General features: G+C 45.8%; 2 protein-coding genes and 1 pseudogene across 7 annotated transcripts; 1 reads left to right on the forward strand and 2 right to left on the reverse strand.

Moving 5' to 3' along the window:
- The first annotated feature begins 23,269 nt into the window (after nt 1-23,269).
- On the forward strand, nt 23,270-60,461 carry IFNGR2 (interferon gamma receptor 2). Its single transcript, XM_030806000.1, has 7 exons — nt 23,270-24,041; nt 35,831-35,963; nt 42,772-42,977; nt 49,499-49,647; nt 55,095-55,254; nt 55,631-55,788; nt 59,761-60,461. The coding sequence occupies exons 1-7, from the start codon at nt 23,948-23,950 to the stop codon at nt 59,893-59,895; spliced, it is 1,035 nt and encodes a 344-aa protein (XP_030661860.1). The 5' UTR covers nt 23,270-23,947; the 3' UTR covers nt 59,896-60,461.
- On the reverse strand, nt 55,406-117,936 carry TMEM50B (transmembrane protein 50B). 6 transcript variants are annotated; one of them, XR_004028566.1, is made up of 11 exons: nt 117,763-117,936; nt 92,801-92,940; nt 91,016-91,128; nt 89,083-89,150; nt 84,176-84,268; nt 79,895-79,952; nt 73,397-75,013; nt 72,937-73,034; nt 62,775-62,858; nt 59,816-59,925; nt 55,406-55,719 (listed from the first exon to the last, which is right to left on the reverse strand). XR_004028566.1 is itself a non-coding variant. In XM_030806001.1 (7 exons), the coding sequence occupies exons 2-7, from the start codon at nt 92,897-92,899 to the stop codon at nt 74,968-74,970; spliced, it is 477 nt and encodes a 158-aa protein (XP_030661861.1). In that variant the 5' UTR covers nt 92,900-92,940; nt 117,763-117,936; the 3' UTR covers nt 73,071-74,967. The 6 variants fall into 6 exon arrangements, 1 of the variants encoding a protein (XP_030661861.1); XR_004028565.1 differs by having other exon boundaries at nt 55,416-55,719; nt 59,816-60,020; XR_004028567.1 differs by having other exon boundaries at nt 55,416-55,719; nt 59,816-60,020; nt 117,698-117,897.
- Nucleotides 117,937-119,510: 1,574 nt separating this feature from the next.
- Nucleotides 119,511-120,126, reverse strand: LOC100584482 (annotated as a pseudogene).
- Between the last annotated feature and the right edge of the window lie 1,770 nt (nt 120,127-121,896).

A 121,896-nucleotide genomic window follows, 5' to 3' on the forward strand; every position in this document is an offset into this window, starting at 1 on the left:
GAAAGTTAGTATTACAGACAAAATCCTGAGTAGACACAAGAAAATAATCTTTTAAAAATAATCTTCGGCCGACTGCGGTGGCTCACTCCTGTAATCTCAACTCTTTGGGAGGCCGAGGCGGGTGGATCACCTGAGGTCAGGAATTCAAGACCAGCCTGTCCAACATGGTGAAATACCAGCTCTCCTAAAATTACAAAAATTATCCAGGCATGGTGACGGGCGCCTGTAATCCCAGCTACTTGGGAGGCTGAGGCAGGAGAATGGCTTGAACCTAGAAGGCAGAGGATGCAGTGAACCGAGATTGCGCCACTGCACTCCAGCCTGGGTGACAGAGCGAGACCCTGTCTCTAATAATAATAATTAATAATGATCTTTTTAAAATGTAATAAGTTTTTTTCTTATAAATTTGAATGACACTGAAAATATCAACTGCTTTTGGAAGGAAAGGGCTAAAATGCACCCTTTGGATTTAGCCACAAAGAAGCCACTGGTGCTGTGACAGTGACACTCTCCATGTTCAGCGGCATCAGCACTGGGCTTCTGGAGGCACCTGGAGGAGGGAGCTTCCTTCCCACCTTGTCTTGCTTCAGCGCCACTCATCCCGTGTAGGGGACAAACAAAACCTTCCAGAGGTGGGCACCGCTCACCTCTCCGTCCCTCATTTTCTCCCAGCAATCACACTGTGCCCAACCTGCCCTTTTCCTTATTTCCTCTCCTTCTTTCTGTCTAGCACAGCCGCCTTCTCTACTTTCTCCAATTTGCCAGTTTTTCTGGGATTTTTTTCCCATGCTCTTAAAAATTTCCCATCCTCATGGCAGTGACCACAGTCACCACAGCATTTTGACAGGTATGAAATGAGACTCATAGTTAGCCACTGTGTGCTCACCTGCTCTGAATGTGGTGCCCTGAATGTCCCTGGACTGTGCGAGTTCACAGACACAGATGACCAGTCACCTCCTGACTCACATGAGGTCCAGAAACTCGTCTGTACAGCTCCTTTCTTGCAAGGGAGCTTAACTGGAGGAAGAGAAAACTCAGCCCCTTTTGGTAAATGTCTCATGAATGCAGAGGCTGGCTGGCAATAGAAAGGGTGGCAGAATTTGGAGACTGTAAGAACATACCCCACCTAATTACCCCTTGGCCCAACCTCTGTCATTCACTTGCTTCTCCAGTGCCCAGGAGCGATGGGACTATCCAGGCAGAGCTGAAAGAACTGTGGGGACTCTGTCTGAAAGACCTGGCAAAAGAGCCGGAGCAGTCAGCAGCAGTGTCAACAGCACAGAGAAGGCATAGCCAACAGCAACATAGCAGAGAAGGCATGGCACAGCCAACAGTAGGGCTGCTTGCAGCAGGTGCATCTCTGAGGATATGTGTGAGCCCTCTTTCTCTGCCTAGGCTTCCCGTCTGCTCTTCTCTCCCCACCCAGGAGCCCTTTGAAGAAATGGCTGAAGAGAAGGGGCCCTTCAAAAGCCTGGACTCCCAGCAACATAGCTAAGGATCTGGATTGTTGAGATTTGAGATTCTCTATAAAGGCGATACAGTATACACACACACTGAGTGGAGTCTGGGACATTCCAGAGATGTTGGTATATGGTAAAGCAATTCATTTGCATACATTTGACATGTATCCAGTCACTTTCCCAAGCTCACAGATACTGGCAAAGCTCTCTTGTTTATTTGTTTGTTTTGGGACAAAGTCTTGCTCTGTTGCCCAGGCTGGAGTGCAGTGGCACCATCCTGGCTCACTGCAACCTGTGCCTCCCAGATTCATGCGATTTAGAGCCTCAGCCTCCTGAGTAGCTGTAATTACAGGTGCGCCACCACACCCGGCTAGTTTTTGTACTTTTAGTAAAGATGGGGTTCCGCCATGTTGGCCAGGCTGGTCTTGAACTCCTGGCCTCAGGTGACCCTCCCACCTCGGCCTCCCAAAGTGCTGCGATTACAGACGTGAGCCACCATGCCCTGCCATGGCAAAGCTTTTAATTGCATCTAAGTGTTTCAGAACAGTAGTTCTCAAAGTATCCAGAACTCCTTTCGGGGGTATGCAAGGTCAAAACTGTTTTCATCACCAACCAAGAGATGAATTGTCTTTTTCACTCTCATTCTTTCAGTGGGATATGCGATGGGATTTTCTAGCGGCTGCATATGTGATATTGCACCCGTGCAGAGCAGAGCAGATGTAAGAACCCAGCTTCCTTCTACTCGGACAGAAACTAAAGAGATTTTTAAAAATCTCTTTTTAAAGAATAGCAATTTTGGCCAGGCGCGGTTGCTCACGCCTGTATTCCCAGCACTTTGAGAGGCCGAGGCAGGCAGATCACTTAAAGTCAGGACTTTGTGACCAGCCTGGCCGACATGGCGAAACCTCCTCTCTACTAAAAATACAAAAAGTTAGCCGGGCATGGTGGCATATGCTTATAATCCCAGCTACTTGGGAGGCTGAGGCAGAATCGCTTGAACCCAGGAGGCAGAGGCTGTACTGAGCCAAGATCGCGTCACTGCACTCCGGCCTGGGCGACAAGAACGAAACTCTGTCTCAAAATAAATAAATCAAAATTGAATGGCAAGACTCCGGAGGATGCTGGAGGAATGTGTGACCTCAAAATTAAGCAGAGCATCTGTGAGCTGGATGTCCCATACCCGTTAGCCGTCACTCCCCGTCTCCCCTCCTGCCAGCCCCTGGCATCCATTAATGTACTTTCTGTCTCTATGAATGCGCCCATTTTGGAAATTTTACATAAAGAGGATCATACAATACATGACCTTTGTGACTGCCTTCTTTCACTCAGCATCACATTTTTGAGGTTGGTCCGTGTCGAAGCATGTATCAGTGCTTCTTTTCTTTATTGCCAAATAATTTCCACCATTTGGATACGTCGCATGCTTTGTATCTAGTTATAAGTTGATGGACATTTGGCTTGTTGCCACTTTTGGGGGCGATTATGAGCAGTGTTTCAGGGGCCCACTTTCTTTTTCTTTCTTTTTTTTGAGCAATTTTATCAAAGAATACTTTTTTGTTTTGGAAAATATATTTTTCATGAAAAATATGTGGTTTGTGTTAACATGTAATTAGTATGCTACTTTTTTTTTTTCTTGAGATGGAGTCTCACTCTGTCGCCCAGGCTAGAGTGCAAATGGCGCGATCTTGGCTCACTGCAACCTCCGCCTCCTGGGTTCAAGCAATTCTCCTGCCTCCCGGGTTCAAGTGATTCTCCTGCCTCAGCCTCCCGAGTAGGTGGGATTACAGGCAGGCACCACCACACCCAACTAGTTGTTTGTATTTTTAGTAGAAATGGGGTTTCACCATGTTGGCCAGGCTGGTGTCAAACTCCTGACCTCAGGTGATCCACCTGCCTTGGCTCAGGACAAACCACCCAAAATATGGCTGTAGGAGATCAGAACATGCCAAAATATACTTCCTTGGCATCCTTTGAGCTGGTTATTTTGAGAAACTGCAGGCGCAGGAGCAGCTGAAAAGCTGTCCTTTTGTAAAGAAAATTTACATCTACAAAGGAAATCCACATCAGTAAATTGTATCAGGCAGAAGGCCTGGGATATCTCTATTTTTTTTAATACCTCTATTAGCTCAGAGACTATTTCTCTGCATAGCAGGACAGGGTTTGCTCACCAAGCACTTACTCCCCTTTCCCTGCCATGACTTGCTGTTGCTTAATCCCCAGAAGCCTCAAGCCTCTACTCCTTTCTGTAGAGCAGAATGCCGTATAAGGCCCGACATGGTGGCTCACACCTGTAATCCCAGGACTTTGTGGGGCAGAGGCGGCTGGATCACTTGAGGTCAGGAGTTTGAGACCAGCCTGGCAAATGTGGTGAAACCCTGTCTCTACTAAAAATACAAAAAAAAAAGTTAGCCAGGTGTAGTGGCATGTGCCTGTAACCCCAGCTACTCCGGAGGCTGAGACAGGAGAATCACTTGAACCTGGGAGGCACGAGTTGCAGTGAGGAGCCGAGATCACAACACCGCACTCCACCCTGGGTGCAGAGCAAGATTCTGAAACAAAACAAAACAAAGCAAAAAACTCAAACAGAATACTGTATAAATCTCAATCATCTGGCCTTTTTGAGGCTCAGATTTGGTGGGACTTCCATGTGTATGCACATAATTAAAATGGTTTTAGTGGACAGACTGTCATCTGTCCACTGTCAGTTTACTTCATAGACTCAATTATCAAACCTTCAGAGAGTAGAAAGTTTTACTCTCCACCACACTAGTCTTTAAACATGCCCAGTGTCTCTAACATGCAGCCGAGCTGAGAACACTGGCTGGGCTATCTTCAGGCCTCCCACGCCCTCCGCTGTGACTCGCTCTGACTCACAAAACAGGATGGCAGAGGCTTGGCAAGACAGGAAGCCAAAGCCCGGGGCAGCAGCCAGGTCTGTGCTCCCGGAAATTCACATTTGGTCAAAGGGGACACTTTGGGGTTGGTCCTCCCTCTGGCTGGGTTGGCCCGGTTTCTTCCCGCCTCGCCCCCATGCTTCAGAGACTCCTCCACACAGAGCTGGTCTTAAAGCACAAACAAAACCCATGGATGATGGGGCCACAGAGATTAAATGGCAAGACCCCGGAGGATGCTGGAGGAATGTGTGACCTCAAAATTAAGCAGAGCATCTGTGAGCTGGATGTCCCATACCCGTTAGCTGTCACTCCCCGTCTCCCCTCCTGCCAGCCCCTGGCATCTATTAATGTACTTTCTGTCTCTATGAATGTGCCCATTTTGGAAATTTTACATAAAGAGGATCATACAATACATGACCTTTGTGACTGCCTTCTTTCACTCAGCATCACATTTTTGAGGTTGGTCCGTGTCAAAGCGTGTAGCAGTGCTTCTTTATTGCCAAATAATTTCCACCATTTGGATACGTCGCATGCTTTGTATCTAGTTATAAGTTGATGGACATTTGGCTTGTTGCCACTTTTGGGGGCGATTATGAGCAGTGTTTTAGGGGCCCACTTTCTTTTTCTTTTTTCTCTCTTTTTTTTTAACATGGTCTCACTCTGTCGCCCAGGCTGGAGTGCAGTGGCACAATCACAGCTCACTGCAGCCTCACCCTCCTGGGCTCAAGCAATCCTCCCATTTTAGCCTCGTGAGTAGCTGGGACTACAGGCATGAGCCACCACATCCAGCTAATTTTTTTTTCTTTTTTTTTTTTCTGTAAAGACAGGGTTTCGCCACATTGCCCAGGCTGGTCTCAAACTCCTGGGCTCAAGTGATCCACTGGCCTCGACCTCCCAAACTGCTGGGTGCTGGGATTACAGGCGTGAGCCACCACTCCCGGTCTAGGGGCCCACTTTGGAATCACAAGCAGCCACTTTCTGGAAGGCACCTCGTCATGCATTGGCAGGGCTATGTCCCTCACAGGTTGGCCCAGACGATGCTCTTCCCAAGTGACTTCTGCTCCAGGTCCACTGTTCAGGCTCCCCTTGCTCCTAACCCCTCCAGACATCCAGCCTTGGGGGGATCCTGGGCCCTTACTGTTCTTTCCTGTATCAGCCTCAGCCAAGCTCTCCCCACCCTTCAATCCATCAGACATCCTCCAGTGACACTGAACTTCAAATAAAGAGCAGAGGCCGGGTATGGTGGCTCATGTCTGTAATCCCAGCGCTTTGGGAGGCTGAGGCGAGTGGATCACCTGAGGTCAGGAGTTCGAGACCAGCCTGCCCAACATGGTGAAACCCCGTTTCTACTAAAAATACAAAAAAAATTAGCCGAGCATGGTGGCAGGCACCTGTAATCCCAGCTACTCGGGAGGCTGAGGCAAGAGAATTGCTTGAACCTGGGAGGTGGAGGTTGCAGTGAGCCGAGATTGTGCTACTACACTCCTGCCTGGGCAGCAGAGAGAGACCCTGTCTCAAAAACAAAAGAAAGAAAGAAAAGAAGAAAGGGAGGGAGGGAGGGAGGGAGGTAGGGAGGAAGGAAGGAAGGAAGGAAGGAAGGAAGGAAGGAAGGAAGGAAGGAAGGAAAGAAAAAGAAAAGTAAAGAAAAGAAGGGAAGAAAGAAAGAGCAGAGAGGCCCAGTCGCTCTTCTCAGAGTCTCCGTGGCATCTCGGTAGCTTTGCTGATCCCTTTACATAACCCAAGTTGAGGCATCTCCTAATGTCACCCACAGATGCTACTAAGCCCAGGCCCTTGTCCAGCCAAAACCATCCTGCCAAGCTCCCACCACCATCAGCATCATTTTCAGGTTGTTGGTCATCACTGGTTGTTGGTCATCTATGTCACCTAAGAGGCCACTCATGACATTAGCCCTTGACTTCAAAAAGGACCTCAAAGAAAATTCCAGTTTTCACTCCAAAAGGAGAAATCAGGCTGAGCTGTGATGGCTCATGCCTGTATTCCCAGCACTATGGGAGGCTGAGGTAGGTGGATCGCTTGAGCCCAGGAGTTTGAGACCACCCTGAGCAACCCTGTCTTTCCAAAAAAAATACAAAAAATTAGCTGGGCATGGTGGTGAGTGCCTGTGGTCTCAGCTAGTCAGGAGGCTGAGGTGGGAGGATCACTTAAGCCTGGGAGGTTGAGGCTGCAGTGAGCGGAGATGGTGCCACTGCACTCCAGCCTGGATGACAGAGCAAGACGCTGTCTCAAAAGCTAGCAAACTAAACAAAAGGAGAAACTGCTGGCAGCCCCTAATCTAGTACTGTCCCAGCTCCACCCACCTTCAGATCCAGCCTCCTCCCCTGGCACACAGGAGCCCCCTTCTCTGACTGTGCTGAAAGTGAGGGAAGATCCCCTCTGGGGAGAGAGCTGTAGCCTTGACCTCTGCACACCTTACTTATCCAGAGCACAAGGCAGGGCTGCTGACTCATCCTGGTTTACCCCGGGCTTTCCCAGTTTCAGCACTGAAAGTCCCGCATCTGGAAAAGCCCCTGAGTCGCTGACAAACCAGTCAGGACCATGCAAAGCACAGCGCGTGGTGCTTTAGCCAGAGTTGATTGAAGAGTCAGAGGCAGTGAGCCACAGGAAGTGCCACGTGACCCAGACTGTGAGAAGGACACAGGAAACCAACCCTCACTGTGTCCTGCCAGGGGGTTAACCCGTCTACAGGCATCAGGGTTGCCATTCCAGAGATCAGCAAACTAAGCAGCAGTCGTGACTTGTCCTCGCCTGCAAGACAAGTGAGTAACAAATCCATGAAGGGAAGGACGCGGAATTGAGCAAGGGGGCGGGGCCTGATGTCATTTTGGCATTTTTTTTTCTTTTAATGATTGAAGTAAATTTCACATAACAGAAATTAACCATTTTAACGTGTACAATTCAGAGGCATTTGGTACATTCACACTGTTGTGCAAGCACCACCTGTGTCTAGTTCCAAAATATTTTCACTTCCCCAAAAGGAAACTCTGTCCCCATCAAGCAGCCACACCCTACTCCCTCACCCCCGCCCCCAGCCTCTGACAGCCACCGATGTACCTTTTGTCTCTGTGGATTTGCCTTTACTGAACAATTCATATTAATGGAACCATACAGTATGTAGTCCTTTGCGACTGGCTTTTCTTACTCAGCATCAATTTTTTTTTTCTTTTTCTTCGAGACAGAGTCTTGCTCTGTCACCCAGGCTGGAGTGCAGTGGCATGATCTCGGCTCACTGCAACCTCCGCCTCCTGGGCTCAAGCGATTCACATGCCTCAGCCTCCTGAGTAGCTGGGACTGCAAGTGTGCATCACCATGCGTGGCTAAATTTTTTTTTTTTTTTTTTTTTTTTAAGAGAGGGAGGTCTTACTACATTGCCCAGACTGGTCTCAAACTCCTGGCCTCAAGCGATCCTCCTTCCTCGGCTTCTTAAAGTGCTGGGATTACAGGCGTGAGCCACTGCACCCAGCCTATCATCCTAGTTTTGTTTTTGGGTTTTTTGTTGTTTGTTTTTGAGACCGAGTTTCACTCTTGTCACCCAGGCTGGAGTGCAATGGTGCAATCTTGGCTCACTGCAACCTCCGCCTCCTGGGTTCAAGTGATTCTCCTGACTCAGCCTCTCAAGTAGTTGTGACTATAGCCGTGCACCACCACACCTGGCTAGTTTTTGTATTTTTAGTAGAGACAGGGTTTCACCATATTGGCCAGCCTGATCTCAAACCCCTGATCTCAAGTGATCCTCCCACTTTGGCCTCTCGAAGTGCTGGGATTTCAAGTGTGAGCCATCATGCTCAGCTGCCTCATCAATTCTCTATAAACATTTATTAATGAGAAGTCAATTGAGCTGTTTCTATGTATTTGTTTCCAGAAAGAAACAGGGTGCACCTAGGCCACCCTAGATCTCAGTAAAAGGCTCTCTTCCCTTTAAATAACTGATCGAGAACTTCTAATTATTCTTCTATGAACCTTAGAAGGTACCAAGAAAATCCATTCCTCAGAGTCTTACTTCTGGGCATCCTGTGCGTATGAGCTGAGAGGAGTCTGATTTTTACGCAGCGCTGAATGTCATCAAAAGGCTTCGAGGAAGAGTTTCCTGAGTTTCCTTGATGTTCGCCGCACTTACTGTTACTTTCACACTTAGCTAAGTAACCTTTGATACTGTGTGGTTATAACATAATAACCACAGGTCCTTTGTCTTCTCTGTCAAAAGTGAAGAATTCGAAGGACTTTAACCACTGGTAAAAGTGTCTTCTCACATAAACCGCATAGCAGCAAGCATTACATGAACCAGCTGGTTATTCTCACTAAATGGGTTAGATACAAGTTACAAGCCGATCGCGAAGCTGCCTAGACTGGATTGAGTGTAGGTCAGCCAAACAGCATGACTGAGAAGATAAATCTCATCTGTCCACCCTTTTCCCATTAGTTCCAAGCCAGCCTCGTGGCTGAGCCCAGCTTCCCAAGCCTCTCTGAAGATAGCGTCAGGCAGTCCAATCCAGGTTTAGCTAAGAGTGCTTCTGGCCATCCCAGGCTGCAATCACGCCTTCCTTTGCCATCTGGGCTTTCCCCAGGTTCGTGGAACTGCTTCCAGGAAGGTGAGTCCTGCCCTGTGGAGTGCCTGGAGCAGGGACTGGTCACCAGCATTAAGTGCCCAGGGAGGGAGCACGTATACATGAATCAATTTTTAGAAGAGACAATAACCCACTCAAAAAAGGGCAACAGCCAGACTGGTAGCTCATGCCTGTAATTCCAGCATTTGGGAGGCTGAAACAGGAGGATGGCTTGAGCCCAGGAGTTTAAGACCAGCCAGGGTAACTTAGTGAGACCCTCGTCTCTCTCTCTCTCTCTCTCTCTCTCTCTCTCTCTCTCTATATATATATATATATATATATTTTTTTTTTTTTTTTTTTTTTTTTTTAATTAGCTGGGCATGGTGACCCCTACGTGTGTAGTCTCAGCTACTTGGGAGGCTGAGGTGGGAGGATGGCTTGACTCTAGGAAGTTGAGGCTGCAGCGAGCTATGATCATGCCACTGCACCCCAAACTGGGCAACAGAGCAAGACAAAAAAAAAAAGGGGGTGGGGGACAAAAGATGTGATAACAGAAAAAGAGATTCAAGTGTTGTTAAACAATGGATGGCCAGCCGGGCGCAGCAGCTCACGCCTGATTGTTTTGTTTTTTTTTGTTTTGTTTTGTTTTGCTTTGTTTTTGAGATGGAGTCTCACTCTGCTATCCAGGCTGGAGTGCAGTGGTGTGATCTCGGCTCACTGCAACCTGAGCCTCCTGGGTTCAAGCGATTTTAGAGCCTCAGCCTCCCGAGTAGCTGGGATTACAGATGCCCACCACCATGGCTGGCTACTTTTTGTATTTTTAGTAGAGACGGGGTTTCACCATGTTGGCCAGGCTGGTTTCAAACTCCTGACCTCAAGTGATCCTCCCACCTTGGCCTCCCAAAATGCTGGGATTACAGGTGTGAGTCACTGTGCCCAGCCTGATACTTGGTTTTTAAAAATCATTCAACACAGGACTGGAGTATGACATCTGCAGCTCTCGTGGGAAGAGCTCTGGCCCCTTGGCTTATTCTTGCTTCTTAGCAGTCCCAGTGACCTTCCGCCTGAGGCAGGTGAGCCCCAGGTAGTTTATGACATCCCTGGGTTGTTGGCCTCTCCAGGCCCAAAGTGACACTAGCATTTCTCTAGGCCTTGAACTACCTGGGGAGTCAGAGCCACCAGCATTGAATGGGCATCAGTTTGTTTTTGTTTTTGTTTTTGTTTTGAGACGGAGTCTCGCTCTGTCGCCCAGGCTGGAGTGCAGTGGCGTGATCTGGGCTCACTGCAAGCTCCACCTACTGGGTTCACGCCATTCTCCTGCCTCAGCCTCCCGAGTAGCTGGGACTACAGGCACCCGCCACCATGCCCAGCTAATTTTTTGTATTTTTAGTAGAGACGGGGTTTCACCGTGTTAGCCAGGCTGGTCTCCATCTCCTGACCTCGTGATCCGCCCGCCTCGGCCTCCGAAAGTGCTGGGATTACAGGCGTGAGCCACCGTGCCTGGCCGAATGGGCATCAGTTTTACATATGGGTCCTGAACTGATTTCCATGGGAGGAAATCCCAGAATTCCCAAATCAGATTAAGGGTGGGACATCCCTAGGTTAAAATTCTCTTAGTAAGGTTCTCTAAGAAGTCACGTTTGAGCACACAGATGGACTACTACCACAGCAACCACTGACTGAGCATTTTGCAACCCTATTTTTAAGGTGTCTATGTAGTTTTTTCCCTTTGGTCACAGATTAATTGAGGTATAACTGGTATCTATTATGTTGTGCATGTTTTAAGTATACATTTTGAAAAGTTTTTAACATACGTGAGATCATCCCCACAATAAAATAATAAATATCCATTACCCCCAAAATGTCCTTGTTGTACACAGCTTTGAAATAAATGTTGTTGGGATTATAAGAGAAAGTAGGCTGGGCACAGTGGCTCATGCCTGTAATCTCAGCACTTTGGGAGGCTGAAGCCAGCAGATCACTGCACTGCTGCACTGCTGGCTTGAAGATGGAAGCGGGGAGCATGAGTTAAGGAATGTGGCCAGGTGTGGTGGCTAATGCCTGTAATCCCAGCACTTTGGGGGCCAAAGCAGGCAGATCACCTGAGGTCAGGAGTTCGAAACCAGCCTGACCAACATGGTGAAACCCCACTTCTACTAAAAATACAAAATTAGCCCGGTGTGGTGGCACATGCTTGTAATCCCAGCTACTTCGGAGGCTGAGGCAAGAGAATCGCTTGAACCTGGGAGGCAGAGGTTGCAGTGAGCCGAGATCATGCCACTGCACTCCAGCCTGGGCAACAAGAGTGAAACTCTGTCTCAAAAAATAAAATAAAAATCAGCCGGGTGCAGTGGCTCACGCCTGTAATCCCAGCACTTTGGGAGGCCGAGGGGGGTGGATCACGAGGTCAGGAGATCGAGACCATCCTGGCTAACACAGTGAAACCCCATCTCTATTAAAAATACAAAAAATTAGCCGGGCGAGGTGGTGGGTGCCTGTAGTCCCAGCTACTCTGGAGGCTGAGGCAGGATAACGGCGTGAACCCCGGGGGGCGGAGCCTGCAGTGAGCCGAGATCGTGCCACTGCACTCCAGCCTAAGCCACAGCGAGACTCCGTCTCAAAAATAAAATAAAATAAAATAAAAAAAAAAAAAAAAAAATAAAATAAAATAAGAGAAAGTAAAATCTTTCTCTCTTACCAAGCTCTTGCTTTTAAGGGACAAATCCAGTTGCTTGACTTTTTGATTTTTTATTTTTTAAAGAGCAAACTAAAGTCAAAAGAGAGTCTAGATTCAATAGCACCAACAGGGTTACACAAAATTAATACTACCCTATTTGTAAGTTTCTATCTGCCACTTCAAAAAGAAGCCAAGGTGACATAACGTGGTTGTAGGCTAAAGCAACTCCATTCTGGATGCTGATCTGCCGTGTGGGCTGCTGAGTAACCCAGTTTCAGAAATGCCTCTAAAGAGTTCTACTCTACGGTTCCCTTGCATAAGACCGTGTACTTACTAAAAATCCTGCCCTTAGGTCAAAACAATCTTGATGTTATCATGCACATTATGACACACATAGATAGATAGCATTCTGGTCTTTTACTGGAAGGTCACCTGCCTGCGAAGCACATAGCCCCTTTCCCTATGGCTTACAAGTCCTGGGTCTGGGGGTAACAGTGGGAGATGTACCCGTCTTGTGCTGCCCAAGACCAGGCTTCTGTCTACAAGTTCCCCAGTAGACTACCCTTTTCTGACAAACTGGATTTGTCTGCCACGTTCTTTGGTTTCTCAGCTCCTTTTGCACTTGGGGGTGACTTTGCATATAGAGCCCCGGATTGTTTCCTGGAATGGAAAAAGGAAATTAATGTGAAAACTGGTGAGATCCAAATAAAACCTGAAGTTTAGTTAATATTAAGATGCCAGTGCTGTTTTCTGGGTTTTGACAAATGTCTTAGAAATGTAAGATGTTGGCCGGGTGTGGTGGCTTGCACCTGTAATCCCAGCACTTTGGGAGGCCAAGGTGGGTGGATCACTTGAGGTCAGGAGTTTGAGACCAGCCTGTCTCTACTAAAAATATAAAAGTAGCTGGGCATGGTGGCAGGTGCCTGTACTCCCAGCTACTCAGGAACCCTGGAAAGTTGGGCATGGAGCCTTGAGTAGCTGCAGGTGAAGGGGACCCAGATGCCTGGGACCTCAAAAGTTTCCAGGAGTTGGGGGCCTCAAACAGCAGCTCCACCCACTTTGAATAAACTGCTGAGTTGTGCTCATAGCAGATGTCACGCCCATCTGTGTACAGAGACCACTAAACAGGCTTCATGTGAGCAACAAGGTTGTTTATTTCCCCTGGGTGCAGGCGGACTGAGTCCGAAAAAGGAGTCAGTGAAGGGAGATAGGAGTGGGGCCGTTTTATAGGATTTGGGTAGGTAGTGGAAAATTACAGTCAAAGGGGGTTGTTCTCTGGTGGGCAGGGGAGGGGGTCACAAGGTGCTCAGTGGGGGAGCTTCTGAGCCAGGAGAAGGAATCTCACAAGGTAATGTCATCAGTTAAGGCAGGAACCAGCCATTTTCACTTACTTTGTGATTCTTCAGTTACTTCAGGCCATCTGGATGTGTATGTGCAGGCTTGGGCTCAGAGGCCTGACAGCAGATTCAAGGCCAGCCTAGCCATCCCTCCACACCTTTCCTGGGCTTTGTCCAGCCCTAGAATCCTGGAAAGTTGGGCATGGAGGCTGATTTAATTTGACTTAGACAGCAAAAGTGATATGATCGTTCTTGTTTCTGAGTGTTGTGAAGAAACGCACAGCAGTTCCCAGCTACTTGGTGAAAGACCCACCCTTTAGGCTGATGAAAAAACTTATCTAGGTCAGGAAGTGCATCCTGTTTTCAGTAATCAGATCTGCCCAGTGATCCATCTAGCTTTCTATTTATGCAACACATCTTACTTGTAGATAATTACCAAATTCTTGAAAGCCAGGCTGGGCGACTCACATCTGTAGTTCTAGCTACCCGGCAGGGTAAGGTGGGAGGATTGCTTGAGCTCAGGAGTTCGAGGCCGCTTGGGCAACAAAGCAAGACCCCTGTGTTAATTTTTTAAAAGAAAGAAAGAATGGAAGGAAGGAAAAAAAGTCCTACAGTAGGTTGAAGTTGAAGTTTAGCGACAACGCTTTGGTCACCGATGTATCTCAAGTGTCTAGAACAATGCCTGGCACCTAAGGAGTGCTTAATAAATATTTGTTGAGGAATAGAAAAGTAAATGAGTTTGTCTCTCTCTCTTTTTTCTGGCGGAGGAGTGGGCAGGGTCTCACTCTATCACCCAGGCTGGAATGTAGTGATGCAATCATGGCTCATTGCAGCCTCGAACTCCTGGGCTTGGGCGATTCTCCTGCCTTAGCCTCCCAAGTAGCTGGGACTACAGGTGCACACCACCAAGCCCGGTTAATTTTTTTTTTTTTTTTTTTGAGATGGAGTTTCACTCTTGTTGCCCAGGCTGGGGTACAATGGAGCGATCTCAGCTCACAGCAACCTCTGCCCCCTGGGTTCAAGCAATTGTCCTGCCTCAGCCTCCTGAGTAGCTTGGATTGCGGGCATGCACCACCATGCCTGGCTAATTTTGTATTTTTAGTAGAGACGGAGTTTCTTCATGTTGGTCAGGCTGGTCTCGAACTCCTGACCTCAGGTGATCCGCTCGCCTTGGCCTCCCAAAGTGCTTGGATTACAGTTGTGAGCCACCGCACCTGGCTGAATCTCTTTTTGATACTTGGATAAGTGAAAGCTTCAGCATTGGAATATCATATCTGGTAGTGTTGCCTTTATTTAAGCCAATGTTCTTTGAGGTGAGGCTGTTTCCTAGGCAATGTGAGTGATATTCATTTGGAAAACAGGAATGTCCTTGGGTCTTGAGTAAAGTGGGTTCTGGAGCTTCCTTTGCCTAGATGCCCCTACGCTACCTGGGGGAATGAGTTAGGAGGCATGTGTGGATGTGCCCAGGTCCCTGGGTGTTGGACTGGACTGTGCTGGGAGGAATGGTGCCCTACCCGCTGCGTGAACTGGGAGGCCCAGGCAGGGTGGAGGCTCCCCCAAGCCAGGGCAGGTCATGGGACTGTGAGTTGGGGGTGCAGCCCATTGACAGATGAGAAGAAACTGCCACTCAGTGGACACCCCCCAAGTGCCTTGGGGATGTTGAAAAGCTCTGTGGATTGGTGCTTGCCTAGCACAGCCAGAGGGGCCACCCCAGTTCCTGCCAGGGGCTCACCACCTCCCACACAGAGAGTCCAGCCACCTGGGAATCTACCACTAATGCCGGAACAGAGGACAAGGAGGGGCTTTGACAGAATCTCCTACTGCAGACACCAAGAGAATCGCCTGGGACTGGATGTAATCCGACTTGCAATCCACTCATGGTCCTCTCGATTGCACGATCACCGTCGTTCCAGACACTAGATGCTGTGTTCAGTGATAGACTGGGCATTCTCTGTCGCTGCCACTAAAACATAAGCTCCGCAAGCTCAGAGTTTTTATCTGTTGTGCTCAGAACAGGGCCTAGCATAGAGTAGATGCTCAGTAAGTAAATATGTGCTAAATACATGAAAGAAGCGAGGGAGGGAGGGAGGAAGGAAGGGAGAGAAGGCACCATATTCCAGACCACCGCGTCCTTTCTGAACGTGCTCCACCGCCCCTAGGCTCTCTGTGTTCTTGCCCTCATCCACAAAGTACCCACGTGAATTTGTATTTGCTTTGCTTGGATCTGTTTTGTATGGATACACCAGAAGTCACACACTATGATGTTTGAGGTTTCCAAGATAAAAAGAAAGTTCACAGTGACAGTAGTTTAAGATTCTGCAAAAGAAAAGACATTACATTAACAATGTATTTAACGCTCACAAAATGTAGCATAATCTCTACATAATGGCTTACGCCCAGTGCCATGGCTGTACCGGGAAGTCACTATACCCGGGAGCTGGCCAAGGAAGGCTGAAGCTTGAGGGCTGCTGACAGTGAATGTGAGGCATTCGTCATCTCCTCTTATCACTGGTCAAGGCGTGTTCGCGGCTTTGCAAAGTCAAGACTATACCTGCAGAGAATGTCCTGAAACTACAGGCAACCTGATTTTCATACAATCCTGAAACACAGGAGAAGCAAAAGTTTCCTTCCTCTCCTGTCCTGTGTGTGGTTTCTACACACTTCTCAGAAAGGGTGAAATAATGCTGCCTTCTGGCCGTTTTGCTGGTGCTTAAAAATTGAGGAGTTTCAGGATATGAATTTTAGCCATTTCTGTATTGTAAGATTATGGGGGAACTGTTTTTTTCTTTATGCTCTTCTGTATTTTCTAGTTCCTTGACAATGAACAAGTACTACTTTTTTTTTTTTTTTTTTTTTCCTGAGACGGAGTCTGGCTCTGTCACCCAGGCTGGAGTGCAGTGGCACAATCTTGGCTCACTGCAACCTCCGCCCCAGGTTCAAGTGATTCTCCTATCTCAGCCTCCTGAGTAGCTGGGATTACAGGTGTGTGCCACCATGCCCAGCTAATTTTTGTATTTTTAGTAGAGATGGGGTTTCATCATGTTGACCAGGCTGGTCTCGAGCTCCTGACCTCAAGTGATCCGCCCACCTCAGCCTCCCAAAGTGCTGGGATTACAGGCGTGAGCCACCATGCCTGGCCCAAGTACTACTATTATAAAAACAAAACAAAACAAAACAAAAAGTTAGAAAAATTTATGGGCTGGGTGTGGTGGCTCACGCCTGTAATCCCAGCACTTTGGGAGGCTGAAGTGGGAGGATCACCTGAAGCCAGGAGTTCGAGACCAGCCTGGGCGAAATACTACGACTCCATCTTTAAAAGAATTTTTTTTTTAAATTAGCTCATGTGGCGGCACGTATTGGTAGCCCCAGCTACTCAGGAGACTGAGACAGGAGGATGGCTTGACCCCAGGAGTTCCAGGCTGCGGTGAAATACGATTGTGCCACTGCACTCTGGCCTGGGCAACAGAGATCCTGTCTTTAAAAGCAAAAACAAACAAACAAACGAAAAACTTGTGTATTTAAGTTTACAAGTTCCAAATCAATTAAAATTTCATTTTAAGTTAGCCCATATACTAAGGGCCCCCACAGAGGTACAAATCCTAACAAAAGCAAAAATAGCCATTGTCCATAGCAGAAGTCAGACTGAGAGCAAAACGTGTGTGCCTGTAAACTGCCCTTCTCTTTTTTTTCTTTTTTTTTTTGAGATGGAGTGTCACTCTGTTGCCCAAGCTGGTGTGCAGTGGCATGATCTCAGCTCGCTGCAACCTCCGCCTCCTGGATTCAATCGATTCTCCTGCCCCAGCCTACCAAGTAGCTGGGATTACAGGTGCCCACCACCATGCCTGGCTAATTTTTGTATTTTTAGTGGAGACGGGGTTTCACCATGTTGGCCAGGCTGGTCTCGAACTCCTGACCTCAAGTGAGCCACCCATCTTGGCCTCCCAAAGTGCTGGGATTACAGGCGTGAGCCACCACGCCCGGCCTCCAGGAGACTTGGATCCTTACACCACACACCAGCTTGCCCTGGAAGCCTTAGTCCTGGCAAGAGCCTCTGCAAGGGGAATGTGTTCCCAGAAAGAACTGCTTGTGGAGAGGAAGGAGTTAAGTAAAGAACGCAGCTGTCCCAGTAACCTCTCCCTCCCTCCTGTAGAATTAACAACTGGCCACACTGCCCAGGCCAGGTCCCCACTGTTACCTTTTCACAACCAGAAAATTGTAGTCTTGTCCATAAATGGATTTGGATAGATTATTCAAGAATCGCAGCAACTCCCTTTCACCCTCACTTGCCCTGAATCCCCAGCCCCAGAAAGCAATTTTAATCTCTCTACCTCCCCCTTAGTTGAAGGCAGGCTTTGACTAAGCTAATTTAACAATACACTGAATTTAACAAGAAAAGGACAAGAACCAGCCCCAGGAAATGTAGCCCTATAAGGGCCCCAGGCCTGCAGATTTTGAGAGGAGGGGAATGCTGGCATGGTGGCAGCCTAGGGCTGCCAGGCTCTGGGTGTGTGTTGGGAGGGGGGGTTGGGGTGTGTGTGTGTGTGTGTGTGTGTGTGTGTGCACGCACGCACGCTGGGCAGGGGTGAAGGGGACAGGCCAAAATGGAAGTGGGGCAAAGAGTCCAAGGTCCAGACGCTGAGAGCTGCCACCTATCTGTCCAGTGTCATTCTGCATAGCCCCTATGGTGGGCTGAATAATGACCCCCAGAGATGTCCACAACCTAACCCCCAACATTTGCGAATATGTTACCTTCCATGATAAACGGGAGTTGGCAGATGTGACTAGGCTAAGGGTCTCGAGAGGGAAAGATGATCCTAGATTATTGGGTGGGCCCAATGTCATCACAAGGGTCCTCGCATGGGGAAGAGGCAGGCAGGAGGGTCCGAGGAGGAGGGGTGGGGATGGAAGCAGAGGTTAGGGTGGTTTGAAGATGGCTTGAAGATGGAAGCAGGGAGCATGAGTTAAGGAATGCGGCCGGGCGCAGTGGCTCATGCCTGTAATCCCAGCACTTTGGGGGGCCAAGGCAGGCGGATCACCTGAGGTCAGGAGTTCAAGACCAGCCTGGCCAAAATGGCAAAACCCCATCTCTACTAAAAATACAAAAAAAAAAAAATAGCTGGGCCTGGTGGCATGTGCCTCTAATCCCAGCTACTCGGGGGCTGAGGCACAAGAATCGCTTGAACCCAGGAGGCAGAGGTTGCAGTGACCCCAGATCACACCATTGCACTGCAGCCTGGAGAACAGAGTGAGACTCCGTCCCCAAAAAAGAAAAAAGGAATGTGGCAGCCTTTCTAGAAGCTGCAAAGGGCAAGGAACTGATTCTCCCCAGAGCCTCTGGAAGGACCACAGCCTTGCCAATCCATTTTGGGTTTCTCTCTTTCTTTCTTCCTTCTTTTTTTTTTTCTTTTTCTTTTTTTTTTTTTGAAACAAAGTCTCACTCTGTTGCCCGGGCTGCAGTACAGTGGCACCATCTCGGCTTGCTGCAATCTCTGCCTCCTGCATTCAAGAGATCCTCCTATCTCAGGCTCCCTGGTAGCTGGGACCACAGGCATGCACCACCACCCTCCCTTTCTTTTCCTATTCTTTTTTATAGATAGGGTCTCATTCTGTTACCCAGGCTTTGGGTTATATGGAACTGATGTCGCTTTCTTTTTTATAGACAGGGTCTCACTCTGTCACCTAGGCTGGAATGCAGTGGTGCAATCATAGCTCACTGCAGCCTCAAACTCTTGGGCTCAAGTGATCCTCCCAACTCAGCCTCTTGAGTAGTCCTCTACAGGTGCCCACCACCACGCCTGGCTAATGTTTTATTTTTTGTAGAGACAGAGTCTTGCTGTGTTGCCCAGGCTGTTCTCAACTCCTAGACTCAAGTGATCCTCGCATCGCAGCCTCCCCAAGTGCTGGGATTACAGGCATGAGCACCCAGCCCCATTTGGGATTTCTGACCTTTAAAACTATAAGAGAATGAATTTTTGTTTTAAGCCACTACGTTTGTGGGGATGCATTACAGCAGCCATAGGAAGCTAATCCAGCTTCCAGGAACTGGGGGCCCGGCCAGACCTCCACGGGGTGCACTGGCAGAAGAGACTGGCTCACCCATCTCTGAGCTGGGCATCCTCAGCCTGGTTCCCTGAATCTTGAGAGTCCTACATGGAAGGGTGAAGTCCCTTAGTGTGGCCCCAGCATTTCAAAACTCCTTGGAAGTCACCCATGTGCTCCCAGGCAGGCTTCCTAAAAAAATGAAAATATCGAGTTTCTTGATTTGTGGTTAGTATTGCACCCCGTCAGTGTGGCAATGCGGTTCTGTCACCAGAAACGCTGACTGGCAACTTCTGTGTGGTTGTAAAACAGGGACTGGATTCACTGAGACTGATTCCTACGGTGTGGTTATGGTGTGGCAAGGCAAGCACAGGTGTTTTTGAGATCGTGACTGTTGCTATTTCCTTAACAATCTACATAAAATGAGCACCCATCAGGCAGAAGCCGGTGACATCTTCACTTCTGTTTCTCACATCTGTTTTATGGGCTCTTTTTTAAAAAAAAATTATTTATTTATTTATTTATTTATGTATTTTGAGAGAGCTGCAAATATGGATGCCTTGTGCCCTGCCCCAGCCTCCCAAGGCTAAAGGAATATGGCTGCACCTTTCCTTCCATCTTCCAAGTCTTGCACATTGCTAGGGTTTGAATGTGTCCCCAAATTTCCCCTCCTGATCCCCCCTCACTCTCTTCTCATGGATGGGTGGATTCATTCATGGACTAATGGGTTCATGGACCAATGGATTATCATGGGAGTGGGGCTGGTGGCTTTATAAAAGAGGGGATGGGTGTGGTGGCTCACTCCTGTAATCCCAACACTTTGGGAGGCCGAGGCAGGTGGATCACTTGAGGTCAGCAGTTCAAGACAAGGGCAACAGGTGAAACACCATCTCTACTAAAAATACAAAAATTAGCCGGGTGTGGTGGCAGGTGCCTGTAATCCCAGCTACCCAGGAGGCTGAGGCAGGAGAATTGCTTGAATCCAGGAGGCAGAGGTTGCAGTGAGCCAAGATCGCACCACTGCCCTCCAGCCTGGGCAACAGAGTGATACTCCATCTCAAAAGAAAAAAAAAAAAAGAGGAAAATAAATCTGAGCACCTTAGCACCCTCAGCCCCCCCTTGCCATGTGATGCCCTGACCACCTCGTGACTCTGCAGAGAATCTCCACCAGCAAGAAGGCCCTCACCAGATTTAGTCCCTAGACCTTGGACTTCTCAGCCTCCCAAACTGTAAGAAATAAATGCCTTTTCTTTATCAATTACCCAGCTTCAGATATTCTGTTATAAGCAACAGAAAATGGACTAAGACACACACAAACATCTGTCCCTGCTCATGTTACCTCAGAACTTTTCAGGGAGGGGAATTCTAGGAAATGCAGTTACAGTTTAGCAGAACTACCGCAGTGCAAACCCACCACAGGCCAAGTCACTGAACTCTGCTGGTGTCCCCATGGGACAGCCATCGCCTGCCTAACTGGGAGGTCTGAGTGTTATAATACCTAGAGAAGCACCACTGGCCAGCAAAAAATGTTGGCTTCTTTCTGCCATCCCCCACCCACTCTCCCGAGGGAGGTGAGAAGAGTCCCTCTAGGCTATTAGAAATGCTCCAGAAAGATCAACTGATTAGAAGGTAAGGAACTAATGGAAAGGGATGGTGCAGATTCAGGGTTTGTAGGGCTGAAGTGTATATAATATATGGAGCCCCCTTTATAAACAAATACACAACTCACTATAAAATTAGGCACAAAAGTATTTCTTTTTTTTTTTTTTTTTTGAGTTGGAGCCTTACTCTGCACTCAGGCTGGAGTGCAGTAGTGCTGTCTCAGCTCACTGCAACCTCCATCTCCCAGGTTCAAGCAATTCTCCTGCCTCAGCCTCCCAAGTAGCTGGGATTACAGGCACCTGCCACTATGGCTGGCTAATTTTCGTATTTTCAGTAGAGATGGGGTTTCACCATGTTGGCCAGGCTGGTCTTGAACTCCTGACCTCAGGTGATCCACCCACCTCGGCCTCCGAAAGTGCTGGAATTACAGGTGTGAGCCACCACATCTGGCCAAAAGTATTTCTTTAGAATGATAAACAGGTTACAATTTTTTTTTTTTTTTTTTTGAGACAGAATCTTGCTCTGTGGCTCAGGCTAGAGTGTAGTGGCATGATCTCAGTTCACTGCAACCTTCACCTCCTGGGTTCATGTGATTCTCCTGTCTCAGCCTCCCGAGTAGCTGGGATTACAGGTACAGGCCACCACACCTGGCTAATTTTTGTACTTTTAGTAGAGACGAGTTTCACCATGTTGGCCAGGCTGGTCTTGAACTCCTGACCTCAGGTGATCCACCTGGCTCAGTCTCCCAAAGTGCTGGGATTAGAGGCGTGAGCCACCGCGCCCAGCCATCAAAGATGTAACCTTGAAGCAAACTGCAGAAGCCTTTTCCCTTAGCCTTAAAATGGACTCCACGTCCATCCCTTCTTCACAGTATAAACTCCCTTCACATTTACCTAACTGTATGCTCGTGTCTAGTTATGTGCCTTCTTAGAGGTTCCAGACGCTAATCTTGAGACGGACAGACCAAGCCTGGAGATCCTGCTGCAAAATTCCAGACATGACCTCAAGGCGTCTAATTAAGAATCCAGCCATTGTTGAGATGATGCCAGCCCACGCTTCCAGTGGACTAGGACCCAAGACAGCCACCGGAACAAGACAAACAGACATTGTACTTAGCATGATCCTTGCCTGACTTCCACATCGTTTTCCCGTTTTAAACCCTTGCCTTGGCCGGGCGCGGTGGCTCACGCCTGTAATCCCAGCACTTTGGGAGGCCGAGGCGGGCAGATCACGAGGTCAGGAGATAGAAACCATCCTGGCTAACACGGTGAAACCCCGTTTCTACAAAAAACACAAAAAATTAGCTGGGCGTGGTGGTGTGCGCCTGTAGTCCCAGCTATTCGGGAGGCTGAGGCAGGAGAATGGCGTGAACCCGGAAGGCGGAGCTTGCAGTGAGCCGAGATCGCACCACTGCACTCCAGCCTAGGTGACGGAGACTCCGTCTCAAAAATAAGTAAATAAATAAATAACCCTTGCCTTTCCCACTCCCCATACCCCACAATTCAAAGTGATTGCTTTGGGGATAGGAATCCAACCATTTCCTCTTGCTAGCTTTGGAAATAAAGTCACTTTCTTTCCACCACATCTTGCTCTTGTTAGACTCTGCAAGCAGCCAGCGACTGAACCAGCATTCGGTTACATCCCCTGAGGCAGATGACACTTGCATGATCCCATAACCGATTTCTTGTCAGAATGTTGGCATCTTTCACCCAGTCGTTTTTTTGTAATTTTATCTATTTGTTTGAAAAAGGAATCCTTCTTGCAATCCTGTCATTTTCAGTGCCTTTTTATTTTTTTTTATTTTTGAGACGGAGTCTCGGTCTGTCACCCAGGCTGGGGTGCAGTGGCGCAATCTCCGCTCACTGCAACCTCCGCCTCCCGGGTTCAAGTGATTCTCCTGCCTCAGCCCTCCAAGTAGCTGGGATTACAGGCGCCTGCCACCACGCCTGGCTAATTTTTGTATTTTTAGTAGAGACGGGTTTCAGCCATATTGGCCAGGCTGGTCTCCAACTCCTGGCCTCATGTGATCCGCCCGCCTGGGCCTCCTAAAGTGCTGGGATTACAGGCGTGAGCCACCGCGCCTGGCATCAGTGCATCCTTTTTGAAGTGATTCCAAGTTGTCGCCCGCTTTTTTCATGTAACATATAAATACATCTCTATATCTGGAAATATCCAATGCATAATTCAATTGTCTGCTAGGTATTTCATCACATATATTCACGAGCGTGGCCAATTTCAAAAGAGTTCTACAAAGAGGAAATGCAAGAATGTGAGAAGAGCAAAAGAAAAGCTCTATGTTGCAAAACCCATTTTTGCTAATGTGTCTAGTGGGCTCCCTGGACGACCTGTTTTTAAATTCTTGGTCTCCCTGCACCGCGTCCCTCCTTTGCTGCGCTAGCTTTATGAAGCATCTTGGAAGAACACGGCAGATTTAAAACCCTCTCCCAACAGACGTCAAACTGGACATGGTGCAGGCTTGGGCTGGGGAGCGGGCCTGCGGCTGCCCAGCTGCTAAAGGACTTTCTCCTCGTGCACCGCGGCCAGCTCCAGGGCAAACCCCACGCCATTTAGAAATGCTGGAAGTTTCTGTCTCTCCCTCCCCCTGCTCGGAGCCCATTCCCCCCACCCCCAGAGCCCCACCTCTTCCTTCACTGGGCCCTTTCTAACTCCTTCCCCTTAAAACCCTTTTCAAAAGAGGGTTGACGGGAGGCGGAGGTTGCAGTGAGCCGAGATCGCGCCACTGCACTCCAGCCTGGTGACTCCGTCTCAAAAAAAGGGGGGAGGGGGGGCGGGGGGGAGTTGAAAGCTTAATATGTACTTTGGGGGCTATTAAAGCAAACATTTCGACTAAAGGGGCGAATCCTCGAATTGTGCGATCAAGCACCCGAGAGGAGAGTGAGGGGGGATCACGAGGGGTGGGGGCTCCAGGGAACGCCCGGCGGCCTGGGCCTGGGTCTCGCGGGGCCCTTCCGGAAGGATCGCGGCCCCCGAAGGTGGACGTCCCGCGGGGCTCCAGTCTCCAGGACGTTCTGGGAGGCTCCGAGCTCTGGGAGGCCGGCTGCGTGGGGTCCCCCCGCTGCTGCCGCCGCAGAGGCCCCCCGGGCCGCGGTTCCCGGAGCGGGAAAGTCCCTCGCGGGGGCGGGGGCCTCGGGGGCGGGGCGGGGGCGGGGGCGGGGGCGCGGGCGGGGCGGGGCGGGTTGGGCTCTGGCGGCCGAGCCGGGTCTCCTCTGCCAGGACGCCCCGCCGCCGCTCGGGAAGAGGCGGGCCCTGCGCGCCCTGCGCTCGCCATGGCGCTCCCGGCGGCGACGTGAGCGGCTCCGCGGACCCCGAGCGGGGCCCCGGCCGCGACCTGAGTTGCCGCCGAGCGCCCGGGGCCATGCGACCGACGCGGCTGTGGTCGCTGCTGCTGCTGCTCGGAGTCTTCGCCGCCGCCGCCGCTGCCGCCGCCGCAGCTGCCGCGGCCCCGCCAGGTGAGCCGGGCCTGGGCCTCCGCAGCGGGACGCGGGCGCAGTTGCAGCGTGTGGGGGTTGGGGGACTCCCGGATCGTGGGATGGGGGGAATCTGCCGGGTGCTCAGATTGGGTGGGAATCTGTGGGGTGCTCCTGGTGGGTGGGATATGCGGAGTGCTCAGATCGGGTGGGAACCTGCGGGTGCCCCGGGTGAGGGTCTGCGGGGTGCTCAGGGCTAGAGGGGCCCGCGGGGAGCCCGCAGCGAGGCTGGGGTGGGCGGCCAGGAGTTCCAGACAGGAGCTGGGCAGGGGCAGGAAGACGGGGGGCACCCCTCCTGGCGTCCTGGCCGCCGGGACACCCCTCTCCGGGAGAGGACACTCGGTGCCCCTCCGTGAAGCCGGTAACCTCGGCTGCGCCACCTCCCCTACCCGCTCGCCCGCGCCGGGAAAGCCAGCGTGGCCCCAGTCTCCGAATTTCTCGGAATGAACAACAGCAAATTGAATCCAGGGCTCGGGCAGAGGCCGCTTCTGCTGGCCACGGGTTCTGCAGCCTGGCGAGACCGCGCTTAGTCCCCGCCTAGAGTGCCTCCCGAAGGCCTGGCTGGAAGCTAGACTCAGTCCCTTTGTAGACAAGCAGCGGTGGAGCAGGGCCCAGCGTCTTGGACGGGTGACCCAGACTCAATTCCGACTTTGGCCCAGGGCATGTTTGATACTGGGTGTGAAATCCAGACAGTTCCCGCAGTCATACAGATGGGGCAGCAGCATTCAGGCAGGGCTCAGAACTGTCCGGGTCGCTTCAGTGTTGGGGCGGAAGAGGAAGAGTGTCAACTGAGCCAGGCATTTATTTATTTATTTATTTTATTGTTGTTTGAGACAGGGTGTCGCTCTGTCGCCCAGGCTGGAGTGCAGTGGGCAGCATCTCAGCTACTACAGCCTCCGCCTCCCGTGCTCAAGCGATCCTCCCACCTCAGCCTCCCAAGAAGGTGGGATTATTGGCCACACCTGGCCAATTTTTGTATTTTTTTGTAGAGAGGAGGAGGTCTCGCTATGTTGCCCAGGCTGTTCTTGTACTCCTGGGCTCCAGCAATCCACCCGCCTCGGCCTCCGAAAGCGCTGGGATTACAGGCTTGAGGCACCGTGCCCAGCTGAACCAGGCTTTTAAAACCGGTTCTGTCCCTACCCAGGGAGCTTCTTACCTGGCGGCCTCCTTAACCTCTGACACCAACTGACCACGCTTATGAGCCAAACATAAAAACCAAAAGAAGGCCAGGCTTGGTGGCTCACGCCTGTAATCCCAGCACTTTGGGAGGCTGAGGCAGGATCATGAGGTCAGGAGTTCGAGACCAGCTTGACCAACATGGTGAAACCCCCGTCTCTGCTAAAAATACATAGCTGGGCGTGGTGGCGCCCGCCTGTAATCCCAGCTACTCAGGAGGCCAAGGCAGGAGAATCACTTGAACCCGAGAGGCGGAGGTTGCAGTGGGCTGAGATCTCACCACTGCACTCCCGCCTGGGCGACAGAGCGAGACTCTGTCTCAGAAAAAAAAAAAAAAAAAAGAAAGAAAAAGGGGAAAAGACCTTAATGACAAATGTGTGGCTGGAACATTCTTGTGTATGTATCTGCGTTTGTTTTGCTGGGTTCTTTCCCCTGGGGAGAGTGATATCGTAGGTTGGACAGCCCTTAGACAGTCTCGAGAACTTAGAAGATTCTTCCCATTCGAAGCTATAACCTTGTGTTGTGAGTTTGTTTTTTCTACCGGCATTCCTTGCAAAGGCCCATAAGTTCCGTATCTCCTTGTTCTGGGGTGCCTTGCACTTGAGGAAATTATTATCTGCTTTTCCATGGGAGTCAGACAGATGGGTTCAAATCCTGACTCTACTTCCACTCGGCTTCAAGTCTTGAGCAATCTGTGTATGCCTCCTCCCTAGGCCTCCTCCTAATGAGAGCTGGTGATTGTCCTAGTGTGGGATGAGCAGGCGAGTGACTTCATGCCAGAGAGGAGAGACTAGTGGTGATCTGTGGACTGTTTGTGACTTACCTGTGATGAGTCCAGAGGTTGAAAGATATATTTAGAAACTTTATAGTCTGACGTTGCCACGACATCCAGGTGCCTGTCCATCTTGCTAACGATTAACTTTTATCGTATTCTACAAAAGTTTTGGTCTGTGTGATACGTTGCAAAATAAAAAAATTTTTAAAAGTGAGGCCGGGCATGGTGGCTCACGCCTGTAATCCCAGCACTTTGGGAGGCTGAGGCGGGTGGATCACCTGAGGTCAGGAGTTCAAGACCAGGATGGTCAACATGATGAAATCCTGTCTCTACCAAAAATACAAAAATTAGCGGGGCGTGGTGGTACACACCTGTGTCCCAGCTACTCAGGAGGGTGAGGCAGGAGAATCACTTAAACTCGGGAGGCAGAGGTGCAGTAAGCTGAGATCACGCCACTGCACTCCAGCTTGGGCGACAAGAGCAAGACTCTATCTCAAAAAACAAACAAAAACAAACAAAAAAACTGGCTCCATCGATCCTTTGAAAAGTAGTAGCAGCTGGGCACAGTGGCTCATGCCTGTAATCCCATCACTTTGGGAGGCAGAGGTGGGCGGATCATCTGAGGTCAGAAGTTCCAGAGACCAGCCTGGCCAACATGGTGAAAACCTCGTCTTTACTAAAACTACAAAAATTACCCGGGCGTGGTGGTCGGCACCTGTAATCCCAGCTACTCGGGAGGCTGAGGCAGGAGAATCGCTTGAACCTGGGAGGCGGAGGTTGCAGCGAGCCGAGATCAGGCAACTGCACTCCAGCCTGGGCGACAGAGCGAGACTCTTGTCTCAAAAAAAAAAAAAAAAAAAAAAGAAAAGTAGTAGTGCTTTAAACTAATCTGTTTTGCAACTATTTGAACATTTTCATATTAAACAGCTTAAAAACAAACCTAATGGATATCTTCAAGAGAAACACCCTTTTAGTCAAAACACAGTGAAAGTATTCACAATGATTATATGGCAAATGGGTGGTAGATAGGTTTTCACACTTTCCCATAACTTACCAGTGTAATTTTGAAATTGCTTTTATGGTCAAAGAAAAAAAAAAGTGTTGGAAACTTTTTTTTTTTTTTTTTGAGATAGTATCTCTCTCCATCGCCCAGGCTGCAGTGCAGTGGCATGATCACAGCTCACTGCAGCCTCAACCTCTCGGGCTCAAGCCATCCTCCCACCTCAGCCTTCTGAGTAGCTGGGACTACAGGTGCACACCATCATACCTGGCTAATTTTTGTATTTTTTTGTAGAGATGGGGTTTCACCGTGTTTCCCAGGCTGGTTTTGAACTCCTGGGGTCAAGAGACCCACCCACCTCAGCCTCCCAAAGTGCTAGGATTATAGATGTGAACCACCCAGCCTGGCTCCGGAAACAGATTTTTTAAAGGGAGACATAGTATCTATCCCTTAGAGTTGTATAAGGGTAGAATATATAAAATACGGGACCTGTGGCAATTTGTAACAATGCCCTGTTAAGTAGTGGTGGTTTGCTCTAGGTAGAAAAAGGTAACCAACAGCACAAGTGCAGTAAATCAACTGACTGTTCAGTTAGTTACCTGAGTGTTAAGGAATTAAGGCTTCTATTTGTAATGGTAGCAGCTGCTGCTGACTTTTTCAGGGGATTGGGTATGTACTGTGCCACAGAATTTTTTATCATTATTTGCTGACTTGAACAGCCAAAGCTTTTCATATGCTTAGAGACCACCGAGAAAGACAGTAAGTCCCCAGCAACTTAAAAACCATTGCATATGAATGTCCACTGGGTAGGCTCCTAAGTGTTCATAATCTCAGCAAGTGAAAATATCACGTAGCTGGAATGCTTTTGCCACCTTTATAAATGATCATGATAGTAACATTTATTGGTCAGACGAGATTCCAAGTGCTTTATATACATTACCTCTCTTAATTTTCTCAGCCATTCCTTCGAACTAGGTTATATCTCTATTTCACTCCCTGGAAAGTCAAACCTTTTTTTTTTTTTTGAGACGGAGTTTTGCTCTTGTTGCCCAGGCTGGAGTGCACTGGCGCGATCTCAGCTCACCACAACCTCCACCAAGGTTCAAACAATTCTCCCGCCTCAGCCTCCCGAGTAGCTGGGATTACAGGCATGTGCCATCATGCCTGGCTAATTTTTTTTGTATTTTTAGTAGAGATGGGGTTTCTCCATGTTGGTCAGGCTGGTCTCGAACTCCTGACCTCAGGTAATCCGCCCACCTCAGCCTCCCAAAGCACTGGGATTACAGGCATGAGCCACCACGCCCGGCCAACCTTTCTTGATAGGAAGAGCCCAATAACCTAGGTCAATAACTTGATGTCCAGTTGTTGTTGTTGTTTTTGAGACAGAGTCTTGCTCTGTCACCCAGGCTGGAATGCAGTGGCGCCATCTCAGCTCACTGCAACCTCTGCCTCCCAGGTTCAAGCGATTCTCCTGCCTCAGCCTCCCAAGTAGCTGGGACTGTAGGCACCTGCCACCATGCCTTGCTAATTTTTATATTTTTAGTAGGGATGGGGTTTCACCATGTTGGCTAGGCTGGTCTCAAACTCTTGACCTCAAGTGATCCCCCCTGGCCTCGGCCTCCCAAAGTGTTGGGATTACAGGCATAAGCTACCATGCCTGGCCTAGTATTTCTTGAAGAGAACAATTTCCTGGTTATGGCTGAGGAATCAGAAAATGCTTTTTTACTTCTCATCTGCAAGGTGATGGAGGTGGGATCAATGATGTTCACCTGATTGATTTTCATCATAATGTCCCCTACCCCCCCCACCACAGAAAGATCCTAAAGGGTCAGTCCTTAATTGTCAAGATTAAATGATTAATGTTAATTATATTTTATTATCTGTGTGTGATATGTGTTAATCAAACTATGCTGTTAAGACCCAGGATATCCTCCTATTCTTTTCGTTTGTTTGTTTGTTTGATATGGAGTTTTGCTCTTGTTGCCCAGGCTGGAGTGCAATGGCACGGTCTCGACTCACTGCAACCTCCACCTCCCAGGTTCAAGTGATTCTCCTGCCTCAACCTCCCAAGTAACTGTGATTACAGTTGTGCACCACCACACCCGGCTAATTTTTGTATTTTTAATAGAGACGGGGTTTCACCATGTGCAGGCTGGTCTTGCACTCCTGACCTCAAGTGATCTGCCTGTCTCAACCTCCCAAAGTGCTGGGATTACAGGCATGAGCCACCACACCCAGCCCCTCCTATTCCTAAATATGCATAAAGTCTGAAATGCCTGGATCTGGGATAGATAGATCAAAGGTGGTGGGATGGGTCAGGAAGGCAGAGTTTGTTCATTCACCTCTTCACTGGTTGTTAAATGGTCCTAGTGTTTGGCCCTGAGTGTACAAAAATGATTAAGACAATCAATGTAGAGAATAGTTTACTTAGAGACATTGTCAGAATGTCTGTATTACCATATGTACTATAATAGATACACATACACTATATGCCATGATTTTTCAAAAGTACTAGAATAGAAATATTTTTAAATGTTACAGGACACTACTTGCCAGGAAGAGTTGAAGAAAGTCCAATAGAGGAAGAACAAACTGAGCTGGATTTTGAAGCATGGAATTTCAGATTAAAGAAAAGAAGAAAAGGCCAGGTGTGGTGGCTCACACCTGTAATCCCAGCACTTTGGGAGACCAAGGCAGGCAGATCACGAGGTCAGGAGATTGAGATCATCCTGGCTAATATGGTGAAACCTCGTCTCTACTAAAAACACAAAAAATTAGCTGGGCGTGGTGGCAGGTGCCTGTAATCCCAGCTACTCGGGAGGCTGAGGCATGGGAATCGCTTGAACCTGGGAGGTGGAGGTTGCAGTAAGCCGAGATCGTGCCACTGCGACACTGCACTCCAGCCTGGGGGACAGAGTGAGACTCTGTCTCAAAAGAAAAAAAGAAGAAGAAATATGCAAAATTATGTAGGTCCAAAATAAAATAGGATAGAGTTTATGGTATTTTAGGGAGTGGTGGTGATTGGTCTGGGATAAGATCTTGAAGGATTTTCAGCTTACTCAAGTCTGAACTCTACCCTCTATGCCAGGAATTGGCAAGGTTTTTCTGTAAAGAACTAGACAGTATGCACTCAGATGGTTACGGAAGCTTGATTAAATGGCTGATTTCTGAATTAGGTATGGCGTTTGAGACTCTGCCTAGGGAGAGTGCTCAGGTCATGCTTATATGTGAAAATGTGTCATTATTTTTTCCTCTTGCCCTCGCACATGTCCCTTGGTTTCCTTTTTGTGTGTGTGTGTGTTTTTTTTTTTTAGTAGAGACGGGGTTTCACTGTGTTAGCCAGGATGGTCTCGATCTCCTGACCTTGTGATCCGCCCGCCTCGGCCTCCCAAAGTGCTGGGATTACAAGCGTGAGCCACCGCGCCCGGCCCCCTTGGTTTCCTAAGCTGAGGTTTTGAAAATGAAATTTTGACAATTGAGCCAAAATGCCTTCTATAAGCACGTGTATTTCCTTCTTTAAAGAATTCCGTCTCAGGAATAAGAACAATTGTTCTCTAATGTATTGTAAGACTTGGGGTTCGACCATTAACGCCTTAGTCCAGTTCAATAAGCTTCATTTTTTTCGTTGGTAGCAGGGTCCATTTTATGGGAGAACATACCAGTAAGTTCTTTGCCTTCGGGGAAGTTTAAGTTTATTAAAAGCAGTTACAGATATATTATGGATGTATTATACAGGAAGTTTCTCAAGAGGCAAGAAGGTTCAGCAAGTTCATTGTCTTAATTACAATTTTTTTTTTTTTTTTTTTTTGAGACAGAGTCTCTCTCTGTCACCCAAGCTGGAGTGCAGTGGTGCAATCTCGGCTCACTGCAGCCTCCATCTCCCAGGTTCAAGTAAATTCTCTTCCTCAGCCTCCCGAGTAGCTTGGATTACAGGCACCCACCACCATGCCTGGCTAATTTTTGTATTTTTAGTAAAGATGGGGTTTCACCATCTTGGCCAGGCTGGTCTTGAACTCCTGACCTCATGATCCACCCACCTCGGCCTCCCAAAGTGCTGAGATTGCAGGTGTGAGCCACTGTGGCCAGCCTACAACAATTTTTTTTTTTTTTTTTTTTTTGAGACAGAGTCTTGCTCTATCGCCCAAGCTGGAGTGCAGTGGTGTGATCTCAGCTCATTGCAACCTGCACCTGCTGGGTTCAAATGATTCTTGTGCTTCAGCTTCCCAAGTAGCTGGAATTGCAGGTGTGCACCACTATGCCTGGCTAATTGTTGTATTTTTAGTAGAGACGGGGTTTCGCCATGTTGGCCAGGCTGGTCTCAAACTCCCGAACTCAGGTGATCCGCCCACCTCGGCCTCCCAAAGTGCCGGGATTACAGGCGTGAGCCACCGCGCCCATCCTATTAGAATAACTTTTTACATGTTGTATTTTTTTTTTTTTTTGAGACGGAGTCTCGCTCTTTCACCCAGGCTGGAGTGCAGTGGCGCAATCTCGGCTCACTGCAGGCTCCACCCCCCGGGGTTCACGCCATTCTCCTGCCTCAGCCTCCCGCGTAGCTGGGACTACAGGCGCTTGCCACCTCGCCCGGCTAATTTTTTGTATTTTTAGTAGAGACGGGGTTTCACCGTGTTAGCCAGGATGGTCTCGATCTCCTGACCTCGTGATCCGCCCGCCTCGGCCTCCCAAAATGCTGGGATTACAGGCATGAGCCACCGCACCCGGCCTACATGTTGTATTTTTAAAATTCATAACTCATAATCTAAAATTTATGCTTAGCACAGCTAACTTTGGAGACATACCAAGAATGGCGCAATGATTCAGCAGCTATTCATGGTAAGACGAGAGCAGCTAGGTGTAACCTGTATGAAACCTGCATCTCACAACCGCAGCTCCTTCTCCCCAGCCTTCCAGCCCTGGTGTTTCCCATCGGAGGCCATGTGGCCTGGAACACAGAGGCTGGGCTGCCCAAGGACAGGCCCCAGGCCCCCTGACCTGCAAAAAGGACAGTCTTATCACAGATGTGCAATCCTTGGCACTTCCCTGTGGCGTCTGCAGTTCTGAGACTGATTTTCTTCTATAAATGTGAAAAGATAGGGGATGATAGGAAACTCGGATATAAGGCAGAACAATGTTACTTGGGCCATCTCTTACACCTCATTGAAACAGAAATTGAAGGAAGTGGACAGCTGGCATGGGAACCCCGACTTATACAGTGATGCCCTTTTGCTGTTCCACGTGTCGCTTGAGGTGGAGGCCCTTCCTTGTCCCCTCGCCCCCCACCCCGGAGCCCCTTGATGTTTCCTTTCTCAACTGAATGCTTAGATTGGGGAACTGGAGGTGCCTGGAGAGGGAGGTCGGGAAGAAGAGACTATTCCTGTTGGTTCCTTCCCAGAGATGGGAGATGGTGAACAGGCATGTGGAGGGCGGAATAATGGTCCCCAAAGATGTCCACGTCCTCATCCTCAGAGTCTGTGAACCTGAGAATGTGCTGCCTGACATACAAAAGGGACTTTGCAGATGTGAGTAAGTTAAGAGCCCTGATGTGGGGAGATTGTCTTGCATTGTTGGGCCAGGTGGCCTTATACCGTCACAGGGTCCTCAAAAGATGGAGCAGAGGCAGAAGGTTCAGTACCAGAGAGACAAGAAGGATGCAGCCAACCTTGCTGGAGGACGGTGCCCCGAGCCAAAGAATGGGAGTGGCCTCTAGAAGCTGGGAAAGGCAAGGAAATGGATTCTGCCCTGGAGCCTCGAGAAGGACCCCAGCGCTGCTGATAACTTGACTTTAGTCAGTGAGACTGACTTTCAACTTCTGACCAGCAGAACTATAAGAAAATAAATTTAGATGTGATTTTTTTAAATTTATTTATTTTTAGAGATGGGGGGGTCTCGCTGTGTTGGCCAGGCTAGAGTGCAGTGATTATTCACAGGCATGATCATGGCGCATGCACTGCAGCCTCGAACTCCTGGGCTCCAGTGATCCTCCCGCCTCAGCCCCTTGAGCAGCTGGGACTACAGGTGCGCACCACCACGCACAGCTAAATCTGGGTTGTGTGGAGTCACTAGGTTAGTGATAATGTGTTACAGTGGTAAGAACAACCTAACACAGGAGATAAAAGGAGTTGTCAGATTCTTTGAATGCCCAACTGTAAGCAGGCACTTACTCTGTTCCCAGAAAGAGCCGGGTCCAGCTGCGTTTTCTCTTGGCCCAATAACGAGAAGCAGACAAACGAGGAAAAAAGAGAATTTATTGCTGTAACGGGAAGGTCAGAGATAATCCCACCAGACCAACTCCAAGTGTTTGATTTTCTTAGTGCTTACACAGGTTTGGGTTGTGTGCCTATGTGCGGTATTGCACTGTCTAAGTCTATGAGTAACTAATCTTGTTTCAACTAGAAAGTCAGAGACCAAAAAAGTGCTTTCTAAGTCTAATCAAGCTGGGAGGTCCCCAGTACCTTCAAGGCCTGTCTCCTAAATTCTATTTAATGAGGACTGTGGTACCAGAGTGTTTATTTATTTATTTATTTGTGAGACGGAGTGCCGCTCTGTTGCCCAGGCTGGAGTGCAGTGGCGCAATCTTGGCTTGCTGCAACCTCCGCCTCCCGGATTCAAGCGATTCTCCTGCATCAGCCTCCCAAGTCGCTGGGACTACAGGTGTGTGCCACCATGCCTGGCTGATTTTTCTATTTTTAGTAGAGACAGGGTTTCACCATGTTGGCCAGGCTGGCCTCGAACTCCTGACCTCAGGTGATCTGCCACCTCAGCGTCCCAAAGTGCTGGGATTTCAGGCATGAGCCACTGTGCCCGGCCAGGAGTGTTTATTTCTATCTTATCTTATTTACGATTTGGTCTGGAGAGCTGCCTTAGACTCTCTAATACATCTTTTCAAACAGCTGCCTCTGTTATCTTGACTTGCTCCAGGTTTGGAAGAAGCCTGTGTAGGATCTGTGTTTCATTTCTGGCTTTGATGTCTGGGTGTCAGTTTCCCTGGGGTTAATTATTAGCTTAATGTGAAGGCAGCATTGTGGAAATTTCTCTGCATAGTTCGGGTGCTATTCAGATCTGTCTGTGTGACTGTCATGCAGGCCTGTCTGTGTGACTGTGAGGGAGCGTTGACCTGCCACCACCCCCCTCTGGAAGCATTGAGTCCCCAGCTGTCTTTGGGCATTGCTAGGTCATAGCAGCCACAGCACACCTGGTGGGCCTGCCTCTTACCATGCAGCTTTACCTATCTGCCTTCGGCCCAGGATGTCATGAGGCCTGCTGTGTGTCAGGAGAAGTGTTGTTAGCTGGTTGGATGAAGGTCACCCAGAGCTTATAGGTGTGGAGGGGAGGGACATCCTATAACTAAACAAATGGCTACAGACTTGGCAATTCATCTTTCAGAAGAAGAGCCAGTGGTCAGGCTGTCAGCTGATCTCTTTGAGGTTGGGCGCATTTGCCGAAAATGTGTGGCTTGAATTTCCTGCTTTGAATTTTGGAACAGCATGTTTTTCAAACCTTTCTTCCACCTTCTGGGCATTTCTTATTAATCTTTTTGGTCAAAAGCCTTATCTTGATTATGTTTTCTTTCTAAGACAAAAGGCTCCCTGTGAAGTATCTGCTTGGGGAAGGGAGGAGTTGTGGCTGTTTCTTCCAGGTCTCCAAAGGCTCCCTGTGAAGTACCTGCTTGGGGAAGGCAGAGGTTGTGGTTGTTTCTTCCAGGTCACCCCAAAGAGAGGGATTCTGATATTGGTGGTGTTTCCGGGGGAGTATATTCTTTCTCTGTTTATTGCCCCCTAACCTTTTTTTTTTTTTTTGAGACAGAGTCTCTCTCTGTCGCCCATGCTGGAGTGCAATGGCGCAATCTCAGCTCCCTGCAACCTCTGCCTCCTGGGTTCTCCTGCCTCAACGTCCTGAGTAGCTGGGATTACAGGCACTCACCACCGCACCTGGCTAACTTTTATATTTTTAGTAGAGACAAGAGTTTCACCATGTTGGCCACACTGGTCTCGAACTCCTGACCTCAAGTGATCTGCCTTCCTTGGCCTCCCACAGTGCTGGGATTATAAGTGTGAGCCACCGAGCTCGGGCCATATTGTCCTCTAACTTTAATGTGTGTGAGAAGCAGTTGGAAAGCTTGTTTAAAATGCAGATTTCCTGGGGGCCTCAGGACCTGCATTTTAACCAGCACCCAGTGATTGTGATGCTGGGGGTCCTTGAGAGACACAACTCTGATGGTGCCCAGAAGTCGGCGCTCCTTGCCCTCCCCTGCAGCTTGGGCTTTGCATACCTGATTTAGGGTGTTTGTGTGTTTGTGCGTGTGTAGTGTGTGCATGTGTGCACCTATTTGCAGACATTTACCAGACACTCCCTTGGTACTAAATCTGAAGCTAACACGTGTCACATGATCACCACGTTAATCTTCGCCACAGCCCTGTGGGTGTATCATTATTGACCCCTTATGCCTGAAAGAGAAACTCAAGCTCAGACATGTGAAGTGACCTGCCCCGGGCCTAATGCATTTACTAACGGTAGAACTGGGACCCCAGTCCGGCCAGACTCCAGGGCCCAGGACCTATTCATAACAACTGGGACCCGCAGGTGGAAAGGCTGCCCCAGGCGCCTCTTTTCTTTTTGCGCTGCCTGTACCAGTAGGGCCATCTTTGTAGCCAAAAGTCGGGGGTGTGGGGCCATACCCAGGGGGACCTGGTAATGCCATTTCTGCACTTTGACAAAAACTGAGTTGTATGAATGACTTAGGTAATGTGCATTGAAACATTTTTGTAATTATCTCCCTCTCTCCTCCCTTCCCCCCTCTTCTTTTTCTCTGTCCCCCTCAAGACCCTCTTTCCCAGCTGCCCACTCCTCAGCACCCGAAGATTCGCCTGTACAACGCAGAGCAGGTCCTGAGTTGGGAGCCAGTGGCCCTGAGCAATAGCACGAGGCCTGTTGTCTACCGAGTGCAGTTTAAATAGTAAGCCGGTATTTCTGTTGGATCCTTGCTGGGAGCTGTGGGGGCATCGTGCGGAACCCTAGGGCCACATACTAGTTCCTGCCTCTGTGCAGGGTTTGTTATCAAACCCGTGGGAAACACATCGTTCTTGGAGCTTGTAAAATCTCTGAGGACAGAGGTTTCACAGCCTCCCACTCATCTGAAGGCTTAAACTACACTGGCGGTCAGGACTCCACTGTCTAACCACACGGGTTCTTGCTTTGGTGGAAAGTTTATTCTTTTGCTGGTTTCAGGAGAAAGGTTGTAAAAATAGGCTTCTACCATGGAAGAGCCGGAGGCAGCTTTTAGTCTTCATCTTCGGGCTTAAAAATCGGATTGATTTAACCTTATAGACCAAATATGGCCTGATCAGAAATTTGTTTGGTTAATTACAATGAATTCTGAGTTTCTCAACTGGTTTTCCATTTTGCATATTATCCTGGCTCTTTCATCTGTCTCTTGCCTCTTCAAGCTTTTGCAGAATTGGCCATCACTTGATTTGCAATATAAATACGTATAGAAAGAGGGCAAAGTCCACATCCTTTGTTATTTTTTGTTTACGTTGTTAAGTAGGTTAATTGAAGAGTAAGGTGAAGTTATTGGCTAAGTCATTTTGTACTATTCGGTAAACCAAATGTAAAGACATGATGATGTCCAGTGCTTGTGAGATGGGACTGGTTCATACGTGTTCACCTGATGCTGTTTGCAGAATCAATTAGCATAGCCCATTCAAAGAGGAATTCTACCAGACATTTGAAGTCATGGAAATGTCCATAGTAGTTTTCCAGTGTGTGTGTGTGTGTGTGTGTGTGTGTGTGTGTGTGCGCGCGCGCGCACGCGCATGCGTGTGCATGTGTGTCTGTTGTTGTTTTGAAACAGAGTTTCCCTCTGTCGCCTAGGCTGGAGTGCAATGGCATGATCTCAGCTCACTGCAACTTCCACCTCCTGGGTTCAAGTGATTCTCATGCCTCCTGAGTAGCTGGGACTACAGGCATGAGCTACCACGGCTGGCTAATAGGTATATTTTTAGTAGAGATGGGGTTTTGCCACGTTGGCCAGGCTGGTCTCAAATTCCTGGCCTCAAGTGATCTGCCTGCCTGGGCCTCCCAAAGTGCTGGGATTGCAGGCGTGAGCCACTGCGCCCAGCCTTCATAGTAGTTTTATCCTACACAGATAATTCAACCCCCTATCAAAAAAAAGAGAGACAAAAACTATAATCATGAAGAGATACATGGAAGTGTATATTCATATCCATCAGTAGGAAAGTGACAAATTGTAGCCTGCTTACTTACGCTTGAACACTAAACCACAGACAGCCACTAGAAGGGATAATTAGATGTCATCTGGTAGAAATTGCAACTCTGTAAACTTTGGCATGTATTTGTATTTTTTATTATTTTTGTTACTTAAAAAAATTTTTTATTCACTTTCATACTGAAAAGTTGCAAGTGGTGTGTATTTGTTGTCAAGAATAGAAAGGGGCTGATCACGGTGGCTCACACCTGTAAAAGAATAGAAAAGTAGGCCAGACACGGTGCCTCACGCCTATAATCCCAGCACTTTGGGAGGCCGAGACGGGTGGATCACGAGGTGAGGAGATCGAGACCATTCTGGCTAACACGGTGAAACCCCGTCTCTACTAAAAATACAAAAAATTAGCCGGGTGTGGTGGCGGACGCCTGTAGTCCCAGCTACTCGGGAGGCTGAGGCAGGAGAATGGCGTGAACCCGGGAGGCGGAGCTTGCAGTGAACCGAGATCATGCCACTGCACTCCAGGCTGGGCGACAGAGTGAGACTCCATCTCAAAAAAAATAAAATAAAATAAAAAAATAAAAGTAATGTGGAAAAATGACAGGCAATTGATTTTTTAGAGGAGTAGGTTTCCAGGTAACTTTTTTTTTTTTTTTTTTTTTTTTGAGACGGAGTCTCTGTCGCCCAGGCTGGAATGCAGTGGCACGATCTTGGCTCACTGCGACCTCCACCTCCCAGGTTCAAGCAATTCTTATACCTCAGCCTTCTGTGTAGCTGGGATTACAAGTGTGCACCACCCCACCCGGTTCAGATAACTTCTTACTTTTTTTTTTTTTTTTTTTTTCAAGACAAGGTCTCACTCTGTCCCCCAGGCTGGAGTGCAGTGGCATGATCATGGCTCAATGCAGCCTCAACTTCCTGGGCTCAAGAGATCGTCCCACTTCAACCTCCCAAGTAGCTGGGACTATGGGCGCACACCACTGTACCCAGCTAATTTTTAATTTTTTGAAGAGATGGGGTTTTGCCATGTTGCCCAGGCTGGCCTCGAACTCCTGGGCTCAAGTGATCCAACCCATCTCAACCTCCCAAAGTGCTGGGATTACAGGCATGAGCCATCACACTGGCCTTTCTTATTCGTTTTTAAATGTCCGTTGTAACAGTATTGGCTTAACAGAAACAGGTGCTAAACTGAGGTTTGAGAATTATCTCTAAATCACATTGATCTGTTCCTCCAGTAGTTATAAATTACGAACATTAAGTCACCTGTAATTAATGGAGCAATCCACCAGAACAGGCTACACAATTTGCAAGACCCAAAGCAAAATGAAAATGTGAGACCCTTTATTTAAAAAGTAGTAAGCATTTCAAGATGAGGCCGGGCGGGGTGGCTCACGCTTGTAATCCCAGCACTTTGGGAGGCCGAGGCGGGTGGGTCACGAGGTCAGGAGATCGAGACCACGGTGAAACCTCGTCTCTACTAAAAATACAAAAAATTAGCCGGGTGTGGTGGCGGGCGCCTGTAGTCCCAGCTACTCGAAGAGGCTGAGGCAGGAGAATGGCGTGAACCCGGGAGGCGGAGCTTGCAGTGAGCCGAGATCGCGCCGCTGCACTCCAGCCTGGGTGCCTGGGTGACAGGGCGAGACTCTGTCTCAAAAAAAAAAAAAAAAAAAAAAAAGAATTTCAAGATGGCAACCGCAGAGCATCAAATGAAGTGCCTTTCTAAGAACGGGCTTGATGTGAGCGCACAGGTCACATGTCATGAAGTTGGCCCTACCCTCAGCATTCAGCAAACATTATACCCTAGAGCTAAACAAGAAGCTTATTGTGAGAGTCACGGCTGATGTATTCACTTAGCCTTGACAGCTGATTTATGGGCTTAGCATTCCTTGGCCTTGAACAAGGAAGTAGTTTACTGGTTTTCAGAGGAGGTGCTTCTAAAAATAGGATAAAATGTTATTGCATTAAAAAAAAAAAGAAAACCTTTGATAGAGTTTCATATGATAAAATAACCTGTTTCACTTTGTCTTCTTTTCAAAAAGCATTTTGTAGATATTTTCTCAGGGATAAAGGTTGGTTTTATTTTTTTATTTTTATTTATTTATTTATTTTGAGACAGAGTCTTGCTCTGTCATCCAGGCTGGAGTACAGTGGCGTGATCTCAGCTCACTGCAACTTTCGGCTCACTGCAACCTCCAGCTCACTGCAACCTCTACCTCCCGAATTCAAGCGATTCTCCTGCCTCAGACTCCTGAGTAGCTAGGATTACAGGCACCAGCCACTACGCTCGGCTGATTTTTATATTTTTAGTAAAGACAGCTTTTCACCATGTTGGCCAGGCTGGTCTCGAACTCCTGACCTTAGGTGATCCACCCACCTAGCCTCCCAAAGTGCTGGAATTACAGGTATGAGCCACCACGCCCGGCCTAGAGGTTGGTTTTAGTAAAAGAAACGTAGGTTAGGGTACCTGTGAATGTTCCTGTTAGAAAAAGGTGAAATTGAGGATGATTTTCTTTTTCAGTTTGTAGATTTGATAATGGAAGAGAGCCTCTGCATTTGTTTTTAGATACTTTGTTTTAGATACAAACATGTGTTTGGGACTTTTTATTAGTTTTGAGGCTTGTGAGACTTAAATTTCCACCCTGTTTCTCTACAATAAAGCATTGCTATGATTAAAAATGAAGATGCCTTTGTTTTTTGACAGTCAGAGTAGCAAGACCAAAATTACATGAAGCACTTGATGGGAGAATTTCAAGTCTAAATCATGGGTAGCAGACAGTGGCCTGCAGGCTATTTGGCTCCCAGTGTTTAATTTTTTTTCTTCAATTAGTTGCCAACATTAAGAAATCTGGACTTTTCAGTTAGAAAAAAATAATAATAAATAACAGGAAAAAAAAAACCCAATCCTGATTTCAGTTTTCCTTGAAAATGCAGACAGTCGGGCAGCAAGGCCTCTTCCAGATCACGCCTCCTGGTCTACTGCCAGCCCCTCTCTCAGACCTGCCCAGCCCTGTCTTCTCAAACATTTGTTTTTCATTTTCTTCTGATTTTAATAGCAATCCATGTTCTTTATAGACAATATAGAAAAGTAGAAAAAAATAAAATTAAAATAACTTGTTGTTCTACACTCTAAGAATAATCACTATTCTCATTTTATTATTTTATTTTACTTTTTATCTTATTTATTTATTTATTTATTTGAGACAGTCTTACTCTGTTGCCCAGGCTGGACTGCAGTGGCGTGATCTCAGCTCACTGAAACCTTCGCCCCATGGGTTCAAGTGATTCTCCTGCCTCAGCCTTCCAAGTAACTGGGAATACAGGCGCCCGCCACCAGGCCTGGCTAATTTATTTGTATTTTTAGTAGAGATGTGGTTTCACCACGTTACCTAGGCTGGATTAGAACTCCTGACCTGAAGTGATCTGCCTGCCTCAGCCTCCCAAAGTGCTGGGATTACAGGTGTGAGCCACTGCACCCGGCCATTATTCTCATTTTAGACTTTTGTTCTAAATTCATTCCCTTGTTTGAAAATGTGTGTGTGTGTGTGTGTGTGTGTGTGTGTGTGTGTGTGTAAACCAAACCAGACTGGGGTCATACTTCTGGGGTGTATTTCCTTTTTTTATTTTAATTTGACATAGTTAAATGTGAGCATTTTTTCATGTAATTATTTCTGTGTGGACATTGTATGTTTCATTATGTGACATATCACATGTGTTGTATTTAACTTTTCCCCACTCATGGGCGTAGACAGTTGGCAGCTTGTGCCTGTCCTAAGTCATGTCCTCATACATGAATCATATCTGGTTATTTTCTTACACTTCTAGAAGAGAGGTTGCTGGGTCAAAGGGGATGGACTTACTTAATGTTTTTGTGAGTGACCTCACAAAGGCTGGACATAGCTCTTGAGTCCCAGGGACAGGCTGAGCCCCGGCAGTGGCGGGTGTGAGGAAGAGCCGTGCACGCTGCTGTTGGAGGAGGAGGAGCGGGGCGGTTAGACGGTCTTTAGGTATCTGTCTACCTTGAAAAAGAAATCACTCACCTCTCCCAGGGCACGCCCCTCACCCCCGACCTGAGAGGAGAGGCTCGTGGTTTGCGATCCCTCTCCCCATTAGGGTCTGTCACCCTGGGGCTGGGTAGTAGGTATCTATGGCGGGTGTCTTCATGGAAGCCCTGGCCACGCATCTTGAAGTGGCTTTCATCTTGTCCCTTGCAACTTAAACGAAAGATGCATCTTGGAGAGGGTTGGAGGTACAGTTAGAAGCATGTGTGGTACGTGAAAGCCGGTGGCCGCGAGGATACAGAGGGGTCTCCAGTCTCGTCTCCTGTCTCCCATGGCCTTGCTTTCTGGGCCATAGTTGCTGTTGTAGGGGTATACTGTCCACTGCCCCTACTCAGGCTCCCAGCAGCCACCTCCTTGGCCTTTCTGAAGTCTGTCACCCGAGGCAAAGAGGTCAGAGCTGAGGACTAGAGTCCCACGTGGGAGTGTGGCATTGGGACTCTGGGAAAGGCACTGTCATTCACAAGGATGTGTGGCCATGTATTTGGCAAGGTTTTCGTATGGGTGAGACAAATCCTCTTTAAATGGGCAGCTATGGGTGGAAAGAAACTCCGCACCAGCAGGAAGCAGGACTGGAGTTTGTATTAACACAGTTCCATTCCCAAAACATAGGCTACAGAGACTGAGTTTGAAGTATTAAAATTGGTTATGGGATGGAATAGGAGAAAATATTTGCAAATCATATATCTGACAAGGGACTTGTATCCAGAATAGATAACGAACTCTTAAATTCAACAATTAAAAGACAAATAACCCAATTAAAAACCACAGCTGGGCACAGGGGATCACGCCTGTAATCCCAGCACTTTGGGAGGCCAAGGCAGGAGGATTACTTGAGTTTAGGAGTTCAAGACCAGCCTGGGCAACAAGGAGAGACCCCCAGCTCTACAAAGAAATTAAAAATAAAAATAATAGTAGCAGCTGAGCACAGTGGCTCATGCTTGTAATTTCAGCACTTTGGGAGGCCGAGGTGGGCAGATCACATGAGGCCAGGAGTTTGAGACCAGCCTGGCCAACATGGTTAAAACCCCGTTTCTACTAAAAATATAAAAATTAACCAGGCATGATGGTGCATGCCTGTAATCCCAGCACATTGGGAGGCCAAGGCAGGTGGATCACTTGAGGTCAGGAGTTGGAGACCAGCCTGGCCAACATGGTGACACCCCGTCTCTACTAAAAATACAAAAATTAGCTGGGTGTGGTGGCTCACACCTATAGTTCCAGCTACTCGGGAGGCTGAGGCACGAGAATCACTTGAACCCAGGAGGTGGAGGTTGCTGTGAGCCGAGATTGCGCTACTGCCCTCCAGCCTGGGTGACAGAGCAAAACTCCATCTCAAAAAAAAAAAAAAAAAGGGTGGGGGAAACTGTATGGTATATATAAATTGTATCTCAATAAACCTGTGTTTTGAACAAAAGCTCTGGGGAAACTATTACACATGAAACAGAGAATTCTGTGAATTGAAATCCTTTTTTCCTTCCCAGCACCGACAGTAAATGGTTCATGGCTGACATCATGTCCATAGGAGTGAATTGTACACAGATCACAGCAACAGAGTGTGACTTCACTGCTGCCAGTCCCTCAGCAGGCTTCCCAATGGATTTCAATGTCACTCTACGCCTTCGAGCTGAGCTGGGAGCACTCCATTCTGCCTGGGTGACAATGCCTTGGTTTCAACACTATCGGAATGGTAAGAGAACTTGGGTATAGAACTTCCTTTGTACTTTCCAGGTTTTCTTCACTTGCAGTATCAACTCCACACACCTCTGTCCTGCCTCTCACCCTAAATGTCCAGCAGACAGATGGGTAGGACGGTCAAACCCACACTCTGACCTTGGAAGCTAATGCTAAGGGAGTGTGATTTGCTAAACCAGGGGTTGGCCAACTACAGCCTGCAGGCCAAATCTGGCCCACCACTTGTTTTTGTAAATAAAGTTTTATTGGAACACACAGTTACCTCCATCTTTTATTGTGTCTGTGGCTGCTTTCACACTACAATGGTAGAGTAGTTGCAATAGCAACTGTTGAGCCTGCAAAGTCTAAATTGACTGTGGCTCTTTACTGAAAAAGTTTGCCAACCTCATGCTAGAAGGGATGCTAGCATATCTCTCTGATCACCCTCACTTATTCTGGTGCAACTTCTTTTATGTTGCAGAATAGGCACCTTGAATGCCTGGCATGTAGTAGGTATTCAGTAAATATTTGTTGAATGACTGAGTGAACAAATGTGTCACCAGATATTGGAAGGAGACAGAAGAACCCTCAGATTCCAGTTCCTACATTTGTTCCTCCAGTAATTCATTTGTCACGTAGTCAGCCATGCCAGATGTTTCTTCCGTGTCTGGTTTATGCACACACAGGGCATGAAACTTACGTGGATCTTGATTTAGACAAACTAATGTATAAGACAATTGAGGAAATATGATCACTGTCTAGATATTTGATATATAATGAACAATTTTATTGTTGACTTATTTTCAGTGTTATAATGGTGTTTTCGTTATGATTTTTAAAGGGGGAGGTGGTCTGGTTAAGATGTTAAAGTTTATGTTATGTGTATTTTACCACAATAAAAAATTGGGGGAATAAAAAGAGTTCCTGCCAGGCATGGTGGCTCACGCCTGTAATCCCGGCACTTTGGGAGGCCGAGGCAGGCAGATCACTTGAGGTTAGGAGTTCGAGACCAGCCTGGCCAACATGATGAAACCCCATCTCTACTAAAAATACAAAAATTAGCTGGATGTGGTGGTGCATACCTGTAATCCCAGCTACTTTGGAGGCTGAGGCAGGAGAATTGCTTGAACCTGGGAGGCGGAGTTTGCAGTGAGTCAAGATCACATCACTGCACTCCAGCCTGGGCGACAGAGCAAGACCCTGTCTCAAAAAAAATAAAAATAAAGTGTTCCTATATATCAGAGGTACATATTAAAGTATTTGCAGATGAAGTGATGTGATGGCTGAGATTTGTTCAAAGAAATCAAAATAGGCTGGGCATGGTGGCTCACACCTGTAATCCCAGCACTTTGGGAGGCCAGGGCAGGTGGATCACCTGAGGTCTGGAATTTGAGACCAGCCTGGCCAACATGGTGAGGCCCCATCTCTACTAAACATACAAAAAATTAGCCGGGCGTGGTGGCAGGCACCTGTAATCCCAGCTACTTGGGAGGCTGAGGCAGGAGAATCACTTGAACCAGGGGGGCAGAGGTTGTGGTGAGCCGAGATTGCACCATTGCACTCCAGCCTGGGCAACAAGAGTGAAACTCCATCTCAAAAAAAAAAACAAATCAAAATAATCCAGAGAACAGGAGGGACAAGGACAAAGCTTCCAGGCGTAGAAGAAACAAAATTGGCCATAAGTTGACGGTTGATTCAGTTGGGTAATGAGTACATGAGTGTTTGTTAATGATCTTCTCTCTGCATTTTTTTTTTTTTTTTTTTGAGATGGAGTCTCGCTCTGTTGCCCAGGCTGGAGTGCAGTGGCGCGATCTTGGCTCACTGCAAGCTCTGCCTCCTGGGTTCACGCCATTCTCCTGCCTCAGCCTCCCGAGTAGCTGGGAATACAGGTGCCCGCCACCACACCCGGCTAATTTTTTGTATTTTTAGTAGAGACGGGGCTTCACCGTGTTAGCCAGGATGGTCTCAATCTCGTGACCTCGTGATCTGCCCGCTTCGGCCTCCCAAAGTGCTGGGATTACAGGTGTGAGCCACCACGCCTGGCCGATCTTCTCTCTACTTTCTATGTGTTTGAAATTTTCTGTAATAAAAAGTTTGTTTTGTTGTTGTTGTTGTTTTGAGATGGAGTGTTGCACTGTCGCCCAGGCTGGAGTGCAGTGGCGCGACCTCAGCTCACTGCAACCTCTGCCTCCCGGGTTCAAGTGATTCTCCCTCCTCAGCCTCCCGAGTAGCTGGGACTACAGGCACCCACCACCATGCCCAGCTAATTTTTTGTATTTTTAGCAGAGACGAGATTTCACCATGTTGTCCAGGCTGGTCTCGAGCTCCTGACCTCATGATCCTCTCGCCTCAGCCTCCCAAAGTGCTGGGATTACAGGCATGAGAGCCACCGTGCCCGGCCAATAAAAAGTTTTTTAGAAAGGGTCATGCCTGTAATCTTAGCCCATTGGGAGGCTGAGGTGGGAGGATCGCTTGAGCTCAGGAGAGCAAGACGAACCTGGGGAACATAGCAAGACCCCATCTCTATTTTTTTTTAAGTTTTTTTTTTTTTTTTTTTAATCAGTGGTTTGTGCTAGGTGCTGTGAGGGACAGAAACAGAGAAGACAGGGCGGTCCTGCTGGCTCCTTGTCTGCTGTGGACAAGCCATTTGTCCTTGGGTGCTAAACCACCCTCCATTTGAGCTATAAAGTGTCAAATAAGTGGGAATTAGGAGTATGCAAAGAAGTAAGGATGGCTGGGTGCGGTGGCTCACCCCTGCAATCCCAGCACTTTGGGAAGCTGAGGCAGGCAGATCACCTGTGGTCAGGAGTTTGAGACCAGTCTGGCCAACATGGTGGAACCCCCATCTCTACTAAAAATACAAAAGTTAGCCGGGTATGATGGCACACGACTGTAGTCCCAGCTACTTGGAAGGCTGAGGCAGGAGAATCTCTTGAACCTGGGAGGTGGAGGTTGCAGTGAGTCAAGATCACACCATTGCACTCCAGCCTGGGTGACAGAACGAGGTTCCGTCATTAAAAAAAAAAAAAAAAAAAGGAATGATACTTAACCCCCACTGCCCAGGGATCAAGAGAACGTAACAGAAGCAGGATGTATTGTGACAGTGGGTCCAGCACCAGCCAGCTGCCACTCCCGGCCGGAGTCAAGCACCCATGTTTCTGTTAGTTACTGGCTGGGTTGCTGTTCTCTGCCCACATGCTTGAAAAGCTTGATACAGTGGTGGTCTCACGTCACACTTGCCACTTTCACCTCTGCTGGTGGTATTAGAATCAGTAATGGATATGAAGGTGGTTTACCAAGTGGAGGAGTGAGATGGTGGTTGGAGGGGGCAGGCTTTAGCATCACCCCTGCCTGGGTTCATATCCCAACTCTGCCATGTATTGGCTGTGTTACTCTGGGCAAGTAGTGTCACCTCCCGGCTTCCGTTTCTTCATCCGAGAAATGGGGATAACCTTATTTGTTTTTTTGTTTTGTTTTGTTTTTTGAGACAGTCTCACTCCGTCGCTCAGGCTGGAGTGAAGTGGAGCGATCTCGGCTCACTGCAACCTCTGCTTCCAGGTTTAAGTGATTCTCGTGCCTCAGCCTCCCCAGTAGCTGGGATTACAGGCATGGGCCACCACACCCCAGTTAATTTTGGTTTTGTCTTTGTGAGATGGAGTTTCACTCTTGTCACCCAGGCTGGAGTGCAGTGGCCCGATCTCGGCTCACTGCAACCTCCGCCTCTCGGGTTCAAGCGATTCTCCTGCCTCAGCCTCCTGAGTAGCTGGGATTACTGGCATGCACCACCATGCCCAGCTAATTTTTGTATTTTTAGTAGAAACGGCATTTCTCCATGTTGGCCAGGCTGGTCTTGAACTCCTGACCTCAAGTGATCCGCCCACCTCAGCCTCCCAAAGTACTGGGATTACAGGTATGAGCCACCATGCCCGGCCCAGGATACCCTTATTTGGCAGCGGCACTGATCGTGAGAGGCTTCGTGGAAAGGCCATTTACCTGGAGGCTCCACACATTGTCATCCGGTGTTCCCTGGAGGCAGCCTTCCTCCGGTGCTGTGAGAGGAGGCAGATTGTTCTCCCCTCTAGATGAGGTTTACTGGGTTCATGTCAGATTCCAGGCCGGGACTCTCTTCAGAAGGGCAGGTCTGAGCCCTGTGCTTTCAGCCGTGCAGTGGCCAGCTGTGGCTGGTGTCCACACTCCCACGTGCTAATGGAGATGCCCAAAGAATGTGTCCTACAGCCAGGCCCTGCAGGTGCTTCTGCAACGCGCTTCTGCACACTCTGCACACTTAGCTGGGACAAGGGAAGCTGGAGAACGTGTGTGCTGGCGTCCCTGAGCAGGCTGAGTGGAAGAGCATTTTGTCACTAGCAGTCAATACACGAACATCACTGTGGCTGGTGGTGGGCCAGGCCTGACCCCACTTCTGCCACTGGGAGTTGTCTGGACTTAGCACCTCCACCAGAACAAATGAGGAGGCACAGCTACAAACTCAGCAGTTCTTTTGCACAGAGAGAAGCTTGGCCAGATCATACACCTAACCCTCACCAACCTGGGGTGCCCAGGGGAGAGAATCCAGCCCCGCTGTTGTGAACACACAGTGACAGGATTGTCTCCTTGTGTAAAATGTGCAGACATTGGTCTCCTAGAACTTCGAGGACCCACCCTGTAGTTTGCTATGAGTTTCTCTGGTGAATTATACAATGTGCCTGCTTACTTAATAAACGCTTGATAACCCCTCATTGATAGCACATCATGAGTCACAGTCCTAGCCTGACCTGTGAATTATGTGAAAAGCCTGAACAAATAGACTTACCATGGCAACACTTCTCTGTTATTGTGTTTGAATATAGCATGGGCGTGGTGGCTCACGCCTGGAATCCCAGTACTTTTGGAGGTCGAGGCAGAAGGATCACTTGAGCCCAGGAGTTCAGGACCAGTCTGGGCAACATGGGAAAACTCCAGCTTTACAAAAAAAAAAAAAAAAATTAGGCATGGTGGCACGGGCCTGTAGTCTCAGGTACTCAGGAGGCTGAAGTGGTTGGATCACTAGAGCCTGGGAGTTCGAGGTTGCAATGAGCCACGATTGCATTATTGCACTCCAGCCTGGGCAACAGACCAAGACCCTGTCTCAAAAAAAATTTTTTTAATAAATAAATATACATAGTATTACAAGAAGCTAGGAGACAAATGTACATAAAGTTTATAAACACCACTTTTGCTCAGTTATATTGGAATTTTATATATATTGTAGGTAAGGACTAGCAAAATCATTTCTCCTCTGCAGGAAAATTTGACCTTTGGTTAACCTCCCAGTTTTTTTTTTTGTTTTTGTTTGTTTTTTTTTTTTGAGACGGAGTCTCGCTCTGTCGCCCAGGCTGGAGTGCAGTGGCGCAATCTCGGCTCACTGCAAGCTCTGCCTGACGGGTTCACGCCATTCTCCTGCCTCAGCCTCTCCGAGTAGCTGGGACTACAGGCGCCCGCCACCACGCCCGGCTAATTTTTTGTATTTTTAGTAGAGACGGGTTTCACCGTGGCCTCGATCTCCTGACCTCGTGATCCGCCCGCCTCGGCCTCCCAAAGTGCTGGGATTACAAGCGTGAGCCACCGCGCCCGGCATAAACCTCCCAGTTTTGTTTCTCTGGAAAGCTGACGCTAAAGGTGTCATGTCAACCATGTTACTAGGTGGCACTGCTTATGGTCACATGGCCTCTGATTGGTAAACTGCATCTCCGCTGTGACAATCCTAAATACCTGGTAGAAAGCCATATCTCTAGGATCTGCTGGGCACAGTGATTCTTGTAATTGGGCATGTCCTTTGCGCAGGCCCTGGAAACAACTCCTAGGGAATTGTAGTAAGAGATACTGGCTCTGGCGGCCTTTCAGTCAGGGAGGCTTTTGCACCTGCCTGGTGGAATCTCACCTTCTGGCATCCGAGCTGCCCCCTGAGGAGCCAGAGGGACTTGCTGTGGGCCACACTGTGGACTGCCTCGAGGCCTCTCCTTCCACCTGGAGGCTGACTTGAAGGCAGCCTCACACCTAGAGCCGCCTCTTGTAGTCTTGTGCATCCGAAGTCAACCCCACTGCATATATAAATAGAAATATGGCCGGGCGCGGTGGCTCACGCCTGTAATCCCAGCACTTTGGGAGGCCAAGGTGGGCAGATCACCTGAGGTCAGGAGTTTGAAACCAGCCTGGCCAACATAGTGAAACCCTGTCTCTACTAAAAATACAAAAATTAGCCGGGTGTGGTGGCGTGTACCTGTAATCCCAGCTACATGAGAGGCTGATGCAAGAGAATTGCTTGAGCCCGGGAGGTGGAGGTTGCAGTGAGCCGAGATCGCACAACTGCACTCTAGCCTGGGCGACAGAGCAAGACTCCGTCTCGAAAAAATAATAATAAATAAATAGATAAAAATGTGTGTGTATATATCTACACCCACTATATATATATATATATATATGGCATTATATAATACATTGTATTATATCTATAAAACATATGTGTATGTGTGTGGTTTTCTCTTTGTAATTCTTTTTCAGTGACTGTCGGGCCTCCAAAAAACATTGAGGTGACCCCAGGAGAAGGCTCCCTCATCATCAGGTTCTCCTCTCCCTTTGACATCGCTGATACCTCCACGGCCTTTTTTTGTTATTATGTCCATTACTGGGAAAAAGGAAGAACCCAACAGGCAAGAGCATGTTTCTTTTTTGTTTGGATTTTCTTTTCTTTGCAGTTTCTGGCGTAGCAAAAGGAAGAAACCTTTAACATGGGCAAGAACCGGGTGTCCCCATGTCCCCGTGTCCCCATACAGGCTGAGCCCTGAGCCTGTTTTCATTGTCCTCTTCAAGACCTGTTTTTCCACTCAGTTTGCTGAGACCTCCCTCCGCCAGGCCGATCTGAAGGGCCGGCCATCCTTTGATGTCACTCTGTGTCCCTTGTGTGGGGTCCAGACTTTGCCGGTGCCCTGCTTACGATGCCTTTGCCACGCTCTGTAGTTTGGAGGAGGTTTTAGTGAGCCTGCTTCTACATGAGGAATCCACAACTACAGTCTGCAAGGCTTAACTGTATAAACGTTTGAACAGTTTGTGAAAAGGGCACATGTGAAATCGGGGGGGGAAACGGAGAAAGAGCTTTCTAGAGAGCAGTACCAGCAGGTATGAGAAGGCGTGGCACACGTGGAGAACTGCAGGTGCTTAGATTGGTCAGAAATGCAATCCACAAGGGGCTGTGGCAGGTGATCACGTTGACAGAGGTGCATGACATCAGAGGGGCCTGGTCAGCCTCGGGGAGTATAGGAAAAAACATGATGGTCTTGAAGCATCTCCAGTGCCTAAATTATCCTAGCTGCATTTAAGGAGGTTCTGTTATCTATGTGAACTTCATGATTTCCTAAATTCAACATTATTATGGTTTTTGATAATAAGAGCTTACATTTATTGAGAGCGTCCTTTGTGTTTGGCTCTGGGCCAGAATGTTAGATACTTCATCTCATTTCATCTTTTTTTTTTTTTTTTTTTTTTTTTTTTTTTGAGCTGGAGTTTCGTTCTCGATGCCCAGCTAGTTTTTGTATTTTTAGTAGAGACAGGGTTTCGCCACGTTGGTCAGGCTGGTCTCAAACTCCTGACCTCAGGTGATCTGCCCACCTTGGCCACCCAAAGTGCTGGGATTACAGTCATGAGCCACCATGCCCGGCCCATTTCATCTTTATACTAATCCGTTTGCAGAGACAGAATCCAAGTCGTTAAGTGACTTGCCTCAGGTCAGCAGCGAATCACTGGCAGAGCAGAGCAGAGACGCCTAGCTTCAGAGCCCTGCTCTTGACCACCATCTTTTTCTGCCACACACTTTGTATCTGCACTTCTCCTTCATTTTTTTTTTTTTTAATTATTGTTCTTTTTTTGAGACAGTCTCACTGTCGCCCAGGCTAGAGTACTGTGGTACAATCTTGGCTCACTGCAACCTCTACCTCCCTGCTCAAGCAATCCACCCACTTCAGCCACCCGAGTAGCTGGAACTACAGGCCTGTGCCGACCACACCTGGCTAATATTTTTAAATTTTTTTTATAGAGATGGGGTTTTGCCATGTTGCCCAGGCTGGTCTCGAACTCCTGGTCTCAAGCGATCTGCCCACCTCAGTCTCCAAAAGTGCTGAGGTTACAGGCATGAGCCCCTGTTCCCAGCCTCCTCTTCATTTCATTATGGGGAATATGAAACTGGGAACGGTGAGACTCACTGAAAAACAGACTTAGCATCTAGGAAATAGGGAAAAATCATTTCTCCAAATCAGAGCTCAAGATCTGGGTCGATTAGAATAGAGGGAGCCTGGCAGAATCCACAAGAGAGAGGCTGCCTCTTCCAAGTCTGTCCTCACCAACCGGATATGGTGCCAGAAATGCAAGAGATGGGATGGGCGCTCTGGCCACGTTTTTCTCCACCCTTTGGTTGGTTTCTTCACTCGAGGGCACCGTGTTGCCATGCTCCCTCCCCAAGGGCCCACCCATACTTTTGTTTTTTTTAGGATGGAGTCCATCCACTTCTCTGCACTGAGTCGGCCCCCAGAGGGCGAGTTGCCACTTGTATCCTACAGCTGGGCAGGGCTGCCCAGCACTGGAGGACTCAGCTCCAGGACCCAGGGGCCAGCCTTGTTGAGCAGCGTGCCCTAATGAAGAGCACACAGAACAGGCTTCCGCTGCCCGGGACCCGCTTAGCACCATGTCACTTAGCCTCTCTGGGCTGCAGCTTTGTGTATAAAATGAAACAACTGGCCGGGTGAAACAACTGGCCAGGCGCGGTGGCTCACGCTTGTAATCCCAGCACTTTGGGAGGCCGAGGTGGGCGGATCACGAGGTCAGGAGATCGAGACCACGGTGAAACCCATCTCTACTAAAAATACAAAAAATTAGCCGGGCGTGGTGGCGGGCGCCTGTAGTCCCAGCTACTCGGAGAGGCTGAGGCAGGAGAATGGTGTGAACCCGGGAGGCGGAGCTTGCAGTGAGCCGAGATTGCACCACTGCACTCCAGCCTGGGTGACAGAGCGAGACTCCATCTCAAAAAAAAAAAAAAAAAAAAATGAAACAACTGAGCTATAAGCTGGAGCCTGTGAAGAGGAGCAGCCGTGAGGGCCCCCAAGTCCCTTTCCTCCATTTGACCAGAGCATCTGTACTTGGCTTCCATGATCAAAAGGTTCAAGGATGAAAATGACTCTGAAAGCCACCAATGTAATCTTTGTTCCAGCTGTGAGTCTGTGTGTTAGGGTCCCCAAGACTCACCCTAGATCGCTCAAAGGACTCCCAGGGCTCAGCACAGAGTCACACTCTGATTTCTTTTGTTTTGAGACAGAATTTCACTCTGTCGCCCAGGGTGGAGTGCAGTGCCACAATCTCGGCTCACGGGTTCAAGAGATTCTCCTGTCTCAGCCTCCGCATCTGTGCCTGGCCCACACTCTGATCTTTTACAGCAAAAGGATGCAAAGCAAAATCAGTAAAGGGAAGAGGCACATGGAGGAAAGTCTGCAGGTGTCCAGGGGTAGGCTTCCAGGAGGCCTCCCTGAGCTGAGTCACGCAGGATACACTTCATTCCTCCGCCAGCAAGCTGTGACTGTACCTGTGAACTGTTTTGTCTGCCAGGGAGGCTTATGAGAGACCCAGCACCCAGGGTTTTTTCTGGGGGCTAGCCACATACGCACCCTCTGTGTAGCGTATGCCAAAATTCCAACTCCCAGAAGGAAAGCGGATGCTCCTCATAAAGAAGACACATTGTGCATACAGTGTAAGGACAGTAAGCCACCTTACCAGTTTGGGAATGGGAGGGATAAACTTGAAATCCAAATTCCCAGGCTGGGCGCGGTGGCTCACACCTGTAATCCCAGCACTTTGGGAGGCCGAGGCAGGTGGATCACTTGAGGTCAGGGGTTCGAGACAGGCCTGGCTAGCATGGTGAAAACCCATCTCTACTAAAAATACAAAAATTAGCCAGGCGTGGTGGTGGGCACCTGTGATCCAGTTACTCAGGAGGCTGAGGCAGGAGAATTGCTTGAACCTGGGAGGTGGAGGTTGCAGTGAGTCGAGATCACGCCACTGCACTCCAGCCTGGGCAACTGAGCAAGACTCCGTCTCAAAAAAAAAAAAAAAAAAACAAATTCCCACATGTCACCTAAGGGTCGACCTTGAAATCAGGCCCTTCTAAGGGCATTAGTGTTAGGCCTGTTACGTTAGCTCTTCTGCAGTCTGTGATTCTGAATTTTAGGAATTCCATTTGAATGCTGAAATAAACCCAAAGGGAATTTTTGTCCTTAAAATCGTGTCTTCCTCTGCCCTGGCAGTCCAACACCATTAAACAGAAGAAAAGAAAATGTAAAACCATCAAGTAATACTACTATTCGTAGATCATACAATTATTTTTATATTTTTTTAATTTTGATTTTTTAGACCAGGCTGGAGTGCAGTAGTGCAATCATAGCTCACTGTAGCCTCCAATTCCCAGGCTCAAGCCATCCTCCCACTTTGGCCTCCCGAGTAGCTGGGTATAGGCATGCACCACCATGACTGGCTTATTATTATTATTGTTTTTTATTTTCTGTAGAGACGGAGGGAGGGGGTCTCACTATGTTACCCAAGCTCAAACTACTGGGCTCAAGTAATCCTCCCACCTCAGCCTCCCAAAGTGCTGGAATTACAGGCATGAGCCACCATGCCTGGCCTATTTTTGTATTTTAAAAAATAATAACATGTTCTGTATTTGAATAATCTGCCTTTTTTCAGTTAACAATTTAGCAGCCTTGTCTTCCCATGTTTTCAAGCATATGTTATACCACCATTTCATGTGGCTGCAGTGGATTATATTGTATCTCAAAATTAGAAAACAGTTCTTTGCAAGAAACCCTATACTGCCACAATAGGGTATCGCTGTTTTCCACTTTGGTATGGGACAATGACAACCTTGCCAGGACATTAGGAGCCATTGCCTGGAAGACCAGGTGGGGAGGCAGCAAGCTCTGCTCGAGGCAGCAGAGGGATGCGCAGAGGAGACACAGAACCTTCCTAGAGTCTAGGGTCCAGTTGTCTCCTGATGACATAAATCCCTAAGGTCATTTTAGCTGAAACTATAGGAGGATCAAGCACATTTTGGTCAAACTAGAAGCAGGGTTGGAATGAAGGGAACATTTCCCAGAATAATTTTTTCTCTGTTGACTAACTTGAGGTATCTAGATTAACCATGAGATACAAAATGTTGGCCAGGCACGGTGGCTCACGCCTGTAATCCCAGCACTTTGGGAGGCCGAGGCAGGTGGATCACCTGAGGTCAGGAGCTCGAGACCAGCCTGGGCAACATGGTGAAACCCTGTCTCTACTAAAAATACAAAAATGAGCCGGACATGATGGTGGGTGCCTATAATCCCAGCTACTCAAGAGCTGGAGGCAGGAGAATTGCTTGAACCTGGGAGGCAGAGGTTGCAGTGAGCCGAGGTCGCACCGTTGCAATCCAGCCTGGCAACAGAGCGGAACTCCATCTCAAACAAAAAAAAAGAAAGAAATACAAAATGTTTGTTTGTTTTGAGATGGAGTCTTGCTCTTCATCCAGGCTGGTGCAGTCTTGGCTCACTGCAGCCTCTGCCTCCTGGTCCAAGTGATTCTCCTCCCTCAGCCTCCCATGTAGCTGGGATTACAGGTGTGCACCACCACATCCAGCTAATTTTTGTACTTTTAGTAGAGACCGGGTTTTGCAATGTTGGCCAGGCTGGTCTCTAACTCCTGACCTCAGGTGATCCGCCCACCTTGGCCTCCCAAAGTGGTGGGATTACAGGTGTGAGCCACCCCATCCAGCCCAAAATGTTAATTTTAAAGGAGAAAAAGGTTATCCTAGAAATTGGAATTTACTGAAGTCTAGTTACTACAATGGGCACTCTGAGACCTCACAGACAGAAACACAGTTCTAAAGCTATCAGCCTCTTTGGCCACACAACACACCAATTTTCACACATAAAATGTGTCCACTGCCAGCCAGTGACCCGCTAAAAATGGCATCTTGTTCTCCTTTGGTTGTCATGTTCACAGTGAATTTGAGGAAACATCAGGAAAGATGTAGGCAGCTTGGCCGTGTTCATTTACATGTGTGCTTGTGATGTTTTTAAAACAGGTCAAAGGCCCTTTCAGAAGTAACTCCATTTCACTGGATAACTTAAAACCCTTCAGAGTGTACTGTTTACAAGTCCAGGCACAACTGCTTTGGAACAAAAGTAACATCTTTAGAGTCGGGCATTTAAGCAACACATCTTGCTACGAAACAATGGCAGATGGTAAAATATACCTTCTCATGTCCTTTCTGAACTGGGAAAAGAATACTCCTCCAATAGTGAAATCGGGGAATGCTTATGAGGTCATGGGTGGTGGGAGTGGGGAGACCCAGTGAGAAGAGAGTGCTGAACTGCAGGAATAATGAGCTTGTGCTGAGATCTGGTAGTGGAGGCTGCCAGACAGCTACCGCTTGCTTTATTTCATTACAGGATTGACTTTAGCTATTCATGTAAGCATACCAGGGGAGGGTGGGGGTAGGGGGACTTGCCCATTTTACTAGGACAGGAATGCTCTTTAAGCAGCATGGATGGAACATTAACTGATGTTTGTGTTGTGTGTGGGAAGATCATTCTGTTCACTTTCGTGTCCTCGTTTTAGCCTCCACTGAGCTTCAGCAAGTCATCCTGATCTCTGTGGGAACATTTTCATTGCTGTTGGTGCTGGCAGGAGCCTGTTTCTTCCTGGTCCTGAAATACAGAGGTCTGATTAAATACTGGTTTCACACTCCACCAAGCATCCCGTTACAGATAGAAGAGGTACGTGTGCACACATTTTTTTTTTTTTTTTGAGACAGGGTCTTGCTCTGTTGCCCAGGCTGGAGTGTCGTGGTACAATCTCTGCTCACTGCAGCCTCCATCTCCCAGGTTCAAGCGATTCTCCTGCCTCAGCCTCCTGAGTAGCTGGTATTACAAGTGCTCACCACCATGGCCTGCTAATTTTTGTATTTTTGGTAGAGATGGGGTTTTGCTATGTTGGCCAGACTGGTCTCGAACTCCTGACCTAAAGTGATCCACCCACCTCAGCCTCCCAAAGTGCTCGGATTACAGGCGTGAGCCACTGCGCCCGGCCACGTAGACATCTTAATGGTGACACACAAGGGCCCCACTGCCCCTGGCAACCCCTAAGAGTGCAGCTGTGGGCAAAGCCGTGGACACAGAGATTTGGGTTAAAAATGGTATGGGGTTGTTTGTACACCCATGTTCATACTGACACGATTCACAACAGCCAGAAGGTGGAAGCACTCCGGTGTCGTTGAAGGATTAATAGATAAATCAATGGATGGTCTTTCCATACGATGGAATATCATTCAGCCTTAGAAAGGAAGGGGATTGTGACGTATCCTACCACACGGATGGACCTTGAGGACATTATGCTGAGTGGAGTAGGATAGTCACAAAAGGATACTGTCTGCTTCCACTTAAATGAGGTCCCCAGAGTCATCAAATCCATAAAGACAGGAAGTAGAATGGTGGTTGTGGTGGTGGAGGGAGGGAAGTGGGAAGTTCGTGTTGAATGGGGCCAGAGTTTCAGTTCTGGGGCTGTAGAGAGTTCTGGAGATGGATGGTGGTCATGATTGCACAATGTGAATGTGCTTGGCACTACCGACGTACACCTAAAAAGAGTTATGATGGTACATTTTATGTTATGTGTATTTTACCACAATTTAATTTTTTTTTTTTTTTTTTTTTAATGGCATGGGGTTGGCCAAAAAGGTGGCCTGGCCTGGCCTGGAGATTGGCTGCAGTAGGCCCCTCTCTGAGGCAGCAGGTCTCCTCTGCTGTCTGGAGAATACGCCAGGGAAGCGACCTGGCTGGAGGACGTGAAGGCGGTGGAGACAGTGATCAGGAGCTTGAGCTTTGGGGCCCACAGGGTGCTTAGGAGGGCCCTAAGGCAGAGTCAACACCCAGAGCTGTGAGTGCCAGGCCCCGCGCACCCATTGCCCAGTGGGTATTGCTAATATTTGAAAAGACTTGAGAAAGAACAGCAGCTTGGGTCTTGTGGAAAGTCTTTATTTTCCTGCATAACCCCAGCCCCCTGAGGCTCTGTGAGGCCATTGGGCCTTCTGAGGACACGGTCAGGACATTTTGGGGATCAGAGGTGAGCTGAGAGAAGAACATTTAAAAAGCATTTGCAGCCGGGCGCAGTGACCCACACCTGTAATCCCAGCACTTGGGGAGGCCAAGGTGGGCAGATCACCTGAGGTCAGGAGTTCGAGACCAGCCTGGCCAACATGGTGAAACCCTGTCTCTACTAAAAATACAAAAATTAGCCGGGTGTGGTGATGGGCACCTGTAATCCCAGCTACATGCGAGGCTGAAGCCGGAGAATTGCTTGAACCTAGGAGGTGGAAGTTACAGTGAGCCAAGATCGCACCATAGCACTTTAGCCTGGGTGGCAGAGCAAGACTCCATCTCAAAAAAATAAAATAAATTAAATAAAAAGCATTTGCTTCTGGAGGCTTCACATTACTCTTGGGTAAACCCAGAGTAAAGGTGTTGGAAACAGAATGTTACTCGGTTACATGTGGGATGAACAGATGTTAGATAAGGTCCAAGTCTGCAGAAACATAGTGGCACTTTCAGAAAGAACCCCAGTCACTTGTTCCTTCATCTGCCATGATGTATTGTAGGTACATAGGCAGTACACAGATTCCCTACTAGAATCTCCTTGGTTAATATTGTCACAAAATCACAGCTCCTAACAGGTCTCAGAATCTTACTTGCAGTAATAATCTCTCTCTCTCCTGGTAGAACTACCAGCTGAGCCCCAGTACATGAATATAAATATACTATGAGTCATTCCTCTGAGACATGAACAGAAAACACAGGCCTGTCAGTTCACTTTTCTAGGAAAGCATAAAGAACATCCACCAAAGGTCTCTCAGTTACATGGGAACAGTGAATCATGTTTCACCTATAATTCTGGGGTTTCACAAGGGTACATGTTTTGGTTTTGTTCCTCTTTCAGTCAGTCAGCTACAAGCTCATTGTCTTTCAGTATCTTTCAGCATTTCCAAGAGCTAGACACTAGATTCTTGGTAACTTGGTGAATCTATGGCTAAGCCTAAAGCCTGCGGGAGCAAAAGAGAAATTAATCGCTGGGAAACACCCCTTTTTATGTTAAGGCCTAAGTCCCTCCCTCCCAGATTCTCTGCTTGCTGTGCGCTGGTGTGAGGGGAGGGGTGGAGTGCCTGAGACCAATGCTTGTGAACTTGCCCCTTTTTTCCCCATCACAGCTGAACAAGAGCCCCCAGTCCCTTCTTCACTGAAAGGTTACAATTTTAGAGACGTCTTAAGATTAATAACCCACAGGCCTACACTGAGGGTTGCAAGGAAGAACTTGCTTTTCTTCCAATCAGAAAATCAGAAGGAAAAAAACGAAACTTGCTTTTCCTGAGTTTTGCCCTTTTACACTCTCAGCATATTAACATGGTCGGCCCTGGGATGAGTATTAAAGTGATTACTGAGATGAGGGGTAAGGAGTATTCAACTATTAGAAGTTGTTGGCCGGGCGTGGTGGCTCATGCCTGTAATCCAAGCACTTTGGGAGGCTGAGGTGGGTGGATCATGAGGTCAGGAGATCAAGACCATCCTGGCCAACATGGTGAAACCCTGTCTCTACTAAAAATACAAAAGTTACCCAGGCATGGTGGCATGCGCCTGTAGTCCCAGCTACTCGGGAGGCTGAGGCAGGAGAATCGCTTGAACCCAGGAGGCGGAGGTTGCAGTGAGCCGAGATCACGCCACTGCACTCCAGCCTGGCAACAGAGCAAGACTCTGTCTCAAGAAAAAAAAAAAAATTAGTCAGCCGTGGTGGTACATGCCTGCAATCCTAGCTACTTGGGAGGCTGAGGCAGGAGAATTGCTTGAACCCGGGAGGCGGAAGTTGCAGTGAGCCGAGATCACGCCACTGCACTCCAGCCTGGGCGAAAGAGAGACTGACTCAACAATGACACAAAAAATTGTTGCTGGGTGCAGTGGCTCACACCTGTAATCCCAGCACTTTGGGAGGCTGAGGCGGGCGGATCACCTGAGGTCGGGAGTTCGAGACAGCCTGACCAACATGGAGAAACCCCGTCTCTACTAAAAATACAAAATTAGCAGGGTGGGGTGTGCATGCCTGTAATCCCAGCTACTTGGGAGGCTGAGGCAGAGGAATCGCTTGAACCTGGGAGGCAGAGGTTGCAGTGAGCCGAGATCGTGTCATTGCACTCCAGCCTGGGCAAGAACGTGAAATTCCGTCTCAAAAAAAAAAAAAATTGTTTCATTGTTGAAAAAAAAAAAGTTATGTCATTGGTGGACAGAATCAACTTATATCTGAATAAAATAACAACTATACCAATTAAAACTACAGTAGGCCAGGCGTAGTGGCTCACGCCTGTAATCTCAGCACTTTGGGAGGCTGAGATGGGTGGATCATTTGCGGTCAGGAGTTTGAGACCAGCCTGGCCAACATGGTGAAACCCTGTCTCTACTAAAAATACAAAATTAGCCGGGCGAGGTGGTGGGCACCTGTAGTCCCAGCTACTCAGAGGGTTGAGGCAGGAGAATCGCTTGAACCCGGGAAGCAGAGGTTGCAGTGAGCTGGGATCACACCACTGCACTCCAGCCTAGGCGACAAAGTGAGACTCCATCTCAAAAAAAAAAAAAAAAAAAAAACTAAAGTTAAAAGGTCTGGTATATTGAACTGGTAAACTAATTACAATTTTGCTTTCCAACCTCCTCAAGTATTTAAAGGACCCAACTCAGCCCATCTTAGAGGCCTTGGACAAGGACAGCTCACCAAAGGATGATGTCTGGGACTCTGTATCCATTATCTCGTTTCCAGAAAAGGAGCAAGAAGATGTTTTCCAAACACTTTGAACCAAAGCATGGGTCTAGCCCACCGGCTCCCTGGAAGAGATCATCGAGCCATCAGAGCTGCCGGAATTCTGTCTGGACTTTCCAGAGACCAGTATTCCCTTTTCCTGCCTCCAAAAGGCCTGTCCCTGCAGACATGAGAGACAGCAGGTCTCATGGGGGTGACTTTTTTTTTTTTTTTTCTTGAAGAATTTTCAAAATCAAACAAGTTTCCAGAATGATTCTACGGAGATATCCCAGGAAAATTAAGGCTTCTCTTAAACACTAAAAAGCCATGTAATTGCTTGTTAGCAGAATGGATATGACACATCTCTGATACTTTTTTCATTATTGGTTGGGCTGAGCAGTCAGAAGACCTGGTCTTTTTCTTGACTTTGGCAAATGAGCCAGAGCCCCTCGGGCAGGTCACACAACCTGTCCCAGCAAGGGACACTGAGTGGCCCTTCATGTATGTCCATGGTGTGCTGGCTTAAAATGTAATTAATCTTGTAAATATACTCCTAGTAATTTAAGATTTTGTTTTTAAACTAGAAATAAAAGATTGTATGGTGCATGTTTTTTAAAGTCTATGTGAAGTCTTTTCTTTATTGTAGCCTATCTTCTGCAGAATTTCAGCTTTTTAAAATTACTCAATCTAAACTTGTTTTTTCTTAAATAACACCTGCTAGAGCTACTGAGGCCTCACGGGAACTCAGCAAACACTTCCTATGGATGTCACTTGATCCTCTAAAGGTTATAAAGAAGGCCAGGGCCTAGTGTGGTGGCCCACGCCTGTAATCCCAGCACTTTGGGAGGTTGAGGTGGGTGGATCACTTGAGGCCAGGAGTTCTAGACCCGCCTGGGCAACATGGTGAAACCCTGTCTCTATGAAAAATGCAAAAATTAGCCAGGCACAATGACATGCACCTGTAGTCCCAGCTACTTGAGAGGCTAAAGTGGGAGGATGCTTTAGCCTGGGAGGCGGAGGTTACCATGAGCCGAAATGATGCCACTGCACTCCAGCGTGGGAGACAGAGCGAGACCCTATCTCAAAAAAAAAGGGCTGGGCATGGTGGCTCATGCCTGTAATCCCAGCACTTTGGGAGGTCAAGATGGGAGGATCGCTTGAGGCCAGGAGTTTGAGAACAGCCTGGGCAACATAGTGAGACCTTGTTTTCACAAAAAATAAAAAATTAGCTAGTTGTGGTGGTGTACACCCGTAGTCCCAGCTACTCAGGAGGCTGAGACCAGAGGATCATTTGAGCCTAGGAGTTAGGAGTTCAAGGCTGCAATGAGCAACGATTACACCACTACATTCCAGCCTTGGCAACACAGCAAGAGAGACCCTGTCTCAAAAATATAAAAGTTATAATGGGGATTTGCAGAAGGCACATTAGCACTTCATTTATATGTGACAAGTCACACTGTGTTGACCAAGGCAGGGATTTGTGGGCAATAAAGAGAATTAACTGATTAATCAATAGTAGTGTTATCCACTGAGCATGCAAGTCATCTGATTGTGTCAGTATTGTCGGGCTCTGTTGTTCAAAGGATATGTATTTAAAATCCATTTATAGGCTGGGCACGGTGGCTCACACCTGCAATCCCAACACTTTGGAAGGCCGAGGCAGGCAGATCACCTGAGATCAGGAGTTCGAGACCAGCCTGGCCAACATGGTGAAACCCTGTCTCTACTAAAAGCACAAAAATTAGCTGAGTGTGGTGGCAGGCACCTGTAATTCCAGCTACATGGGAGGCTAAGGCAGGGGAATTGCTTGAGCCTGGGAGGTTGCAGTGAGCCGAGATTGTGCCACTGCACTCCAGCCCGGGCAACAGAGTGAGACTCCATCTCAAAAAAAAATAAAAAATAGGCCAGGCATGGTGGCTCATACCTGTATTCCCAGCACTTTGGGAGGCCAGGGCAGGTAGATAACGAGGTCAAGAGATCGAGACCATCCTGACCAACATGGTGAAACCCTGTCTCTACTAAAAACACAAAAATTATCTGGGCGTGGTGGTGCACACCTGTAGTCCCAGCTACTCGGGAGGCTGAGGCAGGAAAATCTCTTGAACCCAGGAGGCGGAGGTTGCAGTGAGCCGAGATCGCACCACTGTACTCCAGCCTGGTGACAGAGTGAGACTGTTTCAAAAATAATAATAAAAATAAAAAATAAAAATCCATTCATATGACTCTTCCCATTTGGAAAATGGATGTGTAGATTCATCCCATCTCCCACGCAAAGGGCCACAGCTGCCATCACGCTGCTTTAGGAAGAAGCCCTGCCGGTAGCCCTGTCTTGACAATGGGAAGAGGTGACAATACCTAGAGCTTTATGAAGCTTCTAGCACTAGTCAATGGAGCCACCTTCTCTCCCTCCGTTGGGGCCCTGTACTGCTGGTAAGAAAGTGGCTAACTTTTTTTTTCTTTTTTTTTTTTGAGACAGAGTCTCGCTCTGTTGCCCAGGCTGGAGTGCAGTGGCACGATCTTGGCTCACTGAAACCTCCACCTCCCAAGGTTCGAACAATTCTCCTGCCTCAGCCTCCCAAATAGCTGGGATTACAGGCATGCACCACTAGGCCTGGCTAATTTTGTATTTTTAGTAGAGATGGGGTTTCACCATGTTGGCCAGGCTGGTCTCGAACTCCTGACCTCGTGATCCACCCGCCTTGGCCTCCCAAAGGGTTGAGATTACAGGCATGAGCCACCGCGCCCGGCAAAAGTGGCTAACTCTCTCAAGTATTGTGTACCGTGCTGTCTGCAGTGGCAAGAGTTAGAAAAACAAGGCCAACTCCCACCCCATGCACGCAAGTCTCCCTGTGAAGCATCTGTTGTATGCATTAGGTGCACCTTAAGTAGACAAGTTTGGAGGAAGAGGTTGTAGATAGGAATTGTAAAGACTTACCTTCGACCGTTCAGGAAATCGGAGACAGAAGAGCTGCTTCTGTTGGGCAGCAGGATAGTGCCCAGCGAGGAATGGAGGATACATCTATAGCAGAAGAACAGGAAAGAGTTTGAGCCCAGCAGGACAGAGGGCAGATCAACTTTGTTAGGGTAAGTGCGTCTGTGCCACCCCGTTTATTTATTTATTTAGAGACAGAGTCTCACCCTGTTGCCCAGGCTGGAGTGCAGTGGCACAATCTCAGTTCACTGCAACCTCCACCTTCCAGGTTCAAGCAATTTTTGTGCCTCAGCCTCCAGAGTAGCTAGGATTACAGGTGCATGCCACCACACCCAGCTAATTTTTGTATTTTTAGTAGAGATGGGGGTTTCACCATGTTGGTCAGGCTGGTCTTGAACTCCTGACCTCAGGTGATCCGCTCACCTCAGCCTCCCAAAGTGCTGGGATTACAGGTGTGAGCCACTGTGCCTAGCCTTAGTATTTTCTGAAATGAAATGCCTCATTCTCCTTAGTAAAATAAATGACTAATTGATGGGATTAGTATTTACACTAGTCAAGGCCAGGCGCAGTGGCTCACACCTGTAATCTGAGCACTTTGGGAGGCTGAGGTGGGTGGATCATGAGGTCAGGAGTTTGAGACAAGCCTGGCCAACATGGCGAAAACCTGTTTCTATTAAAAATACAAAAATTAGCCAGGCGTGATGGCTCACACCTGTAATCCCAGCTACTTGGGAGGCTGAAGCAGGAGAATCACTTGAGCCCGAGAAGCGGAGGTTGCAGTGAGCTGAGATGGCACCTCTGCACTCCAGCCTGGGCAATAGAGCAAGACTCTGTCTCAAGAAAAATAAAATAAAGTCGAGCTAAGTACATAGTCAACATTTTTGAGTTGGAAGCACTTATAAATCATCCGTTGACAGGGCATAATCCATAACCTACTTGCCAAATCAGCCCATTCCCTGTTTTTGTAAAACCCGTGTGCTAAGAATAGCTTTTACATCTTGGAATAGAGAAAAAGTCAAAAGAAGAGTATTTCATCACACATGAAAATTGTATGAAATTCAAATTTCAGTGTTCATAAGTATTTATTAGAACCCAGAAGGTAAGCTGGGCGTAGTGGCTCACATCTGTATTCCCAGACCTTTGGGAGGCCAAGGTGGGCAGATCATTTGAGGCCAGGAGTTTGAGACCAGCCTGACCAACATGGTGAAACACCGTCTCTACTAAAAATACAAAAATTAGCCGGGCATAGTGGTGCATGCCTGTAATCCCAGCTACTCAGGAGGCTGAGCGAAGGGAATTGCTTGAACCTGGGAGGCTGAGGTTGCAGTGAGCCTAGATCATGCCACTGCACTCCAGCCTGGGTGACACAGTGAGACCCCATCTCAAAAAAGAAAAGAATAAAAAGAACCCAGAAGGTGAAGGAAAGGGAAGCTTCAGAGGAGCTGATTGGCATGGGGGTGGAGAGGGGAAGCCCCAGGGCAGGAGCTGGAGCCATGGTAGGGGCAAAGAAAGGAGACTTTGTAGGACAGCAGCCGATATGCTACACTGAAGAAACCAGCGCTGCCTCCCCCTCAGCAATTACCTTCCTGGGGAACATCTCAGTTCCTAGCCAGGGCTTGGGTCATCTGCCTCTGAGACATTTATATCTTTTAACATCACGTCTCTGGCCAGGTGTGGTGACTCATGCCTGTAATCCTAGCACTTTGGGAGGCCGAGGTGGGCGGATTGCCTGAGCTCAGGAGTTTGAGATCAGCCTGGGCAACATGGTGAAACCCTGTCTCTACTAAAATACAAAAAAAAAAAAAAAAAAAAGCTGGGCATGGCGACATGCGCCTCTAGTCCCAGCTACTCAGGAGGCTGAGGCAGGAGAATTGCTTGAACCTGGGATGCAGAGGTTGCAGTGAGAAGAGATCGTGCCACTGCACGCCTGGTGACAGAGCGAGACTCTGTCTCAAAAATAATAAAATAGGCCGGGTGTGGGGGCTCACACTTGTAATCTCAGAACTTTGGGAAGCTGAGGCAGGAGGGATCATGAGGTCAGGAGTTTGAGACCAGCCTGACCAACATGGCGAAACCCTGTCCCTACTAAAAATACAAAAATTAGCCGGGCGTGGTGATGTGTGCCTGTAATCCCAGCTACTCAGGAGGCTGAGGCAGGAGAATCACTTGAACCTGGGAGGCAGAGGTTGCAGTGAGCCGAGATCACACCACTGCCCTCCACCTGGGCGACACAGCAAGACTCTGTCTCGAAAAACAATAACATAACATAATAAAATAAAATAAATAACGTCTCTGTCCATAGCGTTTAAATCACATAAAATGGACGTCTGGCAGGGCACGGCGGCTCACACCTGTAATCCCAGCATTTTGGGAGGCTCAGGTGAGCGGATCACCTGAGGTCAGGAGTTCAAGACCAGTCTGGCCAACATGGCGAAACCCCATCTCTACTAAAAATACAAAAATCAGCCCAGCGCGGTGGCAGGTGCCTGTAATCCCAGCTATTCAGGAGGCTGAGGCAGGAGAATCGGTTGAACCCACAAGGTGGACATTGCAATAAGCCAAGATGGCACCACTGCACCTCAACCTGGGCAACAGAGCAAGAATCTGTCTCAAAAAAAAAAAAGGACTTCTTGGTACATAACATTTAAAGAAACCTGCATAGTCACTATGGTCACTATGTCTTTGAAGCGCCACAACAGAGAGAGGCTCTCTGAAAGAAAATGATACTGATTTGGGAATAGGGTATTACAAGGGGAACACATGTGCCAGAGTAAACTATGTACATATTTAGGCAGGTGAAGGAAAACAAAGGTTCTTAAAGGAAAAATGAGGATTAGATCATTGTTTTAAGATAATTATCCTTGGCTATAAGGATCAATAGCAAGGGGGATGCCATTCCAAGGTTACAAAGGCAGTTGTTGGGCAGATATCCTCATAAAAGTGTTTTTTGTGTAAGGCTGTGAAGGGCTTTGTGCAAGGTTGAGATTTTTGCAGTCTTTTGTGATCATTTTTATTTATTTATTTATTTATTTATTTATTTATTTATTTAGAGACAGAGTCTTGCTCTGTCACCCAAGCTGAAGGGCAGTGATGCAATCACAGCTCACTGCAACCGCTGCCTCCCGGATTCAAGAAATTCTCCTGTCTCAGCCTCCTTAGTAGCTGGGACTACAGGCACCCGCCACCATGCCTGGCTAATTTTTTGTATTTTTAGTAGAGACGGGATTTTGCCATGTTGCCCAGGCTGGTCTCGAACTCCTGACCTCAAGTGATCCACCTACCTCGGCCTTCTAAAGTGCTGGGGTTACAGGCATGAGCCACCACACCTGGCCTTGTGATCATTTTTGTTATCAAGCATTTTTGCATGAGAATCCTTCATGGCCTTCCCCAGCTCTATTTGTCAGCGTTTTTTGTTTGTTTGTTTGAAGCACAAGTGACTCCATTTTGATTCTGACAACTTCCACACTATGCAGTCACATCTCTGAGGCACCCAGAGCCCTTCAAAATATATTTGCTGTTTGCCAAATAGTCTCTATTTGAGATGAGAACATCCCCAGCTGTCCTTCTGTTTGGTGAGAAGTGAGACTCCACCCCAGCATTTTCGGGAGATGCAGTCACGCCTCCCTGCCCTTTACTGCCGCTCCCAGCCTCCCTTGAGACTCAAGGACTATCCCATGGGAATGAAGTGAAAGTGATGTCTTTCTCCTTGTTTCCAGTCTGTGGTGAGGGAAAACAGCTGGCTACGCTTGGGAGGGTATGTAAACTGGTCAGAGTGGGTACTTGAGACCTGGGGCCTCAGAGCCGCCCGTTGCTAAGGAGAGGACTCTGGTCAGGGCAACTTGCCAATGCTCTAGGAAGATGATCTAGGAATGACACCTAGACATTCCTAAAAAATGATAGCCTAAAAATTCATCCCATTGTAGAAATACAGGCAGCACTCGCTTCTCTGGGCCCCTCAGTTATCAAAAAAAGAGGAGGGAGGCAGACCCTCAGGGTTACTTTACATTCATATACCTAGCTACAACATAAACATCAAATGATATGTGGCCAGGCGCGCTGGCTCACGCCTGTAATCCCAGCACTTTGGGAGGCCGAGGCAGGCAGATCACTTGAGGTCAGGAGTTCGAGACCAGCCTGGCCAACATGGAGAAACCCCGTCTCTACCAAAAATACAAAAATTAGCCAGGCATGGTGGTGCACGCCTATAGTTCCAGCTACTCGGGAGGTTGAGGCATGAGAATCGCTTGAACCTGGGAGGCGGAGGTTGCAGTGAGCAAGATCGTGCCACTGCACTCCAGCCTGGGCGAACAGACAGAGACTCTGTCTCAAAAAAAAAAAAAAAAAAAAAAACAAAACAAAACAAAAAGCACAACATATGATACTAATGATTTTCCTTGAAATTAAATAGTGGTATGAGTAACAATGTATAATAACTGTAAATATTAATTCAACTCATTTCATTTCTACATTCAGGTGAATAAAAATATCTGATCTATTCTCTGTGGGTTATAAGAGTATTTTTGTATCTGAAAAGCCTAAGAGAGGGTCAAACCCTTAAAGAGCTGTTAAGTCCAGGCAGGAGGACCCTGAGGTCCTTGGAGATGGGCAGGTACAAAATTTTGCCTGGCATAAAATTCAATTAATCAATCAAACTAATGTGTTTCTTGACTATTTACTTTCTGAAATTTTGCTGTGACCCTTAGTACAACTGTGAGTACCTTCAAAGTGTCCTCCAGATCCAGACACTTCTCAAGTGGCCAGCCCCATGCTAACTACTAAAATATGTGGAGCACCAGTAGTCGGGGCTGTGGGTACATTCCTGTAGGCTGTGCACCGCACAACCCCACCAGTGCTGTCGACCTAAACAGAACACAAAGGCACACAGCAACTGCTAGTAGCCCTGATACATAAGCCACTCGAGTTCCAAATGCCTAGTCACAGAAGACAAAGACTGAAGAACCATTCCAAATGTAAGAGGCACTGCAGGGATATGACAACTAAATGCAATGTGTGACCATAGGCAGGATCCTGCCACAGAAAAATAGAGGTTTTTTTCTTTACTATAAAGTACATTACAGGGGTAATCTGAAGAATTTGAATAAGGCACAAAGTACTGTATCAATGTTAATTTTCTGACTTTGGCATCGTATTGCAGTGATGTTTGGGGGGAAATACACACAGGATTCAAGGGTAAGTAAACAGGCGTCACATCTGCAACATGCTGCCAAACATTTAAAATAACAGACCAAAGCAAATGTAGTTAAAATGTTAACTTCTGGGAATCTGAAGGTTATACGGGAATTCTGTGTGCTTTTTTTTTTTAATGGAGTTTCACTCTGTTGCCCAGGCTGGAGTGCAATGGCAGGGTCTTGGCTCACTGCAACTACCGCCTCCTGGGTTCAAGCGATTCTCCTGCCTCAGCCTCCCAAGTAGCTGGAATTATAGGCACTTGCCACTACGCCCGGCTAATTTTTGTATTTTTAGTAGAGATGGGATTTCACCATGTTGGCCAAGCTGGTCTTGAACTCCTGACCTCCGGTGATCCGCCCACCTTGGCCTCCCAAAGCACTGAGATTATAGGCATGAGCCACCATGCCTGGCCTCTTTGTGCTATTTTTATAACTCTCCTGCTAAGTCTGATGTAATTTCAACATAAAAAGTTAATCTCAGGCTGGGTGCAGTGGCTCATGCCTGCAATCCTAGCACTTTGGGAGGTTGAGGTGAGCAGATTGCTTGAGCTCGGAGCTCCAGACCAATCTGGGCAACATGGTGAAACCATGTCTCTACAAAAAATACAATTAGCCAGGCATGGTGCATGCATCTGTAGTCCAACCTACTCAGGAGGCTGAGGTGAGAGGATCTCTAGAGCCTAGGAGGCGGAGGTTGCAGTGAGCCGAGCTCACACCACTGCATTCCAGCCTGGGTGACAGAGCCAGACCCTGTCTCAAAAAAAAAAAAAAAAGGTTAATTTCTAAACTCACAACTTCCATGGTGGGAGGGAAGTACGTTGATCACACTGAATAATGTTTTTGGCACCAGGAGTAGAAACTGTTGGAGTACAGACCTGTACTATAGTCCCAGCTACTTGGGAGGCTGAGGCTGGAGGGTCACTTGAGCTCAGGAGTTCCAGGTCGAAGTGTGCAATGATCATGCCTGTGAAAGCCACTGCACTCCAGCCTGGCTAAAATAGTGAGACTCCATTTCTTTACAAAAAAAGAAAAAGAAAGAAAAGAAACTGCTGGCTGGGTGCAGTGGCTCATACCTGTAATCCCAGCACTTTAGGAGGCTGAGGTAGGCAGATCCTTTGAGCCCAGGAGTTCGAGACCAGCCTGGGTAACATGGTGAAACCCCAACTCTACAAAACATTAACAATTAGCCAGGATGTAGTGGCATGCACCTGTAGTCTGAGCTACTTGGAAGGCTGAGGTGGGACGATCGCTTGAGCCTGGGAGGTGGAGGGTGAGAGTGAGACCTAGTCTCAAAAAAAAAAAAAAAAAACCACAGAAACTGCTGCTGGAAAAGAGCACAATTTACATCCTTTTTGGAGAGCTCTCTGGTTTTATGTCTAGACCTCTGGGGTGGGGAAGAGGTCAACATGCTCCCCAAATCAAAGACCCAGCGCTCTCTAGGCTGGCATAATCCATGAGGGGCTAGGCAGCCTGTCCTGCCATACTTAAAGAAATTTAAAATATCGTATCTGCCACAGCTAAAAGAATTGAAGAGGCACTTACTGCTATCCAAAACCCTACGTAAAATTACTTAAGCTGTGATAAAAGTGCTACAAAAAAAAGCTCTGGCAGGCTCTAAACTTGGAAGTCTTGTTTTTCTTAGCATGGCATGCCACCTTGTGGCAAAAAGCTAAAAAGTCATCAGATGAGAAAGGAAATATCCCTTCTAAAGTCATCATAAGAAATGCCGGGCGCAGCACCTGTAATTCCCTGCACTTTAGGAGGCCCAGGCTGGCGGATCGCTTGAGGTCAGAAGTTTGAGACCAGCCTGGCCAACATGGCAAAACCCCATCTCTACTAAAAATACAAAAACAATTAGCCAGGCGTGGTGGCACGTGCCTACAATCCCAGTTACTTGGGAGGCCAAGGCACGAGAATGGCTTGAACCCAGGAGGCTGAGGTTGCAGTGAGCCACTGCACTCCAGCCTGGATGACAGAGTGAGTGAGACTCTGTCTCAAAAAAAAAAAAAAAAAAAAAAAAAAAAGGAAAAAAAAAGCCTACTTGTGTGAATCACTTACTATGTCCAGGAACTATGTTAAGCATTTCCTCAGATTGATTCTCAAACATACTTACAGACAGGGAAACAGTCTTGCAGTCAAATAGCTAATAAGTGGCAGTGCCAGAATAAGGGAATAAGGGAGAAGTAAACCAACCTAAACTTAAATCCATAGGCCTCCAAGAATCCCAGCGCCCAAACCGGAATTGTCTAGTAACAACGCAATTGGAAGAATTCTTCCTGCTGTGCCCTCCTGCCACCGTTTTTATTCCCCATAATCAGGCTGGCCACAGCCTTTTCCCAAAGCCAGCCATGCCCACACCTAAACATTTTCCTCTCCTTTTGTTAATTCCCTGTGTTCTATCTATTCTAAAGCCACCATAGCAGCAGTTTCCCCAAATTACATTTTTCTTTTTTTTGAGACAGAGTCTTGCTCTCTTGCCCACACTGGAGTACAGTGGCTTGATCTCAGCTCACTGCAGCCTCTGCCTCCTGGGCTCAAGCAATTCTCCTGCCTCAGCCTCCCAAGTAGCTGGGATTACAGGCATGCGCCACCATACTTGGCTAATTTTTTGTATTTTTAGTAGAGACAGGTTTCACCATGTTGGCCAGGATGATCTCGAACTCCTGACCTCAAGTAATCTGCCCGCCTCGGACTCCCAAAGTACTGGGAGTAGAAGTGAGGGCCGCTGTGCCTGGCCCCAAATTACATTTTTCAACATGTTCCAGGAGATAAATTTCCAAGTCTCAGTAACAGAAAACACCATATAATTGACACCTTCCTCCTAAAGACATACAATACACACTTAAAAAAAAAAAAAAAAACTCTAAGAAAGAAAAGAACTTTACAGAATTTTTAAAACGTGTTTTCAAGCCGAGTGTGGTGGCCTGCACCTCTAGTCCCAGCTACTCAGGAGGCTGAGGCAGGAGGATCACTTGAGCTCAGGAATTCAAGACCAGCCTGGACAATATAGCAAGACCCCTCTCTAAAAAAGACTAAGCAAGAAGGCGGGGCGCAGTGGCTCACGCCTGTAATCCCAGCACTTTGGGAGGCCGAGGTGGGTGGATCACCTGGGGTCAGGAATTTGAGACCAGCCTGGCCAACATGGTGAAACCATGTCTCTACTAAAAATACAAAAATTAGCCGGGTATGATGGCACACACCTGTAACCCCAGCTACTCGGGAGGCTGAGGCACAAAAATCATCTGAACCCGGGAGACAGAGGTTGCAGTGAGCCGAGATCACACCACTGCACTCCAGCCTGGGTGACAAGAGCAAAACTCCATCTGAAAAAAAAAAAAAAAAAAAAAAAAAAAAAAAAATCAAGAAATAAAGAAAGAAAAAACATGTTTAGACCTAGTTCAGCCCAGGGTTTCCCAAGCTTCTTTGACACACACACCTTTTCTCAGGTACACCTTCAGGACCAACAGTGTTCTACAAGCAACTTGGGAAAGGTGCAACTAAATCTAAAAAGGAGAGCTGAATGTGGTGGTGCACACCTATAGTCCTAGCTACTCAGTAGGCTGAGGGGAGGACTGCTTGAGCCAAGAAGTTCAAGGCAGTAGTGAGCTATAATCATGCCACGGCGTTCCAGCCTGGGCAAGAGTCAGACGCTGTAAAAAGGACTCCATAAAAAAGAACAATGAAAACAAAGGCTCCTGAGTTGATGTTGTGACTGAAAACCCTTCCACTGGGGAAAAATGTAGAGATCATGAGTTCAATGCACCCATGTCAAACCCTCTGGGGGCTCTTGCTCAAGGGGCCAAATTATATGGTTTGACATCATCAATCTTTCAGTCTTCCAATTTCATTATGTTGATGCAAATCAATGTCAAGTCAACGTCTTGTGTATAGAAATATATATATACACATACACACACACACACACACACACACATATATATACTGGAAAAATACAGCCTCTGGGTTTTTACTCAGTGACAACAGCACAAGGAATACAAAGATCTTGGAGCAATAAAATGGAATACTCTGATAATATTGGTCCACACACAAAAAACACTCAGATTCAATGACCACTGAATCTATGTGACAGCTTGAGAACTTTAGTAAGGGAATCACATGCATTTGTAGATGATTACCAAAGATTCTGCCCTAACTCATAATATTTCTAAGAGTGGATACTAACATTATCTCTTTTACGTTTTTATTTTTTAGACGGAGTCTCGCTTTGTCACCCAGGCTGGAGTGCAGTGGCGCAATCTTGGCTCACTGCAACCTCTGCCTCCCAGGTTCAAGCAATTCTCCCTGCCTCAGCCTCCCGAGTAGCTGGGATTACAGGGGTGCACCACCACGCCTGGCTAATTTGTTGTATTTTTAGTAGAGACCAGGTTTCAGTATGTTGGCCAGGCTGGTCTCGAACTCCTGACCTCATGATCTGCCCGCCTTGGCCTCCCAAAGTGCTGGGATTACAGGCGTAAGCCCCCACGCCCAACCACATTATCTCTTTTTTTAAAATGAAGAAACAGAAAATTAAGTGATTTGCTCACAACTAAAAAACAAATTCAGGGCTGAGTGTGGTGGCTCATGCCTGTCAACCTAGCACTTTGTGAGGTTGAGGCAGGTGGATGTGTTGAGACCAGTTCACCCAGAACAGCATAGTGAGACCCCTGTCTCTACACAAAACAACTTTTTTTTTTTTTGACATGGATGGAGTCTTGCTGTGTTGCCCAGGCTGGAGTGCAGTGGTGCAATTTCAGCTTACTGCAAGCTCCGCCTCCCAGGTTCACACCATTCTCTTGCCTCAGCCTCCCAAGTAGCTGGGACTACAGGCACCCGCCACCACGCCCGGCTAATTTTTTTGTATTTTTAGTACAGACAGGGTTTCACCATGTTAGCCAGGATGGTCTCGATCTCCTGACCTCGTGATCCGCCCACCTAGGCCTCCCATTTTTTAATTAACCAGGCATGATGACACGTACCTGTGGTCCCAGCTACTTGGAAAGCAGAGGTAAGAGGATTGCTTGAGCCCCAGCATTTGAAGGTGCAGTGAGCTGTGGTTGCATCACTGCACTCCAGCCTAGGCAACAGAGTGAGATCTTGTCTTTAAAAAAAAAAAAAAAAAAAAAAAAAGTCATGGCAAAGTCAGAAATAGAAAAAAACAGCCACCATTTCCAGTCAGTCTTCAGGGAAACCTTCAATAACCCTCACACGAACATTTTACAAGTCTATTTCTTCTTATTTTATAAACATAACTGTATCTTTAATTGGGTATACTTGAATAATTGAAAACTGAACAGCAAATCAATTTTTATGGTTCATTTTCTCCAACAAACAACAATATTAAGCTGTATGAGAAGTAATATTTATTGCAACAGGTTATGAGGTGGAAACAAATAATTAGTCTTACAATTTGCTAGAAGCATGACAGAGCTTACTAACATTTTGAAGAAAAAATAGCAAAGAAGTCATCAAACAAGATGGTATCTTGACAAAGGCACAGCGCTCCACAACTGCTTCATACTCTGTGCACAAGAAATCCTCTCAGAAAGAAGAGAGGAGTGATGCCAAACGGGCTTGCATTTGAGCTGTGGACACTACCACTGGTATTATTCATACAACAAAGGCTCTACAACACCCCTCTGGAGAAAAAGTGCAACACAAAATCTGTGTAACAAAGGAAAGCAAAAGTAGCAATAAGGGCCCAGAGGAATACAAACAGTGCAAATACAGTACTGCAAACTCAGTAAAAGGAGTTTTTGATTGGAGTATGAACTTTCAAGTTGAAGATATATTTCGCAGGAACATTCACCCAAAGCTTGAGAGCTAGAGCGAAGAGAGACTTGCAGTCGGTAACTGAGTAGATGAAACGCCTAATTTTCCCTATGTGATAATTCCCTTTGGGAAGAAGTGCTTTATCTTTAATTATTCCACCTTTTGTTAAATGGTTCATGCTTTTAAACTGCGATTGTCTCAAACTTGCTTGCTATTGAATTGTGTAACATCAGATAATGGCAGGTTGTCAAAAGATAACCCCAGTGGATAATTTAAGCTGCTTTTATGAGAAGCATGAGGCTGAGCTGCCTTACACAGTCTTTTTACAGTAACCATAAAAAACTGAGTTTATTTGATCATGTATTATCCCTTCTCACATAAAGTCGTATTAGAGGAATTCTTTTTAAAAGAAGCTTTCAAACTAGTCCTTTGGGCATTTAATAAAATCATTATATAAAAGTACACTTCTTCAAAACATAAGAACAAACATTTTTCCTTTACAAAAAAAACCTAATTTTTAGGCCAAAATAAATTACAACTTGCTGAAAACCTTTTATGGCTCAGTGCTCATTCCAGATATATGAAGCTGTATTTTTTTGTACATCTTCAGAAATTAGAGATACTGAGAGTGGTCTTTTTTTTCTTTGGAGAGGGAGTTTCACTTTGTCCCCCAGGCTACAGTGCAGTGGCGCAAACTCAGCTCACTGCAACCTCCGCCCCCAGGTTCAAGCGATTCTCCTGCCTCAGCCTCCCAGGTAGCTGGGATTACAGGCACCCACCACCACGCCTGGCTAATTTTTGTATTTTTAGCAGACGGGGTTTCGCAATGTTGGCCAGGCTGGTCTCGAACACTTGACCTCAAGCAATCTGCCCAACTCGGCCTCCCAAAGTGCTGGGATTACAGGCTGAGCCACCACGCCCAGCCAGAGAGAAAGAGTGGTTACTTCTAAAATGACAAGATGATATAACCTTGGCTCAGGGAACAGATCAAGTTCTAAATCTCAGGAATAAAAAACTGATACTCATTATCCAATTCATATAGTCTTGTATTATATACATATGAACAGTCTATGCAATGAAAAATAATTTCATAAAACTATTTCAAAACTCAGAACATAAAAATGTAAAGAAACAAAACATTTAATGTACAATCTACTCCATTTGGCAATGTGTACTGAGAGATAAAAAACCTATCTACAAACAGAATATAACAAAAGGAAAATGTGACTTAAGTGATCTCAGGTCCATAGCTCTTCAGTTCTTCCAAATTTGTAGATCAGAGTGCTAAAAAGATAGGAAAACAAATCATGAGGAAAAAACCGATGGAACAAGAAACACAGAATTCATTTTCTCAATATGCTTTGACAGGTACTTCACTGATTCCTTTCTATCAATTTTAAAAATTAAATTAGACATCATGGCAGTGTTGGTCTTAATTTGCTTATTTTGTAAAGCAGCCTGTTAACTACGATGGCTGAGCATAACTGTATTCTTTCTTAAAGCCTGGGAAGTTATTAACAGGCAACTTGTAAGGAAAAGAGACATTTCTCTATGACTCAGAAACAAAAAAAATGAATCAATAAATCAAAAAAAAAAAAAGAGAGAGAGACCATTCTCATAGTGATAGGCATTAGGGCCATTTTATGTCTCCAGGAGCCTACCATATCTAAATTTCAGTAACTGAAGCACCCTACAACAGACCATGCTGCAATTCTTCATTCCTTCAACAAATAATTATTGTGCACTGAAAACTGGCTACGTACCAAGCACCTAAGTGCTGGGATGAGACTGAGTCCAGACAAACTTACTCTCTAATGGAGCTAAGGGTCTAATAAGGAGACAATCAAATAAATATAAAATTCCAACTATAAAAAAATGCTATAAACAAGAGGTGCGCAGTATCCTAAGAGTGAAACGTAAGGATCAGACCTAGTTAGAGAGGTCAGGAAAGGTTTTCCTGAGGAGTGGTGACTGAATTGAGACCCAAAAGAAGAGGGGGAATTATCTCGGCAAAGTTGAGAGAGGATAAGGAGGCAGGAGCAGGGAGATGGGACACTCCAGGGCCATGTGTTGAGCTGTGGGCATACTAAATGTTTTGGATTTGAAATGTCAGCAACCCAAGAAGGGATGTGAAGTAGGAATCTGGATATATGGTTTAGGCCTGGAAAGGGACATCTGTGACTCACTGGCATATAAGCAATAATTGGAGTCCTAAGTACACATGAGTTCACCCAGAGACAGAAAAATAACAAGGAGTTTCTTAATGCCAAGAACAGAGCTTTAAGAGACTTCAAAAGGTAGTAGGCAGGGAGTGGAGGATCAGCTTGCAAGGGAAACAGAGGAGTGACCAGAAATGTAAATAAAAGAGGTTGTACTCCAGAGCTTAGAACAGGTCCAGCACACAGGAAGCACACAGGCTGCCTGATAAGTTGCCAGCCTCTGGGCACAGCACATAGATGACACAGCTGTCAACTATGTCCACCTGAGCATACAAGGTTTCTGTTCATCCAATTGCCATTTAAGTGGATTCATCTACCACCACAAAGTGTTGAATCTGAACTTAAACTTAATCTCTAAAGACTGCCTAAAATGTCTTCATAACAACTTATCATATCCCCAGAAGGCTGTCAGTCACATGTCTTTGACATATAAGACAGCAGAAACTGCCAAACATCTTTCAAAACCAGGAGTGTCAAGGCCATAAGGGGAAATCCAGGTAGAGCATGGTGGTCTGAGAGTTGGGGGAGATCACACGGCTAGAGTTTGCCACACAGCGTACAGAAAGCCACACAGAGGGAACGCAGGAGATCTGCAGGGGGTGCTCCTTCAGTCTGTGGCTGAGTACTGATCAGTCTATACACAAGAGGAAACTACCCAAGGGAAGGAAAGAACCACTGGAAAGAACATGTCCCAGAGCTACCACAAGGCTGGAAGAGAGTTCATACTCTCACAAGTCAAGTAGAGAAACCTCAGAATACACGAAGCATCAGAGCGTGGAAACACTCAAAGGGTATGACTGCCTTAGTAGGGGGACAAATCAGTCCTGGGCTACAGCTGCTCTGGTCCTGCCTATAACAAAGCTTACAAGACATAAAAGGATCAAATTGTTTCTGAGTCACCTAACTGCACCCCAAAACAAAGCTCAAAAACATTTAAAGGACTAGCAAAGATCCAGTCCCAACAAATTGTATGCAAAGCACCAAATAAGGGAAAATAGGTCCAAAATGAAGAGTAAACAGAAGCAGAAAAAATCAACAGAAGCAGATGCAGAAATGACACAGACAATTGGACAAGGACCCTGAGATAGCTATAAATATACTCTGTGTGTTCAAGAAGGTGGAAGAGGGCATGAGCATGTTAAGGGAAGACATCAGAAATATTTTTAAAGACCCAATCAAGCTTCTAGAGAGAGAAAATACAATGTCTGAGATGAAAAAATCACTGGATGGCATAGATTAGACATTGCAGAAGTAGAGATTAATTTATTTAATTCTTCAAAGTGACAATGGAGAAATTATTTTATTTATTTATGTATTTATTTATTTTGAGATGAAGTCTCATTCTGTTGCTCAGCAATGGTGTGATTTCGGCTCACTGCAACCTCAGCCTCCCGGGTTCAAGTGATTCTCCGGCCTCAGCCTTCCGAGTAGCTGGGATTACAGGCATGTACCACCATGCCCAGCTAATGTCTGTATTTTTAGTAGAGATGAGGTCTCACCATGTTGGCCAGGCTGGTCTCGAACTCCTGACCTCAAGTGGTCCACCTGCCTTGGCCTCCCAAAGTGCTGGGATTACAGGCGTGAGCCACCATGCCCAGCCGAGATTAATTTTAAAATGTAACAATAGAAACTATCAAAACTGAAACACAAAGAGGAAAAAAAATCTGACCATTAGCAAGCTGTGAGACAACTTCAAGCAGCCTATTATAACATGTAATTGAAATCCCAGAAGGAAGGTGGAGTGGACATAAAAAATGCTTGAAGAATAATGGCTGAAAAGAATCTAGATTTATTGATGAACTATAAACCTACAAATCCAAGAAACTCAATATACACCAAGCAGAAGGAATATCAAGAAAACTAGACCACAGTACATCATAATCAAATTACTTAAAACCAGTGACAAAAGCAAAGTTTTTCAAGGCTTAGAACTTACTTAATGATTTATGGGGGGTGGGGACAGAGGCAGATAAAATTTTATAAATAAATACCTAAATATCCTATGTTGACATTAAAAGACATTCATTCTAGGCCAGGCATGGTGGCTCACACTTGTAATTCTACCACTTTGGGAGGCTGAGGCGGGCAGATCACTTGAGGTCAGGAGTTCGAGACTGGCCTGGTCAACATGGCAAAACCCCATCTCTACTAAAAATACAAAAATTAGCTAGGTGTGGCAGTGCATGCCTGTAATCCCAGCTACTTGGGAGGCTGAGGCACGGAATTGCTTGAGCCTGGGAGGCAGAGGTTGCACTGAGCTGAGATTGTACCACTGCACATTAGCCTGGCAACAGAGTGAGAATCCAGCTCAAAAAAAAAAAAAAAAAAAAAAGACATTCATTCTAAAAAGCATAGAATGGACTTCATTTTGGGGATATTTTAGAAGACTGCCCCTAAAAAATAGTTTTAATATTGGTTTATTTTTCCACTTTAACTTGTCTTAAAAAGGCATTCAGAAAACACAATTTCCCAACAGGTTTTGTATATAATATGTATATCATGTATTAATTATTATTATTATTTTTTTTTTATATGGAGTCTTGCTCTGTCACCCAGGCTGAAATGCAGTGGCACTATCTCGACTCACTCCAACCCCCATCTCCCAGGTTCAAGTGATTCTCCTGCCTCAGCCTTCCGAGTAGCTGGGATTACAGGCACGCACCACCATGCCCAGCTAATTTTTGTATTTTTATTAGAGATGGGGTTTCACCATGTTGGCCAGGCTGGTCTCGAACCCCTGACCTCAGATGATCCACCCGCTTCAGCCTCCCAAAGTGCTGGGATTACAGGCATGAGCCACCACACCTGGCTGGCCACTATGTATTAATTCTAGTTTTTCCTTTTTTCTTCATAAAGGTACTTTACCTGTTGTTGTTAATTTTATTTTTTTTTTTCCGAAAGGCTAGTCAAGTGAAACAATGGGTCTCATAGGGTTTTTTAATAAAACACAGGCTATGGAAGCAGCAGTCTGGATTCAAATCCAGGCTTCTCATTTACTAGCTAGGCATCCTAAAGCAAGCTCTAAACTTTATTTCCTCATCTATAAAATGGAAATAATGCTGGGTGTGGTGGCTATAATCCCAGGACTTTGGGAGGCCGAGGCAGGCAAATCGTCTGAGCTCAGGAGTTCAAGACCACTCTGGGCAATATGGTGAAACCCCGTCTCTACTAAAATACAAAAAATTAGCTGGGTGTGGTGATGTGCACCTATAGTCCCACCTACTCGGGAGGCTGAGGCATGGGAATCGCTTGAGTCCCAAGGCGGAGGCTGCAGTGAGCCGAGATTGTTCACTGCACTACAGCTTGGGCTACAGGGTGAGACTCCATCTCAAAAAAATAAATAAACAAATAAAAATAAAAATAAATAAAATGGGAATAACACCTGACCTATATTTAAAATAATGAAATGTGATTTTTATTTTATTTTTTTATTTTGGTCTCACTCTATTGCCCAGGCTGGAGTACAGTGGTGCAGCCTTGCCTCACTGCAGCCTCAACCTCCTGGGCTCAAGCAATTCTCCCACCTCAGCCTCTTGAGTAGCTGGCACTGTACACCACCACAACCAGATAATTTTTATTTTTTTTTATAGAGACAGGGTTTTGCCACATTGCCCAGGCTGGTCTTAAACTGCTAGACTTAAACAATCCACCCGCCTCAGCCTCCCAAAGTGCTGGGATTACAGGCATGAGCCACTGCACTTGGCCTAAATGGGAATTTAAAGGGTAAAATATATAAAGGATCCAGCTAAAGTCTTGATACACAGCAAGACCCCTAGTTAAAAGGCCTGTCTGCTCTTATGTAACAGTGGAATTCTCACCTTTTAAAAGAAGTTCTATCACTGTAACCAATCCATGGGATTTATATGTGTTCCATGTACATGCTGTGTTAATTAAGTTGACATTTCTGTAAATGTTACAGGCGTGGTTAAAAAATTAGGCAACTTACCTAAAAAATATAAGTGCATTTTGAAAAAACACAGCTAGTCCCGGATAAACATCAGTATCTACGTACATAAAGTAAAACAGATTAGAGGGTTATATAGGCAAACAGCAGTAATAAAGTATCAGTGCCATTCATAATGATACATTTTGTATATTACAACATACTGCTATTACTCATTAACTCTAAGACATCTATAATGAAACTGAAAGAAGAAAATGCCAATTTAATTCCCCCAAAGCAAAGGACTGCTCTTACTCTGGATAAAAGTCAATGAACTTATCAAATTTTCTTTTAGTCTAAAGTAATTGCTGGTTCTAGCTACATCAAAACTGCTGAGGAAGCGGTAACTTGTTCCTTTGCCTCCTATGGCCAACTGAAATACAAAATCGTAAAAATATACAAAATAAATTCTTGACTTTTAAACAGTCTGTTAATTTATTTTCTTTCATGAATTCAAGAGGTTTTTTGTGTTTGTTTTTAAAGAAATGGGGCCTCACTGTATTGCCCAGACTGGAATGCAGCAGCTACTGACAGGCACAATCATGGCAAACTACAGCCCAAACTCTTGGGCTCAAGTGATCCTCCTGCCTCAGCCTCCCAAGTGGCTGGGACTACAGGCTCACATCACAATGCCTGGCTCTCAATCCAGGAGTTTTATTATGCAAATATGTCAGATATAAATAACACAGTTAGAATTTATCATCATTCTCTTTCACTGAATCTATCCTGGAGGAAATGGTTACTGTCTTTATAGGAAGAGAAAAGAAAATGGAAACTACTTAAATTTTTGTGGATTATTAACTTTTGTAAAACTACAAATGTTGATTAAAAAAATACTGGAGAGGATGAAGAAACTGGTTCAATTCTGAGCTCTTGTTATCATAGCAAAAAATACAGCAGCATGGTTAAGATCTCCAAGTTTGAGCCAGACCCAGGTTTGAATCCTATCTATACCAATGACTAAACGTATGACCTTGGGCAAATTATTTAACCTCAGCATATCTTCATTTCCTCACCTGTAAAACGGGCATTGTAATAGCACCTACTCCAGAGTGTAAGAATTAGATGAGTGACTCTATATAGTGCTTAGAACAGTATCTAGCCTATAAAGTAATATATAAAAGTTAGCTATTACTATGAATATTAATAGTTCAAGCAAATCTGTACAGTGGAAGACTTGAAACATGCCCTAGAAATGCTTCTGAAATAAAGTCATATTCACTTTACAAATAGAAAAGTATATTTAGGCTGGGCGTGGTGACTCACGCTTGTAATCCCAGTATTTTGGGAGGCTGAGGTGGGTGGATCGTCTGAGATCAGGACTTCAAGACCAGCTTGGCCAACATGGTGAAACCCTGTCTCTACTAAAAATACAAAAAATTAGCTGGGAGTGGTGGCAGGCGGCTATAATCCCAGCTATTCGGGAAGCTGAGGCAGGAGAATCGCTTGAACCCGGGAAGCAGAGGTTGCAGTGAGCCAAGACTGCGCCATTGCACTCCAGCCTGGGTGACAAGAGTGAAACTCCAACTCAAAAAAAAAAAAAAAAAAAAAGATACTCAACGATAGTACAGCCTTTACAAACAATATTTCCCTACATACTTTACAGAAATGGCAATTTATTCCTATTTTCACTATAGAAACTGTAAAGTTCATGGATCACTTCAACTGCTAAAGTAAATAAGCAGGAGGCCATTAACCTGAGGCTATCTCCCTGCTCTGAGTTCCTGTGTGACCCCAACCCCCCGCCGAACCTAGCTTATGTAAACAAACTGAAACCTAGGGTTATATTTTTTTAATAAATGGCTGAATTTTAGTCAATCACAAACAGCTAAGCTTTAGCCAATCCCAAGCAGCCAGCTGATGAGACCATGCACAAATAAGATAAACATATAGCTACAGACAATCTAAAAATTTGTCTTTGCTTTGTGTTCAGCCTACAGCTGCTCATGCTGCTGGGTGAAGCTCTCCGAACCTCTTCTTGGTTCTGGGTCCTGCCCAATTCATGAATCATTCTTTGCTCAAATTGCTAATTTATCTAAAGTTTTTCTTTAACATAACTATGGAGACCTTTTAAGAAAATCAGTGACAGCGGCCCATCCTTCTTACAGTCAGGGATAAAATGAGTTTAAAACACACTTTCAGGCTGGGCACCTGTAATCCCAGCACTTTGGGAGGCTGAGGTGAGTAGATCACCTGAGATCAGGAATTCGAGACCAGCCTGACCAATATGGTGAAACCCCATCTCTAGTAAAAATACAAAAATTATCTGGGCGTGGTGGCATGCACCTGCAGTCCCAGCTACTTAGGAGGCTGAGAAGGGAGAATTGCTTGAACCTGGAAGGCAGAGGTTGCAGTGAGCCAAGATCATGCCACTGTACTCCAGCCTGGGCGACAGAGCAAGGTTCTGTCTCAAAAAAACACATTCCATGTGTATGAAATGGATACAGACAGAAAGTACATTAGTGGCTACCTAGGGCTAGAAGGGAGTAATGGGGAGTGACTGCTAATGGGTATGGCAGTGATAAAAATATTCTCAAATTGGATTGTGGTGATGGTAGTGTAATTCTGTGAAAATACTAAAAACACTGAACTGCATATTTTAAATGGCTGAATTATATGGTATGCAAATTACATCTCAATGAAGCTATTTTTAAAAAAGCATTTTCCTTCGAATATGCTTCATACCAGAATTATGTGCTCTAGTAGTATTTTTAATTAACTAAAAAACACATTTTAGATACAGGTGACCAATGTTATTTAAGCCAACCACTGTCCTCTTGTAATGTGACTTATTTTGTACCAAGTGAAAGACAAAGGAAAAACAAAAGTATTCCAAAGATCTTATACTGATCAAACTATGAGACTTAAATGATACTATCAAAAGTATTCAAAAACCAGCTGTGAGTCAGGACAAGGAGATGTGACAGTTAAGCAAAGAAGGCTGACAAAGAGATTCCAGAGGTAGAGGAGTCAGAGGATGAATAAATTGTGTTCTCTGAAACTGACTCCTGTCTTTGGAGCAAAGGAAGATGGCCAGTGAAACAGTCTTCCGACGCTTCTAGAGACACTTCTGAAACTGGGTTCTGTTTTTCATCACTGCCGTGAATGAAAAGCTATGGCACCTGGCACAGCCAGAGAACTTAGCATGGTGTAATAAGAGCTCATCCCACTCCATCAACTGTTTCTGTATGAAGAGTATACATATGTGTTCAGTCTTGCCCTTAAAAAACTCCCCCGTACCCGTGACTTAAAAATTACAGGATTGGCTGGGCACGGTGGCTCACACCTGTAATCCTAGCACTTTGGGATACTAAGATGGGCAGATCACTTAAGGTCAGGAGTTCAAGATCAGCCTGGACAACATGGTGAAACCCTGTCTCTACTAAAAAATTACAAAAATTAGCTGGGTGTGGTGGCATGCACCTGTAATCCCAGCTACTTGGGAGGCTGAGACAGGCGAATTACTTGAACCTGTGAGGTGGAGGTTGCAGTGAGCCAAGATCACACCACTGCACTCCATCCTGGGTGATAGAGAAAGACTCTGTCTCAAAAAAAAAAAAAAATTACAGGATTAGGTTGGAGAGAGAAGGTGTTAATGAAACGAAAGATTATCTACTGGCAATCCATAGATTATCAAATAAGGGGTCTATGCCCCTTATCTGAAATCCCTGGGGCAAGATATATTTTGGGATTCAGAATTCTTCAGGTTTAAGAACAGTAAGGGAAAGCACGTATACTACATAGCACCGCCAGCTGGGTATAGACAAGCATCCTATAATCTAATATATCTATTTTCATTCCTACAATAAAACATCTGAATACTTACACTAAATGGGATAAAGAAAATAGTGAGCCCCATGTCATTTTAGGTCAGGTTTTGCTGCCAAAGTAGTTATAAATAACTTGATTTTTAGCATTTTGTGGATTTTAGAATTGTATATAAGGGACTGTACACCTGTAATGGTTTCCCACTTTTTCTACTGCAACTCCCAGTAAATGGGCCTCTAGCATAAAATCCTGGCTGTCTAAGGTAAGGAAGGAAAGCGGAAATTCTGGAGACGGCTGAGAGATACCAGCTTTGTCAGTGGCTTGGATTTCCTAACCAGGGCTATCCTACTGCACTAAGTGTTCCCCCTGACAAGTTTTATTAAACTCATGCATCTTCACACAGAGTAGTATCTTCAATCTAAGTGAATAATTATACTAAATTGTACTCAGAGTAAGCCAAATATAAAAGACATATCTGAATCTCTCCTATAAAATACAAGAAGAATACATACTTACTTTGTGTAACATATGCACCAAAAAGAATCCACATGGAAGCAATAAGTGACCCAAACATCAACATGAAACCAATGAAAAGCCAAACTCGAGCACCTGTGTAGAGAAGAGGCTTTATGATTTTGTTCATTTTTGCAGCTCTATAACGTCTTAGGAATACATAATAATAGGAGCCCTGTTAGCCTAATATATATTATGCATATCAAAGATAGTCATATATTTATATAAATCTGCTGTAAGTTAAATGAATGATGATTAAAAAAAAAAAAACTAAAAGAAGTTAAACCACACATGGAAAAGGAAAAAAAAGAAAGTTATCTTTTTACTGACTAGAGAAACGAATGCCCTAACTAAAAAATTACGCTGTTGTATATATTATCAAAATAATTGCTCTATTAAAAGTAGCATATGTATTCTGGATAGCCATCACCACATAAGAATGAGACACTTCAAATGAAGAAGGACTAATATGTCCCTTTTTAATCAATGGTAAGCTTCTATAATCACACCATTATTCAATATGGTACAAATAACGGCCATTCTTTAGGAGTATGTTCAGGCTTTTTTATTGCTGAGGCAGCCAATCGGTACCACATATTCATGAAAACTTCAAAATCAGAAGTATCTCTTCAACCCTGTATTGAACACAATTCTAGATCTCAATAATGTAAATCATCTGGACACTTGAGTAGATTCAACATATTTTTAGGAAAGCAGGTTAATACTTGCACCAGACCCTGTTCACAGGTATACTGACAGCCCCGTCAACCTCTGGAAGGGGAAGAAAGCTCCACTGAAGTAAAAATAAAATCCTAGCCAATTTCCATAACAGAAAACTAAATTTGCCTCAGTTGCAAATATTTTGTTACCAGGGAATAGATTCATTTTAGACACCAGATAAGGAAGAAGCACTGATCAAAGTTCATAATGGTTAGAACAGCTGATATCTGAGAGAAATAGGTCTCTATATTATCTAAATTTTATTACAATACTAAGCAGATCTCCAGAAATAAACAGTAATGTTTAGTTCTTTGGAGAAATAAAATATCTAAATTATATTCAATCATAGCTTTTATCTAACGTGAATAAAAGCAACTATTAAAAATCCTTAAAGGCCGGGCATGGTAGCTCACACCTGTAATCCTAGAAATTTGGGAGGCCAAGGTGGGCGAATTGCCTGAGCTCAGGAGTTCGAGACCAGCCTGGGCAACATGGTAAAACCCCATCTCTACTAAAAGAAAAAAAAATCAGTCGGGCGTGGTGGCGGGTGCCTGTAGTCCCAGTTATTCAAGAGGCTGAGGCAAGAGAATTGCTTGAACCTGAGAGGCAGAGGTTGCAGTGAGCCGAGATCATGCCACTGCACTCTAGCCTGCGCAACAAAGCAAAACTGTCTTAAAAAAAAAAAAAAATCCTTACAATTATTTTCCATCATGTCCTTTATTTATGGCTATACACATTAAACTTTCTAATAGAATTAAACAAGAAAAAAATTTCTCTTGAAAAGTAAGTATGTCTGAGGGCGTATTAACAAAAAGAAAAAAAAGAAAAAGAAGTATGCTTTTGTTTAGCAAAAAAATAAAACTATAAGATTTTCTCTTGTTTGCTTTGGCTACAAGGAAGCTCTGAGTTAAGGTTAATGAACAATTAAAAGCACCCATCTTGTCCCAGGTTCTAAGTACAATGATCATTTTTCTACCTAGTTCCTGTTCTTATTTATACTTTTATTATTTAGCTGTTTCATTTATAGTATATTTATTATTTTGATACTTTCCTATTAATTCCTCTGGGAACTAAATAGAGATAGTTTACAAATAAACCACTTAAGCAGTACAAAAGCTTAAGAGTAGCAATACCTGGGCATGACTATAAGACAGTTTGTCCTTAATTTTTGAAGCACTAGACAGAAATTACACTATATGCACAATATATAAACTGTACTGTTAATTTTAATAGAATAGGGAATATCATAGAATAAAATATAATAATCACTTAGTAAGGGTAAAAACGATGGGCTCGGGAACCAGACAGACCAAAGACAAATACAGGTTCCACTTTTAAGCTAAAAAACTTTGGATAAGTTACAGTGAAACTTCCTATAAAAAACAGGTAATAGTGTCCAGGCACAGACCGGTAATCCCAGCTACTCTGGAGGCTGAGAGGGGAGGATTGCTTGAGCCCAGGAGTTCAAGGCTTTTCTGCGTTATGATCACGCCACTGCACTCTAGCCTGGGCAACAGAGCAAGACCTCGTCTCAAAAAAAGATAATAGTAACATAATTCACAGCAATGTCCGTGGAATATTCTTTAAAGAAAAATGGTGGAGTACATTATTGTATGCTCTACATACAACATCTTCACTTGCTAATATATACTATTTTTTCTTTACCTTCCCTCATTCCTGACATTACTGCTGAGGCTGACATACAGGATATGCTAAAAAGCGCGATCGCATGCGCATACACACACATATTGTGCACTTTAAACTTAGACTCATCTGTCATTTGTCATTTTACCCTCTCGCGAATTCTCCATGGATTCCAGTAGAAGTGAGGTTACAAAATCTACATCAGCATTTAAAGCATCAGGTAGAAGACTGGGCATGGTGGTTCATGCCTGTAATCCCAGTACTTTGGGAGGCCAAGGCGGGTGCATCACCTGAGGTCAGGTGTTTGAGAATAGCCTGGCCAACATGGTGAAACCCAGTTTCTACCAAAAATATAAAAACTAGCTGGGCGTGGTGGCAGGCACCTGTAATCCCAGCTACTCAGGAGGCTGAGGCAGAAGAATTACTTGAGCCTGGGAGGCGGAGGATGCAGTGAGCTGAGATCGCACCACTGCACTCCAGTCTGGGTGACACAGCAAGACTCCATCTCAAACAAAATAAATACAAAATTAAAAAAATAAAACATCAAGTAGAAAAGAAAGCTAAGCTCTTCACAGCTGCTTTATTTGGTTTAAAAGGCTATGATACTTACTATATGATCCCATTTACATGAAATCGTAGAAAAGGCAGAGCTACCATCATAGAAAGTAGATCAGTAGTGGCCAGGAGGTGAGGGCAAGAGTATTAACTATAAAAAGGGTACGAGGGAACTTTTTGGGGTAATGGAAATGTTCTGTATCATGATTGTAGTGGTAGTTACACAACTGTAACTGTACACATTTGATCAAACTCATCAAATTGTACACTTTAAATTGGTGGATTCTGGCCAGGCGTGGTGGCTCATGCCTGCAATCCCAGCACTTTGGGAGGCCGATAGCTTGAGACCAGGTGGATAGCTTGAGGCCAGGAGATCAAGACCAGCCTGAACAACGTGGTAAAACCCTGCCTCTACAAAAAAAATAAATTAGCTGGGCGCAGCAACATGTGCCTATAATCACAGCCACTTGAGAAACTGAGGCGGGAGGATCACTCAAGCCCAGGCTGTTGAGGCTGCAGTGAGCCAAGATCGTGCCACTGCACACCAGCCTGGGTGACAGAGTGAGACTCTGTCTCAAAAAAAATTAATAAAATAATAAATACATTAGTGAATTCTATTATACTTAAATTATATTCAATTCAATTAAGCTGACAAAACGAAAAAATATACACGTGGTACCAAACCAGACAAAGTGACCAAATGGTTCTAGATGGGAAACAAGCACAGCATGGTGGCTAAAAGCATGGGCTCTGGAGCCAGACTGTCAGTGTTCAATCCTGGCTCCACCAATTACTTGCTCTGTGATTTTGGACACATTATTTAAGCCCACTGTACCTTAAGTTCTTCATATTATAATATAATTTTTTTTTTTTTTTTTTTGAGACAGAATTTTGCTCTTGTTGCCCAGGCTAGAGTGCAATGAGGTGATCTCAGCTCACCGCAACCTCTGCCTCCCGGGTTCAAGCGATTCTCTTGCCTTAGCCTCCCAAGTAGCTGGGACTACAGAAGTGTGCCACCACGCCTGGCTAATTTTGTATTTTTTTTTAGTAGAGACGGGGTTTCTCCATGTTGGCAGGGCTGGTCTCGAACTCCTGACCTTAGGTGTTCCACCCGTCTCAGCCTCCCAAAGTGCTGGGATTACAGGCGTGAGCCACTGTGCCCGGCCGTAAATGTTTAAAAAACACAATTGGGCCGGGCTCGGTGGCTCACTCCTGTAATCCCAGCACTTTGGGAAGCCAAGGTGGGTGGATCACCTGAGGTCGGGAGTTCGAGACCAGCCTGATCAACATGGAGAAACCCCATTTCTACTAAAACTACAAAATTAGCCAAGCATGTCTGGAATCCCAGCTCTCGGGAGGGTGAGGGAGGAGAATTGCTTGAACCCAGGAGGTGGACGTTGTGGTGAGCCAAAAACGCACCACTGCACTCCAGCCTGGGCAAGAAGAGCGAAACTCCGTCTCAAAAAAAAAAAAAAAAAAAAATGGATGACAATTCAAATGAATTCAAACTACAAAAACTAATTTATGTGTAGACAAATAGCATCTTTCTTCTGAACAATTTTGTTGCAATCTGTGCGTGGCTACTCAAGTGATCAGAAGTGAATGTAAAGACACTGTAGTCCTAGGTTTGATCCCCTAATGTGTTCATTACTTCCCTGTTAATAATCATAGTCAGCCATCTTGTAAGTAACATTATTGGTCAACAATTGGGATAATAATAAATCCATCATTAGCACTGGAGTCCAAGATCCATTTGAATAGCAACATTTTTCATCTATATCATGGGCAGTGTAACATAACAAAAACAGTAACTTCTAGCAATAACTTACTTTCTTAAGGATTTGAATAACAGTAAAACTTTTTTTAAAGCAAATAAAAAATATCCTATATAATCATTACCAGTCCTGAATAAAGACTCACAAGAGAGGTTTTTTTTCTGGTGACAAATTTCTATTTTGTTAACACACATTAACAGCTCAAAGTATCTTTACCTGTTCTTCCTAAACAGCCGCTTTCATAGCTATCACCTCTCACCTGAGCATTGGACACAGCATTTATCCTAGAACAGTACAAAATCATCAAATGAATTTCAGTATTCGCTGTTAAAATACTCAAATATTTATATAACACTTAGACGGAAAACAGATTATTTCATAACTAAAATCAATATCTGAATAATTTAACATATCTTTTAAACTAATAAAAATGCTAGTTGATAGAAATGTTACATTGGCCTTATTTTCATAAAGTACACCCAGAAAACACATTTATTTTAAGAGATTTCTATCACTTGTTTTCTGGTTTGTCTATTTCACATTTATACATGAATGACTCAGTGCTATCCCATTTCAAGGTTCTCATTATTATCAAGAGTTAAACAGTTTCTCTTTGTGTTAAAAGTCAAGTGATTTTCTATGATCCATTTCTTAAGCTCAGAGAAAATGTAGCTTATGTATAATATGCCCACTTTATTCAGCTTCCCTTTCCATTTTTGTTAGAGCAAGGTACATTAATTAGTAACAGGAATTTCCTTTTTTTAGAAGCCACAATGGATGTAAGTAGTTCCATTTTCCATAATATAACCTTTTTAAAACTCCTGGCCAGGTGCAGTGGCTCACACCTGTAATCCCAGCACTTTGAGAGGCCACAGCGGGTAAATCACGAGGTCAGGAGTTCAAGACCAGCCTGGCCAACATGGTGAAACCCCGTCTCTACTAAAAATACAAAAAATTAGCTGGACGTAGTGGCAGGCACCTGTAATTCCAGCTACTTGGGAGGCTGAGGCAGGGGAATCACTTGAACCCGGGAGGCAGAGGTTGCAGTGAGCCGAGATCATGCCACTGCGGTCCAGCCCCAACAACAGAGTAAGACTCTGTCTCAAAAAAAAAAAAAAAAAACCTTCTGACGGTATAAGGAAATGATGTAATCTTAATATTTTTTAATTGTTAAAAGACATCCATAAAAAGCTTCCATGCTTTTTTATGAAATGAGGTAACATAAACTTAAAAATAATTTAATAAAAACAAAAGCCACAAACAAATCTCTTTGAGGCCAATCTTGCCTTTTCCTCAAACACTGGCAAACACAGTCAAGTAGCACATTAAAAATAATAATAATAATACTGCAAGGTAAAAGTTGAGTGTACTACAACACCTACAGATGATTTACTACTAAAAAATGCAGAAACGTAACATGTTTCATGAAATCTCAGAGCCATCAGTTTTAAGATACACCATTAATTTTTAATACTGACAAGAAATAAAAATGTTATCAATTATAATTCTAAGATACCACTGACTATAAGATGCATCCTGGCTGGGCGCGGTGGCTCACGCTTGTAATCCCAGCACTTTGGGAGGCCAAGGCGGGTGGATCACGAGGTCAGGAGATCGAGACTACGGTGAAACCCCGTCTCTACTAAAAATACAAAAAAATTAGCCGGGCGTGGTGGCGGGCGCCTGTAGTCCCAGCTACTCGGAGAGGCTGAGGCAGGAGAATGGCGTGAACCCGGGAGGCGGAGCTTGCAGTGAGCTGAGATTGCGCCACTGCACGCCAGCCTGGGCGACAGAGCGAGACTCCGTCTCAAAAAAAAAAAAAAAAAAAAAGATGCATCCTGATATTCGGAGGTATTAAAATGTGAAAAAGTAGATCTTGGAACTGACAAAATATGTAACTGACCAGATTAAAAAATATGAGGAAAAAAAAATCACAAGATAATTGTTATAGGTGCTAAAAAGATATATGACCAAATCCAACACTCATTTCTGGTTAAAAAAAATCCTAATAAAATGGGAATTATGTATGTATCATGTTAAAAAATAATCTATCAAATAAATTAAAAAGTTATTCAAGAAAGCACTGCACATTAACGGGAAAGTATTTTTAGAAAAATCATCTTGAATAGAGAATTATCTTCATACTTACATGAAGAAAGCCAACGTGGAAAATACACCACATGTGTGAAAGGCATGGTTCAACTGTTCTGGCTTAGGATACACCACAGCTGCATCAATCATTATCCACCAGCCTGTAAAAAACTTAAAACACAGCCCAAGTCACTGAAACATTAAAACTCTTGCTAGCACAATACCTGCTTTTTAACATTCCTTTTGTCCTACAGATCATATAAACGGGCTGGGTGCAGAGGCTCACGCCTGTAATCCCAGCACTTTGGGAGGCCAAGGCAGGTGGATCACTTGAGGTCAGGAGTTCAAGCCTGGCCATCATGGTAAAACCTCACCTCTAATAAAAATACAAGGCCGGATGCGATGGCTCACGTCTGTAATCCCAGCACTTTGGGAGGCCAACACAGGCAAATCACCTGAGGTCAGGAGTTTGAGACCAGTCTGGTCAACATGGTGAAACCTCGTTTCTACTAAAAGTACAAAAATTAGCTGGGCATGGTGGCAGGCACCTGTAATTCCAGCTACTCGGGAGGCTGAGGCAGGAGAATTGCTTAAACCCAGGAGGTGAAGGCTTCAATGAGCTGAGATCACGCCACTGCACTCCAGCCTGGACGACAGAACGAGACTCTGTCGCGAAAACATTTAAATACAAATACAAAAACAAAAATTAGCTGGGCATGGTGGCGTGTGCCTCTAATCCTAGCTACTTGGGAGGCTGAGGCACAAGAATCGCTTGAACCTGGGAAGTCAGAGGCAGAGGCTGCAGTGAGCAGACTGCTTCGCAATTATCATTAGTTCTTGCTCTGCTTCATTTCATTTTGTTTTTCTATAGGACTTTGGGTGTAGAACTGTACATTGAAAGAGATGAATTTTTAAAACGTAAACAGATGAAGAAATTTGCTTCCAAAAACTGCTGTGGGAGCCAGGAATGGTAGTATGAACCTGTAGTCCCAGCTACCTGGGAGACTGAGGCAGGAAGATTGCTTGAGACCATGAATTTGAAGCTGTAGTATACTACGATCACACTTGTAAATAGCAACTGTACTCTAGTAGCTGTACAACACAGCAAAACCTTGTTTCTTTAAAAAAAAAAAAAAGTGTGGACAGGGAGTGGTTGATGGAATTGTAAACCAAGATAGGTCCTGATTTTGGGGTATTTTTTTTTTTAAGCTGGATGGTAGATACATGGGATAAAGTAGGAGACAGAACCTGTATATCACTCTCTCTACTTTTGTTTTATGCCTGTCATTTTCAATTAAAGTTAAAAAAAATGATGGAAAGAAAATTAAACAATAGTTTCCTTCACAAATGTCTTCCTCTGATGCTCCCCCAATGTTGCAGCTGGGGAAACAGAGATGGTATTTCTTCCCTAGAGTCGCTGCAGGGCTTCAGTTCTAATGGAGCCTAAGGTTGTTACTATTATCTGCAGAGTACTGTCACTGTTGTCTGACCTTCAATAAGTCACAACCATAATTTTGGGTTACATCAAATTCTGAGCCTGTAAGGATCTTAAAGTACTTATATATATGTTCTATCAGTAAGTTAAAAATGCTATTGCCTATAATAATTATATTATCAATGGAACTGAAGAAAAGATATTAAGTACACGTTTACAAAGTCAAAATGAATCCAGGGCCCACCATATTCTGCTTGGCAATAGTATCTAGAACTCTGATAATTATCTATATAAAACAGCAGTGAAATAAATAGTTCTGGAAAGCCATTCTCAGTTCAAAGGAACCGGCATTAATTTCCAGGGCAAAAGGTAATGGATAAATGTCACCAACCAGTCTTTCTCACTTACCAATATACCTGCGACAACAGACGCCACAGCATTTCTTCTCTCACTCCAGTCAATACATTCACATTCTGGCCAACGAAAATTATCTAGGAAGCCTGCCATTTTTACTTCTTAACCATAAATTTTTCATTAAATGCTGTATCCTACAAACAGAAAGACAAAAACTAATCAACTTAAGAAAATGTTTTCTGAAAGTAAAATATCTTATTCCTTTCTTAAAGCTTTACACACAACTTTACTTTAGGTCTTATTCTACTATAGTTAAGAAAAATTCAGTACTTCAACAAGTACCTAATTGAGACATATATAGGACTATGCTAGGACCCAAGGGGGAGCTTGCTATTTGATAAATGAGCACTGTGGTTTTAAACCATGTCTAGGAGCTGGGTGCCGCGGTGGCTCACGCCTATAATTCCAGCACTTTGGGAGGCCAAAGTGGGCAGATCACTTGAGGCCAGGAGTTCGAGACCAGCCTGACCAATATTATGAAACTTTGTCTCTACTGAAAATACAAAAAATTAACTGGGCGTGGTGGCACATGCCTGTAATCACAGGGAGGCTGAGGCACAAGAATTGCTTGAACCTGGAAGGCAGAGATTGCGGTGCAAGATCATGACACTGCACTCCAGCCTGGGCAACAGAGCAAGACTCTGTCCAAAAATAAATAAATAAATGAAATAAACATGTCTAAAATATTTGACACTTCTTCCATTGAGAGGTAGATTTACGTCCTACCTTTGAATTTGGGTCAACAATAAAGACTAGTTGACCAGCAGAGTAGAGGAAGTGATGCTATGTAACTTCTGCCATGCCACTTCCAAGATCAGGACACAGAAGGCAATGAAGCATCTGCTTGGTTCTCTGGAACACTAATGCTTGGGCTACTATGCTGTAAGGAGACCATTTATAGGTGTTCTGACCCACAGTTCCAGTTGAGGTCCCAGCTAACAGCTAGTATTAACTGCCAGACATATGAGTAAAGACACTTTTAGGTAACTGCTATCCAGCTATAGCACCATCCCAAAAGTTTGAGCCTTCCCAGGTAAGGCACCAGATACATGGAGCAGAGATACATCATCCTGGCTATGCCCCTTCCAAATTCCTGACCCATAAAATCTAATAAACATAATAAAATGACCGTTTTAAGCCACAGGGTTTTGGCATTAATCTGTAACGCAGTAAGATATAACTGGAAGAGGGAGAAAAATCATGTGCCTAAATAACTACAGGAGTGTAGCATACTATTTTTAAAAACAAAGATATTATGTCCACATGAGATATTTCAAGGCCACCATAAATTCTAGAAAGAAATAAAAAAAAATTTGAAAGCACTGGAGAGGGCTGAAAAACAGGCAGAAATTGAAAGAAACTTCATCCTTTAAAGAAATAAAACACAGCCGGATGCATGGTGGCTCACGCCTGTAATCCCAGCACTTTGGGAGGCCGAGGCGGGTGGATCATTTGAGGTCACGAGTTCATGACCAGCCTGGCCAACATGGTGAAATCCCGTCTCTACTAAAACTACAAAAATCTGAGGCAGGAGAATCGCTTGAACCCGGGCAGCGAAGGTTGTGGTGAGTCAAGATTGTGCCACTGCACTCCAGCCTGGCAGACAAAGCGAGACTCTATCTCAAAAAAAAAAAAAAAAAAAAAAAAAAAAAAAAAAACAAATCAGCCGGGCTCGGTGGCTCACGCCTGTAATTCCAGCACTTTGGGAGGCCGAGGCAGGCGGATCATGAGGTCAGGAGATCGAGACCATCCTGGCTAACACGGTGAAACCCCGTCTCTAATAAAAATACAAAAAGAAAATTAGCCGGGCGTGATGGCAGGCACCTGTAGTCCCAGCTACTCGGGAGGCTGAGGCAGGAGAATGGCACGAACCCAGGAGGTGGGGCTTGCAGTAAGCCACTGCACTCCAGCCTGGGCAACAGAGCGAGACTCCATCTGAAAAAATAAATAAATAAATAAATAAATCAGCCAGGCATGGTAGCATGCGCCTGTAATCCCAGTTGCTCAGGAGGCTGAAATAGGAGAATCGTTTGATCGCAGGAGGCGGAGGTTGTGGTGAGCCAAGATCACACCACTGCACTCCAGCCTGGGCAACAGAGTGAGACTCCCTCTCAAAGAAAAAAAAAAGAAAACACAGTAAGTGGGATCAGCTGTTCCCCTTAGGAACCCCCTTAAACTCCCACTCCCAGCCCAGGGAGTCCCCTTGGCACAAAGTGGCCACAGTGGCAAGCAAAAAGCTACAGTATTCTTGGCTTGAGATGCCAGAAGATGGGAGTTCAGGACCACCATAACAGCTGGAAATTGAAGGGGAACATCTCGGAAAAGAATAAGTCACAAAGAGAGCCCCAAACACTTTAATATAAGGGAGACATTTTGGAATTTTCATTCCACCAAGTCAGGGAGGATCAGTAAACACCTGGGGACATATCCTAACAAAATATAAAACCAAGTCTCCACAATTTTAAGGTGATCAGCCAATATTTTACCTGCCTGTTACAACAAAAAGCAATACTTTTCAGATGAAGATAACGAAATTGATTCATATTATTCACAATCTCCAATATATACTAAAAAAAATTACTAGACATGCAAAGAATCAGGAAAATGTGATCTATTTTTCAGGAGGAAAAAGAACAGTCAATAGAAATAAATCCCAAAATGACTCAGATATTGAAATTAGCAGACAAGGACTTTAAAGCACCCATTATAATAATCATATTCAAGGACTTACAGGAAAACATGGTCAAAATAACTGAACCAATGGAGAATCTTAGTAGAGAAAAGGAAACTATTTTTTAAAAAAAGAATCAGGAGCCAATGTGATGGCTTGCACCTGTAATCCTAGCTACTCAGAAGGCCGAGGCAGGAAGATTGCTTGAGGCCAGGACTTCAAGCCCAGCCCAGGCAACATTGCAAGACCCTGTCTCTAAAAAATAAATTAAAATGTAAAAAGATTCAAATGAAAATTCTAGGGGCTGAGCACAGTGGCTCATGCCTGTAATCCCAGCACTTTGGGAGGCCGAGGCAGGCGGATCACAGGTCAGGAGATTGAGACCATCCTGGCTAACACGGTGAAACCCCGTCTCTACTAAAACTACAAAAAAAATTAGCCGGGGCCGGGCGCGGTGGCTCACGCCTGTAATCCCAGCACTTTGGGAGGCCAAGGCGGGCGGATCACGAGGTCAGGAGATCAAGACCATCCTGGCCAAAATGGTGAAACCCCGTCTCCACTAAAAATACAAAAACTTAGCTGGGCATGGTGGCGGGCACCTGTAATCCTAGCTACTCGGGAGGCTAAGGCAGTAGAATTGCCTGAACCCAAGGAGGCGGAGGTTGCAGTGAGCCGAGATTGCACCACTGCACTCCAGTCAGGCGACAGAGCAAGATTCCATCTAAAAATAAATAAATAAATAATTAACTAAATGAACTTAATTGCAGATTAGATACAGTAGAAGAAAAGGACAGTAAACTTAAACATCAAAAGAAATTATCCAATTTAGAGACCTGAGGAACAATACTAAGTGGTCTAAAATATATGTAATTAAAATTCCCAGAAGAAGAAAAGACAGAATGAGGAAGAAAAAAATTTTGAAAAAATAATAGATGGGCTGGGCACGGTGGCTCACACCTGTAATCCCAGCACTTTGGGAGGCTGAGGCGGGTGGATCACCTGAGGTCAGGAGTTCGAGACCAGCCTGGCCAACAGGGCGAAACCCCATCACTACTAAAAATACAAAACTGGGTGTGATGGCGCATGCCTGTAATCCCAGCTACTTGGGAGGCTGAGGCAGGAGGATCACTTGAACCTGGGAGGCGGAGGTTGCAATGAGCCAAGATCACACCATTCATTGCATTCTAGCCTGGGCAACAAGAACAAAACTCCATCTCAAAAAAAAAAAAAAAAAAAAAGAATAAATAAAAATTTCTCAAAATTTGGTGAAAAATATTAACTTACAAATCCAAAAAGCTCAGCAAACTCCAAGGAGGATAAATACAAAGAAAACATCATAATCAAACTGCTGAAAATCAGAGATACAGAGAAACTCTTGAAACAGTCTTATGGGGAAAAAAAATCAATACAACACATACAGAGATAGAACAATAGGAATGATGGCTGACTTCTAACCAGAACAAAGGATGCTAGAAGACACAAGAATGACATTGTTAATAACGCTTTAAGAAAAAAAAAATCAGGCCAGGTGTGGTGGCTCATGCCTGTAATCCCAACACTTTGGAGACTGAGGTGGGCAGACTGCTTTGAGGCCAGGAGTTCAAGACCAGCCTGGCCAACATGGAGAAACCCCATCTCTACTAAAAATACAAAAATTAGCTAGGCATGGTAGGCCCTTACCTGTAGACCCAGCTACTTAGGAGGCTGAGGCATGAGAATCGCTTGAACCCAGGAGCTGGAGCTTGCAGTGAGCCGAGATCGCACCACTGCACTCCAGCCTGGGCAAAAAAGTGAGACTCTGTCTCGGGAAAAAAAAAAAAAATCAATCCCAAATTCTATACCCAGCAAAAATATTCTCCAAAAATGAGGATGGCCAAGCATGGTGGTGTGCACTTGTAGTCTCAGCTACTCAGGAGGCTGAGATGGAAGGATCACTTGTGCCCAGAAGTTTGAGGTTACAGTGAGCTATGATGGGTGACAGAGTGAAACCTTGTCTCAAAAAAAAAAAAAAAAAAGAAGGTGACAGCAATTCTCCTCCTATCTAACTACCCAAGAGAAATGAAAACATTTCCCACCCTAATAACTTGTTCATAGCAGCATTACTCATAATTGCCACGGAGTGGAAGCAACCAAACATACATCAACAAATGGATAAATAAAACATAGCACATCCATACAACGGAATACAAATTCAGCAACAAAAAGGAAAGAGGTTCCTACTGATAGATGCTACATGAACGAACCTCAAAAACCGACTAAGTAAAAGACAGAAGACCATATATTTTATGATTCCATTTACAGGAAACATCCAGAATAGGCAAATCTATAGACATAAAGCGGATTAGTGGTTGTCTAGGGATGGGAAGAAGAAAAATACGAAGTGACTGCAAAAGGCCACAAGATTCTAAAACTAGATTGTGGCAATGACTGCACAGCTCCATAAATACTAAAAATCATTCAAGTGTACACTTAAAACAGGTGAATGTTAGAGTATATATACTGTAACTCAACAAAGCTGTGTTTTTTTGGGGGCAGGGGAGGGGTTTTTTTTTTTGTTTTTTTTTTAAGAGAGACAGGGTTTCACCCAGTTGTCCAAGCTGGTCTTAAACTCCTGAATTCAAGCGATCTGCCTGCCTCAGCCTCCCAAAATGCTGAGATTACAGGTGTGCACCACTATTCCCAGCCAGTTTTCTTTTTTTTAGTAAGAGTAAAATAAAGATACTTCCAGGTAAACAAAAATTGAGATAATTCATCACCAAACCTGCACTAAAAGAAATGCTAAAGGGAATTCTTCAAGCTGAAGGGAATGATACCGGATGAAACTGAGACCTATGGCCGGGCGCGGTGGCTTACACTTGTAATCCCAGCACTTTGGGAGGCCGAGGCGGGCGGATCACGAGGTCAGGAGATCGAGACCACAGTGAAACCCCGTCTCTACTAAAAATACAAAAAAATTAGCTGGGTGTGGTGGCGGGCGCCTGTAGTCCCAGCTACTCGGAGAGGCTGAGGCAGGAGAATGGCGTGAACCCGGGAGGCGGAGCTTGCAGTGAGCCGAGATTGCGCCACTGCACTCCAGCCTGGGCGACAGAGCGAGACTCCGTCTCAAAAAAAAAAAAAAAAAAGAAACTGAGACCTCCAAGAAAAACTGAAGAGGCCAGGTGCGATGGCTAACACTTGTAATCCCAGCACTTTGGGAAGCCAAGGTGGGTGGATTACCTGAGGTCAGGAGTTTGAGACCAGCCTAGCCAACATGGTGAAACCCTGTCTCTACTAAAAATACAAAAAAATTAGCCAGGCGTGGTAGTGGGCACTTGCAATCCCAGCTACTCGGGAGGCTGAGGCAGGAGAATCACTTGGACCCGGGAGGCGGAGGTTGCAGTGAGTCAAGATTGTGCCATTGCACTCCAGCCTGGGCAACAGGAGCAAAACTCTGTCACCAAAAAAAAAAAAAAGACAATTTAAAGCAAAAATTAGAACACTGTAGAGAATGTCCACAAAGATAAATTTCTTTCTAAACAGTATGTCAGCTATGTTTTCAAATAATACCATCGGGGTGGAGCCAAGATGGCCAAATAGGAACAGCTCCGGTCTACAGCTCCCAGCCTGAGCGACACAGAAGACGGGTGATTTCTGCATTTCTGTTTGAGGTACCGGTTTCATCTCACTAGGGAGTGCCAAACAGTGGGTGCAGGACAGTCGGTCAAGCGCACTGTGTGTGAGCCGAAGCAGGGTGAGGCATTGCCTCACTTGGGAAGGGCAAGGGGTCAGGGAGTTCCCTTTCCTAGTCAAAGAAAGGGGTAACAGACGGCACCTGGAAAATCGGGTCAGTCCCACCCTAATACTGCGCTTTTCCAACGGGCCTGGAAAATGGCACACTAGGAGATTGTGTCCCGCACCTGGCTCGGAGGGTCCTATGCCCATGGAGTCTCGCTGATTGCTAGCACAGCAGTCTGAGATCAAACTGCAAGGCGGCAGCGAGGCTGGGGGAGGGGCGCCCGCCATTGCCCAGGCTTGCTTAGGTAAACAAAGCAGCCAGGAAGCTCGAACTGGGTGGAGCCCACCACAGCTCAAGGAGGCCTGCCTGCCTCTGTAGGCTCCACCTCCGGGGGCAGGGCACAGACAAACAAAAATTCAGCAGGAACCTCTGCAGACTTACATGTCCCTGTCTGACTGACAGCTTTGAAGAGAGTAGTGGTTCTCCCAGCACGCAGCTGGAGATCTGAGAACGATCAGATCTGGAGAACTGCCTCCTAAAGTGGGTCCCTCACCCCTGAGCAGCCTAACTGGGAGGCACCCCCCAGTAGGGACAGACTGACACCTCACTCGGCCAGGTACTCCTCTGAGACAAAACTTCCAGAGGAACTATCAGACAGCTGAATTTGTGGTCTCATGAAAATCTGCTGTTCTGCAGCCACCGCTGCTGACACCCAGCCAAACAGGGTCTGGAGTGGACCTCTAGTAAACTCCAACAGACCTGCAGCTGAGGGTCCTGTCTGGTAGAAGGAAAACTAACAAACAGAAAGAGGACATCCACACCAAAAACCCATCTGTACATCACCATCATCAAAGACCAAAAGTAGATAAAACCACAAAGATGGGGAAAAAACAGAGCAGAAAAACTGGAAACTCTAAAAAGCAGAGCACCTCTCCTCCTCCAAAGGAACGCAGTTCCTCACCAGCAACGGAACAAAGCTGGACGGAGGATGACTTTGACGAGTTGAGAGAAGAAGGCTTCAGATGATCAAACTACTCCGAGCTATCGGAGGAAATTCAAAATAATAGCAAAGAAGTTAAAAACTTTGAAAAAAAAATTAGACGAATGGATAACTAGAATAACCAATGGAGAGAAGGGCTTAAAGGAGCTGATGGAGCTGAAAGCCAAGTTTCGAGAACCACGCGAAGATTGCAGAAGCCTTGGTAGCAGATGCGATCAACTGGAAGAAAGGGTATCGCTGATGGAAGATGAATGAAATGAAGCGAGAAGGGAAGTTTAGAGAAAAAAGAATAAAAAGAAATGAACAAAGCCTCCAAGAAATTTGGGACTATGTGAAAAGACGAAACCTACGTTTGATTGGTGTACCTGAAAATGACGAGGAGAATGGAACCAAGTTGGAAAACACTCTGCAAGATATTATCCAGGAGAACTTCCCCAATCTAGCAAGGCAGGCCAACATTCAGATTCAGGAAATACAGAGAACACCACAAAGATACTCCTCAAGAAGAGCAACTCCAAGACACATAATTGTTAGATTCACCGAAGTTGAAATGAAGGAAAAAATGTTAAGGGCAGCCAGAGAGAAAGGTCGGGTTACCCACAAAGGGAAGCCCATCAGACTAACAGCTGATCTCTCTGCAGAAACTCTACAAGCCAGAAGAGAGTGGGGGCCGATATTCAACATTCTTAAAGAAAAGAATTTTCAACCCACAATTTCATATCCAGCCAAACTAAGCTTCATAAGTGAAGGAGAAATAAAATACTTTACAGACAAGCAAACGGTGAGTGATTTTGTCACCACCAGGCCTGCCCTAAAAGAGCTCCTGAAGGAAGCACTAAACATGGAAAGGAAAAACCGGTACCAGCCCCTGCAAAAACATGCCAAATTGTAAAGACCATCGAGGCTAGGAAGAAACTGCATCAACTAATGAGCAAAATAACCAACTAACATCATAATGACAGGATCAGATTCACACATAACAATATTAACTTTAAATGTAAATGGGCTAAATGCTCCAATTAAAAGACACAGACTGGAAAACTGGATAAGGAGTCAGGACCCATCAGTGTGCTGTATTCAGGAAACCCATCTCACATGCAGAGACACACACAGACTCAAAATAAAGGGATGGAGGAAGATCTACCAAGCAAATGGAAAACAAAAAAAGGCAGGGGTTGCAATCCTAGTCTCTGATAATAGATTTTAAACCAACAAAGATCAAAAGAGACAAAGAAGGCCATTACATAATGGTAAAGGGATCAATTCAACAAGAAGAGCTAACTATCCTAAATATATAGGCACCCAACACATGAGCACCCAGATTCATAAAGCAAGTCCTGAGTGACCTACAAAGGGACTTAAACTCCCACACAATAATAATGGGAGATTTTAACACCCCACTGTCAACATTAGACAGATCAACGAGACAGAAAGTTAACAAGGATATCCAGGAATTGAACTCAGCTCTGCACAAAGTGGACCTAATAGACATCTACAGAACTCTCCACCCCAAATCAACAGAATACACATTTTTTTCAGCACCACACCACACCTATTCCAAAATTGACTACATAGTTGGAAGTAAAGCTCTCCTCAGCAAATGTAAAAGAACAGAAATTATAACAAACTGTCTCTCAGACCACAGTGCAATCAAACTAGAACTCAGGACTAAGAAACTCACTCAAAACCGCTCAACTACATGGAAACTGAACAACCTGCTCCTGAATGACTATTGGGTACATAATGAAATGAAGGCAGAAACCACTGCTCAATGAAATAAAAGAGGATACAAACAAATGCTCATGGGTTGGAATAATCAATATCGTGAAAATGGCCATACTGCCCAAGGTAATTTACAGATTCAATGCCATCCCCATCAAGCTACCAATGACTTTCTTCACAGAATTGGAAAAAACTACTTTAAAGTTCATATGGAACCAAAAAAGAGCCTGCATCGCCAAGTCAATCCTAAGCCAAAAGAACAAAGCTGGAGGCATCACGCTACCTGAATTCAAACTATACTACAAGGCTACAGTAACCAAAACAGCATGGTACTGGTACCACAACAGAGACATAGATCAATGGAACAGAACAGAGCCCTCAGAAATGATGCCGCATAGCTACAACTATCTGATCTTTGACAAACCTGACAAAAACAAGAAATGGGGAAAGGATTCTCTATTTAATAAATGGTGCTGGGAAAACTAGCTAGCCATATGTAGAAAGCTGAAACTGGATCCCTTCCTTACACCTTATACAAAAATTAATTCAAGATGGATTAAAGACTTAAATGTTAGACCTAAAACCATTAAAATCCTACAAGAAAACCTAGGCAATACCATTCAGGACATAGGCATGGGCAAGGACTTCATGTCTAAAACACCAAAAGCAATGGCAACAAAAGCCAACATTGACAAATGGGATCTCATTAAACTAAAGAGCTTCTGCACAGCAAAAGAAACTACCATCAGAGTGAACAGGCAACCTACAGAATGGGAGAAAATTTTTGCAACCTACTCATCTGACAAAGGGCTAATATCCAGAATCCACAATGAACTCAAACAAATTTACAAGAAAAAAACAAACAACCCCATCAAAAAGTGGGCAAAGGACATGAACAGACACTTCTCAAAAGAAGACATTTATGCAGCCAACAGACACATGAAAAAATGCTCATCATCACTGGCCATCAGAGAAATGCAAATCAAAACCACAGTGAGATACCATCTCACACCAGTTAGAATGCCCATCATTAAAAAGTCAGGAAACAAAAGGTGCTGGAGAGGATGTGGAGAAATAGGAACACTTTTACACTGTTGGTGGGACTGTAAACTAGTTCAACCATTGTGGAAGTCAGTGTGGCGATTCCTCAGGAATCTAGAACTAGAAATACCATTTGACCCAGCCATCCCATTACTGGGTATATACCCAAAGGACTATAAATCATGCTGCTATAAAGACACATGCACACGTATGTTTATTGCGGCACTATTCACAATAGCAAAGACTTGGAACCAACCCAAATGTCCAACAACGATAGACTGGATTAAGAAAATGTGGCACATATACACCATGGAATACTATGCAGCCATAAAAAATGATGAGTTCATGTCCTTTGTAGGGACATGGATGAAACTGGAAAACATCATTCTCAGTAAACTATCGCAAGGACAAAAAACCAAACACTGCATGTTCTCACTCATAGGTGGGAATTGAACAATGAGAACTCATGGACACAGGAAGGGGAACATCACACTCCGGGGACTGTTGTGGGGTGGGGGGCGGGGGGAGGGACAGCATTAGGAGATATACCTAATGCTAAATGACAAGTTAATGGGTGCAGCAAAACAACATGGCACATGGATACATATGTAACAAACCTGCACATTGTGCACATGTACCCTAAAACCTAAAGTATAATAATAAAAATAAATAAATAAATAAATAATAAATTAAAATAATAATAATAATAATATCATTAAATATGGTTTTAGGTAAAATACCTCTAAATTTAAAGTAGTGAGTCCAATTGTTAATCTGAAAAAAGTACAATAAATATATTACAGAAGGTCCAAACACTGAAAACACAGACTGGGAGACAATATTTACAAAATGATTATCTGGCAAAGGACTTGTCCTTGAATATATAAAGAACTCCTAAACATTAACAATAAAAAGACAAAATATAGGCAATAAAAAGTATATGAGACTTGAACAGACAATTCATGACCAATAAGCACTGAAAAAGATGTTCAACATCATTAGTCAACAGGGAAATGCAAATTAATGAAAGATATCTCACACCTACTGTAACAGCTAAACTTAAAAAGACTGACAACACCAAATGTCGGTGAAGATGTAGAACAAATAAAATTCTCATAACACGTTTCTGATGGCAGTTTTGTAAGGTTAAAAATAAATCTCCCTAAAACTCAGCAATTTCATTCCTAGGTGTTTACTCAAGGGAAGTAAAAACATCCACACATACAAAAAGATTTGTACAGGAAAGCTTATAGCAGTTTTATTCACAATAGTGCAAAACAGAAACAACCTAAATGTTCATCAATAGAAGATGGTAAAACAAATTATGTCTCCTCACACAATGGAATACTACTAAGCAATAGAAAAAATATGAACCAATACATATTTTAAATCTCATATAAAAAATCTCAAAAACATGACTTGAGTAAAAGAATGCAGATACAAAAGAGTATATACTATATGACTCCATTTAGACGAACTTTAAGAAGAGGTAAAACTAATCAATAGTTACAAAAATCAAAACAGTGGCTACCTACAAGGGGAGAGGACCGGCTAGAAGGAATTTTTTGGGGTGAATGGAAATATTCAATATCTTGATTGGGATAGTGGTTATGCAAGTAAATACACTTATCAAGTCACTGAAGTGTACACTTAAGATCTGTGTGTACAGATCTTAAAATGTTAAATTTTTTATCATTTAGCTATGCTTTACTTACACTAAAGTATTATTCTGAATGCAATATGAACATATTTTATCAATATATTCTACAGACAAGTTAATACATTATTATAAAAGATTAAGTAGTAACTGGTTAAAAGCAAGTATGGGCCGGGCGCAGTGGCTCATGCCTGTAATCCCAGCACTTTGGGGGGCCGAGGTGGGTATATCACAAGTCAGGAGTTCAAGACCAGCCTGGCCAAGATGGTAAAATCCTGTCTCTACTAAAAATACAAAAATCAGCCAGGCGCGGTGGCAGGCGCCTGTAATCCCAGCTACTTGGGAGGCTGAGGCAGGAGAATCGCTTGAACCCAGGCAGCAGAGGTTGCAATGAACCAAGATTGCACCACTGTACTCCAGCCTGGGTGACAGAGTGAGACTCCGTCTCAAAAAAAAAAAAAAAAAAAAAGTATGGGGAAGGTCACCATGAATTTAAGGCAATGCTTGAAGGTTAAAAAAAAATTCATTTCCCATATAAAATTCATTTCCCACATATTAATCTATTATAAATTGTTCTATAAGCAGAAAAGAGGTAGGTATTTCCACACACAGATTTATGAAACAAGTCATAATCTCCTCCCAACTAGGGCTTAAGTTGGGTCAGAGATGGGGTGGGACAAAGGAACAGCAAAACAAATTTATACAAATAATGACTATGAAGGAAATGCACAGGATCCTAAGAGAATAAAGGGGAAGCTTATTTTAGAATGAGTGGTCAGGGAAAGCCACTTTGAAGAGGTAAAGTTTGCTAAAATTAAAACAAAACCTACTGAAATTTAAAAGCTGAGTAAAGTTAATTAGATTAAATAGAAGTAAAAGAGGTAGAGCAGAGAGAGGGAAAAATACACACAAAGCCCCTAAATCCTTAGTACCAGCAAAGAAGAATTAGCTGGTACCTAGGAGAATCAGGATAAAGTAAGAAAGTAAAGGGGGCAGGGCTCAGTGGATCATGTCTGTAATCCTAGCACTTTGGGAGGTCAAGGTGGGCAGATCATCTGAGGTCAGGAGTTTGAGGCCAGCCTGGCCAACATGGTGAAACCCTGTCTCTACTAAAAATACAAAAATTAGCTGGGCATGGTGGCGGGCGCCTATAATCCCAGCTACTCGGGAGTCAGAGGCAGGAGAATCACTTGGGCCCAGGAGGTGGAGGTTGCAGTGAGCTGAGATCACGCCACTGCATTGCCGAAGCTGGTCCCTAACTTCTGGCCCCAAGTGATTCTCCCATTTCAGCCCCCCCTAGAGTAGCTGGGATTACAGGTGCAAGCCATGGTGCCCTAACAGAAATATGTTTAGAAGTGTTATAGGACACTATTTGCCAGAAAGAGTCAAGGAAAGATCAATAAATTAAAAAGAAATAAAATATGGCCGGGCGTGGTGGCTCATGCCTGTAATCCCAGCACTTTGGGAGGCTGAGGCGGGCAGATCACTAGACTTCAGGAGTTCAAGACCACCCTGGCCAACACGGTGAAACCCTGTCTCTACTAAAAATACAAAAATTAGCCAACATGGTGGTACATGCCTATAGTCCCAGCTACTCAGAAGGCTGAGGCAGGTGAATTGCTTGAACCTGGGAGGCAGAGGTTGCAGTGAGCCAAGATTGCGCCATTGCACTCCAGCCTGCGCAACAAGAGCAAAACTGTCTCGAAAAAAAGAGGATTTCTTCAAAGAGTTGTAATAGGAAATGAAACATGGCTTTACCGGTACAACCCTGAAGACAAGGCATAAGCAAAGCAATGGCTACCAGGCCAAGGCAGGAGAATCACTTGTGGCCAGGAGTGCAAGACCACATCTCTACAAAAAATGTAAAAACTTAGCCAGGTATGGTGGTGCAAACCTGTAGTCCTAGCTACTTGAGGAGAGGCTGAGGTGGTAGGATCGCCTGAGCCTAGGCATCTGAGACTGCGGTGAGTTATGACTGCACCACTGTACTCCAGGATGGATGCAGAGCAAGATCCTGTCTCTAAAAAAATTAAAAATAAATAAATAAATTATTAAAAATAAAGCAATGGCTACCAAGAGGTAGAAGTGGTCTAGTCAAAGCAAACGCAGACTGGTCTGGCAAGGTAAAATGGCTCATGCCTATAATCCCAACACTTTGGGAGGCCAAAGTGAAATGATCGCTTGAGGCAAGGAGTTTGAGACCAGCCTGGGCAAAACAGGCAGACCTTGTCTCTACAAAGAAAAAATATATATATAATAAAATGAAATGAAAATTAAAGCAGACTGGTCAAGAGGAAAGGTCATGCATGGCAACAGTTTTTTTTTAATGCTCCAGGCATTTTGCTGGTTGACTTTCCACAGGACCAAAAAACAATAACATCTATTTACTATGAGAGTGTTTTGAGAAAGCCAAAGCTTTAGCAGGAAAACACCCCGGAACGCTTCGCCAAAGAGTCCTCCACCACAAACAACAACGCTCCTCCTGCTCATTCCTCTCATCAAACAAAGGCAATTTTACGAGTTCCGATGGGAAATCATCAGGCATTCACCTTACCGTCCTGATTTGGCTCCTCTGACTTCTTTTTGTTTCCTCATCTTCAAACATCTTTAAACGACACCCATTTTTCTTCAGTTAATAATGTAACAAAGACTGCACTGACATGGTTAAATTCCCAGGACCCACAGTTCTTTAGGGATGGACTAAATGGCTGATATCACTGCTTACAAAAGTGTCTTGAACCTGATAGAGCTTACACTGAGAAACACAGTTTATATTTTTTACTTGTGCTTTTTAATTCCATTTTTACACAGACTTTCTGAAGTCCCGATACATTTCAAAATAACTAGGAGAGGACTTGAAACGTTCAAAACACATAAAAATAAATGATAAATACTTGAGGTGATGGAGACTCTAAATACCCTATTACATGTGTTATGCATATAACAAAATATCTTATGTACCCCATAACTATGTACAAATATTATGTATTAATTATAAAAAAGAAACACTGAGAGACTGAAAAATACCCTTTGGAATTTAAAAACATGATGGTAGAAACTTTCTTAAATTCCAAATAGAAGGGTCGGGGAATAAAATTTAAGAAAATAGAGGCCAGCTGGCCCGGCGCGGTGGCTCTCGCCTGTAATCCCAGCACTTTGGGAGGCCGAGGCAGGCGGATCATGAGGTCAGGAGATCGAGACCATCCTGGCTAACACAGTGAAACTCCGTCTCTACTAAAAATGCAAAAAATTAGCCCAGCGTAGTGGCAGGCGCCTGTAGTCCTAGCTACTCAGGAGACTGAGGCACGAGAATGGCATGAACCCGGGAGGCGGAGCTTGCAGTGAGCTGAGATCGCGCCACTGCACTCCAGCCTGGGCAACAGAGCAAGACTCCGTCTCAAAAAAAAAAAAAAGAAAAAAGAAAATAGAGGCCGGCTGCGGTGGCTCACGCCCGTAATCTCAGCACCTTAAGAGGCAGAGGTGGGAGGATCACCTGAGCTCAGGAGTTCGAAACCAGCCTGGCCAACATGGTGAAACCCCATCTCTACTAAAAAGTACAAAAATTAGCCGGGAGTAGTGGCAAGCAACTGTCACCCCAGCTACTCAGGAGGCTGAGGCAGGAGAATCACTTGAACCTGGGAGACAGAGGTTGCAGTGAGCCGAGATCGCGCCACTTCACTCCAGCCTGGGTGACAACAGCGAGACTCTGTCTCAAAAAAAAAAAAAAAGAAAAGAAAAGGAAATAGAGCAACACTCAGCATGGTGGCTCCTGTCTATAATCCCAGTACTTTGGGAAGCTTTTAAGCAGGAGGAGGCTTTGAGATCAGGAGTTCTGGGACCAGCCTGGGGAACACAGTGAGACTTTGTCTCTATAAAAACTTAAAATAAATAAATAAATAAAATAAAATTGCACAGGCATGGTTACATATGCCTCTAGTCCCAGCTACTTGGGAGGCTGAGGCTGAAGGATCACTTAAGCCTAAAAGGTCAAGGTTGCAGTGAACCATGATCATGCCACTGCACTCCAGCCTGAGTGAGAGAGCAAGACCCTGTCTCAAAAAACAAAAAACAAAAAAAAAAGAAAAAGAAAATACAAAAATAGAGCAAAAAAATAGATAGAAAACAGATAAGAAATTAGAAGACCAGGGCCGGGCACGGTGGCTCACGTCTGTAATCCCAGGACTTTGGGAGGCCCAGGCAGGCGGATCACCTGAGGTCAGGAGTTAGAGACCAGCCTGACCAACATGGAGAAACTCCGTCTCTACTAAAAATACAAAATTAGCCATGAGTGGTGGCACATGCCTGTAATCCCAGCTACTTGGGAGGCTGAGGCAGGAGAATCACTTGAACCCAGGAGGCGGAGGTTGCAGTGAGCTGAGATCTTACCACTGCACTCCACCCTGGGCGATAGAGCAAGACTCTGTCTCCAAAAAAAGAAAGAAGTTAGAAGACCAGTATAAAAGATTCACATATAGGTAACAGGTATTTCAGAAAGAAACTACACAGGAAATAGAAGAGAAAAAAGAATCAACAAAATATTTCAAGAAAGATTCCCCAGAATAAAAGTTCATGTATTTCCAGATTTGAAGTACCCGTTGAATATTTACCTAATGGAGTAAAAAAAGACCCACACTTCATTTTAAATTTCAAAACACTGAGGTCAAAGTGTAGATTCTATAAGTTTGCAGAGAGGAAAAAAACCAGTTCGCATACAAAGGAGCAGGAATTATAGCTTTTGGAATTCGTGTGTGTGTGTGACAGTGTCTCACTCTGTCACCCAGGCTGGAGTACAGTGGCATGATCACAGCTTATTGCAGCCTCTACCTGCTAGGCTCAAGTGATCCTCCCACCTCAGCCCCCAGAACAGCTGGGACTACAAGCACACACTACCACGCCCAGCTAATTTTTTATAGAGATGGGATTTTGCCATATTGCCCAGGCTGGTCTTGAACTGCTCGACGTAAGCAATCCACCCACTGCAGCCTCCCAAAGTGCTGGGATTACAGGCGTGAGCCACCACGCCCGGCCCTCAGCTTGGAATTCTTAACAGTAAAACTACAAGCAAGATGACAATGGGGCAGTAAGTTCAAAACTCTGTAGGAAAATTATTTCCAACCAAAAGATTTTTACCAGCCAAAATATCAATCAAGTATGAGGATAGCATCAAAACATATTCAGAAGCATTTTGAGAGGCCAAGGCAGGTGGATCACTTGAAGCCAGGAGTTCAAGACCAGCCTGGCCAACATGGCAAAACCCCGTCTCTATTTAAACAACAACAACAAAATATTCAGACACGCAAGGTCTCCAAAAAATGTAACTCTTCATCTAAAAATGTAACTCTTCTTTTTTTTTCTTGTCAAGAAGCTACTGGGGTTTGAGCTTCACCAGGGACAGTAAATTAATAACAGAGAATACAGGATACAGGAAAGATCCTGCACAGAAGAGCTAAAAAGAATCCAGCTGTGCCCCAGAAGCAGAAGATAATCAGGCCAGACGGAAGCAGTGTAACTCAGGAGATAATGTCCTGGCTGCTATAGCAGTTTTTTGTGGGGGATTTTGTGCCTTTATACAAAACAATCGTTTAATAAATCCACTGGAATATAGCAGCTTTTGAAGCTGAGGACTGAATGCTCCAGGAACTTGGCCCAGAGCCTATCTGTACTCAGTGGCGTTTGGCTTGATCTTGAGCATATGCTGATGCAGTTCCTGCTCTCCTGCAAGGCGTGCAGAGGACACTCACCTCCCCCACAGAGAGGTTCTGCTTTCACCTACCCTGTTAACTACAGGTAGGCCATGGTGAGCTAAGAAGCAGAAAATGCAGAGGAGCCCACTCCTTCTGACCTTATTTTTGTTGTCTTTCCATTACTTGGTCCACTAGAACCTTCCAGATATCCTGACTGAGGTGACCCCCCTTTCCTAGGACTCATAACACAGCACACAAACTTCCTCAGAAAGGCCCCCTGTAAACAGGCAAGGGATCTGAAGCCATTCTGCTCAGCTCATCTTTTCCTAAAAACCTTCATCTAAGTGGCTGTCCTTCCCTTAGCCAAGTTTGACCTTATAATTATAAAATGAGGCTGGGCATGGTGGCTTATGCCTGTTATCCCAACTTTGGGAGGCCGAGGCAGGTGGATCATGAGGTCAGGATTTCGAGACCAGCCTGGCCAACATAGTGAAACCCCATCTCTAGTAAAAATACAAAAATTAGCCAGCTACTCAGGAGGCTGAGGAAAGAGAATTGCTTCAATCTGGGAGGCAGAGGTTGCAGTGAGCCAAGATCACGCCACTGCACTCCAGCCTGGGTAACAGAGCAAGACTCCGTCTCAAAAAAATAAATAAATAAAATGAAATTTTAATCCCAAATTTAGAAAGTTCTAGCATTGGCTGGGTGCGGTGGCTGATGCCTGCAATCCCAGCACTTTGGGAGGCCAAGGTGGGCAGATCACTTGAGGTCAGGCGTTCGAGACCAGACTGGCCAACATGGTGAAATCCCATCTCTACTAAAAAAAATACAAAAATTAGCTGGGCATGGTGGCGCACGCCTGAAACCTTAGCTACTCGGGAGACTGAGGCAGGAGAATCACTTGAACCTGGAAGGCGGAGGTTGCAGTGAGCCAAGATGGCACCACTGCACTCCAGCTGGGCAGCAGAGTGAGACTCCGTCTCAAAAAAAAAAAAAAAAAAAAAAGAAAGCTCAGGCTGGATGCGATAGCTCATGCCTGTAATCCCAGCACTTTGGGAGGCCGAGACAGACGGATCACGAGGTCAGGAGATTGAGACCATCCTGGCTAACACAGTCAAACCCCGTCTCTACTAAAAATACAAAAAAATAGCCAGGTGTGATGGCGGGCGCCTGTAGTTCCAGCTACTCAGGAGGCTGAGGCAGGAGAATGTTGAGAACCCGGGAGGCAGAGCTTGCAGTAAGCAGAGATCTCTCCACTGCACTCCAGGCTGGGTGACAGAGTGAGACTCCGTCTCAAAAAAAAAAAAAAAAAAAAAAAGAAAGCTCTAGCATTTTCTAATAAGTATGTCTGGACTTCATCTATGCTCTCAGGGACAGAACTTTGTTATTACAGTTTATTTAATGAACAGCCCACTATTAATAAAGATGCAGAGAGTTTATAGCCCTCTGAAGTTTAACTGCAGAAATTAATGAGGTGTTATGATTTTATAGCCTGGTAAGAAAATCAGTCCCAAAGACAGATTTTGTTGCCCTGTGGAACATTAACCAATTAAACTAACTTAGCCATACTACTGAAACATTTCTTTCCCTACAAATTACATAAATATTGATTCCTTATATCCTCTTAAAACCAGCTCTTTGGCCAGGCATGGTGGCTCACGCTTGTAATCCTAGCACTTTGGGAGGCCAAGGTGGGCAGATCACCTAAGGTCAGGAGCTCGACACCAGCCTGTGCTGGCCAGGCTGGTGAAACCCCGACTCTACTTAAAATACAAAAATTTGCCGGGCATGGTGGCAGGCGCCTGTAATCCTAGCTACTCAGGAGACTGAGGCAGAACTGCTTGAGCCCGGGAAGAGGAGGTTGCAGTGAGCTGAGACCATGCCACTGCACTCCGGCCTGGGCGACAGAGCCAGACTCCATCTCAGAACAAAACAAAACAAAACACAGCTCTTTGAGGTCCTCTCAATAAAACAAAACTGAAACACGCTCCCTATCTGCATGAGAATTGTGTTTCTAACACTATTTTTTCAAAACTAAGGTGGCTCATGACTGTAATCCCAGCACTTTGTGAGGCCGAGGCGGGTGGATAACCTGAAGTCGGGAATTCAAGACCAGCCTGGCCAACCTGGAGAAACCCCGTCCCTACTAAAAATAAAAAAAACTAGCTGGGCGTGGTGGCAGTCCCCTGTAATCCCAGCTACTCGGGAGGCTGAGGCAGAAGAATCGCTTGAACCCAGAAGGCAGAGGCAGCAGTGAGCCGAGATTGTGCCACCGCACTCTAGCCTGGGTAACAGAGCAAGACTCTGTCTCAAAAAAAAAAAAAAAACCACTATGTATACTGTTTAGGATATGAGTGTGTATGAAAATTTACGTATATATTTGTAAACATTTATGCACATATGTATAAATGTATATGTATGTGAATTTATGTATACATGCATAAAGCTTATTTTAAAAAGCAAGAGAAAGATAAACACAAAAATCGGGACAGAAGCTACCTCTGGAAGAAAAAAATGCAAACATTTTGTTCCCCCACCGCTGCCATCCCCAAGACAGAGTCTCGCTCTGTCACCCAGGGTGGAGTGCAGTGGCGTGATCTGAGCTCACTGCAACCTCCACCTCCCAGGTTCAAGCGATTCTCCTGCCTCAGCCCCCGCAAGTAGCTGAGATTACAGGTGCCCGCCACCACGACCGGCTAATTTTTATATTTTTGGTAGAGACAGGGTTTCACATGTTGGCCAGGCTGGTCTCCAACACCCAACCTTCAGTGATCTGCCTGTCTCAGCCTCCCAAGATGCTGGCATTACAGGTGTGAGCCACTGCCGCTGGCCACTTTGTTTCTTAATCTGGTAGTGGATACAAAATGATCATTGCAATAGTATTCTTTAAATTATACGTGTTTTATATGCTTTTTTGTACCTGAGATGAGATAAAATTTGCAATAAAATAAATTTTTTTTTTTTTTTGTGAGATGGAGTCTCGCTCTGTCGCCCAGGCTGGAGTGCAGTGGTACAATCTTGGCTTGTAACCTCCACCTCCTGGATTCAAGCAGTTATCTGCCCCCACCTCCCAAGTAGCTGGGATTACAGGCGCCCACCAACCACGCCCGGCTACTTTTTTGTATTTTTAGTAGAGACGGGGTTTCACCATCTTGGCCAGGTTGGTCTTGAACTCCTGACCTCGTGATCCACCCGCCTTGGCCTCCCAAAGTGCTGGGATTACAGGCGTGAGCCACCATGCCCAGGAAGAAATTACTGTTAAAAAAGAACAAGCAGCTGGGCGCGATGGCTCACGCCTGTAATCCCAGCACTTTGGGAGGCCAAGGTGGGCAGATCATGAGGTAGGAGAACAAGAAAATCCTAACACGTTGAAACCCCATCTCTAATAAAAATACAAAAAATTAGCTGGGCGTGGTGGCACGCACCTGTAGTCCTAGCTACTCGGGAGGCTGAGGCAGGAGAATCACTTAAACCCAGGAGGTGGAGGTTGCAGTGAGCCAAGATCTCACCACTGCACTCCAGCCTGGGCAACAGAGCCCTCTCTAATCTGAAGGCCCTCTCTTATCACTTCTGCCAACCCAATTAAATGAGACAATATAACCTTAAGGTCAACACCACTTCGTGGCAAAAAGAGTAATAAATCCGCTATTATTTAATACAGTCTTCAAAATTTTCTGTTCCAGTCTCTAAATATGAAAGAATATATGGAGCCAGGCACGGTGGCTCATGCTTGTAATCCCAGCATTTGGGGAGGCCAAGGCGGGTGGATCACCTGAGGTCGGGAGTTCAAGACCAGCCTGACAAAACCCCGTCTCTACTAAAAATACAAAATTAGCCGGGGTGGTGGCGCATGTCTGTAATCCCAGCTACTCGGAAGGCTGAGGCAGGAGAACTGCTTGAACCCGGGAGACAGAGGTTGCAATGAGCCAAGATCGCGCCATTGCACTCCAGACTGGGCAACAAGAGCGAAACTCCGTCTCAAAAAAAAAATAAATAAATAAAAATAAAAATATATGGAATCTTAGAAATGCATTTAATTCAAATAGATTTAGCTACTGCTTTTAAATTATAAAATCTTTAAGTTATAACGTCAGGCGTGGTGGCTCACACCTGTAATCCCAGCACTTTGGGAAGCCGAGGCCAGCTGATCACGAGGTCAGGAGACTGAGACCATCCTGGCTAAAACGATGAAACCCCATCTCTACTAAAAACACAAATTAGCTGGGCGTGGTGGAGGGCGCCTGTAGTCCCAGCTTCTCAGGAGGCTGAGGCAGGAGAATGGTGTGAACCCGGGAGGCGGAGCTTGCAGTGAGCCGAAGTCGCGCCACTGCACTCCAGCCTGGGTGACAGAGCAAGACTCCGTCTCAAAAAAAAAAAAAAAAAAAAACTTTAAGTTTAAAAAGATTCCTTGTGAAATTAAATTATATCAAAGTACAATCACCTGTTTATATTATCTACCTGAAACTTACCCTACAATGACAGAAAGATTTTCATAAAGCAAAGATTAAATGGCTAAAACCCAGAAACAGCCAAAATGTCCATCAATAAGGAACCAAAAAATGTATATTACGGTACACCCAAACAACGGTATACCATGCAACATTCTGAAAATGAGGCAGGTTGGCTGGGCAGGATGGCTCACACCTGTAATCCCAGCACTTTGAGAGGCTGAGGCAGGTGGATGGCTTGAGCTCAGGAATTCAAGACCAGCTTGGGCAATATGAGAAACCTGTCTCTACAAAAATTACAAAAATTAGGCGTGGTGGCACTTGCCTATAGTCTCAGCTACTCAGGATGCTGAGGTGGGAGGATCGTTTGAGCCCAAGGCTGCAGTGAGCCGTGAGGGAACCACTGCACTCCAGCCTGGGCAACACAGTGAGACCCAGTCTCCAAAGTGAGGGGTGGGGTTGGGGGGAAATGAGGTAGGTTTCCACGTGCTTAAGAAGTGAATGTGTCCTTATATTATCATCAGTTGCCGAGTAATATTATAGTATAATACCCTCCTAGGGAATGGAATTGAGGATGTAAAGAGTGAACAAACAAGGAATCCTAACTTGACATACCTCTGCGCTGTCTGAATTTTACTTGATATTCTTCTGTCATGTTTAAATGTTTTAAACAACCTGAATGTTACTTTAATCATTTAAAAAGTAAAACGGGCTAGGTACGGGGGCTCACGTCTGTAATCCCAGCACTTTGGGAGGCCGAGGCGGGGGGATCACCTGAAGTCAGGAGTTCGAGTCTCTACTAAAAATACAAAAATTAGCTGGGCGTGGCGGCGGGCACCTATAATCCCAGCTACTCCGGAGGCTGAGATAGGAGAATCGTTTAAACCTGGGAGGTGGAGGTTGCAGTGAGCCACAATCGCGCCATTGCACTCCAGCCTGGGCAACAAGAGCAAAACTCGGCCTCAAAAAATATATATATACATAAGTTAAAAATAAACTTTAGGCCGGGCACAGTGGCTCACTCCTGTAATCCCAGTGCTTTGGGAGGCCGAGGCAAGTGGATCACGAGGTCAGGAGATCGAGACCATCCTGGCTAACACAGTGAAACCCCGTCTTTACTAAAAATACAAAATATTAGCCAGGCGTGGTGGTGGGCGCCTGTAGTACCAGCTACTCGGGAGGCTGAGGCAGGAGAATGGCGTGAACCCAGGATGCGGAGCTTGCAGTGAGCCGAGATCTCGCCACTGCACTCCAGCCTGGGCCACAGAGCAAGACTCTGTCTCAATAAATAAATAAATAAATAAATTTAAAAACAATAATAATAAACTTTAAAAGGCCAGGCGCGGTGCCCACGCCTGTAATCCCAGTACTTTCAGAGACCGAGGCGAGCGGATCACTTGAGGTCAGGAGTTCAAGACCAGCCTGGCCAACATGGTGAAACTCTCTCTCTACTAAGAATATAAAAATTAGCCAGGCATGGTGGCAGGCGCCTGTGATCCCAGCTACTCTGTGAGTGATCCCAGCTACTCGGGAAGCTGAGACTATAAAATCCCTTTAACCCTAGAGGTGCAGGCTGCAGTGAGCAGAGATCGGGCCACTGTACTTGCAGCCTGGTCAACGAGGGAGACCCTGTCTCAAAAAAAACAGAAAAGGAAAATGAGGATAAAATACGATAAATTCTTTACCTTGGCCCCCAGAAGTGAATTCAGAATTCAGAAAAGACTAGCCAGTGTAAGGCTGCTGTAACCCTAGTTGACAGAGAGGAGGGACTGGTGTGGTGAGTGGGGAGGCTGTGTCTCTGGAAGAAGAAATATACGTCCCCACCTCACTCTAATTAAACCTGCTTTTCCAGCGCGATAAATATTCAAGATAACTTTTGGTTTGCATTTCAAGAACAAAGTCTTGCACCACTATCCTCAGTTAAAAAAAAAAAAAAACGTTTAATGTTTGCTCTACGTTTGAAATGCATGCAGGTTTAAAAGACGAGAAGACAAGAAACAAAATGATGAAAAAGTGTGACCGGCCTGAGAGTTCAGAGCCTCTGAAGTGTCAAGGGATCCACAGTGCAGGTAGGATGAAGACTCTGGGAGGGGAGATGCGATCCTCCGAAGAGAGAAAATCGGGTCTTACAGCGCGACGAGGCCGATGCCACTTCCCTCCCACCCCTTCTTGTCCGAGGCCTCCGCCCCCTGCTCCTCCGCACCCCCCGACCCAGGCACGCGCAGCGGAGTGTAGCCCAGCCCAGCCCGTCTCACTGCTTTGGTTTTGAAAGGTCATGTATTTACCTTAGAATTTCAACACCTTCCAACTTACTGTTTTAAGTACCTTTAACCAGCCTATTGGCTAAAAACCGAAACGGTCCTACCCGCGACTACGACTGCTCCAGTGACAATGCTCTGCTGCTACTTATTTAACGGAGCCCAAGGTTTATAATTCTCGAAAGAATGTTGTTCCCCTTCCCTTTCCTCTCCCGCTTCTGTACTTGACTCTCGTAAGAACGAAATCAGAAAAGTGCAGAAAACATGGGCAGCTTCCTAGCAATGGTTCGGGGCAAACGGGAGGGGCGAAGAAGGGCTGGAGCCGCCCCGGGGCCCTCGCTCCGGCCTCGGGAGGGCGTCGCGGCCGCAGCAGGGCGTCCCGAAAACCGTCGTCTCCGTGCCCGCCGCCCGAGAAGGTGAAAGGCACGAAATGGGGCCTCTCCAGACCTCCCCAGGAACGCAACCTGATGGCCTGACAGCGCGGCAGGCCAGCCTCCCCGGGCTGCTTGCGGGTCGCGGCGGCGCCACGGTCACGGTCGGCCCGAAGGGACGCGGGCAGGGGCAAGAAGGGGCGGCGGGGGCTCCGCGGGCCCGAGTCTGCAGGCCGGCGCCGAGCGCAGGGAAAACCCGGCTGGGCGGCGCCACTGCCCCCAGAAGGCCGGGCCGGAGAGGGCCCGACGAGGGTGCCTCCTTACCCGCGGGCGGCGGGCGCGAGCCCTCTAGGGTTGCCTGGCGCCGAAGACCCGCAGACAGGACTCACCCAGCTTCCTCAAACGCCCACGCCGACTTCAGGCGCGCGCGCAGGAAGGAGACTGCTGCGCCACAGCCCTGCCGGCGTCCTCCGGCTCCACCTCAGCCCCGGGAGCCGGGAGCTGGAGGCCGGCGCGAGGCTAGAGCGCCGGTGAGGCGGGGCGAGGCGCCGTGTGCACCGCAGCGACCAATCGGAGCGCAGCAAGTGGCCGGCCGGGGGCGGGGCGGGACGCGAGGGGGCGGGAAGAGGGCGTTGGCTGGGCGCAGCTGGACGCCGGGCGCTCCTCGCGACCAATCGGCGTGCAGCAAGTGGCCGGCCGGGGGCAGGGCGAGCTCCGAGGGGCGGGGTAGGGACCGCTGCTCTGCGGACCTCCTGGAGCGGGGGTCTAGACCCAGCTATCTACGGTTCGGGACAGAGCCGGGCGGGCCACTCCTGTCCCCTGCCGGTGGGCGGCCGCCGCCGGGCTCCCACTGCTGCGTTTCTGCACGCGGACTTGAAGTGCAGTACCGTGAGATCACGTGTGGACGGAGCTCGAGATCCGGGGGACCAGGGTCTCCCTTCGCCTATGGCCGATCGGCCTTGTCTGTCTGCGAGCTGCCCAGAGTAGGGAAGGTTCTCCGGGAGGGTTCTCGGGAACGGAGGGTCTTTAGAGATGCCTTTTTCTAATCCCCTCAATTCAGAAATGGAGCCCCAGAAAGTTGAAGTTAGTAAACCAGGGCTACCCAGCGAGTGCTGGTTACCCGAGGTTATCCTCATAATACAACTAGTCTTCTGACTTCGCTCGGCGCTCTCCCGTCTATTCACAAAGATTTTTGTCTTTTTTTTTTTTCTTCATCTTTCTTATAGTCAGATATCTTTCAGCCTCTTGGATTTTCAACATAACTTTAACAGCCTTTGGAAGCCCTGTCTAAATTTCCTACAGAAATGCCTGTAACCATTTAGTTGTTTGGGGAAAAGTCGAGCTTTATTTTTTGGGTGGTTTGTTTGTTTGTTTGTTTTGAGACAGGGTCTTGCTCTGTTGTCCAGGCTGGAGTGCAGTGGTGTGATCTTGGCTCACTGCGGCCTCTTACCTCCCACGCTCAATGGATCCTCCCACCTCAGCCTTCCGAGTAGCTGAGATTACAGGTGCGCACCACCATGCTTTGCTAATTTTTGTATTTTTAGTAGAGACAGGATTTCACCAGGCTGATCTTGAACTCCTGACCTCAGGTGATCCACCCGCCTCTGCCTCCCAAAATGCTGGGATTACAAGCATGGGCCACTGTGCCCAGCCAAGTAGAGTTATTATCAATGGAAATCTAAAAAGCATTTTACTTGAGGTATAATGAAGTGAAAGGTTTTGTATCATGGAACTATCACCAAAAATGCCATCCTGGATAATGTTCTCCTATAGCTCTTATGCATGGGCTAGGATCTAGGTGTTCAATAAATACGTGCTGAATAAGTTGCTTTTGAAATATGTCACAATGCTGGCATTCCACCAGAAGAGAGGATACAGAAGGGAACACTCTCCTCTCTTTAAGAATCTTTTGAAAGGGGCGGGGGTTGCATGTACCATTTTTGTTTTCATTCTGCTAGTAAAATAGTCACTTGACTACACCAAATTGCAAAGAAGGCTGGAAAATGGGGTTTCAGTACTAAGGAAGGAAAACTAGATATTAGGGGACAATTAGAAGTTTCCAAATCTCATCACTTTTTTTGGGCGGGGGGAGGCATCCCAAAGGGCAGACTGGTTTATTAGGCAGCAGCCGGGAAAATTAGCGGTTGGACTTGCCCCCACGCTCCAGCTCATCCTTCTTCTTGATGGCATAGGAGCTGGAGGAGCTCTTGGTGGCATTGATGAGCTCATCTGTCAGGCACTCAGGAATGGTCTTGATGTTCCAGAAGGCAGCCTTACGAGTGCCTGTGCACAGCAGCCAGATGGCCTGATTCACACAGTGCAGTGGGGACATGTCCACAGCCTGTTGTCTCACAGTCCCTGCTGGCCCAATGCATGTGGAGTCCTCCCAGGGACCACTGTTGATGATGGCGTTCACCAGGACCTGGAGAAGGTTCTCGCCTGTGAGCAGGTGGATGAAATCGAAGGCATGCTTGATGATGCACATGATCATGAGCTTGTTGCTGTTGTTGCAGCCATGCATCATCATGGAGTTAGTGAGGGGCTCCACAATGGGGCACTGAGCTTTGAGGAAGCATTTGGCGGCATACCGCCCAGCACTGTGAGGCAGGTACTTGGCATACTTCTCTTTCACTGCAATGTAATCCTGCAGGGAAATGCCATTGATCTGCACATCATCAGTGCTTCACTTCCCAGAGAGCTTGATGTCAAGGGGTCTCTGCCACCGCTGGTGCTGCTGTCTCCCACTCAATCATCCTGAGGGCACAGCCCCAGTGTCTCTGTCGATCAGCATGGACCACGTGCCGCCCTGGCACAGGCTATCGCTTTTTGAAGTACTAATATTTTAAGGTTTCCCAGGATTTTGTTAAGCTTTGTTACAGAATAATATCTGTAGAAAAATGATTACCTCTATATATGAAGGAAGACATTACTGTTCACCTACCATTGGGATGCACATGCTTTAAGTTGCTTTTTTAGTAGTGGAGATTTATGTTAATGCAGCTTGTCTGAAGTCCTTTTCTACTGCTATAACAGAGTAACACAGAACAGGCAATTTATAAACAATAGTGTTTTATTTGGTCCACAGTTCTGGAAGTCGGGAACTCCAAGAGCATGGTGCTGGCATCTTGTAAGGACTTCCATGCTGTGTCATCCCATGGTAGAAAACAAGACAGACAGGGGCCAACGAGCATACAAGACAGAAAGAGAAAATCAGGCTGAAGCTGTCCTTTCACCAAGAGCCCAATCCCAAGATAACTAACCCACTCCCACAATAACAGCATTAATCCATTCATGAGGGTGGAGCCCTCATGACCCAATCACCTCTTCAAGGTTCTACCTCTCAACACGATTACAACAGTAATTAAGTTTCAAACACATGAACTTTTTGGGGACACATTCAAACCATAGCACAATTGGCTTCTCTCAGTCTATAAACCTCCATTCCACAAAGAGTCAAACATGTATTTAGTTATGCTTTCAAATATATGGGCATTTAGCCGAGCACAGTGCCTCACACCTGTAATCCCTGCACTTTGGGAACCAGAGGCGGTTGGATCACCTGAGGTCAGGAGTTCCAGAGCAGCCTGGTCAACATGGTAAAATCCCATCTCAACTAAAAAGAAAAAACAATTAGCTGGGCGTGGTGATACATGCCTGTAATCCCAACTACTCAGGAGGCTGAGGCAGGAGAATCACTTGAATCCGAGAGGTAGAGGTTGCAGTGAGCCAAGATCACGCCACTGCACTCCAGCCTGGGCCACAGAACAAGACTCCGTCTCAAAAAAAAAAAAAAAAAAAAAAAAAAAAGGCATTTGAAAGATACTGGGATTAAGTTGCTGATGTCAACATTTCACTCTCAATTCCAAATGTACTGATTTAAGTATTTAGTAGAATTGTAAATCAGCCTTTTAAAAAAACCACATGTGGCCGGGTGCAGTGGCTCAAGCCTGTAATCCTAGCACTTTGGGAGGCTGAGGTGGATCACAAAGTCAGGTGTTCAAGACCAGCCTTGCCAACATGGTGAAACCCTGTCTCTACTAAAAATACAAAAATTAGCCGGGCGTGGTGGCGCTCACCTGTAATCCCAGCTACTCAAGAGGCTGAGGCAGGAGAATCGCTTGAACCCGGGAGTCAGAGGTTGCAGTGAGCCAAGATTGCACCACTGCACTCCAGCCTGGGCGACACAGTGAGACTCCGTCTCAAAAAAAAAAAAAAACCACACACATTTTCTGATTCAGTTGGTATTCTACCATGTAGCTACTGAAGCATATGTTTTGTTAAATTCCTGTTACCTAAGCACTTCAGAGAGGCTCTCCTAGATTCTGGAGACATTGTGACTTCAGGACCATTTTCAGGTTTGGGCCAGGACAGGTTCTGAAAGATCTACTTCACCCAAAACTAGACAGAAAATGCAGTCCAGTTGGTACAAGCCTATTAACAGAAAGGAACAATCCAGGCTGTCCTTCATGCTACACCCCATGGGTTCTAGTTTATTCTCTCTCAGGGCTGCTTCATGAACTTAC

The sequence above is a fragment of the Nomascus leucogenys genome, chromosome 25 (assembly GCF_006542625.1).
Source record: "Nomascus leucogenys isolate Asia chromosome 25, Asia_NLE_v1, whole genome shotgun sequence".
Taxonomy (NCBI): domain Eukaryota; kingdom Metazoa; phylum Chordata; class Mammalia; order Primates; family Hylobatidae; genus Nomascus; species Nomascus leucogenys.

What these genes read in the sequence shown, in the direction of transcription:
- TMEM50B (XM_030806001.1), bottom strand. Translation starts at nt 92,899, where the DNA reads ATGGCAGGCTTCCTAGATAATTTTCGTTGGCCAGAATGTGAATGTATT. An exon ending in TCCACGTTGGCTTTCTTCAT is followed by an intron (nt 89,151 to 91,015) that starts GTAAGTATGAAG and finishes GTACTGTTCTAG; the next exon opens with GATAAATGCTGTGTCCAATG. An exon ending in CGGCTGTTTAGGAAGAACAG is followed by an intron (nt 84,269 to 89,082) that starts GTAAAGATACTT and finishes TTCTCTACACAG; the next exon opens with GTGCTCGAGTTTGGCTTTTC.
- IFNGR2 (XM_030806000.1), top strand. Translation starts at nt 23,948, where the DNA reads ATGCGACCGACGCGGCTGTGGTCGCTGCTGCTGCTGCTCGGAGTCTTC. An exon ending in AAAAAGGAAGAACCCAACAG is followed by an intron (nt 49,648 to 55,094) that starts GCAAGAGCATGT and finishes TTTTTAAAACAG; the next exon opens with GTCAAAGGCCCTTTCAGAAG. An exon ending in CTACGAAACAATGGCAGATG is followed by an intron (nt 55,255 to 55,630) that starts GTAAAATATACC and finishes TCCTCGTTTTAG; the next exon opens with CCTCCACTGAGCTTCAGCAA.